The 144,179-nt window shown below is 42.7% G+C and overlaps 2 protein-coding genes across 8 annotated transcripts; one reads left to right on the top strand and one right to left on the bottom strand.

Moving 5' to 3' along the window:
* Positions 1 to 34,539: 34,539 nt before the first annotated feature.
* On the bottom strand, positions 34,540 to 67,951 carry TRMT44 (tRNA methyltransferase 44 homolog). Of its 2 annotated transcripts, XR_012158737.2 has the most exons (12): positions 67,691 to 67,951; positions 62,642 to 62,759; positions 60,686 to 60,905; positions 57,572 to 57,640; positions 52,069 to 52,176; positions 50,271 to 50,342; positions 46,514 to 46,620; positions 45,678 to 45,861; positions 44,765 to 45,170; positions 43,615 to 43,731; positions 38,314 to 38,694; positions 35,776 to 36,761 (listed from the first exon to the last, which is right to left on the bottom strand). XR_012158737.2 is itself a non-coding variant. In XM_073342629.1 (11 exons), the coding sequence occupies exons 1-11, from the start codon at positions 67,890 to 67,892 to the stop codon at positions 34,592 to 34,594; spliced, it is 1,836 nt and encodes a 611-aa protein (XP_073198730.1). In that variant the 5' UTR covers positions 67,893 to 67,951; the 3' UTR covers positions 34,540 to 34,591. The 2 variants fall into 2 exon arrangements, 1 of the variants encoding a protein (XP_073198730.1); XM_073342629.1 differs by lacking the exons at positions 35,776 to 36,761; positions 38,314 to 38,694 and adding an exon at positions 34,540 to 34,824.
* A 1,198-nt stretch (positions 67,952 to 69,149) lies between these two features.
* Positions 69,150 to 134,228, top strand: ACOX3 (acyl-CoA oxidase 3, pristanoyl). 6 transcript variants are annotated; one of them, XM_073342626.2, is made up of 19 exons: positions 69,151 to 69,491; positions 74,827 to 74,988; positions 76,536 to 76,720; positions 81,654 to 81,887; positions 83,103 to 83,177; positions 85,534 to 85,623; positions 87,861 to 88,004; positions 90,181 to 90,269; positions 105,994 to 106,090; positions 106,379 to 106,561; positions 108,787 to 108,909; positions 110,069 to 110,189; positions 112,105 to 112,227; positions 113,073 to 113,186; positions 118,944 to 119,059; positions 122,204 to 122,378; positions 123,176 to 123,243; positions 124,009 to 124,095; positions 129,228 to 134,228. In XM_073342626.2, the coding sequence occupies exons 3-19, from the start codon at positions 76,553 to 76,555 to the stop codon at positions 129,345 to 129,347; spliced, it is 2,127 nt and encodes a 708-aa protein (XP_073198727.1). In that variant the 5' UTR covers positions 69,151 to 69,491; positions 74,827 to 74,988; positions 76,536 to 76,552; the 3' UTR covers positions 129,348 to 134,228. The 6 variants fall into 6 exon arrangements, 5 of the variants coding, with proteins under 5 accessions (XP_073198727.1, XP_073198726.1, XP_073198728.1 ...); XM_073342627.2 differs by lacking the exon at positions 69,151 to 69,491 and adding an exon at positions 71,671 to 71,692; XM_073342625.2 differs by lacking the exon at positions 74,827 to 74,988.
* Positions 134,229 to 144,179: the final 9,951 nt, after the last annotated feature.

Here is a 144,179-nt window from a genome sequence, read left to right as displayed (position 1 = left end):
GACATATGCTGTATCTACACTAGGTGGCTCTGCCAGCAGAGCTATACCAGCAAAGCATTTGTAGTGTAGACAAGGCCTAGTAAAAGCATGAGGTAGGTAACATGTTTTTCTTTATTTGCGAAAACCAATGCAACAAAAGAACCCATTCTTTATTTGGATAGCTAATTATTTTGGGAGAGCCAAAGACTAGTGTCCTGAGTTCATGTCAGAACAGCAAGGCCTCTGTGAATCAGACCTTCCTCACAGGCTAACTTGCTGATCTTATGACAAGGCCCAGAAGCCTTGGCAAAGTCACCATCTCGCTACAGGCTACCCTCCTATGCTGACACCAAGGTTTTGAGTAGAATCATGGCTTCACCACTCACTCATTTGTTTGTTGGATGGGTGGGTCTCTGTGCCGAACTTTGCTCAGCACAGGCTAGTTGACAAGATTGAATTCAAGCCTCTGAAGTCATGTACTCATCACATCCCAGCTTGCAGGACAGACATCAAGGCACACACGCCCATGTGCCTTCATTGCCTCGTCACAGGTCTGTTTGTTGGGCTGTTGTCATGCACACAGGCCTCTGTAGAGCAGATGGGAGTTTTAGAAGTACCTAAATTGGATTTGCACTCCTACATCACCTATGAAAATCCCACCTGCCATCAACACAGACTTGTTTCCTTCATTCCAGAATGTGTGAAGACATCAATACAGATTAGCTCCATGTGCTGGAGTCAAGTTGCAAAAGGTTTGGTGGAATCATGGCTTCACTACAGGGTGGCTTGCTTGGCTAATGCCAAAGCACATATGGCTCTGTGAAACCAGCTGTTCATCACAAGATTGCTTGTTGTGTCATGGCACACCAGACCTCTGAAGTCAATGATTCACCACTGACGGTTTACTGAGTAAATGCCCCAGCGCACACACCTCTCTGAAGCCATTGCTTCACATCAGACTTTAGTTTTTACTTCAGCGGTCACTAATTATGTAAGACAGACATATGAGTTTATTTTTTAATATCCTTTAATCCATTCAGTGCGTCCAACAATATTTTAATCTCACCTTCCCATCCCTGCCCCCAAACCCTTGTTCAACAAAGCTACATCTATAAAAGCCTCTCAGTTCTTTTCTGTAGCAGGCAAATCCCTCCAAAGGCTTATTTGGGGTGTTTTTGTTTTCATTTGACACTAACACATTAGGCTAGCCTGTGTCTCAGAGAACTCTTTGTATTGTTCTGTCAGCTTGAATTTCTCAGTGTTGTGGGATTGCAGAGATGAAAATTAAAAGACATGTCAAGACTCACTTGATCACAGCAGCGGCAGCATCACACCACCAGACAGCTTTTTTGTTTAAATGCTGCTGAATGGAGTTCTCTTCATATATTTGCAAACCTTCATTTTCTCTACAGCTGTGATAGAACCCACTCTAGGGGCCCACAGGCCTGGTATGTGACTGGAATGAATACCCAAGGCTTGCGAATACAGAGGGTAGCTACCCACTTACACCAACAGGAGTTACTTTCTACCCATACTTGTGGGGACCAGAGCAACTCCCAGAGCTTCCAACTGTCAGCTCCTTGACGAGACAAGGCTGCCAGTCACGGCTGCTGCTGTTTCAGTCCCCAAAATCTGCCTAAAGCTGATAAAAGATTATATTTTCCAGCAGAGGAGCTGGAACAATTTATATAGTGGGGGTGCTGCGAGCCATTGAACTAAACTATAAACCCTGTATATAATGGAGACCACTTCAAGCCGGGGGGTGCAGCAGCACCCCTAGTTCCAACACCTATGTTTTCCAGGTTTTCTTCAGAGTCAAAACCACTTTGACAAAATGTATGTTACGTTCTCCATTTCTGTCCATGCCTATAGGAGGGATGGTAACTTTCTGCAGCATGAGGCAGTTGCAGTGGCTCATGCAACCTGAGGTTACCTTTCAGAGACGGAGTGTTTCCTCCCATGCACAACGTGTCATTTACACCAGTGCAAAATACTTCCAGATCAGAATGGTAGCATTTTCCAGCTACTTTGCACAGATGTAAGTGCAGGGCATAGGGCAATCAGTTCCTCTGTCTGTTTTATGTTTTCTTCCAACTTGGAGGGTTTTGTGACCCCTCTCCCCAGTACACGTCAACACGCACACTTTTCAGTTGAAGCAACTGCATTCACTGTTCTGTCCAGGGGTGGCAGGTTTGTAGAAATTTTGGTGGTGTCCAGAACCTGACCCCACCCAAACTCTGCCCCCAAACTCCGCCCCCCACCTGCCCAAGGCTCTGGGAGGGAGTTTGGATGGGGGAGGAGGTCTGGGGTGCAGGTCCTAGGCTGGGGCAGGGGATTGGGGTGCAGGCTCTGGGAGGAAGTATGGGTATGGGAGGGGCTCAGGGCAAGAGTAGGGGTGTAGGGGTGAGGGCTCTGTCTGGGGCTGGGAATGAGGGGTTTGGGGTGTGGGAGGGGCTCAGGGTGAGAGTAGGAGTGGGGGGGGTGAGGGCTCTGTCTCGGGCTGAGGGGTCTGGGGGTTAGAGAGGCTCAGGGCTGGGGCAGAGAGTTGGAGTGTGGGGGGATGAGGGCTCTGGCTGGGACTGGAGATAAGGTGTTTGGGGTGTTGGAGGGGCTCAGGGCTGGGGTAGGGAGTTGAGGGTGTGGGGGGGTGAAAGCTCTGGCTGGGGGTGTGGGCTCTGGGGTGGGGCAGGGCTGGGGATGAGTTTGGGGTGCAGACAGGCTGCTCCGGGACAGGGGCCAGAGAGGAGGACTCCCCCCAGCCCTTTCCCTGCCAGCAGCAGCGAGCTCTGGGGGAGGAGCCCCCCTTTCCGGCCCCACCAGCAGCACACTCACCCCCATCACTGTCACTGCATGTGCTCCTAGGGCCCCTCAGGCCCAGGAATCTCCCTCGCTTCCCCTGTGGTGGGTGCCGGGGCGGGCCACATGCACCTCCTCCCCTGCTGTTGCCCTGACTGTAGCCTCACTGGGGGTGAGGGATGGGGCTGCCCCTTGCCCAGCATGGGGCAGGAGTGGTGACTGCAGGTGGAGGGGCCCCCTGTGCTGGTGGAGGGTCCTGCTGGAAAAGGGAAGGGTCTGAGGGGGAAGGGCAGGCTCAGAGTCAGTCTGCTCTGGCAGTGGAGTTGGAGGACCCTGCGGCAGCAGTTGCTGCAGGGAGGCAGCGTGGAGCTGCTCGGAAGAGGCAGAGGCAGGGGCGTTCTGCTCCGGGGGCCCAGGGAGGTGCAAGGGGAGCCGGGGGCAGCAAGAGGGGGCCGGGGGACACTCGGGGGAGATGCAGTGGGGTGGCAGGTGGGACCAGGAGGGACACCCAGCCCCAAATATTGCTGGAGCTGGGCCCCTGGGCTCTGAATATTACTGGTGCCAAGGCACCACATGGAGATATAACTCACCACCCCTGGTTCTGTCTGTACCTTACCAGAAAACTCTCTGATGGACTCCCTGTAGTATAGGGATAAATGGATAAATACGTGGATTTTAAGCATACTCTCAACTTAAAATCACTATCATCTGCAGTAAAAAATCCACTGTTCTGGAGTGGTAGCTGAGGGAAACTTTTAAGTCTCAGGTTAGTTCCACTTCTGATGCAACAGTTTCCGTCCTTTCTAGGGCAACTTGAAAAGCAGCATTAAAGGTTGACATCTAAGTTTGCATTCCACGCTATGGCTTCTGGAGACAGAGAATGAATCAAGGTTATCCCTCTGGTGAAGGACCTTAGAGGGCAGTGGCTCACTAGATGTTCCATGGTTTAGATGTTTCTCCCATATTCACCTATCTAATGTGTGAATGTGAATGAGTGAAGCAGTGAAACTGATGAGTCTGAGGCCTGGTCTACACTAAAAAGTTAGGTTTCAGAGTAACAGCCGTGTTAGTCTGTATTCGCAAAAAGAAAAGGAGGACTTGTGGCACCATAGAGACTAACCAATTTATTTGAGCATAAGCTTTCGTGAGCTACAGCTCACTTCTTCGGATGCATTCAGTGGAAAATACTGTATTTATTTGAGCATAAAAAAGGAGAAAAAAGAATGTAGATAATGGATACTCTTCATAGAATCATAGAATATCAGGGCTGGAAGGGACCTCTTATGACACTCATGTATGTGAAGAATCCATACCCCTGAGCAATGCAGACAGGGCCAGCTCCAGGCACCAGCTTTCCAAGCAGGTGCTTGGGGCGGCCGTCAGAATGGGGCGGCAGTCCGTGTCCCGTGGTGGCAATTCAGCAGCGACTGCTTGGGGGCGGCAAAATTGGTAGAGCCGCCCCTGAATGCAGATAAACCAATCTAATCCCTGGTGTGGACAGTGCTAGGTCAACACTGGATGAATTTTTCCATCAACCTGGCATCCACCTTTCGGGGAGGTGGATTTCTCCTGCTGGTGTAGTGTCTACACTGAAGTGCTACAGGGGCATAGCTGTGCTGCTGTAGTGTTTCAAATGCAGACAAGCCTTCAGTTAATAAACTGCTGCTGCATATGAAAACCCATTTATGAGCAAACGGGTGGAGGGATAGCTCAGTGGTTTGAGCATTGGCCTGCTAAACCCAGGCTTGTGAGTTCAGTCCTTGAGGGGGCCATTTAGGGGATCTGGGGCAAAAATTGGGGATTGGTCCTGCTTTGAGCAGGGGGTTGGACTAGATGACCTCCAGAGGTCCCTTCCAGCCCTGATATTCTATGAAGAGTATCCATTATCTACATTCTTTTTTCTCCTTTTTTAAAAAGATCCAATCGGGGAGCAGAAACAGGGCCATGTGTCTTAGGTAACCATTTGCAGAGCATGAATAACAAGCAGTGAATAACAAATAGGGTCAAGTGGCTTGTATATATGTTCTAGGATGAAAAATAGTTGTCCAAACTTTGGAAGTCACAAACAGAAAATCAGGTAAATTTGTCTAATCTTTTATTCACAGGGCCAAAAAACCTAATTCAACTATTTCTCCTATGTATTATCCTGTGATTGCTTGCAAATAGCCCAGGCAGCTAATAGGGTAAAGTGGCCTCCTGTGAGGCTAAAGCAGAAGTCTGAGCAGCAAGAAATCTGGGTCTTTTTGCTGCCTTTGACACTAATTTACTGTGTAATCTTAACCAAATCAGTTTATCTCTCTACACCTCACTTTCTCCATCTGTAAAATAGGGTTAATAACACTCATCATTTTGTGGGGTGCTGAAGATTAATTCCAGAACTTTGTAAAAACAAACACACAAAAGCTTGGCTTGTTGATGCTATACAAATATTTACACAGTTAAAAGGAAAATATGCATAAGTTTAGTCCAAGTGTTTGGTTTGTCACAAATTAAGTGTTACCAGTGTTCAGATTGGGTTAGAAAAATATTGTGTAGGAGATAGTTATTGTAAAATATATACTGTTTGTATTGCATTTCCTAAAGATTTTTCTCTGTGAGATGAGATTTCCATTATTGTATAGCTAATGTTTGTTGATAGATATTGGTTTACAATAAGCAGTGCAGTAAATGCCACAGAAATATTTGTGCAACTCAGAAGAAAACTGAAAAAAAGTTTTCAAAGCTGGATATTTGCTTAATATGCTCTGTGTTTGATAAGGGTAGGTGGAAATCCATCAGGTTTTGTTTGGCATTGTGTAGAAAAAAATAAAAATATAGTTGTTACTAATGATCCCATCAAGATGGAAAATATTTATTTGAAGAAGCCTGAACACACAATATGATTTCCTAACCATATATATTCTGAGTTCAGAATGCGCACCAGTTTATTCATAGCTTATTTTACAGTGGATATGGATGATTACTTGTCGGAGAAACTCACAGGTCCTTATCCTATAATAACCTGAGATATAATGTTTACCACATGTAGAGCTAAATTATACGCCAGTAGATTTAAAATCATATTTAAATAAAAACAGAACTTTGGGATTAATGTTCATACCAGGAAACAAAACATGCAGTCAATTTACACATGACTTACTTGAATAGATGCAAATGTAGATAAAACTAAACATCTTAATCAGTTACCTAGATTTCACTTAACCTCTATTATATATTCTACACCAGTGACACCCTGACTGTGGCTCCTGAGCCACAAGTGGCTCTTTAATTAGTAACCATCTAATTTATTAACCAATCAGGATGCTTCTACTATGTTATTAACCAATTGTAGCTGGTAAAATAATAATATTTGGTCAGTCATTTTGCTGTGAGAATAGGATTATATATATCACACACATTAAATTATTTCCCCTGACATACTGGTTAAACATGAATAGATAGTACTATAGTAAATGAAACAATGAATTCACACTACTGTGGCTCTTTTGGGTAATGTTGATCGCTACTTTGGCTCCTGAACTACTGAGGTCTGAGTATCACTGCTCTATACCAAGGTTTATGAAAACCTAACTCAACATAATATATAGTCTTTGGACCCACCTCCCTACCCCTTCCCAGTCATGCAGACAGCTTCCCCTCCCACCCATGGTCAGATAGCATCTCTGTACCAAAAGCTGCTAAAGAGAAAGAATGGTCCTGTGGTTGCGGTGCTCCGCTGGGACTTGGGAGAGCTGGAATTGATTCCCTACTTTGCTATGGCATTCCTCTGTGCCACTGGGCAAATCAATCAGACGTAGTCCATGACTACACTAGCGAACTTACAGTGGCACAGCTGTATCAATGCAGCTGTGCTGCTTTAAGATCGTTCATGTAGCCACTCTATGCCAACAGGAGAAAGCTCTCCCATCAACATAATAAAACCACCTAAACGAGAGGCAGTAGCTAAGTCAGCAGGAGAGCGTCTCACGCTGACATAATGCTGTGCACACAAGCGCTTATGCTGGAAAAGTGTATGTCACTCAGGGTTTTTTTTTACCCCTGAACAACATAAGTGGTAGTATAGACATGGCCTTAGTTTCTTTGTGCCTCAGTTCCTCATCTGTAAAATGGGAATAGCTATACTTCTCTAACTCAGGCCTGGTCTACACTGGGGGGAGGGGGGGAAATCAATCTAAGTTATGCAACTTCAGCTATGTGAATAGCATAGCTGAAGTCGATGTACTTAGATCTACTTACCATGGTGTCTTCACTGTGGTAAGTTGACGGCTGATGCTCTCCCGTCGACTCCACCTGTGCCTCTCACCCTGGTGGAGTACTGGAGTCGACGGGAGAGCGCTTGGTGGTCGATTTTATTGCTAGACTAGATGCAATTGCTAGACTAGATGCAATACTAGACTAGATGCAATAATCGACTTCTGCTGGATCAATCACTGCCCGTCGATCCAGCAGGTAATGTAGACAAGCCCTCACAGATGTCTATAAAACTCAGAGATCTATAAAATCATGACTGGTGTGGAGAAACTAAATAAGAAAGTGTTATTTACTCCTTTTCGTAACACAAGAACTAGGGGTCACCAAATGAAATTAATAGGCAGCAGGTTTAAAACAAACAAAAGGAAGTATTTTTTCACACAATGCACAGCCAACCTGTGGAACCCCTTGCCAGAAGATGTTGTAGAGGCCAACACTATAACAAGATTCAAAAAAGAACTAGATACGTTCATGGAGGATAGGTCTATCAATGGCTATTAGCCAGGATGGACAGGGGTGGTGTCCCTGGCCTCTGTTTGCCAGAAGCTGGGGATGGGTGACAAGGGATGAATCACTTGATGATTGCCTGTTCTGTTCATGGATGGACCTTTGGTCTGACCTAGTATGGCCATTCTTATGTTCTTATGTATTCTGAGGGTAAATACATCAAAGAGCATGAGGCACTCAGATATCACAGTGATGGAAGCATTATAAAAGCCTTACAAAATAGCTGTTATTTTCAAAGGAGACTAAGGGAGTTGGGCACACAAATGTCATTTAATTCAATAGGAATTGAACACCTATCTCTGTTAGCTTCCTTTGAAAACCACAGCCTGCAGTGACTGCTAATGTTAAATTAATATTAGCAAAGCACTTTGTATACATTTAGCTGCCTTTCAATGCTATTTAGCAGCTGGAAAGAAGGAGAAGGAGCCGGTGCCATATGACCCATTTGCTCTGCATTGACCACCAGTAAGTGCTTCACAGACCATATTTTGAGGACTACTGTTATATCCTGATGACTACATAACATTAGTGATATTTTTATTGCTTTAGCCCCTAAGGATGAATCCAACAGAAATAGGACACATGAGGCTTTTCACAAGCATACACACAGGTGGGCCACTCCTAGCTGTTCAGCAGAAAGCTGGCCATCCTCTGCAATTGTTGTTTAGCTAGTTTGGATTAACATTAGTGTTGAACACTGAATGTACCCCAAATCCGTCCCAATTCAAGCATGACCTGTAAACTAGAGAGACTATATGTGCATTTCATTCAGCTACTAGATGTCTCTGGTTGTTGTGATGAGTTTCAGACAGGATGTGGTCCCTGGTAAATAAGGAGGATAACAACTGAACTCAGATTGTGTGAAAGCCTCTTTGTTTGTGTGTATAGTTTTCTTTAATAAATGCCTCCTGCTGACGGTCTGTGATATTATGACAGCTATTTACAATTTTGAGGCTGATGTCGATGGGTCTATTTCAAATCTGAATCGGGTTTGCTGGAAAAGATCACGGTTACTGGGTCACCTCTTCTAACCAACCCAGTGTGAGTCCATGCAAGGTGCACAAACCTTGATATTGGGTTTGAAACAAGTTTTGAAAATGAGGCTTGTCCTAACTTGAACCCTTTCAAACGTCTAGGCGTGTGAACTGGCTCTGATGCGCTACAAAATTTGTAAGGGTTTGGCAGCTGTAGTAGACAAGTTACAACATTTTTCTCTACACTCACCATCCTTATTCATGCATTCTAAAATGTCATTCAATTGGGCTATGAAGCTATTTTTTACTTTACTGAAGTCCCTCAAGCAAAGAACTAGAACAGCAATAGCATATTCCCTCAACTTCAGATGGGTGGTTTCCTCACAGACTGCAATTTTGCCTTTCATAGGAGAGATTTATTGCTTTCATGAAGCAGTTCTGATGCTCATGCATTATTTTATGGCTGCATGTATTCAAGCCCATCTGTCTGGCTGGCACAATAGGGTGCATGCCAGATTCAACGGTAGTCAGGTGCCGGTCTGTTTGATGTTCCAAGTCCTCCATCACCTTAGGTAAGTCCCTCTGGGACAGCAACATTGCATCAGTGATGCTTACGGCATAAGACCATCTCAGATCTAAGGTGAGGATTTCCTCTTGTGTTATCTACTCTCTACACCACTGCTTGGCACTTGGACATGGAGGTGAAAAGAGACATATTTTACACTGGCTCAGAAGAAAGCATTAATCTACGGGACACCCTTGTCACCATTTGAGAAGAGTGCTGCACCATGACAATGTTTCATCCATGTTTATGGTTACTGGATCTCTACCACCTTGAGAGTTCATTATTGGCCACATTATGAGGTGACCTTGCTCAGGGAGTGATTGTAAGAGGAAAAGCAACTAATGAAGGAGAAACAATAAATAAACTAAACCTACTCTCTTTGTGCCTTTCTTCACCCGAGTGCCTGATGAGGAAACCTGTAGTGTCCTGGGAGGGTGAGGGAATGAGAAGGAAATGCTATGTCTTCCCTTTGGATGGAGACAGATGGCAGCTGAGGAAAGGACAGCAAAGGAAGCTACAGTGTATTAGGAGAGGAGGTATACCTCAGTGAATGTGGGATAGGCTGCAAGAAAAGTATTTCAGAGTTGTGGGGTAGGGAAGTTGCACTGTGCTCCACACACTAGTCAAACCTGCTATTCCAAGGCTTCCATATGCCCAGCATTGAGATCTGCCCCATGTAGGTGATCAACCAGATCTTTTCTGAGCTTTTCTCAGTGAGAAAGTGAAACCCATTTGGTGTTGAACTGTGGGTGGATCCCTAATGAGATTTTAACTGCCTAAGGACTTACAGATCTGTGGCCTAACATTGCTGTGGCCTAATTTCCATGTATATGCATATGGGAGAAGCATATTTTCAGCTACCCTGTTAGTCTGAATGAATATGATTAATGACAAGAGCCCAAGTACTTTAGGCAGAGAGAAGAAATCATAATGGTTACTCAGACAGGAAGCTCCTACTGAAATCAATAGATCTTCTGTGGCCTCCTGGATCCTTAGAAACCAAGCAGCAGAGTTTCCAATAGCCAGCCGTCTTGCTGCCTGCAGCTGTAAGAGATGTCCTATTTCTTTTATTGATTTATTTTGTGCTCTAAATAAAATAAATTCAAGTTCCTGGTCTCTCTAGTTTCAAGTGTGGTCTGGCCAGAATGTCAGGATAGCAGTTAAATACATAGCCAATAAATTTTCACTGCTGTATGCTTGCTTCACGTTTAAGACCCTTTATATAAAAATCACATTATCCTATAATTTTTTTTTTGGTAGCACTGGTATAAGTGTAGAAAGTACTTTACCCAAGCAAAGCACAGTTTGGTGTTCTTTATTTTTCCTCTTCAAACTAGGGTTACCAGATAGCAACTGTGAAAAAATGGGACACAGAGTGGGGGGTAATAGGCGCCTGTATAAGAAAAAGTCCCAAGAAAAGGGGCTGTCCCTTTAAAAACAAGACATCTGGTCATCCTACTTCAAACAACAAGAGCCACTGTCAGCCCTGGTGGAAGAGGGCGCAGCTCAGTTGCAGTCAATGGAGCTGCACTAGTCCTGAATTTGGTCCTTGATGTTGAAAGCTAGAGAGATGAAACTGGTTAGATGAAAGAGACTGTAACTGTTTAATATATAACCTTCACCCTCAGTCCCTCACCATAAAATTCATATCCTGAGAAAATCTGAACAATTTCCAGTACTACTATTGAGTATTGTATTCCTAGGCCTTCCTATGCATCTAACCTACCCAAGAGACTACAATATTAATTTACTTTTACTATAAATGAATACAGTAATTAGAATATCTCCTCATGTTAAGTAGAATCCCTAGTAGAAGGGGGAAGTACCGAAAGCATCGTTCAAATGACATCAAAGATAGACTCTTTGAAAAACTATTTTTCTTATTCCTTAATGTGTAAAGACCTGAAAATGGAACCAGCAATCCATTGCATGTTGGTTTGAGCTGCGCCAGGATTTAGACAGATTCTGTGTGGTGACACTGTGTTCTCCAACCCATAAGCTAGAGAGAGCTGATGTCTGTGTGAGTCCAGCAGCCTCATTAAAAAAAATCACCAGAGTCTGGTCTCTTTTTACTCATGGGGAACATCACAAGGTCAAATGCTCCCCACCATTCCACAATATAGATGGAAGAACACACACAAATAATGTGAAATAAGGAAGGATCATCTTGTGGTTAAGATACTGGGCAGGGCTTTGGGAGACCTAGGGTCATTTGGGAGGTCTACCACAGATGTCCTCAGTGACCTAGAATCAGCTGGTTACGCCCAGATCCTGAAAGGTATTTAGGCACATAAAAGAGTTAGGTGCCTAAATACCTCTGAGGATTTGAGCCTTTAGTTTTCTTAGTTCACGATCAGTAAAATGGGGAAGACAATCCTTCCATTCTCCCTTGTCTTGTCTATTTAGACCATAGTCTTGCAGGATGGGACTGTCTCTTACTATGTGTTTATACAGCACTTAGCAGAAAGGGGCCCTGATCTCAGTTGGAGCCCAACAGTTTAAGAGGAAGATACACAGTCACATTAACATGTGAAATCCCAGCAGCCTGCATTTTGGAAAGGGACCACTCAGTGCAATAAAACTATGTCTACTCACAGGTGTGCAGGGTAGGAACTTGCTGTTTTATTTAACTGCATCGCAATAGAGTGAGGGTAAATTCCCACTGACTGAATGGTAAGTAAGAGAGGGATGGAACATGGCTGCAACCTATAATACTCCGAGTAACCCAGCCAACCCTATCGTGCCCACTTTACTACACTGCACTTTACAGGTCCCCTTCAGAATCGTTATGTGCAATGTTTATGGGTCTTCCTTAATGCCCCATACTAGCTTAGTAAACTCTTCCTTCCATGTCTCCTTCTCTGTCAAGTCATCTATTGGAGTTGCAGTTACAAGTTCCAATCCCATAAGCGCCTAGGTCTGGATTCACATAGGGACTTAGGTATTGAGATACTGAGTGTCACAACACACAACTTTTAGGCACCTAGAATATCACAATCCACAAGGCCTGAGTTAGGTGCCTAGGCTCAGGGCTGGCCTTACCATGAGGTGAACTGAGGCAGCCGCCTCAGGTGCCAGACTGTGGGGGGTCGGGGTGGGGGCGCCACTAGGACCCAGAGTGTAAAAAATTGTGTCTGCTGCTGGTGCATATGTATTCTCTCTGCTCTAGATGCACAGAGATGGTGGAGTGCTGTGCTGGAGGAAGGAGGGCAGAAGAGACATATCAGGCAGGCAGGAGAAAAGGTGAGAGGGAATAACAGAAAGCAGCAGGAGCTGCAGAGAGAAGAAGAGGAGGAGCCTCTTATGTACCTCTTTAGCACCCCCAGGAGCCTGGACTGATTAACACCAGCTTCCCAAGGAGCTTCCTGTTTCCTGCTGCTTCCCTGAACCCACTTGAGGAGAACAGGCAGTCAACTGAAGTGGTAGGAGCCAGTTAGGCCCTTAAGACACTGATATCTTCCCTCACTCAGGCCCTGCTACCACCCTGCTTATTTGTCCCCTTCAATTAAGTGTTGAGAGCCAGTATGGCTGGCACAGAACAGCAGTCTTTAGTGAAAGAAGAAAACATCCCCCGGGGGAAGCATTCAGAAGAAAGAAAGAAAGCAAAGGAAGCTTTTCTATCTAAGCAGGAATACGCTCTCCTAAGATACATAGACACAAATGTTCATGGTGAGCCTTCCAGGGCCCCAGTGAGGATGTGAGTGGTGAGGAGATGCCTGGTCTTCCAGTTAGTCAGAGTGCAGGTGACCTGGCGGCTACTGCAGAATCCATATCTCCATCTCAAATGGATGTAACCATGCACATTCTTGAAGAAAAGTGTAGATCAGAGAAGAGTGTGGTGGAGGTGCAAGAGACAGCTGCTGCTGAGTTTAGTTCCTTAAGTCTAGATGATCCAGGACTGTGGACCCACTTGAGCAGTAGCCTGAGGGACTTCCTTGTACTGCATGATGGGCCACAGCAAGTGAAAAACTTCATGTTCCCCAAAGACAATGAAAATAGAAGTTTCCATCCAACACATTACTGGCGTGAAATCCCCAATGGTGACAAAGTGGAGAGGCCATGGCTTATGTACTCAAAACCCCAGAATGCTGCATACTGTTTTTGTTGCAAACTCTTCCAGGCTAAAGTTCCAGCCACATTGGGTTCTACAGGAACAAAGGACTGGAAAAATCTGGCTAGAAATCTGGCATGCCATGGGAAGGCAGCAAATCACCAGAGACCATTCCTTAGGTGGAAAGAGCTTGAGATGAGACTAAGGTGAAAGGCCACCATAGATGATCAGCATCAAGAGAAGATTGCATCAGAGTCTCTTTACTGGCAAAATGTTCTGAAAAGGCTCATTGCCATTGTGAGAATGCTTGCTACCCAAAATCTAGCACTGCATGGCACTTCAGATCAGCTGTATGTGCCAAACAATGGAAACTTCCTTAAAATTGTGGAGATGGTGGCTGAGTTTGATGCTGTACTCCAGGAGCATCTAAGAAGAGTCGCCACCCAAGAAATGTACACCGCTACCTTAGAAAAACAATTCAAAATGAGATCATACAGTTACTGGCAACAAAAGTCAAATAGAAGATTATGGCAGATCTGAAGTCAGCAAGACATTACTCTGTAATTCTGGACTGTACACCTGGCATCAGCCATACGGAACAAATGACTTTAATGGTGCATTTTGTAACAACAACAGAACCTAGTGAAAATGTCCCTGCAGTGGTGACGGTGAGAGAGCATTTTCAAGAATTTATTGACATTGATGGTACTACAGGAGCTGGTATGACAAATGTGCTTCTTAAAAAGCTGGAAGATACGGGAATTGCTGACATGAGAGGTCAGGGCTACGATAATGGTGTCAACATGAGAGGAAAGAACAGAGGAATGCAGACACAGATCCAAGAGTTAAACCCTCGAGCTTTTTTTGTCCCATGCAGTTCTCATTCATTGAACTTGGTGATCAGTGACGCAGCATCAGCTTAGTGAGGCTGCTGAATTTTTTAATGTAATTCAAAGCATCTATGTATTTTTCTCTGCATCAACTTGTTGCCGGCACCCAGTGCCGAGAGGCTGAACAACAGCTTGAGTTGGTTCGTTACCCGGTGTGCTACACCCAATAATCACAACGGGGTGGAGAAGCAGAAAAGTTTATTTGCAGCTGCAAAAAGGTACAGGGAGAATAAAATCTCAAATCCTGCACACAGAGCAGGAAGTTACACAGGCTTTTATACATCCTTTTTCCCAGCATACTTATCCAATAGCAAGCTGCCCCAAGTATCCATATAGCCAGCCAATCCAGTTCCCAGCTAGTTCCCTGATTCTCTGTATCATTTGTTAAACTATACATAAAGCTGCTTTATTCAGCATTGTTCTTCCATATCTCCCCTGTTTGGCCTTGCTTAGTTTCAGGCAGTCTGACTCTGCAACATACTGTTGCAGATTCTCAGCATAACTGCTGTGTGTGCCTCCAGGCGGGGGGGCCAAGGACACTTGGGCCTAGTATGCAGAGCTGCTGCGAGTGCCTCCAGGCAGGAGGGGGGGCCAAGGACACCTGGGCCTAGTGCGAGGGGGCTTTATCGACACTCGTGGTCTACCATCCCCTCGAGTTACCTAGTGGCCATGCCCCAGTGTCCCCAACAAACTCATCAATGGCAAATTTTGAAGCAACGTCTGGGAACATCCTCTCTGACACTGAAACCACTGAGTGCCACACAATGGGAAAGTCAAGTGGAGGCGATAAAGCCTATCAAACACGAAATTGGGAAGACAGACAATGCCATAGTTGCCGTTATGGAGGATAATGCTATGATAGGAACTGTTCAGGGGGGAACAGTGGCAGAGGGAAATGGAATTACCAGAAACATATATAACTTCAAATTTTTACTGATACAGACTAACATGGCTACCACTCTGAAACCTGTTCAAATTTCTGTGTGGCTTAGTATTGTGGCATGACATATTGTTTGAAATAAATGTTGTAAGCAAGAGACTCCAAGGTGTTGACCTTGATATATCTGGAGCAATGGAACAACTGGACAAAGCAAAGTCAGATGAGGAATTTCAAAACGTTCTAAAGAGTGCACAGAAGTTGGCAGAGGAACTTCACACTGAAGCTATTTTCCCACCCATTCAAGAATACAAGAGTCACCAAAGAAGAAGACATTTTGATTATGAGGCATGGGATAATCCCATAAGAGACCCCAAACAGCAATTCAAAGTTGAATTCTTTAACCACGTGCTAGATTGTGCAATACAGTCAGTTGAAGAACGTTTCATCCAGCTCAAGGAACATAGCAGTATATTTGGGATGTTGTATGATATTCCAAAACTCCGCACTATACCTGAAGAAGACCTACACTAGCAATGTGGGGCACTAGAGACAGTGTTGACACATGATGGCATGCGCGATATTGATGCAAATGATTTAGGTGAAGAACGGAAAGCCCTTTCAAGATACATTTCAGCAGGATCAACTCCAAAGGCTGTTCTGGAATATATGTGCACAAATAAGATGACCACCCTCTTTCCAAATGCTTTTGTTGTTCTGCGCATACTTCTAACACTTCCTGTAACAGTTGCCAGTGGAGAACGCAGCGTCTCCAAGCTGAAGTTAATAAAAACACATCTACGCTCCACAATGACACAGGAGAGACTGATGGCCTTGCAACCATGTCAATAGATCATGAGCTGGCCCAGACTGTGGACCTTCAGCAGGAAGCAGTTCAAATCTTTGCAACCAAGAAGGCATGGAAAGCACCACTTTGATTATTCAAACAGATAAAAATGCCAGTGTTTACTATGCAGACAAGAAAAAGTTACATTTGCTGTTCAGGCGTTTGAAAGTTAAGTGTTACTTCACATTTTTGAACAAGGCATTTTAAGTTGTTAGTTCTCCTTTATTGGGGTAGGTAGCAGAGCAGTACCATGAGAGGAGTAGAACAGGGAGAAGGCAGAATTGAGACCTTTCAAAGTTTTGGCCTAAGCAAGGGGGCGTGGGGGAGTCATTTGAGCTCCGCACCTCAGGTGCCAAAATGTTGTGGGCCGGCCCTGCCTAGGCTCACATTACAATGAATGGTGAGAGGCAGGCACCTCAGAATACCATTCACATAGCCAGCATGGTAGGCAGGCTAGCCAATGGGAGATGCTGAAAAGAGGGAGGTATGTTAACCCTCACCCCTTTGTTGGAGATAGGTGCCTCCCTGCAGTCTGGACTTAGGTGTCTATCTCTGCTAACAATTTATGAACCAGGGGACAAGAGGCACTCTTCTGTGTAACTTACATGTGGGGCCTGATCCAATGCTCAGAGGTAACCTAATTCCTTGCTGCTACGCTGACCTTGATAACCTTTAGCCCAGTGACTAGGGTACCCACTGAAGATGTGGAAGAGCCCCAGTTCAAGTCCCATCCCTGCTCGATTAAAAGAAGAGAGTTGAACTGGGATGTGCCACCTCTAAGCAGAGTGCCCTAACCACTGGGCTGTAGAGTCATTCTCACTGTTTCTGGCCCAATTATTATTTCAATTGCAGAGACTGAGGAAACTCCCTCCCCCAATCAGACTATCCCCTACCTGCTCAGCAGTTAATGCAGTCTCCCAATCCCTGTTTAAAGTCTCTCTTCTCATGAGGTGGGAGGAGGACTTGAACCAAGGGTCTCCCACATCCCAGCTGAGAGTCTTTAGCCCAGTGCAGTGCCAGGGCTAGCCCATTGGGGGCCCTAAACAAGACTATTTTGCCCCACCCCCATACACACACCCTAATAATTAATAGGGGCTCCCTTGAGCTGCTTGAGGCCCTAAGCAATTGTTTTGTCTGCTTATGCCTAGTGCCAGCTCTGGCCCAGTGGTTAGGGTAGTCGGGGAACCCTTCTTCTGCCTGGATCAGGCCCCACACACAAAAGTTAGGTAAAAAAACCACCTGTCTTCACCTGGCTTGTGAATTGCTCTGGTGCTTAGGCAGGATATAGGCATCTGGGTACCTAGAGCGGGGCAGCAGCGCGCATGCTCAGAGGCAGAAACACAGGCACCTAGGGAACTTTTACTGCAAAACTTAGGTGCCAAGAGAATGTAGGCATTGGCAGGATTAGGTGGCAGCCCCTTAAGGGTTTTGCGAATCACAGCAGTGCCTAAAAATATGAGATTTAGGCACCTGCCCCCTAGGCTTAGATGCCTATGTCTATTTGTGATGCTAGCCGCTAGCCCTTTGGACTGATTCTCAGTAAAGGGATTTTATGCTGTTTTATTTGGAGTTTTTACTAGTGATTTTGGTAGTGCATATTTTATGACTTGATTTAGTGTTTATTATTGGGATTAGGTATTCATGGTCTCTGGAATGATCCAAGCCCCTCATCCACATTTGTGCACAAAATCTGGTGACATTTGTGTCTCAGGAACTTGAGAACAAACTGGTTCTCCTGGTTCTGGCTTTGATGGACAACAGTATGAACAGAATAAAAATTCTGTAGGAGGTGAGCTAGAGGCACTGTGTGTTCTGGATGCCAGGAAGAGATCCTGGATCGGTGACGCACCATCACTTAATTATAATGAAAAGGAGTGGAACCAGTGTGATGGCCTTATGCTAGTTTAGGACCCTCCTGAGGAATTCCACATAGGAGCATGCCTAATAAAGCCAGCGTTACTGATCACAACTGAAAATAAATAATCAAAACCAAAGCCCTTTCCCTCTGAGTACATGGGGAACGATGTTTTGTTTCCTGAAGGTGTTATCATGGTCTAGAAAAAGATTATTCACATATGGGGGAACCAGGCTCATCAGGAAATGCCAATGAGATGAAGCTGAAGCAGCAGATGAGTAGGAAGCTTTTAACAGAACTGAGTGTAAGATGATGCAGCATCTTCTCATCTGTGAAGTTCCCATCTGGGCAGAATTTTTATCCCGTCAATTTGCTTTTCTTTAAGCAACAAAAGATACAGAAATCCAGAGTCAAAAGGCAAACATGCATGAATTGGCCACTTTGCGCTGCTCAGATAGTACATATGGAGGGGCTATTGTCCCTAACTACTCTTCTGGGGATACTACCTGGGTAGAGGATGCCCCACCAGGAACAGAACCAGTGGAGCTTCTGGGATAGGGAGGGACCTGTTGGGCACAGGGAATCATAGAAACATAGGGCAGGAAGGTACTTGGAGAGTTCAAGTCCGGGCCCCTACCCTGAGGCAGGACCAACAAAACCTAGAAGGCAAGGCAAGGCACTGGGTGGGGCTGGTCCACTCTGGCAATCCCCAGCTAGTAAATGGTCTCCAGAGAAAGGGAAGGAGGGGGAAAAAAGCAGTGTGTAGACTAGCCTCTCCTTTTTGGAGGGCTTCCATGTAAATAGCTCTGAAGTAGAGCAAATCAGTGTTAGGGCACGTTGAAAAGAACAGGAGAAGTTGCCTTTCATTGTTAGTTGCTCATCATCCCCTCTTATGCCTGAAGAATTAACAGCCATCTGATTTCCTCCATTATTGTGGCCCCTAACCTTCTGGCAGGGGAAGGGTTTCATCCTTCATGGCTGCTTTGTAACTTACCAGAAGGATTAGCGTAGGGTGATGCAATGTGCTGCCTTCTCAGGGCTTACCACCCTGGGTGAAATCATGGCTGCATTGCCGTCAAGGGTGTTGCCGGCACCCAGTGCCGAGAGGCTGAACAACAGCTTGAGTGGTTTGTTACCCGGTGTGCTACACCCAATAATCACAACGGGGTGGAGAAGCAGAAAAGTTTATTTGCAGCTGCAAAAAGGTACAGGGAGAATAAAATCTCAAATCCTGCACAACAGAGCAGGAAGTTACACAGGCTTTTATACATCCTTTTTTCCCAGCATACTTATCCAATAGCAAGCTGCTTCAAGTATCCATATAGCCAGCCAATCCAGTTCCCAGCTAGTTCCCTGATTCTCTGTATCATTTGTTAAACTATACATAAAGCTGCTTTATTCAGCATTGTTCTTCCATATCTCCCCTGTTTGGCCTTGCTTAGTTTCAGGCAGTCTGACTCTGCAACATACTGTTGCAGATTCTCAGCATAACTGCTGTGTGTGCCTCCAGGCGGGGGGGCCAAGGACACTTGGGCCTAGCACACAGAGCTGCTGCGAGTGCCTCCAGGCAGGAGGGGGGGGGGGGCCCAAGGACACAGGGGCCTAGTGCGAGGGGGCTTCATCGACACTTGTGGTCTTCCATCCCCTCGAGTTACCTAGTGGCCATGCCCCAGTGTTCCCAACAAGGGCACAACTCTGCTACTCAACTCGAGTCCCAAGTGTGGCAATGGTGAGCACTATTACTAATAGTCCCTAGAGAGACATGAATAGGGCAACGCGCTCCCTCAATACTATAACATCAGCGGGAGCTGCTGGGTGCTCAGCGCCTTTGAAAAAAAATCAGGTAATTTCCTGAGGTGCCTAACTACTGATTTAAGAGCCTGAGTTTAGGCACCTTTATTTGGGAATCTTGGCCATATAGTTCATCTCTCCTGACTAGCCCCCTCAGCATTGTTACTTTTCTTGGATTACAGTAAAGTTATCTACCTTTCTGTGATATTAAGGCACCCAGAAATGATTGCAGCATCCTTGCCATAATGAAAGGAATATCTCCATGATCTGTGTCTTAATGGCCTGTATAATCAGCCCCAAACCGTACGTTAGCCTTTATGCTGCCTTACTGCTCTGCACATAGAGTCCAATCCTGCAACCCTCATTCACATAAGTGATTCTTGCGCCTGAGAATCAACCCATTGAAGAGACTTGAAGGGTTAAAGAATAGGGATCATAATTTGCTATCTACTCTTTCCTAGAAGAGAAGGATGGTTTTATGGTTAAAGCCCTAGACTAAGAGGCAGACAATCTGGGTTCTTTTCCTGGCTCTTCCCTCCAGTGTCTTTATATCCTTGTTCCTGTTCTGAGGAGAACCTTCAGCACCTGGCAGGAATGCGCCAAATTGTAAGATGCCACATCCCTCAGGAATGCTCAGGAGGTTAAGACCAGCAAATTACTCCTCTTGAGAATGTTCAGCTCTTTGCAAGATTGAAGATTTAAAAAAAAAAAAAAGAAGTGCCTCAGTTTTCCCCCGTCTGTAAAATGGGTATTATAATGCCATTATCCTGCTTTTGCAGCATGTGTTACAAGGATAAATTCACTAACGCCTCTGAGGTGCACATATACTAATGCAAAAGGCACTGTAGAAAAGTCTAGGAATAAAATAACTAAATCTTGTTTTGCACTATTCCTTAAGTTTCTCCCTTCCACTGAATTATCTATACTTTGGATTATTTACATTTCCACAACTGTATCTATTGTCCACATCAAATCTTCTCTTATTTTCTGTACATATTTTGAACCTCTCTAGGTTCCTATTGAATTATTTCTCTCTTATGTTATGTTCTCCTTACTTGCTTCCCTAATACTATGGTTTTTGTATTTGTTACAAATATATGCAGGGAGCATCTTTCATTTCAAAGTGTATAGAATATATTTGCAGTGAATGTCAGATTACTTTTTTAGAGTATTGTATAGAAAAACTAAGTGCACATAAGTTGTAGACATGAACAGAAGAACAATACAATGACAGAGCTTGTATAGGCCACAGTCTTCCCTGGTAAAATTCCACGAAAGCCAAAATGACACCAAGGATCCGTTTAGCCTAGTACAGCAAAGCTTTGGTTGACACTCTGAGGTTTTGGGGTCATATTAACCATCTGTTCAAATTATTTCACAAAATAAGGATATTCAAAGCGTTTAAACAGCAGCATATTAATTTATCAGCACATATGTTGAAAGAGTTTGGGGCCAACATTTTGTAATTATTGAAAGCATATTTACTTAGTGGATCCAGTCTCATTTCTTGCAGTTATGTTCTCTTTCAAAGTTTATAATTTTCCACACACCAACATATGCTGCAAAGGTCACATTTGTTTTGAGACACGCTTTAGAAGCCTTTTGGTTTGCATTGCATAACCTGAAACTGAGAACAAAACACAACCATTGCCTTTAGGAAACCTAAAACAGCTGAGACCAAATTAGTAGATGCATTTTAGTTTGCTGATTATCAGACTTTGCTGTTCTTTGAGCTTGTCCTCACCTAAAATGTGACAGCTGCAGAACTGTAGCACTTCAGTGTAAACACTACCTACACCAACAGGAGGAGTTCTCCCATCAGCATAGGTAATCCACCTCTGAAAGGTGGTAGCTAGGTCAACAGAAGACTTCTTCCATCAGCCTAGTGCTGTCTACATCAGCAGTTCGGTCAGCTTAACTATAGTGCTCATAGGTATGGATTTTTCCCACCCCTGAGCAGTGTAGCTGGCTCAACCTAACTGTTTGGTGTAGACCAGGCCTCATCTATTCTGCTTCACAGTTTGGTTTAATGAGTGCAGCCTGAAGAGACAGGAAGTGGGAGGGGAAAAAAAGAAAAGAAAAGAAAAGAAAAAGAAAAACCTCATTTCTCCCAGCCATTCAGAGATGGTTTATTATACTTTACTCTCAACAGAATGTAACTGAGGACTATTCCTCAGTTATGGTGTTTCCACGCAGTCAGTCCAGTGACTGGGAATGCATAATGCAATTTAAATTGAATTCTTGTAAGATTTAGGATCAAACCACTCATTATAGTAGAACTTGTGCACATGAATACCATGATAATGGGATATCTGGGAAGTTCTCTGGTATGAAATGGATAGGACTAGATTAGGATATAGTATTTATTAGAAGATACCCATCTTCTCCCAGACTTTGTTGCCCCTCCCCTTTCCTGGATGGCTTTGCCGGTTGAGGGGTACATGATCTGAAGCTGAGAGAGATCAGCAATTTCACTTAAAGTTACTTTTACAGTTGTTCCTATTACAGGCTACCAAATCGGACTGAACTCAGTTTCATTGAACGGATGGCTTAAATTCATAAATATCCCTGGAAGTATTTAGCCGTGATTTGCTGTACCGCTTGCAAATGAAGGGCTAACTTGCACCCCTTGGCATAGCCCTGAGCACATAAGCTACACCAGTAGCCTTGGGAGGCACTGAGCTTCGGAGATACCATCTGTGGCACAATGCCCTTGCCGCTTCTCCCAGCTCCCAGGGAAGAGTAGTCTTGTGCTAGCTCAAAACAGAAGTAAATTAAGGTACCCCACTCAACCGCTCAGCTTTGCTGGCCAGTGAATTGCTCCCTCCCTAGATGCTCTGATTACATACACTCAGCAGTGGGTTATTACAAGTCCCTCTCTGTGCCCGATCTGCAGAGGATGCAAGTCTGCTTATGCTTTTTACCTACGGAGATCCCTGATTCAACCTCTGTGTCAGCTGGAGAAGGGTCATAGTTTAATGGTCACTTTTCTCTCTACCTGTGATAAATATAGAGCAAGATAAATTAATGCAACACCACAAGAGACACTCTTTCTTGGGAAGAAGAACTCATAAGTTTCCTGATGTTGTCCTAGCAACTCAGTAGAGTTGCTAGAGATGCCTTACTTTGAAGGAGTTTGTACGTATCAGTGCTGAAACAGGAGGGCTGTATGCCGTCAGGTTATGTAGAGTAATGAATAGGATACAATACTGTTTGTGTAGCTTGAGGGGAACTCAGGCCTACCCACTAAACCACATTCCAATCCAGGAACCCTCAAACCAACAGTTCAAGTTCCTCCCTTTCAGACTTTACCACACCTTCCCTTTCCTGTATCTTATACTCTTGTATCAAGGACTGTAGGCTTCCTCACCACAGCACCCTTCAGCCTCAACTCCTAGGCTTTACAGAAACCTTGCCTGTTTCTGCCCCAGCTGGACTTCATTAGAAATTAGGCCTTAGCAGGCTCTGGTTTTCCTCCAGGTGCAGCCTATATGTTACCTAATATATAGCCTAATTTACCCCTTCAGGCCTCATGTGGGGTGGACACCCAATCACACTGACCTCTAACCCACTAACAATCCCCTACAGCTGCTCTCCCATTGTTTTAATACCTCCTGCCTTCATAAGAGGCGGTAGCTATGGAGGCGGGAGAAGCTCTCTGCGCCGACATAGTGCTGCCCACCCAGGCATTTAGTTCAGTATAAGGGCTTGTCTACACTACCCACCAGATTGGCGGGTAGCAATCGATCCAGTGGGGGTCGATTTATTGCATCTAGTATAGACACGATAAATCAACCACTGAGTGCTCTCCCATCGACTCCAGTACTCCGCCAGAATGAGAAGCACAAGCGGAGTCAACGGGAGAGCATCAGCTGTCAACTTATCGCAGTGAAGACACCGCGGTAAGTAGATCTAAGTACGTCGACTTCAGCTACGCTATTCACGTAGCTGAAGTTGCGTATCTTAGATCGACACTCTGCGCAATAGAGTAGACAAGCCCTAACTTATGTCACTCAGGGATATGGATTATTTGCACCCATGAGTGATGTAAATTATACCAAATTTGTAGTATAGACATAACCAAAATGTCCCAGACCTGAAGAGCTCTGTGTAACCTTGACAGCTTCTCTCTCTCACCAATGGAAGTTGGTCCTATAAAAAATATTATCACCCACCTTGTCTCTAATGTCCTAGGATCAACATGGCTACAACAATAGTGCATAGAGGAATAATAACCAGTTCAGTGCCTACTTGTATGTAAACATGGATTTGTGTGTGAAATGGGAAAGCCTGTATTGCAACACTATTTATTTATTTAAATAAAATAACCTCAGCTTTATATCTCCAGTCAATATTTGCTTCAGGCATTTCAATGAATAGAAAGGAATTGTCCAAGACAGATGCTGACCTTATGCTCAAAAAAAATCTTGCAAAGAAGCATGCAAGCACACAGGGCATTCATGTGTGCCAGCACACCTTACCTCTGTCACCGAAAAAATGGAGCTGTAGTTGATATATTCAGTGATGAAGAGTACAGCATTTCATTTTTCTATGTTCTGCCTGCAATCAGGATTATTCCTATGGATACACTGTACTACCTAATTTGCACAATTACTGGTGAATGGTTCTAAAAATGCAACTTTTAACCTTCATTACAGATATTAACGACAGTTAGCATTTTATAGGTCAGGACCATTTTTGAAAATGGGAGGTTATGACTCATAAAACTAAATTTATACCCTTAGGAAAAAATCAAAATCAAAATCAATTGTAATTTTCCCTTCTTTTCTGTATATTTTTCCCCCAAGGACAGTTTAAAGGAACATTATTCTATTTTTCACCTCACTGCTAGACTTTAGTAGGGAAAGATTTCCATATTGCCAGCTGCAGGAAGTAACTCCCCTAAGCCGAGGTGTAAAACCCTTTGCAAGTGGGTGTAGGTACAGTAATCCCACACCGTAGATGTCTGTGCTGTCCATAAACACAAAGAAGTCTGCAATCACTCCAGGTTTTTATCTATACAAACTTTTATTTGCACAAAGATGTTTTTTAGCATGACAGACTTTCAACTTCATTGTCTTTATGAAGTGCTGAGTTTTAGGCAGAATTTTCAATGGAGGAGAAAAAGTGGGTTTTCTAACCATCCCTAGCCAGAGCGAAAGCTGGAATAGGATTGTTAGTGCTACTTTTTGGGGGGGAGGGGCCTCCAGTAATTTTCTTCCAATAAGACCCAGGCAGTGTTAAGGGATAACCACTTCCCTTATCCCTAAAAGCTCTCATTACAGCTCTCTGACTCAGATCCTTCTGATCTCCCTTCCTCTTCAACATCTACATGAGATCATTTGGAGAGGTAGTGATATCCCATAGACTCTGTTGTCAACAATATGCCAACGTCTCCTGACTAGATATCTCATTCTCCACAGATGCAACCATTGCCATCACAAACATGTCACAACATCTATAAGAAATCAGCTCCTGGATGAAGAGTGGCTAGGTAAGACCTCAGTCGTGCTGGTCAACAGGGGAAAGTGCTTCAAAGAACTAGTTCTGACACAGGATTCCCCTTCCATAAAAGGCATCCATCCCCCCTTCATACAAATGGTGTATAGTCTCAAGTCCAATTGAACTTATTAAATGTAGACAATCAGTATTAGTGTGGTGGGGATGGGACACTGGCAAACCAGGTGCCAGGTCGTGCCAAGGCTTTAGGCCTCAGCTGAGCACTGACAAATTCATTACTGGAAACCAGTCTGTTTTCCCTGTGTGTTAGTATAGTTAAGGTTGGTATTGGAGGTATAACAATGTCTTTAGACTGTATGCAATACTTATAAATTGCTGTATACATTAATCTCACTTATAACATCTTTATCCCTTGCTGTAAGGTAATAGTTAAGTTTTGCTTTGTAATTGTAAAAAAAAATGTTTGCTCTGAAACTGTGAGGTGAGAGGGATCATCTCCTGCCCATCAAGAAGGTCTATCAAAACTAAATGGGCCACTGTGGGGCATCACTTTGTTATTGCCCCCTTATGCTCATGAGGAGGCTAAGTGCAAAATGGCACTGTTACACTACAACCCATATTCATCCTAGTAATGTTATTATGATATGATTATGGCATAACTGTGATGCTTTTTGTACAAGATGGGTCATGTGAGGTGTCAGTGGAAAAGTTATGATTTGCTGATATCATTATCCTATTTGTATACATGTATCATTTTTGTATCTAAGTTATGAATATTGACTATGTATCTGTGTTTCAAATGTGGTTATACCTGGGTGACACCCAGTAGGCAAAATGCTTCCAGCCTAGACAGCTGGTTGTGAAGGGTCTATTCAGGGTAACTGGCCATTAGGAAAACAACAGGCCTTAGGAGAAGCTTATCCCCCACCTGGTGAGCCTTCCTGAGAATGCTCCAGACAGCCTATAAGGACATGTGACCAGACCACATGACTCTGGATTCCATTTTGGGTACCTGTATTTTTCCACAAACTGGGCTGGGAACTGTTTTTGGAACAAAGGGTTCCTGCCATATGCTAAAGCTATATAACGTGGGGAGTGACATCATCTGTTGTTCTTCACTCCCCCAGAACTCAACACCTGAGAAAAGCTCCGAAAGAAAAGGACTTGGAACGGGGGTGGAGATCCCAAGCTGCAAAGCAAGTGCAGCTTTTGCCTTGACAATCTACAAACCTGCTTGTATCATCAGTCAGGGTGAGAAATTGCTAATTCACATCCAATTTTTCTAGTATTTTAGGCTTAGTTTGTGATTTTGTTTATTTACTAGATAATCTGCTTTGATCTGTTTACTATCACTTAAAATTTATCTTTTTGTAGTTAAGAAACTTGTTTTATGTTTTAATCTAAAGCAGTGTCCCTTTGACTGAAGTGTCTGGGGAAAATAGCTTGGTTTAACACAAGCATATTGTAAATATTCCTTGAGAATTACTACCTTGTTAGCCTCTCTGACTGTAGCCAGTTTGAAGTCCACCTTTTTCATTTCCATAGCCAGTTTTCTCTCTCTCTCTCTCTCAGCATAACGATGATTTCCAATTTATCATCTTTGATAGGGCAATGTAACATAGATCAGCCTGCACTCATCAATCTTTAGATCCAGAAACAGAGTAAGCATTTTTAATATAAATCCAAAGAATAAATATTTACTGTAAAAAAAGCTTTGCAGTGTTTAAACAGAGCGAGATGTTTCAACGACTGAGTCACCATGCAAAACAGCTTTGCAAGGGTATCAGTGCAGAACACTGTTAAATATCCTTTGGGAAAGTGCAAGAAAGATGACAAACTCTCCTATCCCTTATGTTTAGAAATTGGTAATTTCATGACTGGGTCACACCTAATCAGGGTGACCGTGGTTGCACAGTAGCCAAACATCTGTGTCCCATCCTTAATGAAATTTGCAGGTCCACTGTCCCTTTTGGTGTTTTTACTGAAAGAGAAGAAGCTGAACATGGGACTGACTAGTGCCATGCTCCTGCGCCATACTTGCTCTCAAATATTCTAGATGAAACTGCAGTCTTATCCAGTCCTCTTCTTCTGGCTGTCTTCAGTGTGGGGGAAAGACAGGGGTGGGGCCCATTCCAACTCCCACCTCAATCAGTGGAAAGATTCCCATTGACTCAGACTCTAGAGTGCCTTAGAATGGCCTTGGTCAATTTTTCTTCTCCACTGACAGAAGGCAAAAGAGGAAAGACTAGAGTGTGAAATGATGAGAGTAGAAAGAAAACAAAGGAGAAGACATGGGGAGAGATGTACAGAGGAAGAAGAAGAAGGTGGGAAGAGAGAGTTGGAGATAGAAAGGAGAACAGTTCCTTTCTATAGAAATATAAAAATTTAACTTGTTTTCATCATCGAATAGTATGCTGTTCAAATGAAGTTGCTCACTGGAATATTTTGTTTTCCACCAGCAGCATCCCTTTAGTTTGTTTTGCAGTTATTGTCTAGTTACCCCTGAGGCCTTGGAGGTTCTCAGCCCTGTAAGTGGTCCCTCCAGGTCAGGGATGCGGCATATTGGCAGGGCAGCATAGGGAAGCTACCCAAACTATTCCTGTTCAGTGGTAAATAAAGGATTTCAGGTGCCAGGGCTTTCAGTTCATCACTGTCCAAGAACACTAACATCATACAAAAAATTAAAAAGAAAAACAATTGTCAAAAATCGCCATTAAAGTTTTGCTGTGGTTTAAGTTGGGTTTTACTTTATCTGAACCAGTCTTCCTCAATCCCACCCAAATGACCATTTTACCCTCGGATGTTGCATAGAAGGAATAAGAGATGGAGTAGTAAGGAGTAGGTGAGGAAGCTTCTATAATTCCACTAAGCAGTGGCAGATTATCCAATGGCCCCATGGAGCCTGTGCCCAGGGCCCCCCAGAAAAATGGGTCCCGCAGCAGACATCCACTGCAGGGCAGCAGAAGCCCAGAGACCTGATCCGAGTCCCCGACAGAAGTGCGGGGCTGGCGTCATGGGCGAAGCCCCAAAGCCCCGGTCCCCCGCAGAAGCGCTGGGAGGGCAGGGGAAGCCCCAGCACCTGGACTCCGGCTGTGGCCCCAGAACTGGAGGAGCTCTCACTCCCCGCTGTGGCCCCAGAACTGGAGGAGCTCTCACTCCCCGCTGTGGTCCAGGGATGTGGTCCATGACGGCGGGGGGATAAGAGCTTCTCCGGTCTCGGGGCTGCCATAAGGAGCAAATGGGGTCGCAGTCAGGGTGTGTGTGTGCAGAATGGGGTGGGACCATGGGAGGAACAGGGGCAGGACTGTGGGGGAAGGGGCAGAACTGGGTGGGCCTATAGGCAGGGCTGCAGGCAGAAGGGACAGGGCCACAGTTCCAGCACTCCTCCCCAAGACTTGCTCAGGCCCCAGGAGACCTTAATCCACCTCTGCCACTGAGACATGCTCTCCATTTCACATAAAGACACTAGACTCACAGGAGACACTAATCTAAGTCAATGTGATGTTCACCGTGGGCTGTATTGGCCGTTAGAGTGTGTCCCATTATGAGTCTGCAGAACATTTCAGAGAAAAAAGTGACATCTTGGGGGAAATGGTTTGTGTATCATTCTTTCAGATGTCAAGCTCTACGCTGCCAGTTTACATTTCCCCCAGATCTGATCACCAGTGCACAGAAAACACTGAAAGCAGCTAATTATACCAGTTACCAGAAATTCTACTTAGCAGCAACACCTTGAAGATTTTTTTTAAAAAGGGAGTGGTTTAGGAAGGGAGGGGTGTGGGTAAGAAAACAAAAAGTGCTATAGCAGATTTTCTAGGTACCTTTGATGCTACAAAAAGAATGAAGAGAGACCACATTGCCTAAAAATGCCACAAACTGTAACATAACCAGAACTATCATATCTGTTCCTGCCTCCCCAAAAGTCCCTGCAACTGCCTGCTCCCTCCCCCGCTCAAATGATATCCACCTACAGCCCAGCTAATGAGGGAGGGGAAGCCCATTACAGCATCATCTTAGCTTGCACCACCTGCTGGTCATACTGGAGCACAGCACAGCATCAACGTGAAAATACCTCTTTGGAGAAAGGGATGTTTCTTCTCTCACACCACTGTAATTTTATTGATTTTAGTGGAATTACTCCAGCTTTACACCAGGGTGAATAAGGTCAGGATCGGTCCCAAAAGATCTAGACAAAAGGCTGTTGAGAGCAAGGTTGCACATATTTGATGCATAAAGTATTTCAGAAATAGAAAAGCAATCTTGCTGAAAATAATCTGTTACTTTTTAAAATGTGAATACAACATGTGGGAATTTTGGGATGGAGAGTGGGAAACTGTCTAATAAAATTATGCTAAAAATTGTATGTTCATTTTAACATTTAGGATGTTCAAAACAAGGTATTTATTTAACCATCTGAGGTCCTGGCAAGAGCCAAAATGCTAAATTATACTTAAAAATTAAAGCTCAGGACCAAAATGTTCATGCCCAGGGTATTCCATAAGCATTTCAATCACAGTGTTAGAAATAAGGGGATTTTTCAGACTGCTGTTGTTGATGTCAGTCTGTCTCTCCTGGTTTTAGTGAGGAAAAACACACTGTGATAGGAAGGGTCACAAATTCAAATGAATAGACAACTTTAAAACCTTGTGAATTGTTGATGTTTGGCCCCTGGAAAAAGAGCAAGCAAATGTCACCCAGATCCGTGTTTGCTCATTGAATAACAAAATTTTGACACGTACAGTGTGGGTGCAGTCAGGCTGTCACCTCACAGCGGTTCTTGGGGTTAGAGTGGTGTCTTTCTGCACATGCTTCAGGAGATACAAGTTCGCAATTAGAAAGATTTCCCATTTAAACAGAAACGCACCCCTCAGAGTCCTCAAAATTCTGGTTATCTGCCTTTTGTTTGTTCAATAGCAAGTATCTAGCTAGTTGTTAGGCAGCGATATTCAACAGGAGCTGGATGAGGGTTTGCTTAAAAAGGGTGCCAGGCTGCAGCCAGATACAGCAGACCACAACTCAGCCCTACAGCACGCATTGAGATGACTGGTGCTTGGAGCCATTATACTGTTCTGTCCCAATCCATAGTATGAAACATTAAGTAACGACATTGTAGCTAACCTGGATCCATTAATTCCTGAACAATTGGCACCATGCATCATGTCCATCCATTCAAGAAATTTTTAGAATATTGCTACACACCTTAAAGAACCCTGAAACTGGGCCTCATCTATTTAAAGTTGTTGAAACCAGTTACAATAAAGCTCAGGGGATTGGGGGAGTGGATCTAGGCTGCCGTTATCTACCATGTTTCATCCTGAAGCGTATTTATACAAGTCAGTTAGACATTTCTCAAAGTGATATAGTGATGGGAAGATGGTAACTGAACGCTATAGCCATGGTATATTTTGCTCTTAATACAATAAGCATAATATAAAGCAACCACACACACATAACACTGTTCACTAAAATTGTTCACAGTATACAAGGTCTAGTTACATATGCGCACACTGCTGCTCTGGCTGGTTTCTAAAACAGACGACAGTGAGCACCACTAGAGGGTTAACAAATTATTTAAAGAGCACTACCCAGTTTATGTACACTAGAATAGCATATGTAGATGACCATGAAATGTGCCGCTTTTAATGACCTGACAGAATTGCTTTTGAGGCATTCACAAACAACTGCAATTTTTGTACGAAAGTACCTCTTAAATCACGCATACAGTAAATTACTAACAACCACCTATCAGGAACCATTGCCTGCTACAGGAGGCAGACATCCATCTTTAGATAGACCAGGATCATATGTGCGGATAACATTTTACTTAGCTGTAGGGGTGGGACACAAATGCCTGATACATATACACCACTTTGACATTGATTTCTTCTTATCCTGAATTTCTGTTGATTGTGAAACACTTCCTTTTATAATGTCCTTGTTGAAATTGTTAATCATCCACCATGTAGCATTTTAATGATATTCAGCCCACAAAATCATGGTTCAAAGTTCATTAATGATCAGACTTAAACCGAGTTACGGTTTTTGGCTGGGGGAGAAAGGCGGTGAGAATTTGATGCAAAACACAGTCTGATATCACAGTGGCATTTTTTCATTATTCAACCTACCTTGAAGCCAGTCTAGCTGCCAAATTGGCTGTAATCATTCCTGGAAGCACAGCCTCTAAATCTGGTGTACCTAATAATGTGTCACATCATTCAGTAGACGATTGGCTGATAGTGATACCATAAACATAGGTCTTCAAAATGACACAGCTTTCATTGATTTGGAACATGTTTCATTAAGTAGGCTACTCACAGGATACCTATAAACAGCCATTTATTGCTCTCGTCTGGTTTATGGGCCTGATCCAAAGCTGGGATCAACCCCAGTGAAGTCAGGATTGAGTCCTAAAATAGAGAAATCACTGGCACCCATTTTAACACACTATTTATACCTAGAATACCAACTTTACATGCATATTTGTAAAACTGGTCAAAATGGAAACTATTTAGCAGGCATCTTCAACCCAGAGCATGCCTGGGAATAGGAGCAATCACCTAGCACTTTTCTGTCAAAACATCCATCATCATGCGCTGTCTGGGAGAGGGGTGTGTGCAACTCTATTTTTAAATGTTCTTTCATCCTAATGATAAAAGTCAAATAAGGTCATGTTATCAAAGCAAGTGGTGATGCTCAAAAACCAGGAAGTACAATGGAAAAAATACCCCATCAGTTTACGGGGCTCTGTATCGCTTCATTTTTTTCAGTTGCCTTTAATTTTTAGAAGTGGGATTACTTTTCCCTGAGCACCCTCTGCACTTGTTAAAGTTGTGTTGTATAAATGCCATTCTGAGGTAGTAGACCATAGACAAAGTGACAGGCTAGATACAGTAACCCTCCTCCACATCTAACCCTGCATCTACATCTAGAAATTATTTATGAGGCTAACATTTTGATGAAAGAGCATGAAAAGGGAGGATATTTCTTCCAATCTTTTAAAGTCAACAGGGAAGTTTCTTTAATTGGATGCAAGTTGTTGACCGGTTTGTTGCCCGCAGTGATGGCAGGTGGGAAGGAGGGAAAGCAATCATGCATTCTTGATGACAGGTTGCTGGAATGGTATGTGGGGGAATGCAGAAAATAGAGTTATATAGAGGAAGTCATTCTGTGTGGCACACCAATTATAAGAAAACTCCACAATAGATGGAGAAAAGGCTATGTGTAAAAATAGCTGAGACTGGTCGAGGATATAAATATATACATGACTAGACCAGCCGATGGGGCCTCAGCATGCCCTATCTATTTTGCTAGAGAGGAAATAAAAGAGTGGAAAATTGGCATTCTAACCCTCCCCTCTGACCCTACACAAGCCCCTTATGCATGAATACCACATTTTGGGGCTCTGTGCATAGGGGCTTAAGCACATGCTTCAAGTTAAGCACAAAATTAATTCCTTTCCTGAAGTGGTGCCTTTGAGGGGCATGGTTGAGTGGCTTTGCCCCACCATATCCATGCAAACCCCTGTGGATTTTCTTGCAATGAAAGCATTCTTTTAGAGCAGTGGTTGAAGACAGAGAGGGAAGAGCCAAGCTGCCACAGGCGTGCCGCCAAAGAATCAAAAGGTGCAGGAGCGACTCTCCTGCCACTCTGGTGGCACTCCTCCTGCTGCGCACCCCCAGGGATGGTCTTGCGCACCCCACTTTGGAGACCACTGTTTTAGAGGATTCCCCTCTCCATCAAACCCTACCCCCATGGTGTGGCAGAAGTGCAGGTTGGGGAGCCCAAGCACAGGACTTTATATTTCCTTTTTGCTCTGCACGTATGTAGCCAAGGCTAAACCTGGTTATAAAAAGGCCAAGGTGCACAATCTAGCGTGTGTGTCAGAGGGGGATGGCTAGTGATACAGAAGTTAGCAAGGGAAAAGTGACTTGAGGCCAGCTTGTCTCTGCCATGGAGGCGGAGGAATCAATCCTTGCTGCCTTGCTTCTTTTTTCTGCCTACAATGGACCGTGACTATTAAAGCAAAGCTGGGAGTGGTTTCAGAGCAGTTTTGCAAAAAATTGTCACCACTTACATTCCTCCTCCATTCTCTCTTCCATCTTCACCATGCTTCATTCCTTCTCAAACTCTCACTTCCTTTGCACTGCTGCCAGCATTCAGTTTTGCTGTACCTTCCACTCCCCTTTCTACCAGCCACACTTGCCCACTCTCACTCCTGGATCCTGCCTCCATTCCTGCAACCAAGCTTTACCTCATTGCTTTCACCACCTGCTTAGCTCACCTGGCCACACATTTCTTCTCTTCATTCTCCAGCCTTGCTTCATGCTGCTGCTCCAACTAGCAGTGGAGTTACATACAAAATCCTGTCTCAGTGAGTTTCCTCCCACATGGTTTCACAATGTAAGGGTCTGTGCCTCAACACATCCTGGATGGAACAATGCTGTCAGGCCAGGACTGAAATGACTCGTTGTACTGGAGACTGGATAGTGAACCTTCAACTCTAAGATCACTTAACTGAAGATTACACCAATTATTACAGAGACTTTTGTCCTTTAAAGAAAATGACATGTTCCAGCAGGGAGGAGCTTAACCAACTGGAAGATGCAAGACATGCCATTGTTGTATGACGACTGTAAGTCTTATCAATCTAAGAAAGGTTATCATTAAACACAGTTTGTGCTGACTCGATCAATTTTAATGAACCTTTAATGAAGAGTGAAGGCCGGTCATGACTTAGAAGGTCCCAGAACAAATGCTTTGGAGTCTTCCATATTGGTTCCCCCACAGGGCCCAAGGAGCTCTCCTTTTCCTCACTCCCCGATACCCCTTAGAATAACAGAATATTATGGTTGGAAGAGACCTCAGGAGGTCATCTAGTCCAATCCCCTGCGCAAAGCAGGACTAACACCAACTAAATTATCCCAGCCAAGGCTTTGTCAAGCCGGGCCTTAAAAACCTCTAAGGCTGGAGATTCCACTACCTCCCCAGGTAACCCATTCCAGTGCTTCACCACCCTCCTAGTGAAATACTGTTTCCTAATATCCAACCTACACCTCCCCCTCTGCAACTTGAGACCATTGCTTCTTGTTCTGTCATCTGCCACCACTGAGAACAGTCTAGATCCATCCTCTTTGGAACCCCCTTTCAGGTAGTTGAAAGCAGCTATCAAATCCCCCCATTCTTCTCTTCTGCAGACTAAACAATCCCAGTTCCCTCAGCCTCTCCTCATAAGTCATGTGTTCCAGTCCCCTAATCATTTTTGCTGCCCTCCGCGGGACGTTTTCCAATTTTTTCACATCCTTCTTGTAGTGTGGGGCCCAAAACTGGACACAGTACTCCAGATGAGGCCTCACCAATCAGCCAAAGAGCTTGAAGACTGTGCTGAGATTTTAAAAGCTGGTTTTACTTTTCTGTTTGAACAAAACATAATAAAAAACAGTGAGCAGCCAGACCACAACTGTTTTCAAAATGTAAAACCCTATACTTTAAGGATGTTACCAAAAATAAAATAAAAAAATAAATCATGGACATTTTCATCTGGATTTCAACATTTTCATGTCCATAAAAATCCCTAAAAAAGAAAAAAAATCAGTTAAAATTAGAAAAGGACTTATAAGAAACTGGATAAATACAATGAACACATAAATAAAGAGACTTAATCTTATACATTCTTCATGCATTCAGAAGTCCATTCAATTAATCAGAAATCCATTTATTTGTGCTGTTAAGAGTAACCAACAGTACTTCATTACTGTGGGTGCTTTTTCTTTTTCATAATCTGAGACTGCCTCAGCTCTTCAGTCCCATGAGCATATGGACAAGATTCAGAAGTCAGAGAACAGCCATCAGGATGGTGGATGAAAAACCAACAGAGACGTGTTTTAAAAGCTTCAGCAGAAAATCTTCGTTTTACTTCTGACTTGGTTCGCTTTGTGGGTTTCTCTTCTCTCCAGTCACGAATATGAACTCTTCCATTTAGAACTGAGGGTTTAAAAAAAAAAAAGCAAGCACACAAACCATTACTAGAGGTCAGTGGGAATTACACTGATCATCTGCGCATACATATATGGACTATAAATGGGCTATTCATGCCCGGGAAGCAAGCACAGATTGGTGGGACCGCATAATGTTGCGGGTCTGGGATGATACCCAGTGGCTGCAAAACTTTTGCATGCGTAAGGGCACTTTCATGGAACTTTGTGACTTGCTTTCCCCTGCCCTGAAGCATATGAATACCAAGATGAGAGCAGCCCTCACAGTTGAGAAGCGAGTGGCGATAGCCCTGTGGAAGCTTGCAACGCCAGACAGCTACCCGTCAGTCGGGAATCAATTTGGAGTGGGCAAACCTACTGTGGGGGCTGCTGTGATGCAAGTAGCCAACACAATCAAAGATCTGCTGATATTAAGGGTAGTGACCCTGTGAAATGTGCAGGTCAGAGTGGATGGCTTTGCTGCAATGGGATTCCCTAACTGTGGCTGGGCCATAGACGGAACCCATATCCCTATCTTGGCACCGGAGCACCAAGCCGGTGAGTACATAAACCGCAAGGGGTACTTTTCAATAGTGCTGCAAGCTCTGGTGGATCACAAGGGACGTTTCACCAACATCAACGTTGGATGGCCGGGAAAGGTACATGACGCTCGCATCTTAAGGAACTCTGATCTGTTTCAAAAGCTGCAGGAAGGGACTTTATTCCCAGACCAGAAAATAACCGTTGGGGATGTTGAAATGCTTATAGTTATCTTTGGGGACCCAGCCTATCCCTTAATGCCATGGCTCCTGAAGCCGTACACAGGCAGTCTGGACAGTAGTCAGGAGCTGTTCAACTACAGGCTGAGCAAGTGCAGAATGGTGGTAGAATGTGCATTTGGACGTTTAAAGGCGCGCTGGCGCAGTTTACTGACTCGCTTAGACCTCAGCGAAACCAATATTCCCATTGTTATTACTGCTTGCTGTGCGCTCCACAATATCTGTGAGAGTAAGGGGGTGGGGTGGGAGGTTGAGGCAAATCACTTGGCCGCTGGTTACACATAGCAGACACCAGGGCAGTTAGAAGAGCACAGGAGGGCGCGGTACGCATCAGAGAAGTTTTGAAAACCAGTTTCATGACTGGCCGGGCTACAGTGTGAAAGTTCTCTTTGTTTCTCCTTGATGAAATCCCCTGCCCCTTGGTTCACTCTACTTCCCTGTAAGCTAACCACCCTTCCCTCCTCCCTTCGATCACCGCTTGCAGAGGCAATAAAGTCATTGTTGCTTCACATTCATGCGTTCTTTATTAATTCATCACACAAATGGGGGATAACAGCCAAGGTAGCCCCGGAGGGGTGGTGGAGGAGAGAAGCACCGGGAGGGGTGGTGGAGGAGGAAAGGACAAGGCCACACAGCACTTTAAAAGTTTAAAACTTATTGAATGCCAGCCTTCTGTTGCTTGGGCAAACCTCTGGGGTGGAGTGGCTGGGTGGCCGGAGGCCCCCCCACTGCGTTCTTGGGTGTCTGGGTGAGGAGGCGATGGAACTTGGGGAGGAGGGCAGTTGGTTACAGAGGGACTGTAGTGTGGTCTGTGCTCCAGCTGCCTTTCCTGCAGCTCAACCATATGCTGGAGCATATTAGTTTGATCCTCCAGCAGCCTCAGCACTGAATTCTGCCTCCTCTCATCATGCTGCCGCCACCTTTCAGCTTCAGCCCTCTCTTCAGGCCACCACTTACTCTCTTCAGCCCGCCAACTCTCCTCCCGGTCATTTTGTGCTTTCCTGCACTCTGACATTGTCTGCCTCCACGCATTCATCTGTGCTCTGTCAGTGTGGGAGGACAGCATGAGCTCAGAGAACATTTCATCACGAGGGCGTTTTTTTTCGCCTTCTAATCTTCACTAGCCTCTGGGAAGGAGAAGATCCTGTGATCCTTGAAACACATGCAACTGGTGGAGGAAAAAAAAAGAGATTGTGGTATTTAAAAAAAAACACATTTTATAGAACAATGTGTACACTCTTTCACGGTAAATCTTGCTGTTAACATTACGTACATAGCACATGTGCTTTCGTTACAACGCCACATTTTCCCTCCCCCCACCGTGTGGCTAGCCCCTCACCCCTTCCTCCTCCCCGTGGCTAACAGCGGGGAACATTTCTGTTCAGCCACAGGCAAACAGCCCAGCAGGAATGGGTACCTCTGAATGTCCCCTTAAGAAAAGCACCCTATTTCAACCAGGTGACCATGAATGATATCACTCTCCTGAGGATAACACAGAGAGATAAAGAATGGATGTTGTTTGAATGCCAGCAAACATACACTGCAATGCTTTGTTCTACAATGATTCCTGAGTACGTGCTACTGGCCTGGAGTGGTAAAGTGACCTATGGAATGGAATAAGGCTGCCCTCCCCAGAAATCAAAGTGTCCTATGGATGGAATAAGGCTGCCCTCCCCAGAAATCTTTTGCAAAGGCTTTGGGAGTACATCCAGGAGAGCAGCGAATGGCAGGGTAAATTAATCATTAAATTAATGATTTAATTAATCAGCAAGTTTGCAGATAACACTAAACTGGAAGGAGTGGTAGAAACGCTGGAGGGTAGGGATAGGATACAGTGGGACCTAGACAAATTGGAGGATTGGGCCAAAAGAAATCTGATGAGGTTCAACAAGGACAAGTGCAGAGTCCTGCACTTAGGACAGAAGAATCCAATGCACCGCTACAGACTAGGGACCGAATGGCTAGGCAGCAGTTCTGCAGAGAAGGACCTAGGGGTGACAGTGGATGAGAAGCTGGATATGAGTCAACAGTGTGCCCTTGTTGCCAAGAAGGCCAATGGCATTTTGGGGTGTATAAGTAGGGGCATTGCCAGCAGATCGAGGGACATGATCGTTCCCCTCTATTCGACATTGGTGAGGACTCATCTGGAGTACTGTGTCCAGTTTTGGGTCCCACACTATAAGAAGGATGTGGAAAAATTGGAGAGAGTCCAGCAAAGAGCAACAAAAATGATTAGGGGACTGAACACATGACTTATGAGGAGAGGCTGAGGGAACTGGGATTGCTTAGTCTACGGAAGAGAAGAAGAGAAGAATGAGGGGGGATTTGATAGCTGCTTTTAACTACCTGAAAGGTGGATCCAAAGAGGATGGATCTAGACTATGCTCAGTGATAGCAGATGACAGGACAAGGAGTAATGGTCTCAAGTTGCAGTGGGGGAGGTTTAGGTTGGATATTAGGAAAAACTTTTTCACTAGGAGGGTGGTGAAACACTGGAATGTGTTACCTAGGAAGGTGGTGGAATCCCCTTCCTTAGAAGTTTTTAAGGTCAGGCTTGACAAAGCCCTGGCTGGGATGATTTAGTTGGGATTGGTCCTGCTCTGGACAGGGGGTTGGACTAGATGGCCTCCAGAGGTACCTTCCAACTCTGTTATTCTATGATTTTATGATAAACATGCTTGCTTTTAAACCATGTATAGTATTTTAAAAGGTACACTCACCAGTGGTTCCTTCTCCGCCTGGCGGGTCCGGGAGGCAGCCTTGGGTGGGTTCGGGGGGTACTGTCTCCAGGTCCAAGGTGAGCAACAGTTCCTGGCTGTCGGAAAAACTGGTTTCTCCGCTTGCTTGCTGTGAACTTTCTCGTCCCCAAAACCTGCTTCTGTGTTGCCTCCATCTCCATTGAAGGAGTCAAACAACACGGCTGGGGTAGTGGTGGCTGAACCCCCTAAAATGGCATGCAGCTCATCATAGAAGCGGCATGTTTGGGGCTCTGACCTGGAGCGGCTGTTTGCCTCTCTGGTTTTCTGGTAGGCTTGCATCAGCTCCTTAAATTTCATGCGGCACTGCTTCGGGTCCCTGTTATGGTCTCTGTCCTTCATGCCCTGGGAGATTTTGACAAATGTTTTGGCATTTCAAAAACTGGAACTGAGTTCTGATAGCACAGATTCCTCTCCCCATACAGCGATCAGATCCCGTACCTCCCATTCGGTCCATGCTGGTCACCTCTGCTGATGAGCTCTGCACTCACTTGCAGCTTGCCACGCTGGCCAAACAGGAAATTGAAATTCAAAAGTTCGCGGGCCTTTTCCTGTCTACCTGGCCACTGCATCTGAGTTGAGAGTGCTGTCCAGAGCGGTCACAATGGAGCACTCTGTGATAGCTCCCGGAGGCCAATACCGTCTAATTGCGTCCACAGTACCCCAAATTCGATCCGGCAAGGCTGATTTCAGCGCTAATCCCCTTGTCGGGGGTGGAGTAAGGAAATCGATTTTAAGAGCCCTTTAAGTTGAAAAAAAGGCTTCGTCGTGTGGACGGGTGCAGGGTTAAATCAATTTAACGCTGCTAAATTCGACCTCAACTCCTAGTGTAGACCAGGACTTATAGGGGATGTCATTGTTATATTGGACAGTTTTAGGGCACCTTATGTAGTCTGTGCTGAGCTGACTCATTTGTAGATAGCGGTCAGGATTAGGATCTAAACTATCCTACAGGGGATAGCAAATAAATAACTATATAATAAATAAAACCCTGTGTGTAGAAATAGAGGTACCCCTCAAAGAGATGCAGATACTGGAAAGTAACATCCCTCTCTTTAAATGGCATAAATAATACATAAATTTTGGGAAAGCCCAACCCAAACAAGAGGTGGAGTTAGCCCTGGAATGAAAACTCTTGGCTTCAAACACTGGACACCTATTTATAAAAGGAAAACAACTTTGTTTATTTGTAGGGAAAGGGAAATTTTCAAACAAATAAGTTAACCTTTTGGAGCCTGATTCAAAGTCCACTATCATCAGTGGAAAGACTCCAATTGACTTACCTGGGTTTTGGATCAGGGCCGCTATAAAGAAGGAAGTGTCCATCAAATAAAGGAGAAAACTAGAAATGAGGAGTTAATTCTTCCACCGCGTTCCCTTAATACCATGTGATTTCAGGGAAGTCATTTAACATCTTTTTAAAATTAATTTTGATTTTTTTGTAAATAAATCATATAAAAGCATATGGAGGAGTGCGTGTGCGCGTGTACACACACGGAGTGAGACATTTAAATAAATACAATACTATCAACATCAGAATAAAGGAATGCAAATATACAGAGCCCTGCACAGATACAAAATTTGTATCTGCATCTGATCCGCGATCCACAAACATTGTCTGCAGATATCTGCGGATATCTGCAGATTTGCAGGGCTCTACAAATATACTAATTTATTCTTTTATGGGCAAAGCATCATTTAAATTTCTGTGCCCCAGTTCAACCATCTACCTGCAAAGTATATGTCACGTATCCCCCTCACTCGGGTATCACAAGGTCTAATTAAGGGTTTGTACAGTGTTTTGAGATCCCCAAGTAAAAAGGTGCGATAGTACATATAATGAGTATTAGTAATATAGAGAAACCTGGTATTTGCAAGTAATCCTCTTTACTAATGCTTTACCCTAAACATTTTTCTGCAGGTTAAACCTTCTTTTTGCTAGGAGCTAAACACTATATATTGTAATCCTGCACATGTTCTCTCTTTCTTTTGATATTGCATTACTCCACATTTTAAAAATTAATTGGCAATAAAAAGCAGGGTGTTCTTTCTGAGATCTGTAAATGAGAATCTTCAGCAATGAGAATGGTGCACCAAAGTATGCCACAGAGAAGAGATTTAGAGCCTCCAATTGGATCATGTGAATGTATCTTTGTGCCTGCATGGAGCGCCACTGAAATTAAAGGAGTTTTGCATCAGGCACAAAAGGCCTTGGCCATATTCACTAGCACAGGGGTTCTCAAACTTCATTGCATCGCGACCCCCTTCTGACAACAAAAATTGGGGTGGGGGGGACCAAAGCCTGAGCCCCACTGCCCTTGGGAGGGAAGGGAGGGCAAAGCCAAAGCCCAGGGCTTCAGCCCAAGGCAGGGGGCCTGTAACCTGAGCCCCGACACCCACAGCTGAAGCCCTTGGGCATCAGCTTTGGCCCCGGGTGGTGGGACTCGGGCTTCAGCTTCACAACCCACAGTTTGAGAATTGCTGCACTAGCAGGATCAGGGCCAGAAACTGTACATACACATCTGTGACTGTATACTGAATTTTATATGTATAAGAATAAAGAAACAATATAGAAAGCAAGTTAATACACAAGAGAGGAAGAAGAAAAGAGGATGGAAGGAAGGGGAGATAAACAATTACTGGCAAGTTTCCGGGAGCAATTGTCTTTATGCCATTTAGCCCATGTAATTATGGACTGCTCCTGTATCTTTAAAAATTTATCCACATTATTCTGTATTCTGAAAATCACTTTTAAAACCTATGGAGTGCAATATAATCTTAATACCACTGATTTTTCAGCTCACTTGCAATTTAAAAAAAAAAAAAATTCATTTTCGGTTTACCCAGAACCAGAATTTTTGGTGAAAAAAGTTGAAAAAAAAAATTGTTTTGGACTAAACAAACTAAACTGCTTTGTTTGATCCAAAATGAAACAATTTCATTTTGACTGAGCTTTTCTTTCCTTTTTTCGAATTAAAAGAAAATATTAAAAGGTAATTTTAAAATGAAAAGTCACTTCAAATAGAAAACTCAAAATGTTTAGAAAATGTGAAAATTAAATGTTTCAGCTTTTCTGGAATTTTTTTAAAAGCTGTTCCCTGCCCCTTCCCTCCCCCCAATCAAAACAATTTGTCACAAATTCACAACATGCTTTGGTTAACCCAAATCTGCATTTTTTGCCCATCTCTGTATCATTCCTTTAGGCCCGAGAGAAAGTGCTCCTACCAATGATAGAGGATTATTTTGCCTTGTGATAGGCTAATATATATAAATGCATTTTATCCCAGTTCTTAAAAGCGAAATCAGTTTAGTGTTACCATCTCTCTCAAAACTCAAAGAGAATCGAACAGAGGGATGTTAGCATGTAAGATCAGGTTCAATCATTCCAGGATATTAGTCCCAAACTGGACCAAATATGTGACTATAAAATGCCAGCACAGATTTGTAATTTTAAGCTCCTGGCTAATTATTCTTTTTGCACTCCCGCCTTTTTGGATCTTCTTTGTCAGAAAAAGAAATCGAGCCACCAGATGTCCCAAACTATCACTCAGTCTCGCGTCACAAACTCTGTGAATGCTGTTTCAAGCAATGTTGCTAATGGCCTTGATTGTGCACTGGTGTTGGGAGTGGCTTGAAGGACACTTCATTCCAGAACACGCTGGTATAAAAGGAGAGAGCACCCACATCCCCTTCCCACAGAAAGGTGCAGCATGCTCCGAGTTCTGCTGGCATGGAGAAGGCAGAGGAGCTATGACCCCATTTTCTCTTTGCCCTCTTTGGCGTGGCCAGTTTTAAGCTTGCTCCAAGGGTGGCTGGTGGTAAGAATCCCCTCTCCCCCTAGCCCTGTCACAATAGCAGAGTGACGTCTCTACTGAAGCCTCACAGGTGCAGTAACTTCAGTGCCACTTATTCAATTAGCCCCATATCCAAATCTCCTCTACTCAGGTAGCATGCAGACAGCCCCCAAGGAGCTTGGCATAAGGAAAACAGGAGAACTCGCCTTCTGCTGGGGGTCCCAAATCCTGCCCCGCCTTGCTTTGTAGTGGAACTTCACTAGTTCCACCACAAGATGATCATCCATGGAAGGGGCAGCATGAACCTGAAGGACAAGTGTGAACTGACTCTTCTCAGTGGGTGTTAACTCTGACCCATATCCGACCGTGTCAAAACCAGCACTTTTCCTAATGATGGTCACACAGTTCCATGGTTGGTAGCAACAGAGGGCACACATGTTTATAACCTCCGTGGCATCTAACACTTCCCAGGGATAGGACTAATACCATAGAAAGTCCTCGTGTAGATGTAACATTGTCTGGGCTTTTATATTATTCCTCAGGACTACTACAGTCTGGAACTACCACGAAGCTTCTACCTACTTCCTCTCAATAAAACAAGAAGAATATACGTTTTCTGGTAACCTACCAGTTCATCCACTGGTACCTGGTGACACTCTGGACAATTGTCATGGGTCAGTTGCCTCCCATATTTCTGCTAACATGGGACCATTGGATCCAAGAACTGAAAACTCTTTATAAAACACACTCACATTATACAAACCTATGCACCAACGTTTGAAAGTGCTGGTTTTGAGATTATTCAGCAGCTAGGCATCAATGCCACAAAAATCCTACAATGACAGCAGCAAAAAGAAAACCCGAAGAAAATCAACAGAACATTAAAAAAAAAATTATTTTGTTGTTAGCTTCCTGTTCTGCCAGGCTACTGCAGCCTGTATAAATCTGTCAAGCCTCGCATGATTAGAGGCTCCACTCTAGACCAGTTGTCTTTTGTGTGAGCATTTTTCTCTGGAGTGCTTGTTAAGTCCAGACTAAGTCTTAATGAGAGGCTCCAGAAGACTTTCTTAATCTGCACTTGACTTCCTTCAACACTGTCACCACTGTAGGAGGGGGGAAAGTTTTCTCCAATCTAGTCCAAGTGTAGCATCCTGCTGAGAATTCCTGCTACAGTAACAGGTAAATAAGGGGGAAATGGTTTGTATAGGGAAGCATGCCAGATTCACAGCTCATCCCTACCAGCTGACTAATTAGCAAGGCATCAATCTCATTCTGCCCTACCCTTCAAAGGAAAGATCTACAAATGACATTTTAGGAAATACAATAGGAGTAAATATAAGGAAAATTCTGCTCATCAAGAAAGTGTACTCAGTATTTTGAAGATCTAATCCAGTGATCTTTCAATTATATATAAATCAACTCATAAAAATATAAATGAGAGATTATCAATGAAAATCTCTCTATTCTTTACCTTCAAACACTTGATGATTGTTCCTGAGCAATGTCTGCAGGCCTCCATATTCATTCTTTAATCTCTTTAAAGTCTCTTTGTCTAAATGTTCTGCTACTTCCCTCAAGGAAAGACTTTCTGCAGCAAACAATAAAATAGCCATTAAAAAAGGAATGTCAGTTCACCAGACCAGCATAATTACAAGCAAAATCTATACACTGGAGCATGGTATCCCAGCATTGCAGTTACAGGAAGCTACAGGATATTTTTGAAGTTATTTTGTATGGTTTCTCTCCAGAGTGGCAGAAATATTTTGCTGGTTGATCCATTATAACCACCAGGACCTGTTCAGCAGTATATCACCTAGCTAGCCAGTTAGTCCCCATTTTGTAATTGTGCGTTTGATTTTTCCTTCTTAAGGGTAGTACTGTATTAAATTGCATCTTGTTGATTTCAGACCAATTCTCCAATGTGTCAAGGTGGTTTTGAATTCTAATCCTGTCATCCCAAGTGCTAACCCCTTCCACCTTGGTTTCATCCACAAATTTTATAAGCATACTCTCCACTCCACTATCCAAGTCCCCCAGTTTGACAGTGAACCATTGATAATTACTCTTTGAGTAGAGTCTTTCAACCAGTTTTGCACCCACTGTATAGTAATTTATTCTCAGCCACATTTCCCCAGTTTGTGTATGAGAATATCATGCAGGACTGTGTCAAAAAAAACTTACTAAATTAAGAAATAGATATAAGCATTTGCAGACAGGCTTTCAAAAAGTAGCCTTAAAATTGTCAACAATGAAATGTAAATTGAGTTAATTTTTTAAAAGTAAAAATACAGACTATCACCCAGTATTTAAACGTGAAAAAAAGAATCTAGCAAATGATAAAAAGACAGAGTGTGAATAGATGATATAAAAATCTAAATGGTATGGCATCTAAGGAGGTTAGCAGAGAAATTTTCACAAATGACTTTGCAACTAATTAACATTAGTGTACCAATTACAGGGATGACAGCAGTAAAGAGACTCCTAAGAATATTCTGTATATTTGCCATAGGAAATAGCATTACAGTACTTTTCATGGTATGTACTGACAGCAGGAAAACTGTAAGTTTTAATAGCAAGCACTGTTGTATGCAATGTACATTGCATGTAAAGAACAATCTTACCTCCTTTATTCCAGGTGTTCAAACGTACGTCAAGTGTATGATCCCATGGTTTCTCTTGGGTTGCATTTAACAGTAAGCTTGCCACGGTCAAAACCACAACATCTACAAAATCCCGAGGGAGAGCAGCACAGTTCCTGACTTGTTCTACTTTTTCTCTGGGTTGAAATCCAGATAACCAGACTCTGCCACCATCTGTCTTTGTCTCATTTGCAGCACGCTCCAACACTGCTGCTTGGTCAATGACACAGTTTACAACATGGTGGTTGTTACACTGATTAGATCTAACTGTTTTGTCTGATGTGACCTCAGTGCAGGACTGACGGTTGTTAATATACTGTGTTCTCTGTTTATTGATTCGATCCTCTTGCATAGGTGGATATGTTCTGGACTTCCCAATGAGGCATACCTATATTAGCAAAAATAAATAAAATTACTATTTATATTGCACCAAAGGTGTTCATGATGCTTTACAGCATCTTTACAATCCCTACCCAAAAGGCAGGATCAGGACCAAAAATGGGTCCCTACTTTAAGGATCTTACAGTGTGAATTTTATGAGATACAGCAAGGGACAAACAACCTAAATGCTATGGGACAAACAAAGGCAGTAGGAGACTATATGGGAAAAGCAGATATACCATAAGATTTTCATTCCACTAACATGCATGTGATTATGTAGCACTATAAAATGATAGAGCCCCTTTTGCTTCCTTTAGACCCCTTTTCGTGACACTAAGTGGGCAGTGACAGACTATGCAGGAGACAGATGAATGGTTTTAGCCTTTGTATGGAAAATATTGTCTGCAATTATGTACTAATCTGTTGTGGCCTGCTTCTCCAATACAGGCATAATGAACAAACATATATGTGTTATAAAGAGCTAGCAGCATTTTAAAATGTCGTCAGAAATTACCCTTTTTGTTGAGGGAATTCTAAGGCAATCTTCTTCCACAGTGAAGCCACATTCCAATCCGACTTGTGTAACAAAATCAAGATATTCTCTGTACTGTGTCTTCTGGCTTTGCCTTCGGTTATATTTTCCATGGAAATCAAAGAAGCAACAAGGCAGTACAAAGTAGCAACAAGAATAGGAAGACCTGCAAGAAGGATTATTGGCTACTGAATAATAGTTATAGAAGGCTAATTTTATTAAGTGGCTCTATGAAACAGTCAATACCACTTCAGATACAAGCAATAAACAATCATTTTAATGGCACGACAGAGCTTCTAGGTCAAGCAATATAAATATGTTCCTCCTTTCGTGCTCCTCTGAGTGAAACAGCCACTGGTTGTTTTGAGGGTTTGCTCTAGAGATTTATCATCCCAGTTTAATTTAATACCAAAGGACCAAGTCCTGCCAACTCTTGCTGCTGGATGTAGTGAGTGGGACAGTCTAAGGCAGTAAGCACTAGACCGGATAGTAAGTGCTTGCAGGATTAGGACTTAAATCTAAGAATAAAATCTAGTTCGATTTCTTGTGCCAAAAAAACTGGAGAGCTGCTATGCTACTGCAGCTTTCTGTGATGGAGAAATGCCTCTACACAGGAACCCTATTCTCGTGCTTCCTAATGGGATACCTACAGAGATAAATGTTTTGTGAGTAGCCATCGCTCTGCTAAACACCAACCCCACCAAGTCCTGCAATGAGATCACAGACTACCACATTGTTTCATGAACACTGGAGGCAAAAGTATACAGTTATCCCAGGGCATGCATATAATAGAGCTTAGCAAAAACTTTTTTCCATACCTAGCTGCAATTACAGGTATCCATGGTGTTAGCTCATCTGAATGGTTTCCTATTAGCCAGTCAACATTTGAAAAGAGATAACTGTCGTCTGGTCTGATTGCACATTCCTTAAAAAATAAAATACATTTCATTCCCACATTTTTTAGAATTATTGCATTTGACATAGTGAGCGCAGCAGTATAAACCCTAAAATAGATTTGAGGGGAACAGCAACAGCGAATGTGAACTACCAATATTTTTCTGATCTGAACCAAAAGCAAATCCTTTTGCCATGCAACAATGTCTTATTGGTGCAAAGCGTAAATAAGATAATAGAAACACATAAAACAAGTCAGATGTAAAGCTAGACAGAGAGACTATAACAACAACAAAAACATGAATATAAAATTATATACATTTGATTGTATCCCTCCCCCACTACTCTTCTTGTGCCACTTGTCCTCTTAGACCACAATCTTGCAATCTGTATCTGCCTGGGCAGACTCCTGTGTCCCCAGAGAGCCCGAGTGACTTCAATTTGCAGGATCCGGGTCTTAGATCATAAAACCCTTTGGGACAGGGACTGTGTCTCCATATGTTTGCACAGCATCTATTGCAGGTGATTCATCAGAATTCAGCTTCTCTGGTCTGCTTCCCATCCCCTGGTCCACCTCAGATTAAATCCCACTTTTTCCCCTCTCCACTCCTTCTGCTCCTCTCTTCCCCCACGGCCACTCACCCTGATATCATCTGTGTACACCCTCTCACACCTCGACACAGCCACCATTCTTTGCCCCTTCAACTTATCACGGAGCTGCCGCCTGACACACACCAAGTCAGGGAGTTGCTAGGATGGGCGTGGGAACTGGGGAAAAGGATTTTGATGGGGGGGGGGCTTTAATTAGAGAGGGTTGGGCTGTGTGGGCACTCAGCATGTCCGCACTGAGGCATTAGCACCTGACACCTTCCCTCCACGCTACTGCCATTGAGACTGTGCAATAACTACGGTTGGGGACATTCCATAAGGTATCCTGAACAGCAGGAACTGTTATTGGTTTAATTTAAAAATTCAAGAGTGGCCAATGCCCAAGATGCTATCAGCACATGTGAGAGAGAGAAAATTGGAGTTTGTGGCTATTTTTGCGAGAGGAACCCAAAGAACAGTGAGGAAGAGCGCTAAATTTTAAAAAGGAGGCATTTTAAAATGTTTCCTCATAAAAGCTAGTATATTTTTTCTCAGAATTTCCATGGAAAAATTAATAGTCCCCTGAAGTTACTGGGCCAGAGATGGAAACTGAACACAGAAAGATTTTAATCCTTCTTTAAATGAAAATCGCTATACAGCCTCAACTCTGGAGTCACTATCAATGCCTCCATTTTATATACAGTGTGCATGCATGTACGTACACACACGTTCCTCAAAATGCTCCATGTAAGTTCATCCAAATATACTAAACCAAAATGTTTGGTAAATGCCTTTATGTTCTGATAAACAAATTACCACCGACACTATATTTTAATTTTGATTGTTCATTTTTGAAACCGTGTGGATTAGCAATGCCGTATTCTGCATTTAAATAATCATCCATAAGCAGATTTGTATTCATCGCGTCTGACAGCAGATTGGCGCTGCAATACTCCACATTTAATGAATAATTTTAGTATTGGCACTGCATGCCACAGATTGCAATACTCATACTACAGGTGTCAGAGCAGCAGCCGTGTTAGTCTGTATCCGCAAAAAGAAGAGGAGGACTTGGGGCACCTTAGAGACTAACCCATTTATTTGAGCCTGAGCTTTCGTGAGCTACAGCTCACGGCATGCATCCGATGAAGTGAGCTGTAGCTCACGAAAGCTCATGCTCAAATAAATGGGTTAGTCGCTAAGGTGCCACAAATACTACAAGTTGTGCTTTAAAAAAAAAAATCAAGCTAAAAAACCTCTCAGGGTAACACGAAGATGCTATGAACAGGTGGTTTCTTCTTTTACAAACCCTGTAATTTAAAATTCCCTTAGCCACAAATGCATGTGATGAAATAAGGTTTCGAAATCTGCTCCTCCACCAAACAGCTTTTATAAGGCATTTATTTCAAACGTTTATGTATAATTCCCATAGCTTATGTTCATATTTGTAACCGTTCTATGTTCATTTAACCACGACTGTAACCTAATTACTTGCACTTGCAAATTTAAAAAAAAACACACAAGACTAATAAAAATTAAAGGGCAAAAGGAAGATACTTTTCCTTCTTGTCACCTTGTTATACAATTAAGGGTCCAATGATGCAAAGCACTGTGTTGAGTGCTCTCAGCTCCTAAAAAAGCTCATGAGAGTTGAGGGTGCTCAGCACCTCACCAGATGGTGCATTATGGCCTGATCCTGAGCCCAAAAAAGTGAATGGGAAAAACGCCCAATGACTTTCATGGGGCAGGGCCTAAATGAATTAATATATAACAGGAGAGAACAGAACATGACTGATTAGTTCAGAAGTGACTAGATATATATAGCATATGGGAGTTGAAATAGTACATTGTCTTGCCACTCTAGACTTTTACTTCCCAAACCCTTGGCTTAAATTCTGGCTCTGGACTGCATGGGAAAACAACTGTGATAGTCACATTCAGTCTCTATTTGTCCACACTTGAGAGCCACTAAACAGTTTGATGCAATTGGCGGTCTCTGTACTTGAGGATGGGGACTAGAAAAGCAGGGATGATGCATGCCAGCACTGAAGTGAATTAGTTGCAGAGTTGCATGTAATAAATTAGTACCTTAAACTTCAATGACTTGTACAAACTCTGCTGGCCTGACTGAAGCTAATATCAACCCTTCAACTCTATGACTTTGAAATTCCTGTTTTTTTAAGCAGTGTGGGGAAAAGTCATACTGAACTCTGACATATGTTAATCAACAGCCTCAACTAGAACACAACTATATAGGGAATTTGTTTTTTTTTAAAGCAGCTGAATCTGGGGAAACCTTAGAGTACTTTTGAGAGAGTGGAAATAGGAAAAGTCAATTTCAGGAGTTTAGTGAAAAAAAAACGAGGAAACTAAGGAACAAGGCAACTATCAATCAACATGAGGATTTGATACACAGAAGACTATGCACAGCTGGATTGAAAGTGAATGTTCCTGTGTTCTAGTTGTTTCTGTTCTCATAAAAATGCTAATGTGGAATTTGAAAGATAATCCCTCTTTCAGACCCATTTTCCTGTCCAGTTTGCTGCAGGCTATTATTGTGATGGCTTATTACAAAATAAGCATAGCAGGTGATTGTTCCTTTTAGGACCGAACAATAATGCTGCTCCAAAATGGCATACAGCACTGTAGGAGGATTGTGGCTGGAATCATTTCCAGAGTGATTCTATTATGAACTTCTCAAGAATAAGCCAAACGCTTTTGAACTTCTATTTTCTTAAGGATAGCACTATGTGGTGTTGCTGCACCACTACTATATAAGCTCTGATCTTTCAAGATCAAAGATTGTATTTATTTTGTGTGCGTGGCGGGGAAGGGTGATGGCAGGGAGGTTACCCATGCTGGTTCTTGTAACTGAGAACTGGGGGGAAATTGAGCATATGCATGCATACAATAAGAAACAGACATCCTAACCCCAACCTTCCTTGTCAACAACCTACAAACATGACTATGCTGAACCATCACCCTGCAGCTGACAGAACAGTACTCATATATTCAAGTTAAATTAAATAATTTGAAGCAATGACTGATGAATAAATAAAAATAAAGATACTGTAGGTCTGATTTTTACAATACCTCTAAATGTGTTTGTGGTCCATACATGTCCCATATTTTTCTTCTTCTGACATCAATTCCCCTACCTGGGTACTGAAATATTTGGATTAATAATTGATTAAAAAATAAAACATAATATCTTATATTTATAAGCACGTATTTCATTCAAAAACTTCATACACACTTGCCAAATCAAGACACAAACCAAATACAGGGATAACTTGATCCACACTGACATGCAGCCACCTCTGTGAAACACAGCAGCACTGCGCGACAGGTGGAGTTAGATCCGGAATATCGTGTCAAATGGAAAGAGCAGGGGAAATGTAGGTAGTCAGAATATAATTACCCAGTTTGGACCTGGACCTGGACATAATGATTTAATTGGGGATTGGTCCTGCTTTGAGCAGGGGGTTGGGCTAGATGACCTCCTGAGGTCCCTTCCAACCCTGATATTCTATGATTCTATGATGGTTGATGCCTGTTTGGGAAATGCCCTGGTTCTCTGTCTGAGCATAAACAAGTCAGAATCTTGGTTAGCTATCTCATCTCTCACTCATCCACTGAATCATTCCCAAACACCACTACCTACAGCACAAATCTGTTCCTTTGCCATCCAAGTACTGACTCTGCCCAAGCTTGTTTATCATGTATCTGACAGGATCTCACCATAAGGTGCTATGCCTGCACACTAAGCTAAGAAAAAAGGAATAAATTACCAACTTGACTTTCAGATTGAGTCTGTTACACTGGATGGATGAAATAAACATTTCCATGAAATTTAAAAACGTTTTTCATTAAATGCCTAAAGTCCTATAAAAATTTTTTATAACTATTAAGTTCCTTTTCAAAAAGTTCTTAAAAACGATGAAGAAAATGTTCTGAGATTAAACAGACAGACTCTGAAAGTCACGGGATTTTGTTGTATCACATAGAACTCTTCTTTAACATTTTCATTTCCATCAAACATTTCTGATAAAAATCAGACTCGAGGACCTACATTTTGTTATGCTCCATGCACACAAGCACCACGTACTGGTAGTCTTTTTCACAATTACATGACCATTTGTCATGGTAAGGAAAAATATCTTGTGCTTTAATGTCAGTAAATGTCAGCTGTTATGCTTCTTCCTGCTGGGTTAAATGGCAGGGTAACAAGGCCAGCTTCCAAGGAAATCAGCTTAATCACTACTGTTAAGGGATAAATCCTGCAGTGAACCAGAGCTAGTTAGTTTTCTTTCCAAGGATCAAGTTGGTGTGGAGTGCTGTCAGTCCAGAAGTGTTCCCCCAGAATCCAAAAAGGCAGTACAGGCAACAACTAAACCCATAGGCTGTGCCATAAAGTACAGTCTACGATACATTTAGTACACATTATATTACCTAGTTACCTTTTTTGATGCAGTCAAACAAACTCCATTTTAAAGCCCTGGCCCACTGTGTCTTTGATGATTAGCAGATAACAGATTACAAAAAAGATTTCATTTCAGGACCCTGAAGATTTTGTTGATTTTAAGTTATTTCCCATCTTTCTATACCCATAGCATGATTAGGCTGCATAATTACATTTTGTTTCTTTTCCTCTACATTAGCCTTGAGCAGGAAACAAGTTCATTTCACAGAGAACCACTTATACTAACAAAAAGCTTGTAATCAGTTCTTTTTTTTTTTTCCTGACAATTGCAGAGATTCAAACCCTTGCTTTAATGATATTAATGAAGCGCATTCCAGCTATCAAACATGCCAGATAAAGGAAAGGAGAACCAGAATACTGAACACCTCCACTTTTGTTAAAAAAAAAAAAAAAAAAAATTGTATTTACCCCTTCATTGCTCAGAATATGAACCAGCAGACCATTTCCGCATCCTAGGTCTACAAAAGACTGTTTCTTAGACAACCCTTTTTCTGCTCTCTCTTCTTCCCAAAGGATCTAAGTAAAGACAAAAATTAAAACAAGTTTTAATCTCTCAGAGCATTTTCTCAATGACTAAAATATTTGTGGCCCATTCCTGCAACTCTTATTCACATGAGTCGAGATATGGACTTCAGTGGATCTTCTCCTGTGAGTAAAGACTACTCAACATGAATAAGGGTTTGCAAGTGGAAGCACATACTACATTTTCAAGCAAAAAGTTTAAATGAGAGGTTGCATAAGCTAACAATAAAAGTTCATGCCCAAGTGCACTGATGGAGAGGAAGAATAGTTTTAAGTGATTAAGCTGCTAGCCTGGGACTCAGGAGATCTAGGTTTAATAGAATCATAGAATCACAGAATCATAGAATATCAGGGTTGGAAGGGACCTCAGGAGGTCATCTAGTCCAACCCCCTGCTCAAAAGCAGGACCCATCCCCAATTAAATCATCCCAGCCAGGGCTTTGTCAAGCCTGACCTTAAAAACTTCTAAGGAAGGAGATTTCACCACCTCCCTAGGCAATGCATTCCAGTGTTTCACCACCCTCCTAGTGAAAAAGTTTTTCCTAATATCCAACCTAAACCTCCCCCACTGCAACTTGAGACCATTACTCCTTGTCCTGTCCTCTTCCACCACTGAGAATAGTCTAGAACCATCCTCTCTGGAACTACCTCTCAGGTAGTTGAAAGCAGCTATCAAATCCCCCCTCATTCTTCTCTTCTGCAGACTAAACAATCCCAATTCCCTCAGCCTCTCCTCATAACTCATGCGTTCCAGACCCCTAATCATTTTTGTTGCCCTCCGCTGGACTCTCTCCAATTTATCCACATCCTTCTTGTAGTGTGGGGCCCAAAACTGGACACAGTACTCCAGATGAGGCCTCACCAATGTCGAATAGAGGGGGACGATCACGTCCCTCGATCTGCTCGCTATGCCTCTACTTATACATCCCAAAATGCCATTGGCCTTCTTGGAAACAAGGGCACACTGCTGGCTCATATCCAGCTTCTCGTCCACTGTCACCCCTAGGTCCTTTTCCGCAGAACTGCTGCCTAGCCATTCGGTCCCTAGTCTGTAGCTGTGCATTGGGTTCTTCCGTCCTAAGTGCAGGACCCTGCACTTATCCTTATTGAACCTCATCAGATTCTTTTGGCCCCATCCTCCAATTTGTCTAGGTCCCTCTGTATCCTATCCCTGCCCTCCAGCGTATCTACCACTCCTCCCAGTTTAGTATCATCCTCAAATTTGCCGAGAGTGCAATCCACACCATCCTCCAGATCATTTATGAAGATATTGAACAAAACCGGCCCCAGGACCGACCCCTGGGGCACTCCACTTGACACCGGCTGCCAACGAGACATGGAGCCATTGATCACTACCCGTTGAGCCCGACAATCTAGCCAACTTTCTACCCACCTTATAGTGCATTCATCCAGCCCATACTTCTTTAACTTGCTGACAAGAATACTGTGGGAGACCGTGTCAAAAGCTTTGCTAAAGTCAAGATACAATACATCCACTGCTTTCCCTTCATCCACAGAACCAGTAATCTCATCATAGAAGGCGATTAGATTAGTCAGGCATGACCTTCCCTTGGTGAATCCATGCTGACTGTTCCTGATCACTTTCCTCTCATGTAAGTGCTTCAGAATTGATTCTTTGAGGACCTGCTCCATGATTTTTCCGGGGACTGAAGTGAGGCTGACTGGCCTGTAGTTCCCAGGATCCTCCTTCTTCCCTTTTTTAAAGATTGGCACTACATTAGCCTTTTTCCAGTCATCCAGGACTTCCCCCGTTCGCCACGAGTTTTCAAAGATAATGGCCAATGGCTCTGCAATCACAGCCGCCAGTTCCTTTAGCACTCTCGGATGCAACTCATCCGGCCCCATGGACTTGTGCACGTCCAGTTTTTCTAAATAGTGCCCTGCTCTTCCACTGACTTCCTGTGTACCACTGGACAAGTCACTTAGTGCCTCAGTTTCCCATCTCTAAAATGCGGATCACAGCACTTGCCTACCTCACAGGGCTGTTGCAAGCATAAATACATTAAAGAGCGTGAGGGGCTGAGATACTATGGCAAGGGGGCCCATGTAAATACGTTAGACAGAAATAACACAATTGTGGGATCACACGACAGGTGATAAAAAATCTTGGTTTGTGCCACATAAATCAACAAAAATGGCCGTCTTCCAACCCCTCAGCTAGTGCATATACCATTTTGCCTCCCTTTTCCACAGGGGTATTTTGTTTGTGTCTTTCCTGATGCCCTTTAAGGCACACAATGGGAAGTAGTGAAAGTAGATTATTTGTGATTCAGAAGCAATCTGCCCTACTGATCCATTTTCCCCATAGGTGGTGGGCAGAAAAGTCTGAATGATAGTATTACTACTTAGACCTTAATTTATTGCTTTTACCTATAGATTTCTAAGATGCTACCTTTCATGAGTGTGGAGACTGGGGTACAATCAGGCAAAATAACCAGGTCACAGTCACATATCAGTCCAGTGGCAGTGCTGGGGGTAGAATCCAGTGATACCCAAATGGTGCCTAATCCACTGCTGCCTTCAATGGAGCACTGTCTTGACAGGTTTCAGAGTAACAGCCGTGTTAGTCAGTATTCGCAAAAAGAAAAGGAGTACTTGTGGCACCTTAGAGACTAACCAATTTATTTGAGCATAGGCTTTCGTGAGCTACAGCTAGAATTCTGTGCATCTTGGAAGTTGTGTAGTTGAGGAGAGTGGCTACCATGAGGCACTCACAAGCCCTACGCAAATGGAGTAAAACTCCCGCACAACTTAGGAGAGAGAATGGGAAACCTCTACCTACTTCCCTTAACACAAACCACACTTTGACTTCTTCTGTCCCTCATGCAACCGCACACCTCTGCCAACCATGCACTCTGCTGGGCAGCTCCTAAGCCTCATAGAAGTGGAATCCTTCTGCCACAGTGCAAATAAATCATATGCACTGCTTGTATATTATTTTCATACAGTGGGGGCATTGCTAGCATTATTTAATAATACTAAATGAAATATGTCGAACAATTCCTAGTCTCCTAGCGTTGCTGCAGGATGCTGAGTTTGCTGCAGCACAGTGCAGCTCAGTCGCGTATGTCAGAGCTGGCCTTGTCACATAACATAGGTCTTTATTCGCCATATTGCACACGGGACCTTACTTAGAAAGCACTTTTCATTGGATGATCTCAGAGCAATTAATTTATAAACATAAATTACTTATTATTTGCCTAATGCCATAAGGATAAATGTTTCTTTCTGGGCCAATGTAGTAGGGACACGTCCTGCCCCGATCAGCTTAACTACCTAAATGAGATATAACAGGACTAGGGATAATAAAAGTGGCTCAAGGAGGACAAGGGTTACAAGATTGACAGATCAGGAGAGTGAAACAAGTGCTGAAGGAGGAGAGCAAGGTCATGTGGCAAACAAGGTTAGGGAGGCCCTTCCAGTCACAGGGGGTGTCATAAATATAAAGGGAAGGGTAATCACCTTTAAAATCCCTCCTGGCCAGAGGAAAAATCCCTTCACCTGTAAAGGGTTAAGAAGCTAAAGGTAACCTCGCTGGCACCTGACCAAAATGGCCAATGAGGAGACAAGATACTTTCAAAAGCTGGGAGGAGGGAGAAAAACAAAGGGTCTGTGTCTGTCTGTGTGATGCTTTTGCCGGGGACAGAACAGGAATGGAGTCTTAGAATTTAGTAAGTAATCTAGCTAGATATGCGTTAGATTATGATTTATTTAAATGGCTGAGAAAATAGCTGTGCTGAATAGAATGAATATTCCTGTCTGTGTGTCTTTTTTGTAACTTAAGGTTTTGCCTAGAGGGATTCTCTATGTTTTGAATCTAATTACCCTGTAAGGTATTTACCATCCTGATTTTACAGAGGTGATTCTTTTTACTTTTTCTTCTATTAAAAGTCTTCTTGTAAGAAAACTGAATGCTTTTTCATTGTTCTAAGATCCAAGGGTTTGGGTCTGTGGTCACCTATGCAAATTGGTGAGGATTTTTACCAAACCTTCCCCAGGAAGTGGGGTGCAAGGGTTGGGAGGATTTTGGGGGGGAAAGACGTTTCCGAACAACGTTTTCTCAGGAACCCAGATAAAGTTTGGTGGTGGCAGTGGAAGTCCAAGGGCAAAGGGTAAAATAGTTTGTACCTTGGGGAAGTTTTAACCTAAGCTGGTAAAAGTAAGCTTAGGAGGTTTTCATGCAGGTCCCCACATCTGTACCCTAGAGTTCAGAGTGGGGAAGGAACCTTGACATGAAAACCTCCTAAGCTTACTTTCTATGAGACTATGGACTTTCTATGAGCTTATATTGTCCAGAAGGAAAGAGCAGTCTGGGCAGTATAACATTCACATTTCTGGGGACAAGTTTGGGACGAGGAATTTTCTAGTGTTACGCTGCAGTATAATTCAGGCGTGGCTGGCTATGGCCACTATAGAGCTGGGAATAATTTACATGCTGGAAGCTGTCTGTGAGCAAACCAGGAGTGGTGGCTCTCACAGCAAATCAGTGTAAAAGGCACACAGCAAATCAGTGTAAAAGGCACCCCAGGTTGGAGAATTGAGAGGACACAGCTGTTCGACAGTCCAGATTGTACCCTGGGTAATGTCAGAGTAGCTTTTGTAACCAATAACAATCATTTTAACAACTGTTACTAAAAGAATTACTGTCACTTCATAGGACATACATTATCTCAAGGAACACAACAGGTTAAACTTACAGCCATTGTCACAAAGTACATTTAAAAACAAAAACAAAAAACTGTTAAGAATATTCCACAAGATGTGATCATCTTACCCCTAAAGAATGTGACTGTATTATCCTAATATTGGTATCCATCTACAAATGTTACCTTTGAAAATAAAATTGTAAGCAATCATATTGCATTATAAAGCACGGTCCATGCGGGAGTATCTTCACTAATATTTTATTTTACAGATGAAGAAGCTGAATCACAGAGGTTATGACTGAAATTTTCAGAGCAATCTAAGGCATTTAGACTTCCTCTGAAAACGTAAATGCCTCAGTGACTAAGGAGCCTAAAAGGCCAGATTTTCAAAGGTATTTAAGATCCAGATAAATCCAAGTAGACACCAATTTGCATTTTTAGATGCCTAAATACTTTTGAAAATCTGGCCCTGAGTTTCTTTTGAAAATGGGACTTAAGGGTGAATTTTTCAAAAGCACCTACATCTTCTCCTAGACTGCTTTGAAAATCTCATCTGAAGTAATTCATATCAGATTAGATAGGAAGTCAGTGTTAGAACCAGAAATACAATACAGATTTCTACTCTCAAGTCTATTGCTCTAACCACTATTCCATTTTTGCTACCCCAGATATCGTAATCTAGTCTTTTTTAAAATTCTGCTAGTCTATTACCAGACACTTACCAGCAGATAAGTAGCAATGGCAACATCTTCATATACAAATTTTTCGGGATCTGTTACTTCAGGCCACACCTTCAGATAAACAGAGGTAAAATTACCAATTGCGTTATCATTTTAACCACACCTCTTTAAAGAACATGCTCAACTAGACTGGCCTTGGGGAGAGATAGCTCAGTGGTTTGAGCATTGCCCTTCTAAACGCAGGGTTGTGAGTTCAATCCTTGAGGGGGCCATTTAGGGATCTGGGGCAAAAAAAAATTGGGGATTGTGCCTGCTTTGAGCAGGGGGTTGGACTAGATGATCTTCTGAGGTCCCTTCCAACTCTGATAGTCTATGATAGTCACCCCATCTTTAACCTATCACTGAACATTATGGAATTCTAACCTTCCAATTAATTAAAAAAAAATCTTGCCCCATGATAAGGAATATGAAAGACTGCGTAAATTTTTGTGAGTCACACAATAAACTAACTTGTGTACACACACTAGGATAGAGAACATCTGCAGTCATTCAGTCAAGCTAAGTTTCAGGACCAGTTATGGTTCCAGATGTGCAAATCACATGGAACAAAGCCCACCACATGTTCTCTAGTACATTGCAGGTGCTTATTATGTGACTCAGGAAAATTCACCTCCATTGGTATGGTTACGTCTGCCACTGGAAAGATTATTATTTGTATTACAGCAGTGCCTATCAATGTTCCCTCTAATTTTTTACATCCATGTGCGGAATTAATGTTGTTACGTGCACCAATATGGAAGTGATGTGTGGCGGGGGTGGGGCCGAGGGGTTCGGAATGTGGGAGGGAGCTCAGGGCTAGGGTAGAGGGTTGGGGTGCAGGGGAATGTGGGCTCTGGCTGTGGGGCTGGAGATGAAGGGTCTGGGGTGCAGGAGGGGGGCTCAGGGCTAGGGAAGAGGGTTGGGGTGTGGTGGGATGAGAGTTCTGGCTGGGGGCACAGGCTCTGGAGTGGGGCTGGGGATGAGGGGTTCAGGATGCAGGAGGGGGCTTAGGGCTGGGCCACAGCATTGGGGTACGGGAGGGTGAGAGCTCTGGCTGGAGGTGTGGGCTCTGGGGTGGGGCCAGGATGAGGAGTTTGGGTGCAGGCTGCCGGCGCTGTGGTGGGGAGAGAAAGGACTCCCCCAGCCCTGTCTCACCACAGCAGCCAGGGGCCAGGGGAGAGGTGCCTCTCCCTACCTGCATGGCCCTTGATAGCCTGCTGCACGGCCACGCACCTTAGAGGGAATTTAGGTGCCTATAGGTCACAGCAGGAAATGAACTTAGTATAATGGAATCTTGAGCTTACAATCTAAATAAAAAAGACAGACAAAGGGGAGGAGAAAATAAGCATTATACCCTCTTTACTGATGGGGAACTGAGGCACAGAAAGACTAAGTGATTTGCTTATTGCAAAGCCGTGAACTAAAGCCAGATCTCATGAGTCAGAGGTCTTGGCCACAAGACCAGCCCCCTCTTATTTATACTGATATTTCTCCCATGGGGAAGATAATATCCCTGTAACATTTTTACACCACTTGTTCATAAAAGGATTTGTTGAATCTTTGGCAGCGTAGTGACCAATCCTGGCCACAGTTCATGGAGCTGACACGGCCCAGAAGACCGCATCCACTGGTTGTGTACTGGGCTGACTGATCCTTGGGATGACTGACTCATAGCTTAATCTTTCAAAGTTCTGGGTGAAGTCATTTAACTTCAGTGGGAATAGAGGGCACTCTGCACCTCACAGAATCAGACTCCGGTGCCTAAAGCCTGATTAAAAGTCTACTGAAGTCAATGGAAAGACTCCCATTGACTTCAATAGGCTTTGGATCAGGCCCTAAGTGAGTGAGAAGAGGGAACTAGGTCTGCCCTGTCACTCATCAAAGGAGAGCTACTTGGGGAGCCAGGAAGTAAGGTGAATCACAGCCCTACTGTACCTGTATCCTGTTTTCTAGAGCTGGACTAACACCTGTGCAGAACCAGGGAAGGAAGAGAAAAGCACTGGAAGCAAAGGATTTGGGATAGAACAAAACATATCATTCGAGGGAACTGGATGGGAAATGGGGTGCTAAAGCTCTCCTCTCGTACACAAATGCCATAGGAGAATCTCTCTGACCCAACTGGTCCCAATCAGAGGTCCATTTCAGAGCTGTCGGCCAGGGACAGTGTGTTTCAAGCCCCTGTTAATTCTCACCACACTGACTTCAAGGGAACCAGCGAGGAACTGGTGGTCTAGGATATTGAGATGGCAGTACACAATGTCAAGCCTACCTAGCATTGTTGGGCCGGCTGAAGGCAGTGACTCCCTTGAAAGGAGCATGAAGTGGGCAGCTACATATATACTATGCACCAACCACAACAATAGGCTGACACAGAAAGGAAAGTCTTGTTAAAATGCCACCCCCAGATTGAAGGGACAGTTGAGATGGTTTCCCTGGCTTGGGGGGAATTCACCCTCAATAGAGATGAAGGATCCCTGGAGCTCAAAAAATAATTCTTGAAGAGCAAATGCTTGGCAAGCAAACATTCCCACACATGTGAATGCACACAGGATTTATCAAAGCCTAGGGTGGAAATTTTTAGGAAACCTGATGGTAAAATATTGGCAGCAGAGGCCTAAAGCAAGCCACTGAGGGTAAAATTTTTAAAAGTGCCAAAGTCACTTAAGATCTTAAGTCCCATTTTCCCAAGTCACTTAGAGCCAGGCTGTTAGAGGTATTTAAACACCTAAAGCAACAATGGCTTTCAGTGAGATTTAGGCTCCTAAGTGCATAAGTCACTTTTGAAAAATGGGACGTAGGCTCCTAAGTCACTCAGATGCTTTTGAAAATATTATCGGCAGCACACCAAGGCTCTGCACCTCAGATGCGATCTTGCTCTTCATTTTCTCCCAGTTACGAATTAATAATGCAGATTTCAATTTGACTCATAACTACCACCAACACTATGTAATAACACTGAACTCTCTTCACATACACAGGGAACTTTAAAATCAAGAACAAATTTTAATTTAATGATTTTCAAATAGATTTCTTCTTTTTTAACTAAGACCCCAGTCTCACTAGGAAGCAGAAAACACTATGAGAGAATGGGACTCTAGATTTTATTGCCACACTTACCTTTACCATTTCTTTGTATTTTTCTTTTAGCTCTTGATAAACCCTGCTGTATTTAGCCACAGAAATGAGCGAGAGTGTACTTTTAAACTCACTCTGCTTTTTCTCTGTGGACCATTTGGCCAGTTTGGACAACAGTTCACTTCCAAGCCACGTTGTTTTGGGGTATACAATTCCATCTGCGACCCAGTTTTCTGGAGATGAAGTTAAAACAGATACAGACCTTTAAAAATATAAGAAATCTGAATAAATACAGTGTATGTCAATGATTGAACGAAAGGCTCGGTCAAGAGAAAAAAACAGCAGAAGCCACTAAACACAAGCTTTATTACTTTTATCTTTTGCATACATCATAAGGCCGGATTTTCAAAAGCACTCAGCATTGGCCTAACTGCTCCCATTGTAGTTAGTGGCTCCCAATGATGAGTGCTTTTGAAAATCCCACTCTGTGCATTGAAGAAAGGAACTGACATACTAGGAAAGATCAGAAGAATTGATATTTATAGCTTGGCTATCTGGAGACTAGGACGCCAATCCTGCAAACACTTAAGTACACACATAACTTTGCTCACTTCAGTTGCCCCATTGTCTTCAACAGGAGTATTCATGTGCATCATGTTAATCACATAACTGTTAACCGGGTTGGGGCCTATGCAGGAGATTTGATAACATTACACAACTATGTGAAGGGTATAAAGATCCAAGAGGAAAATGAGATATTCAGGGAGGTGCAAGGGACAGAATAAGAAACAACTAGGTAATACATGAAAATAACAGAAAACAGAGTGAGTAAAAGAAAAAACATCTCAGCAATGAATTCTGTCAGGCAGTAGAAGAGTCTCCCAGAATATGTGATAGAATTCCCATTGTTTAAGGCATTTAAAGCTAAACCAGACATTACACATGGGTATACACTGCAGCACTGGCCGAGGTGTAGACTAGGAACTTGACACTGCACGATGACTCAGCTCTCTGGCCCTGATCCAGCAAAGCACTTAAACATGTGAGTAGTCAACGGGACTACTCACACACTTAAATGCTAAGTGTGTGTTTAAGTGCTTTGTGGGATCAGAACTAGAGTGCTCAGTACCTTGCAGGACTGTGCTTTGGGTGATCAGTCAGGCATTCCCCAAGTCTAATTTTCATGATTTTAAAGTACCATGTCCCAACTTGGAGAAATCTCCAACTTTGACCCTGATACTGCAAACACACAAGTGCTTAACTTTACTCTGAGTAGACTTCAGAAGTGACTGTGACCAAATTATAAACATTTTTAAGGAAGTCAGATGGAACAATTCATAATCCTATCCATGCAAAACTGGAACAGGCTTAGTTGTACAGATACAAATTTGGGATTTTTCAATTAACCAAGAAACATTTAATATCTAGCTAATTCCACTTCAGTACTGTCATCTAGCAATTATAAAAAGAAAGCAGAATTGATTAAATGAAAAGGTTACTTTTCTATTACGGCAAGATGAGACTGTGATCCACAGAATGATTCATTCAATAAGGATCTGAGGGGTCGATCTTTCCCCCATTAAAGTCAGTGTGAAATTCCCATTGCCTTCAAAGGAGCAGGATCAAGCCCTAACTAAGGCCTGGTCTAAACTGGGGGTGGGTGGAAATCGATCTAAGTTATCTAACTTCAGCTACGTGAATAACGTGATCGATCGCTGCCTTCCGATCCAGCGGGTAGTATAGGCATACCCTAAGATGATGCACTCAGTTCAGGTCTCTGAGAACAGTGAGCTAACAATTTTAGATCAAGTGAATGGATGCAGGTGTGCACATACTACCATAGGACGATCATAGCTTAAATAAGGAGCAGGGGACCCTATCACATGAATCAGGCCTTATATAACACAAATCAAGCCATCCAGACACATTATAGAAGAGGAGGGTGTCATCTTACGCCAATGCAGAGGTTTGCTTACCCTTTCTCTCCCCAGCACTCACCATTCATCATCTTTAGCGTGTGTAAGTCGAATTTGATAAATGTTGCACTTCTTAACCTGATATTTTCCTTCATCATTTTCCTCCAATGGTAGAAAGGTCACAGTCCCATTAAAGGTATCTGAAAAGTTTTGTAAACTGTGGAATATTACTGGCTCAAACTATTATGTTGTGTAGAAACGTGGGTAATTCTAAGCCACGCAAAATAAGAAGCTAATATTTTGCTGCTTATACCAGAGCACAACTTAGTGAAGCAAGCTGTATTTAGATGCAGAGAAAGGAACCTAATGCTCAGGAGAGGTGTAGTATAAGAAACAGCTCTGCCATCTAAAACTGTTGATTCTTTATACAGTTTGCAGTTTTGCAGCATTTCTAAGGCCCTGACCCTGCAGAGACTTGCATGTGTGCTTAACTCAAAAACATGTTAGTTGACTTCTAAGGGACCATGTGGTATAATCAATATGTGGCCAGATATCTATTACTGAAAGTCATTTACCACTATAACATTGCAATTCACTGTCTCTTTAAAATTGGAAGCCTGGAAAGTAAATTCCAAATTAAGGGAGATACAACTACCAAGGGTGGTACATAGCTGTTGTAATGCAAAAGAGCAGGAAGATACCTATCAACCACTTTGTGAACTAACCTGTTCAAAACTGGAAAAAATACTACTATTATATTTCAACTGTAGTAATATCCAGATCCCCCACATAAAGACAAGGCCCTGCCCCAAAGGGAACCCGTTGGATCTCTGAGCTGGCCTAGTGCAGGGTTTCAGCTGAAGTTGTGTTTTCAGGACTGTGGAGCAAGGCAAGGGTTAAAGTAAGAGCGAGGGACCAAAAATCAGAGAAGAGCACTCTCTCTTCTCCACAACTTCAGCAAGCAATGCTCCCCTACACGACCACTCCCTCTCGGCTAGTGGAGTGAGAGCTCTCTCCTCTCATTTCCATCTACTTTTTAGCCTCTGACCTAATGCCCTGATCTTACAAATACTGACACATCTGACCAGTCCTATTAGCTCCAATACTCTTACTGAGAACATGAGCAAACTTATGCATGTGCCAAGTGTCTGAAGGATATGGGTCTAAGAAGACAAGTGGCATATAAATGGAGGGGGAAGGATAGATATCACATACAATTTTATATATAACTGGTTTGTTGTTTGTGATGATAAAACATTAATGTAAAAGCCAGATATTCCCATCTGCCCCTCGAATACCAACCCCAACAGCATCTGTCATACATTTCAGGTACAGGAGCCTTGTTTGGTTTTTGCATTAAGTTAGCATTTCTTCTTTCTCTCAGAAGATAACTTCCTTCTGACGAAGTGCAGTATAATGGGCTGCTGTATTCTGCATCTGTAGCAATCACAACTGCCTCCTTGTGTTTAATTGCAAACAACGATCTTTGAGATTCTTTGCAAGGTAGGCAGTCAAAAACCTCACCAGTAAAATGAATCAGCAGCAGCAGATGTACTTAGGATAGATAAATACTCAGCTCAGTGTCCAAAAAAAAAAAGGTTTGAAAGGCACAATGCAGCACTTGGGCACTTAATTACACACATAGCACTGAGGAAGCATAACCACACAGCTCCCAAACTGTACTTTTTGTGGGCGAGGGTGGACAAAACTTTCACACACCATTTTTCCTTGTTAATGCAAGGATGGGAGATGTCAAATAATCTGGCTGTTGATTGAAATCTTGTTAACATATACTGTACAAGGCTAGCTTTAATTAACTTCCCTTTTTTGTCATCAAATGGTATGTCCTAGTGTTCTTAAACCTCACTCCTTGCTCTTAACACAACCTTCTAGGTACAAGCAGACAGCACACAAATAGCCAGATGATACTTCTGGATGACTTCGCATAGCAGAAAGCAAGTTCCTTAGTGTTATTTTCTAAAACAAAAGGAAACTGAGTAAAACCCAACCACCATCTTAGTGGTCCAATGACATTTATAATCTTCAAATGATGTCAGGTAGAACACGGTCCCAAAACAGAGTCAATGGAGCTATGTTAGAATCATAGAATATCAGGGTTGGAAGGGACCTCAGGAGGTCATCTAGTCCAACCCCCTGCTCCAAGCAGGACCAATCCCCAATTTCTGCCCCAGATCTGTAAATGGCCCCCTCAAGGATTGAACTCACAACCCTGGGTTTAGCAGGCCAATGCTCAAACCACTGAGCCTTGCCTCCCCCGCAGCCAATGCTCAAACCACTGAGCTGTCCCTCCTCCCTATGTTGACTTACACCAGCTAAGGATCAGGCCCTGAAATGCCTGCACCATCTAGCTATCAAGTCTCATTTTCTAACATGAATTGTGTGCATACCAAGGTTAACTCCTACATAACTTTAAACAGTATTTCATTTAAACTTCCTATCAAGGAAAAACAAAGAGGAGGGCCACAAACCATAAATAGCATGACATAAACTAGTCCTCACATGCTATTGATTTTACCTCCCACATCTTCAATATATCCATATAGCCTCCTATAAAATAACCCTAAATTGCTTAATATGTTCCATATGGCATTGCTATAAAAGAATTATCACTGCTGTTATTGGTCTACATTGGCATTATTAATTTATAAAGGTAACCACAAAAGTATCCTCTAGCAAATATTTTGCTGTTGAATTTCTCCAACACCCTTCAGTTGGCAGCAATACAAAATAAGTCAGTATGTGTTTGTCCTTTTCTATTTATTTTCATCAAAACATACATTCCAACACAACAACATAGTCACAGGGCACCAGGAATGGAGGATCAGGAAAAGGATGTGACTAGTATGAACACATTTAGATAGCACTGCACTTTTGTACAGCACTGGATTTGGTAAGCATGACCTTAATAAACAAAATCCATCTTTACCCAGTCCCCTATCTGATGTGAGACTATATAAACCCATTCTAAACTGAATGTTCCGAAATCATTTTCTTTTCTTTTTTTGTAACATGTCTACCAAGCTATTCCGTATGGATGGAATCCCCTGGGAAAGTTTTAAAACAACCAGACACAGGGCTGTTGACTAATAAAAACATGAGATAAGTGATTTTTCTTTCCATCCTCAAAAAATTATTCAGAAGTACAATACACACGGTAAATGGTTTCAGAAAAGGTACTGAGTAAGAATTCCAAGACATTTGAGTATTTCAAGGCAGCTATCAGTGTTGGTGTCTTAGATCAGTTACTTTACTCGCTTTTGGATTGAGGTTCCTTTCCAAGGACCAGTATCAGAATTCAATCCACACCCTGCGTATTTCTTCAATGGGATTACACACAGGTGTAAAGATCCACTCTGAATGGATACACTGCAGGATCAGGGTCATAAAAAGTAAGATGGTCTGTACATAGAACACATTACTATATGTGTCTGTTCAGGAAAGCTTAAAATTCCATGCCAGGCAGGATTGCCAATTTTGGTTGGACGTATTTCTGGAGATTTCATCATATGACATCCTTTAAAGATTCATCTTTAATTCCTGGAGACTCCTGGCCAATCCTGGTGGATTGGCAACCCTAAATACCAGGATTATTAAGCAAAAGATAGTTTGAAAGAGACAGAGAGACCCCAGTTGCTTTGAAAAATCTTACAAGCCACGTCAGGTTCTACAGCTGCAGATGTCCTTTTTTAGTTCTATACTTTCAAAGGCTATTGTCAAGCTTTGTAAATCTACCATTACACCTACACTGCCAGCTGTGTTTTTGTTTGGCCTATTTCTGTAGGAGCTCCAACCAGTCCCCCCACCATACTTCTACTTTCTTCTTAAAATAGACAAGCATTCTTTCAATATCCTCCTTGTTCACAAGAATGGAACAGACAGGCTAAATTTAGCAATAGTGTAAAGCATGAGGCTGTGAAGAAATCTAGTAGAAGCTGGAATTTTCTCAGTGCTTCATTTTGGGTGGTAATAGGTTTTTCAAGATTAGAAGAGGAGCTGAAAAAATATGGTATTTTAAAGGCTGGATTCTAGTTTGAGGCTGTCAGTGTCCTTTAAAAGTGCACTTGGATCCAATATCAGGGTAACAGACATACCAAATTCAATAATAAATATTTAGGGTGGAATTTTCAAAATCTCCTGTTGACTTTCCATGTGAATTGGGTGCCTGCCTCTGTTAAGTGTTTTTGAAAATCCCATCTTTAGCATTTACATAGTGCTTTACTATATTTCTGTAGGTTGAAGGATGTGTTCGTTTGATTCACAGAGGCCTATTGATGGTCAGTATTTTGAAAATAGTATTTCAATGGAAGATATCGGAGGTATTCTTATTGTAGGTACTACTTTATCCACTCCCATAAGAAATGTGAGATTATGAGGAAAGATAATTAAGATTGGGAAGGTGCATTGGAGAGGAAAAACAGTGTCATTGCAATGAAACTAGACAACCCCTCAGCCCATTTATCTAAAAGGTTGATGTTCACATTTCAAATTCTCCTACTGCCCTCCCCGCAAAAAAGTAGTGTCTGAAGTATTTTACTAATATGTTTAAAGACAAAACAGTCAGACACACTCTGCTAGCACCTGTGGGAAATACCTTTCACTACCTTTCACCTGACACTGTTGACCTTGATACCATCACAGGAATTTCCAGGGTGACTTAATTCCTTTGCTATCATCCTTTGCTTTGGGGTTCCAAAGAGGATGGAGCTAGGCTGTTCTCAGTGGTGGCAGATGACAGCACAAGAAGCAATGGTCTCAAGTTGCAGTGGGGGAGGTCTAGGTTGGATAGTATTGTTGGATAGTTGGATATTTCACTAGGAGGGTGGTGAAGCACTAGAATGGGTTACCTAGGGAGGTGGTGGAATCTCCTTCCTTAGAGGTTTTTGAGGCCCAGCTTCAAAGCCCTGGCTGGGATGATTTAGTTGGTGTTGGTCCTGCTTTGAGCAAGGGACTGGATGACCTCCTGAGGTCTCTTCCAACCCAGTCTTCTATGATTCTATGATCCCCTCTTGCTATGGGTCCAGGAGGCAGCTGAAATTTGCACATATGAAAGCCCCAGCTAGTTTCCACAACTCTGGCTCTGTGTTGTCATTCATCCCCTTTGTTAAATTACCTTTTATGACCATTTCTTTTCTTGGTGCAGTGGAACAATGGTGAAGGTGACTTTTAGGGAACAGAGTTCTGAGGACCACATCGAGGCTGAGAGCATCTGTCTCAGGCTGATTCTCTTTCCCAAGTTCTTTAATGAAGGCTGGCATTTCCCAATCCTCCTGAGCAATCATGCTAGAGAAATCACTCCAGAGAGCTTCCAGCATTGTGTGAGGAGGGACAGCCCCATCCCCAGCAGTCACTTGCCTCTCCTCTTCCCTCCCTTGCCCCCAGTCCCCAGTTATTCCCCTCCCATCCTCTGCCTTTGTCCCCTTCCCAGCATCCCCATTCATCCCCCTCCCCCCATTCCTGTCCCCTGTCCCCTTCCCCCAATCCCTAGTCACCCCCCTCCCCTCCTCTGCCCCGGTCCCCTTTCCCCCATCCCCAGTCATCCCCCTCCCCCCATCCCCATCCCCTGTCCCCTTCCTCCCATCCCCAGTCACCCCTCTCCCCTCATCTGCCCCGGTCCCCTTCCCCCCATCCCCAGTCATCCCTCTCCCCCCACTCCCATCCCCTGTCCCCTTCCCCCCATCCCCATCCCCTCTCCCCTCCCTCCCATCCCCAGTCACCCCTCTCCCCTCCTCTGCCCCAGTCCCCTTCCCCCCATCCCTAGTCATCCCCCTCCCCCCACTCCCATCCCCTGTCCCCTTCCCCCCATCCCTAGTCATCCCCCTCCCCTCCTGTACCCCGGGCCCCTTCCCCCCATCCCCAGTCACCCCCCTCCCCTCCTCTGCCCTGGGCCCCTTCCCCCCATCCCCAGTCACCCCCCTCCCCCCACTCCCATCCCCTGTCCACTTCCCCCCATCCCCAGTCACCCCCCTCCCCTCCTCTGCCCTGGGCCCCTTCCCCCCATCCCCAGTCACCCCCCTCCCCCCACTCCCATCCCCTGTCCACTTCCCCCCATCCCCAGTCACCCCCCTCCCCTCCTCTGCCCTGGGCCCCTTCCCCCCATCCCCAGTCACCCCCCTCCCCTCCTCTGCCCTGGGCCCCTTCCCCCCATCCCCAGTCACCCCCCTCCCCCCACTCCCATCCCCTGTCCACTTCCCCCCATCCCCAGTCACCCCCCTCCCCTCCTCTGCCCTGGGCCCCTTCCCCCCATCCCCAGTCACCCCCCTCCCCCCACTCCCATCCCCTGTCCACTTCCCCCCATCCCCAGTCACCCCCCTCCCCTCCTCTGCCCTGGGCCCCTTCCCCCCATCCCCAGTCACCCCCCTCCCCCCACTCCCATCCCCGGGCCCCTTCCCCCCACCCCCAGTCACCCCCCTCCCCCCACTCCCATCCCCGGGCCCCTTCCCCCCACCCCCAGTCACCCCCCTCCCCCCACTCCCATCCCCGGGCCCCTTCCCCCCACCCCCAGTCACCCCCCTCCCCCCACTCCCATCCCCGGGCCCCTTCCCCCCACCCCCAGTCACCCCCCTCCCCTCCGCTGCCCCCGTCCCCCGGCCCGGCCCGGCCCTGCGCCCAGCCACCGCCGGGGCGGGGACTCTCCTCTCCGCCTCGATGCGGGAGCCGCTCAGTCTCTTGTTCACCACCTGGGGTTTCTCCAGCCAGACGCTGACGGCGGCCCAGAAGCCCCGGGGCAGCAGCGCGGCGCTGTCCCGCAGCGCGATCGCCCCCGCCAGCAGCCCCATGTGCCCGGCCCCGGCCCCGGCCCCGGCCCGGCCGGCGTCGCGGAGCGAGCGTGTCACGGGCGGCGGGGCGGAGGCGGGCGAGGCGGAGGCTTGTTCCGTCAGTTCCTGCGGCGAGGCAGGCTGGGGCGGCGGCCGGTAAGTGAAGGAGTGACGGACGCTCCGCCCCGGTGGGGGTCCCGGTGGCTGCCCCCTTCCCGGTGGCTGCGTCCTGGGGGGGTTCACCCCAGAGCCAGCCTGGCAGCGAAGGGGAGAAGCCAAAGGCAACAGCAGAAGCAGCTGATCCGCGCATAGGGCCATGGCGAGCTCTCCTCTGTGCCAGTGTCTGATTCCCTCGCTTCCCAGGGTCCCATTCACGGGCCCCTTCTCCTCACCCACAGCCGGGGAGGGAGACAGGCCAGGTGGTGGCCCTGGGGCGGTGAAGTGTGATAGTCATTCCCCGCTGAAAGGGTCCCTCGTGGGTCGTAATCCATATATATAAAGGGTTCTCTAATAAAACCTTGACAGGTTGTTCAGTGTGTAGTTTACTCTTCCCTCTTTGTTGTTGCGTTTCTGGCTGGCTGGACAGCAGAGGGTCATTTCTGTACCGCGTTTTTAATTATTTCACGCTGATGGTTGTGCATTATATTGCAGGGGCCTTTCCCAAGGAGCATGTCGGGCTGCTGTGGTGGTATTGATAAGTGACCGTTCTTTCACTTTATGCCATTCCCTGAACGCCGATCGCTCACGCGTGTCTGGGCTGCATTATTTGTGCCTTGTTATTTCTCAGCAGTTTATTGCAAATGGTTCTGTACTGATTTATCGGCAGCTATTATTACACAATTATGAATTTTCACTACTAAAGAGAGTTCCCCCATGTGCCCCATTTTTAACTTGGCAGCTTTCCGTGAAACAGGTCCAGTTGTTTACAGTCACATCCACACACAAATCCCAAGATGTAAAGAAAGTCATGGAATTTTTAAAAAACACAAAAGGCCCGAGTTCTCCAAATGCTTACATATGAGCATTAATTTACTCAAATGCATCATCTCATTGAGCTCCATGGAGCTACCATGTCATGAAGTTACACACTTGCATCATTCATTGCAGGATTCTGATCTTGTTTTCCTCCTTGCTTCAGATCAGTCTAACCTGTATCCTTTGGTTTGAGGCTCTGACTTTCTGCCCAGTTCACCACCCCATGGACTTGCCCTTTTTTTTATTGCCTGAGTGTCAGAAAAATAGTTTGTTTATTTTTCTGCTTCAGCTCAAGCTCTTTTCCATTGCCTGTTACTTTCTGTTTCTCTTCTAAAGCCAGCTCCTCAGCATCTTCACTGCACCAATGCCAGGCTGCTAACTCTCCTGTGTGTCTGAAGGATGGCACCCAGAAATTCTACCGCCCACTCCTCTTCCAAAACATTATCACCCACAACTGCAAAGCTGTGCTGTGGCATCATTCTAAGAGGATCAGGTTGTGGGGAAAGAGATGCTAAGGGGTTAAAAATAGAGAAGAGAGAGAAGTGGGAAAAGAGAAGAGTGAAACCATTATTGGTAAACTAAAGGGTCACTTGCTCATTCGTCGTTTACGTAGGCCAGGGTATACACTCAGCCAGCCCCCTTGCCTCCTTCCCTCCCAGCTGGGTCCCACGCTCCACTCCAACCAGTCCCCCACCTCCAGCCGCATGATAACACAGGATGTCAGCCCACATGAACAAGTATGCAACCTTCTGGTAAGCTGTGAGTAGGTTGCAGTAGGAGGTAGCAGAGAACTTCCTCTGTCTACACCACCAAGTGGGCACTCCATGGGCCTGATTTTAGTGGAACTCAGGCTTTTCAGATTTTCACCCAGTAGGTTCTGCCCATTTTTGCATGCAGATTAATTTCTGGCATTTTTATGGCTCACTGCAAGCTGATTTTTATGCCTTTCCCATCTATCTCTTCCCCTCAATCATCATGGCTTGAATTCCCCCCTCCTTCTACTCATATCTGGGATTACATTGGGAGGGTCCTCCCTCACTGTTCAGGTTTGAAACACAATATAAAAGAGCTGATTGCAAGAACAAGATCCTCAGCAGCCTGTAGGCTGGTGGATGAGGAGAGAAGGTGAGATCATAAGATGGGGAACAAAGACCAAAATTGATGTGTGTTTGAGGGGGGTGGGCCCCGGCGGTAACTTTTGTTTTTAAACAGTTTACCTAACAGCAGTTTGATTAACTCAAACTTTCATTGTAACAGGTTTCAGAGTAGTAGCTGTGTTAGTCTGTATCTGCAAAAAGAAAAGGAGGACTTGTGGCACCTTAGAGACTAACAAATTTATTTGAGCATAAGCTTTCGTGAGCTACAGGAATGCATCCGATGAGGTGAGTTGTAGCTTATGCTCAAATAAATTTGTTAGTCTCTAAGGTGCCACAAGTCCTCCTTTTCTTTTCATTGTAACAGTAATTCAAGATTGCTTTCTGTTAACTCAAAAGGAGTTAATCCAAGATCAAGTTAATAAACGAGTTGGCCATGGGTCTCTGAGTAGAGATCAGGGTAGCGTTATCTCACAAACCAAAAGGATTCAAATTCATATAAATCTGATTATGTCGAGTCCCTGAAGCAGATCCTCAGCTGGTGATTATTAGCTCTGTTCCCTTCAATGGAGCTATGATAGTCTACACCAGCTGAGGATCTGCCCCCTCTCTGTGTGGGTGTACAATGGGATGAAAGAGCACTTGGGCCTAAATCAGCAGAGACATAGGTATTGCATCACCAGGCAATGGATCAGACCCTGCAGGGGCTCTTATCTGAGAGCAGGGGAACCCCGTTCAAATCCCTTCTCATTAGGGAGAGGAGGAACTGAACTGGGATCTCCCGCATCCTAGGGGACTACCCGAATAACTGGACTAAAGATAGTAAGGAAGGTGACCTCCTTCCCTCCCCCCAACCATTGTGTGTGCAGTTAGGCATGCTCAAAGGATGCCTATTGGATAAGGCCCCGCAGGCAAGGTAGGCCAGGCAACACCTATTTTCACTTGGTTTGAGAATCATGCTGGGGCTTAGGCATGAGACACGTCCAGCTGCCTCTCTGGGGCAGAAACTTAGGGCCTCCATTTTTGCTGTATAAGGCTTTGTCTACACTATAGGTCCCTTAGGCACTTGTTTAGGCACTTACAGTTTAGGTGGAAGATAAGCAGGATTAATTTTGTGGATCGCAGTGGTACCTAAATATTTGAGTGAATCTGGACCATGACACTTCCTTCCTTTGCTCCCATGTTCCCCCTACTGAGTACAATTGCAGCAGCAGGACTGTGTAGGTCTAGTGGCACAAGCTATTTCAAAAGGGGTGGAGAATAAGATGCAGCTGGCGGGTTGCAGGGAGAGAGTGTCCTGCACCCTGTGGAATGGTGTAACAGCGGAGGCACTCTGTGCATGCTTCCAGAGATTCTCCAGTGCACCCCATGGTATCTCTGTAGGGCATAATTGAGCTATATGGCCCTGATCCTGCAACTAAATCTTCACACCCCCATGGAGTCCTGTTAAATTCAGTGGTACTCCGCACAGGCACAGATTTCTGCCTGTACAGATCCAGCTGCAGGATGGAGACCTCTATCAGCAGGATTCTGCAATATTTGGGAGGGGTTCCAAATGCCGCAGTATAAATGTTATTCCTTTTAAAACAAACTCTCATTGACTAGACAGTGCACTTTTAAACAAAAGCTGAGTTTGAATTCTAGACCCTGTATTTTGTCATTAAGTGTCTCCGATGAGTAATTTATATGTGGACTATGAGCATAGCGTAAGGTCAGAGGGAGGGTGAATTCCATGTTTGCTTACAAAATGATAATAATATGAACACCTTTGGAGTGATTTATTTGTGAAATTCCTAGCTGGGGAGCAGAAGTCAGTAAAGACCTGAAAACCATGGAGAGAGCTATTTGTTTATTTAAGGATTTACAACGCCACCTGTTGCCTCCACATCTAGGTGCATCAATTAAAGTAACATGAATGCATATATTAGTCTATCAAATGAAAGACATGGTAACAAAACCTCTGTGCTCAGCCAAAGGTTACACTGCCAGTCTGAACACATTAGTACATTGTAATCTACCTAGAAAATGGTAATATAAACAACAACAAAAGAAGCGTGCAGGGGAAGAGGTACATTCTTTGTCTAGGAAGTTTTTCAGTGTGTAACAAGAACCAGGAACTAGATAATTTAGAGAGGAGAATAGGGGAGCTTTCCTGGCTTCCCCCCTTCCAAGTCACTTGTTTAATGCATGTGATGTCGGGAGGAAGGGATAGCTCAGTGGTTTGAGCATTGGCCTGCTAAATCCAGGGTTCTGAGTTCAATCCTTGAGGGGGCCATTTAGGGATCTGGGGCAAAAATTGGTCCTGCTTTGAGCAGGGGGTTGGACTAGATGAACCTCCTAAGGTCCCTCCCAACCCTAATAATCTATGATTCTGTATTTCAGCCTAAAGGAAAATATTTGAGAAAAATTACAAGCAGGTAGAAAAGAAGGGTTTTTCATGGAAATAGTGAAAGCAATGATTTAGATGAGAAGGTAACATTTTAACATAGCTGTCTGGATCCTGTGAGATGAACAATTTGTATTTGTAGGTATTTATTGAGACTTCTACCCACAGTTTGCTGGATCCAGGGCAATGTTAGAACACATCAATTTTAGTCCTTGGGTGGGGAGAGGTCTTCAGAAATTACAAAAAGGAGTTAGGCTTCTAAGTCATTGCAGCCTAAAAAGTCAGTATTTTGGGGAAGTTTTAAGTGGCTGAAAATACAAGTTTAGAATGCAGTGGCCGTCCCTGCTGTCACGAGGGTATCCCTTTCACGGGGGGCTTAATCTAGTCTATTCTCAATGCAACTGTGTCTTGATACAATGGTTGCAGATGGTTTGGTTTTTTTTTGTTTTGTTTTTTGTTTTTTTTTTGTTTGTTTGTTTCTGAAGATATGTCTTCACTGCAGAGTTAGCTTGGGTGATCAGCACCCAGGTTAGCCTGTCTTCAATGTGAACATCCACACTGCAAAGCCCTATCCAAGTTACTGTGTCCTCACTGGTACTGTGCCCCCCCCAGCATGTGTTGGTAGGATATCTAGGGGCATCTCCCATGGTTCTTTGTGATGCAGTAAGAGGAGACGCTCTATGACTTTCCCATTGCATTGTGGGGGGAAGGCATTGGAGGACTATCAGCACTCAAGTGGTTTAGCTTGAGGTCTCACTGCAAAGTGGGTGGGTTACTACCCGGAGTGAAAGTTTTACTCAGCTAGTCTGGATTGCATGAGGGCTTATGTGTGTGGATGGGAAGGGCCATAGAAGCAACACCCAAGTAAGAGCATGAGTTAACTCTGCAGTGAAGACATACCCTAAATAGCCTGTGGATGCAAAGGGCCGGGTAGTGATTCTGCCCTTCTCATTTATACCTGTGTACTGCAGGTACAGAGTGATACCATGCTGATTTGGTAGTATTTTACAGTCATTTTTACATGCATTTTGCATAGGTGTACGGGATAACACAAGGGCAGATGACCTCAATGGAAGAGGAGGTCAGAGCTCCTGCCAGTTCCCCAAAGTTCTGTCTCCCTGCCAACATCACTTCTGTCTAGTTTGGCTTCAGTGTGATCCTTGGCTTCCTGGCACTCATTGGTCACTTTGGTGATACGGTGAGAATAAAATGTTTGGTTATAAAGTGCTGACTGACAAATGCCCTTTGGAATAGTTCGTTTGAACATTAACTGGCAAGTCAGGGAAGAAAAGAAATGCTTTCATCTCCTGCATTTTACGCTTTGTTGGGTTTTTTTTGCATGTGTGGAGATGCTTTGATATTTTATTACAGTGTTTCATTTGGGAGCGAGCTAATCTTTTTACTGATGTTTAAATCACAGCACTTTCTTCTGCTGCTCCTTTTATCTAAATCTTCCTTTTATCTAGTTTTATTAATATGCATAAATTATATTTTTTCACATTGCTCAGTTCACATTTTAATGAGTGTATAAGCCATTTGTATCTGATCAAAAACAGTTATTTAACTTGTACTAAATCAGTTAAGTTAGAAAAAGAGAAGGCCAGTCTTAACAGTTGAGTGTGTAGTCCCTGTCCCTTCTGAATGATTATGTATGGATTTAATGAAGAATTTTGTGATGGGATGCACTCACCTCTCAGAAGTTACTTCTGTGAGCTGGGTGTGGGGCCGCCATCTTCTTTTTCTCCAGGCACCCCTGTGGGCAGCCAACCTCACTAGGTAGATCTTCAGTGGCTCAACCCTCCAGTCAAGTCAAACACAGTCAGTAGGCATGAATGAACCCCTTCTGGGGTAACAAAGGCCCAACAAGAACTATTGCTGAACCCTTGTTGTGTCTTCAGCTCCCTTTCTGGGCTCCGTTCTCAGATCCTTCTGGGCTAACTGTAAGTCCTTCCCTGCCCTGTTAGAGAGCACCGCCCCCAGGGTTGTCTCCCTGGAGCCTCTTTGTCTTCACCAGTTATCTCTGCATCAACTCTCCAGACAGGTCATCTCAAGGTTTGGGGTTTCTGTTTTTGGGGGATTTTGAGGGGGGGGGAAGAGGGGTGCAGTAACCAAGAGTCCACCAAACAGAGTCTTTCAGCCCTGTCCCTGAGCCCTTAACTTCCAGCCCTTTGTTTGGGCTTCTAAATAAGCCTTATCCCCTTCTCAGGGCTTGGGCCATTTCCCCTTTAGCTGATGGGGGTACTTGGGCCCACCCACTATGCCAGGCCCCAACCCAGAGACCCTATAAATAGAAGCAATGTGCTGCTTCCTTTACTTGGTTGCTCCTGAACCAAGCCTTTTTACCTCTGCCTATTACTTCAGGGCTACAGCTCTCAGCTCCTCTTGCTCACAGATTTAGCTAATGCAGCCTGTCCAGCTCCCTTTGGCTAGAGCAGAGTACCCTTCCATGTCCCTCTGGCCCTAGCCAGGAATTGAGCTGCTAAGCCCCTGCAGCTCCTTTTAACAGAGCCTACTGGGGTCTGATTGGCTGCTTCGAATGAGGCCTCTCTAAGAAGACCTGAGACCCACCTTTGCTGCTCTTCTTTTGTGGCAGGGTGTAGTAGGGCCCTAGGGCCTCAAAGGATGAGGTACATACTGACACACTCTTTAATTCCCTTTTTTATCCACTGATAAAAGTACTTGTGGGGAAAAAATAGACATTTTCAGTGTTTTAGTTCATTGGAGATATGTTCTTGTTGGATGCAGAAGTGTTTAAATTCAAGATGGCATCGACTAGTGATCTGAAAGAAGCCACTTGCCACCAAAGTTCTTGGGACATGTTGCTACCAGATTTCCCTGAGGGGCCACTTTGTGAGTACCGTAAGAGGGCTTCCTTCAGCTGGAAGGAGATGGCAGTGTTTATAGATGAAGAAGATCTCATCCAATTCAAGGTAAGTTTTGTTCATGTTTTTTTTCCAAGGATTGCTATGTTGTCTGGGGAAAGTGAGGGTATTTTTTGAAGGGGAGGGCATAAGTTGAAGTAATAAATGAGGGGTCAGTGTTGAGGAGAGAGGCATTGGAGGACTATCAGCACTCAAGTGGTTTACCATTTTTATGTAGTCACTTTTTAGAGTAGAACTGACTTCTAAATAATACTTCTTTCAATGCACTGATCAGATATCACTTTTTGTTATTTAACTACTAATGATGAATATAGGGAAGCAATACTAAATTACAGCAGACACCAAATTAAAGTCTCCATTTCCAATTAACAAAGCAGTGGCCTACTATATTTGCGTAAGAGCCTATCCAGTTGTAGTGCTGCCTGTGCTGACTCAAGAGCAGGAGTACCAGCCGCAGGGCAGGCTGTTAGGAGACCGGGCACAAATCCCAAATGGTGAGTTCTATACTTTGGCCAGGTCTACCCTATATACACCCCTGACTGACATAGTTATCCTGACCTGACCTGCCGTGTAGACAGCACTACATCGACGGAAGAGCTTCTTCTATCCACATGGCTACCGTGTCTCGGGGAGGTGGATTAACTGCGCCAACAGGAGACGTTTTCCCGTCGGCATAGGAGCATCTTTACTTTAGCGCGACAGCAGCACAGGTGCAGCTGTCCTGATGCAGCATTTTAAGTGTAGACCTGCCCTTAGATTGCACCACCTGTTATCATGTGGACACTCTTCAGGCACTATAAAAAGCATTAACATAGAGTCGGTCCCTTTGGGTACTCTGAGCGATCGCAGCCCCCAGGTGATCATATTTTTGAGATAGATTATCCCTTCACCAAGAATCACAGCAATATTAAGGTTACCCCCATGTCACTTACCCCAAGTCAGTTGCGCTTTAGATCTCACACCAAAGACCGTGCTTGTAGCCAATTCTCTAGTAAACGCTAATAAATATTTATTAAATAGGAAAAGGAAACAAGAGAGTTATTTATAAGGTTAAAACAGGTAAACATATATACACAAATGAGTTACAATTTTAAGTTTCAAAAGATAATAGAGCTGCTATAATAAAAAAGTTGTATATGTCCTTTAGGGCTAACCCAGACTAAACATCTGGGGGTTTCTTGCTTATGTTAGAAAACCCTTTCCTCCTCCCAACCCCCAGAATCCAAGCAGGGATAGTTAGGAGTTTTTATCCCCTCTTGCTGTATGTCCTGAGCTGCAAGCTGCCCTGATGGGAGGAATCCACTTGCATGACTCATCTTCACATGGAGGAGGGCAGAACAAATGTCTTTTGTCCTCTTTAATGTCCCACAATAGTGCTTCTGGTGCTGATAGACCTTTCCTGTTGGACAGGACTTAACGTCTTCTATTGAAGATCAGCACTTCACCCTAGTTAATGTCTCTCTCCTGTTTGGTGAGTCACAAAGGCTCACAATACAACCACTCAAATATTACCATACAATATGGGAACAGATGTTATAAGTGAGATTAATACATGCAACAAATCAAGTCACAAGCATTCAATGAAGTCTAAACACTTTCTTAGAACCAATTTTAACAATACTTACAAACAGGCAAGCCAGACTGATACCAGCTATATATTTGCCAGTATTCACTTGAGATGTGGGGACTTTGGCTTGAGCTGGCACCTGGTCTGCTAGCATCACAAAAATATCTCTGGGCTTTAGATACACAAACCTTAAAAGATCAGAGGGATCGTAAATACCTTGCTCTGCGTCTGGCTGACCTACTAAAAAGCTAAAGGACAAAAATACTCTTTTGTACCAGGGAGTTGCAGAGCTGCACAGGCAGATAACACTGTTGTAATAACTGGGACTACAAATTGACCCTAATTGTAAGCTCAACTAATAAAAACTAATTAAAAGTTTATCAAATGTTCCAATAAATGAGAGAAACTGCAAAGGGGAAACAAAAACAAAACAAAATTAGTCTAAACAAAAAGCCTATGACCATAATTAAAGAACTGTATTAAGATCATGCCTGGTAAACCAAAAAATAAAACAAGAAATCGATGGACCAAAATCAGGGTGGACTGATTTTAAATCAGTGACTTAAATGACTGCTTTTAATCATGATTTTAAATCAGCATGCAGAAAATCTTGATTTAAATCATCGATTTTAGTCATGTTTTGCATTTGTACTTTAGTTATTTTCCTAAAGAGAGGTTTATTCTCATTGGCTGGTAACCATTAAAACATGCTGATTTGCAACTAAATATAGTCTTTACACTAAATTTGGTGCTTCTTTTCACTAATCAGGAGGATACACAATATCTATGTACATTTAAGCGATTATGAAGCTTAAGTTAACCTTTATTCAGATTGTTAGTGTTTACGTATTTTATTAGAAAAAGGTGAATGATGCATTTCTTATTTACTAGAAGATTTTTTTTTTAACCTGTGATTTGAGAAACTATTTGGATGGAATATTTAATTAAAAATGCACAACTGTACTTTAACTTTTTTTTATGTATTCAGCATATTAAAACTAATTTTATTTAATAAAAAAATAATCAAAACATGGTTTGTATTTAAAACTAGCTGATTTATGAAACAGAGGAAGCATTATCTGTAGTTAGTAAATTGAACTGATTGTTTCCGGTCACCATGTCTTTCGATATTTTAGAACTAGTAGATTTCATCCTCTCACACCTAGTTTTTATTCATAGATTGGAAGAGGAAAACAAGTGTTTTCTGCTTTTTCAACTTCCATTTGGTTTCTTAAATTTGAATGATCTAGTAATTGAACTGAACACGTTGAATAAACTGTAATGAAGAAAATATTCTCTCTGCACCGGCAGAAAAGACTACTGTTGTCAAAAGCTGGTTTAGCACTTCAACAAAATCTAGTTCCAGGTGCTTAGTAAGTCACTTCTACCAGTTCAGTGGTTTGACCTTCATTAAAACTAGGCAAAAATATGTAGTAATTTATATTATTTTTTGTATTTAATTTAAATTATTTTAATAGATATTAAGTTTAGGCCTTAACATAGATTGTCAGTTTCAAATCTAATTTTAACTAGGTTTACTTTTTTTAAAATAACCTGTATTTAATTTAAATGAAAAAAAATGAGTTTTTTTTATTTTATTTTAAAGTATTGATTTTTATCTACCTTGACCAAAACTGGGGTGTCAAAAATTTGGCCTAATTAGTAAACAAAATATTGAGGGGATGGGCTATTCAGCCCATCACTCCCTTTTGGGGTCTTAAAAGAAAAAAAAAACCACTAGGGGTGGGAAAATTAAGGAGAAGAAGCAGCTGTCTGCCAGCAGCTGCTGCAACAAGCTTTACCATCATGGCTGCCACCCCCACCATCTCCTTGGATGTCCCGTAATACCATTGGGTCTTTGTCATTTACTGAGAGAAGTCCTGACCAGGCCAAGAAAGGGACTGGCATGACATCATCACCTCCACTAGCTCTGGCTGAATTCCAAACACCCATGGGGGATGAGACACTTTGACAGACAGACTCACCCACTGTCTCTGTCTCTTGCTCAGTCCTTTTCCTTCCCTACTTCATTTCTTCTCTTTCCTATTCCTCTCCTTTCTCCTTCTGTCTAATAAGAGTCTGACTTAGCCAGCCAAGACCGCATATTGTTATGAGCTGGGTTATGATAAAAGGCGACAAACATGGTGTGTTTGTCATGGGACTAAGCAGGTTGAGATCTCTGTATCATCATCATCATCATCATCATCATCACTCCCATAAGTGCATTGGTCACTGGGGCACCATCATTGATGAGCAATCAACCAATTGTCTCCTGACGATTGTGTGTCAGTGTTTGAGTCTCCACGAAGTCCATTCCAGTCCACTCTTTTATGTTGTTTAAACAAGGTTTGGGGTGTGGTATACAGAGATCTTTGACAACATAAAAGATCTCTGTATACCGAACCCCAAACCTTGTTTAAACAGTTCAATGTTCGACAGTTTCAGGGTCATGTTAACACCTTTCACTCTTTGGGCCCATTTATTTCATCAAAATTAATACAATAGTCTTCATGGGAGGAGAGAGAGTTCCCTCTTTTTCCTCCCAGTCACCGTCTCTCTGAAGAGCAGGGAAAGGCACATCTTCTGCCAAAAGCACTGTGTGTTTCTCCTTAGATTATATGAATGAAGCTGTTTGCCTAAGAAGACACAGACATCTTCACAGATACAAGCTCCCTTTAAAAATTGTCCTGGGCAGATTATCAGTCAGTCAGTCAGCCAGGGAAGGAACTGCTCCAAGTTAGCCCATTAGAAGGTGCGCAGTCTCTTCCTAGAACTCAGCCCTGGAGGCAATAGTTGGCAGTTGGACTAGATGGACTGTGCAACTGCTCCCTTCTGGGAAGAGAGCAGTCGTAGGTGGCCACATAATGGCTGAAATAGCATTATACAGCCACTGCTAGTTGGCGAAGAGCCTGAATATGATCCTCAGTGCTCTACACTGATGCTCAAAGGAGGACTAGCACTAAAACAATATTAGACTCCTGCCAATAATCAAATAATAATGCAGCTAAAATGCAACCATGTGAGGCAACTATGGCCTAACACTGTTCCTGGGATATGTTGACTCATCCAGTACTGTGGAGATTTAATTTTAATAAATGGCAATTTACAGGAATTTCTGACTCATGCAGTGCTAAGTGTGTGGCTGCCTCACTTTGAAAGATGCATCTGGCACTCACGTTATCTGTAAAACCACATTTTAATATATTTTTCTCTTGCATATATCAGTTGTTTTAATTCAGCCTTTTGTGTTTTTAAATTTTATTTAGATATTTATTTCTTTATTTTGGCTGAACAAACAGCTGCTGTGCTAGAAAGCCTAATTCAGCCAGGGAGGAAAATTAACTTGATTCTTTAATACTGAACTTCGTCCAACTTTCTGGTATTAAATATCTATTGCCAACTTCTCCCCTCAAGAATAGAATCTTCTCTGCTTTTGAAAATGATCCTGTCTTTGCTCGCTACCCCGGAGAAGATGTGACCCTTGAGAATTATCGTGAGCTGACATTCCTACGCTGTAAAAGGCTCTTTGAATATGAGTTTCTTAAACTGGAAGATATCATGGAGAAGCCATTGAAAATTATGGTTCTTATAAACTGCCTAGGGATGTATGATTGGTCTCTAGGTACCAAATATTTGTTAAATGCTCAGGTAAGTTCAGTTCAGAGAAAAGTCTTGTTACTGTGTTGCACTGCATTTTCATAGATTTTTTTTTCCCCCCTCTTTGAGGAACATTTTCTAAAAACAATATCACGATACAACTATTTATCTCTTTTTAAATAAGAAAAGTGAGTTAAACTGTTTAAAAGTGAGGAATTGGACAGGCTTGGTGCAAAATTCTGATTCCACTGAAATCGATGGGACGCACCTTTGCATTGAGTTTAGTAATGCCAGGACTTCACTCTTGGATAATAGAACAGGTGCATCAGAGGTGTTGATACTGAAAACTTCCCCACATGAGCCTCACCTCCATCGTGGAGGGGCCAGCCCTTTTTTGTGTCAGAGGGGAAATTGGCTTTGTTCATTCAGGGCATGCTCCCAAAATCACTGCAGCTAGTGGAAAGATTCCCATTGATTTCAATGGGCCTTGGATCTGTCCCTCAATCCTTTGTCCTTCAGTTGAATCTTCCAGTAAGGATAGTCAATAGAGATGTTTGAATCACATTGGCTGAATGTATTATTTAGTGACTATTTCTATGTCCATTAAATGATCTATTTGACTGATGATTTCTTCGGCTATATGGCCAGCTCTGCTACTTAGTACCAGCTGTGGTTGTGATTTTGTGACGTAGATAGCTGTCCAGCAGGAACTGAATTACGACCACCAACTGTTTTGTAATTAGAACAGCATGAGATTGTAAAAGCTTTCAATTACTGCTGATCTGGGATAGATTTGCTGGCCAACTTCAGAGTCAGACCCCAAGTCATTTAAAACCAAACTACGTGCAGTGAGCTAGTATGTTTTCAAAGGTTTTGCATCCCTAAACTGGGCTTTTGCACCTGTAACTACAGACGCCAGTGGACAGTGAACCCACTGAGTGTTGCGTTACAGCTGCCTAAAGCTGGGCTTGTCATGAGGAGCAACGTCTCCATGACCCATTCCATCCTTGGCCTCTCTTCTGTATAATGCAAAGTGTGTTCTGACTTCGTATGACATTCAGTCCAGTGCAGAGGAGCTAGCACAAAGCCAGATCACCACTTTAAGCCCCGAAAATAGCGTTTAAGTGAGACGTAAGTGTTGGATGCGTCTGTTGGCCCCCTACTAAGGGTGAATGTCATGCTTAGTGATTGTTGTGTTTATTCAAGCACTCTTTCCAGCATTTTGACAGAGATTTCACAGTCATCTCTCTCATTTTCTGTTTTCAGGTGTTTGGTGGTGCAATTGCGAATACTGGCTCTGAAAGGCATCAGGAATTCATGAAACAAACCAGCAACATGGAGGTAATTTTGGGGTAACTCTTCAGGGTTGGGTATTGTCATGGTTAAGGGGCTAGCAGCACCTCTTGGCCCTTTTTGATCTCTGAATGCAGGTGTTCAGCCCTTCACCATTACCTGACTCGGGGTGGAATTTTGCAGTTCTTCCACTCTTAGGGTCTGTCCAGTCTGCAATAACAGGGTGTGACTGCAGCTCGAGTAGACCTAGCTTGAGTGCCAGAGCAGTGAAACCACGGTAGTGTGACACAAGCCTGCCCAGAACTCTAGGTAATTTACTCATGGTGCTAGCCTTGAGCTAGTGATGTTAAAAGTAGGTCAGAAATATTTGCTTGAGCTGCAGTCATACCCTGTGATTGGAGTCTAGACATATCATTAAACTGGGGCCCGGATACAAACCACTTATTACCCTGCAGGTCTGACTGGATCTCAGGCACCTGCATTTCCACCCTGCCAGAACCTGTGACTCGTGATATTGACCAACAGACTTCTTAAAGCAAAGTATTTTTATTTAGCCATTAGAACAAAGCATTAGAGAAAAAGGTTATTTTAAGACAGCCAACATGTATATTTACTCTCATCTATTCTTCACTTCACTACAAGTTAAGCTTTCTCTTAAGTTTCAGGAACAGAAGTGAACCAACTCACATTCTGAGTCCTAGCCAGCCCAGATCCACCTTAGTGTCTGGCTCTGTTAATCTGCCTGACCCATCCTGTTTATGCTGTGTCGTACTGGCTTGGGTGCTCCTCAAGGAGGGGCTGGAGCCATTAACGCTACTTGCTCTGGCATTGTCCTTAAGGAGATTTAAGATTACACTGTTAGAGAGAGGAGGCCTTCTATTCTATTCACCTTTCTCTACATTGGCAGGCTCTGCCACCCAGTCAGAGCCCTAGGTTGAATTATCCATTCCATTCCATAGTCCAGAAACATCACACTAGTGACAGATCTAGATACAGTATTAATTATTGTGAAAGAGCACTCCCTGTTTATCAGAGGCATTTTATTTTATTTCATTTTTTTCCCTTAGGATGACTAGCATAATGAAATCGATACTGGCAAAATTTTACTGCCACTAACTTGAAATACTATGTGATCTTTTTCTTTCATTCCTTTTTTTTAAAAAAATGCTTATTTATTGATCAGCTCATGTTATGTAGCAAGTAGTTGATTATGTAGATGGGCTCACTGTTAAACCAATATGAATCCAATTAGTGACACAATTAAAGACCCTTAGCATCAAATAGAGCTTAGCGCTTTGTATCTGTTGCAGTAGTTTTGCCTTAGGTTTCAGTTTAATCTTTCCACCTTTTCGAAAGGGCTCTCAAACTGAGTGGTGTTGTGACCTGGCACACAGGGTTGCAGTGAAATTTGGCCCAGGGACCCCTCCATCATGCTGGAGGGGCAGCTGGGTCAAACCTGAGTGGTTCTTTGACTCCACACACCAGGTCCCAATGCTTGGAGCAGGAAGCTGGGCCCAGCTTCATGGGACAGTAGCCAAGCCGCTGCTGTGGACTGAGTGCGGTGCGGGCTTGCTTTCCAATCACACCCCAATCCAATTGTACTACCCTGCCTTTTTAGGATGCGCAAGAATAAAGATAACAGGCCAAATATAGCCCTAGTGTAAGGGAATGCAATTCATTGAATGCAGTAGAATTGCGAGCCGGTGGACTTCGCACCTTGCTAAGAAAAGAATTTACCCACTCTGGATTTAGTCTGAGTTTACCCCTTCCAAGTGTTTGCATTATTGACAATTTTTCAATAAAACATAGACAGCCTAATCTTTTTCCAAACTAGCTGTCCCCAGTGCTTAATTTGTAATGAAAGAGATACCAGGGCTCAATCAATAAGGTGCTGAGGGTCAAGCAATTTTTCATATTCATAACTGACGCAGGAAGCTCAGAAGTGCCAGGGCTATGAACTGCCAAGCCTAAAGATGCCGACGCTCAGCCCTGGCATAAATTAAGCACTGGCTGTTCCTATGACTTCCCTACAGAGAGACTGACCCACCATTCCTGTCTTGTAGGCAACAGTTCCTTCTACTCAAAGAGGCAGTCCCACTTTTATTATATGATGGGTGTAATTAATAATCTACACCTGCCAGTATGAGTTAGCAGCTCCCTGCAGGATTACAACACCTGCCAGAAAGATGGCTCAGTGGAAAAGCACTGCCACCCTATTGCAGGAATTGTGCTGGCTTACAAAAGGGATGAATTTGGCCCAATGCAACCTCCTACTAAGCAGCTGGATTTTTATTAACTCTCATTTTTACAGCAATACCATATTGAGTAACACTCTTGACTTTTAAAATGTTTGAGTTACCGTGTTAACATTGAGTTGATTTGCACCTCCTGATTCACGGTTTAGATTTTTGGATGTTTTGCTCTGACTGAAGTCAGCCATGGCAGCAATACCAAGGGCATACGGACAACTGCCAGATACGACCCCAGCACACAGGTCAGTCTGTAACCTACAGAAGTGACATTTGGTACTTTATTGTTTACATTCTGTTGTGACGTTCCTCTGGCATTATCTGAACCAGTGATCTGCTAGGTCACTCCAATCCTCGACTCTGGGAGCCAGCCTTATCCTGCTCCACTGTGAGAACCCCCACTCCTGGGCTGTTCACGCACAGCCTCTAGCATGTAAGCTGCTCCCAGCATATGAGTGAGCACTTTTGACCAGCCACTGCTTGGATTGTGCAACCGAATGGCAATATCTCCAGTCCCAGACACAACACTAGGAACCTCTGTCTTGCAATGTCCAGTTATGCCCACTGGACGCTGCAAGCTTGTATGAAAAGAAATTGATATGTACCAGGCTTGTTATCCCAAGGGGAGTCTCTGACACATTTCAAACCAAATGCACTGCTTAAGGTAGAATAAACAAATTTATTAACTGCAAAAGATAGATTTTAAGTGATTATAAGTCAAAGCACAACAAGTCTGATTTGGTCAAATGAAATAAAAGCAAAACGCATTCTAAGCTGGTCTTAACACTTTCAGTGCCCTTACAAACCTAGATGCTTCTCACCACAGGCTGGCTGGTTGCCCTTCAGCCAGGCTCTCCCCTTTGATCAGCACTTCAGTCACTTGGTGGTGGTGTCTGTAGATGTAGGTGGCAAACGTCTCTTCCTTTTATCATGTTCTTTCTTTCCTCTTGACTTTGCCCCCCCACCCACTTCAGGGTCAGGTGAGCATTACCTCATCGTAGTCCCAAACTTACCAAGGGAAGAGGGGTGACTCAGTCAAGAGCCCAACCAATCCTTTGTTGCTGCATGGGCCAGTGTCCTTTGTTCCTGTGAGGCTGGGCTGAGTTTGTCCCATACGTGCCCTGATGAGGTGTGAACTGCCCCTCTGTTCCTGGAGAGTTTTGCCTGGCCTTATTTTAAGCCATGAGGACACATTTTCAGCCTCATAACTATATACATGAAATTATAACCTAGAACATTACTATAATAACAATGCTCAGTGCATCATGAGCCTTCCGAAAAGACCCGACATGACAAACTTTGCATTGGATACCACACAATCATGTTATAAGGATGAACATGGGGGTCCGGGAGTTCCCCCAAGATACAGAGTATCACATCTGTTATAAAGATATCAGGCCAAAATGATTCTATGATTAACAATAATTAATACTTTGCTCATATCTAGCACTTTTTAGTAGTAATAAAGATGCGTGGAAACTGGAATTTCCATCCCACAAAAAAATTTTGCTTTTAAAAAAGATTAATTCTGAATTGGAACAAAATGTCAGATACGTGAAATTTTCCCTGGGAGGGACATTTTCAGAAAAATTCTGTGTTGGAAGAACCAAAACTTTTTTTTTTTTTTTTTAATTTCTGCTTCCAGCTCCCGAAGCAGCTGGCTCCGTGGCAGCCCTCCAGGGAGGCTGCTCAGAAGCTGTCCAGCAAGTTGTACAGTCTCAGATAAAATCCATCTTATTTCTGTGCATATGTCTATACAAGCTGCAATCACACTCAGTGATTTCACTGTAGACATATCTTGTATGTCATAAAGTGGCTCTAAAATATTAAGCAATGGGAATTAGGGATTGAAAACATAAGCACAGTATATGCCATTAACTAGGCAAAAATTCCAGCTTGCCCTTCACTGGGCCTCCATATTGGTGAAAGCAAATGATTGCAGATATATTTTTCTCTGTTTAAGTCAGTTAGGCAATATAACACCTCATGTCCCTCTCCTGCAATCAGCTCAGTGACGGAAGACTTGTCCTCACATATAAAGTCCCATTGAAGCAAATGAGGTCTATGGGGTGAGGAGCACATTGCAGAATAGGGCCTGATATCAAGATGCCTGATTATGCCCAAATGTCAGGAGCGTTTTGCATTCACAAAAAAAAAAAAACCCAGAGACCATTGTGTGTCTCCATGGCACTCCCTCCCCTCCTCATGTTATAAGAAAGTTGAGAGGCTGAATTTTAGGCCTCAGGTTGACAGTCGCGCTCTTGTTCTGCCCTGACTTTTCCCTAGACACATGTTCTAGAATAAAGCTCAGCCCAATAGATTCCTGTCAAATTCACTTTCATTGTTGTGAGCATGTTGGATCGAAGTACAGTATGAAATGCTGGCAATTTTCAAAATGTTACAGTGGCAGCAAACAAAAAGAAGTGATGGATGTACATTGATTTGTATGATTTAAGACTTCCCCCTTTTTGACTGTTTGTAGAAATTTATCATCAACACTCCTGATTTTGAAGCTGCCAAGTTTTGGGTTGGCAACATGGGGAAAAATGCCACTCATGCTGTCGTCTACGCCCAGCTGTACACTCCTGATGGGCAGTGCCACGGATTACATTCCTTTGTTGTGCAGGTGAGAAAAGAGTACTACTTTATGTTTTTTTCATGTCACTGTATTATGTCCATTAAGCAATTTCTGTAAAAATGTCTTTAACATTTTCTACCAAACTTCAGTATTTATTTGATCACTGTGCTTTTGAGGCAAGAATACAGTCGAATTAATAGTAGCAAATTGCTATAACTAGAAAGTAGAAATGAATCTCCATATTATTGCATCACACATGCAGTTTGAAAGAGCCTACAAAGTGTGAAATACTTTAGATCAGGAGCTCTTCAGAGCAAAAAATGTCCCTAAGTGTTTGGAAAGCGCCTAACACAAACTGGACAGATATATAATAATAAATACAATGAGAATAAGTGAGGGTATATGTTGGATGTCATGCATGTCCAAAGCCAAACAGTAGAAACACTTCCATTGTTTTCAGTGACCATTAGATCAGGTCCTGTTTTCTAATGAGGATCCTCATCACTTGCACACTGCACCTGCATTGACTTCTGTGGATCTCCCAAAGGGGCCAAAAACATGGTAATTAATTCTAGCATCATTTTTTTTGAAATATCAGATTTCTGGGATGAATGAAGTGGGGATAGATTTTTTTTCAATTGTTTTTTGAACATTACATGTATGAAGCAAAAAATGGAATTTATGGAGTGAGTTGTGACGTTTCAAGTGGCAGCATGTATTGCAAGTGAAATGAAAGACAAACACTGGCTTTCCAACTGTGACATACTACTAGACTGTGCCAGGCCACTGCTAGTTTATGGCAAGGTAGAACCTGAGCATATAATGTCAACTGAAATGTGTATGCAGGATGCTACAAACTGCTGAAATTCCAGCTGCTTATGTCATCTTGGACGACAGTGGGATTGAACCAGGGACCTAAAAGCTCAGAGAGCGAGTTTTCTATAACTCGCGCTAAAGAATCAGGGGCTGTAACAGACTCACGTTGTCTGTGATTTGGGCACAGAAAGGGTTGCCTAGCACACACTGATCAGTGGGTTACCCTTGCATTTGGAATGTAAGCACTGATTGAAAACAGTTCTTTGACATATTTGTGAAACATGATATTTTTAGAAAACATTGTCTTGCAACATCCACTGTGGGATGACCTTCCCTACTGGCTGGTCATGGATGTCATCTTGTAGCGCAAGCCTGCTGTAGTTAGTAGTGCCCTTTGGTCCTTGTGTGACCACAACAGAGGGAAGAGAGAAGGGCAAGCCTAAACCAGGAAGAGATGATACTTGTAGCAGGGAGAGGGAGACCTCCTGGGGCTTAGTCATAGAAAAGTCAATGTAAAGGAACTTCTGGGCATTAAACATGAAGAAATTTTTTTTAAAAATCAGTAAACATAAAAACCCTAATGTGTAAAGAAGGTTGTTTGCAAAAACAAACTAAATACAAATGAATGGTCTAATCCTATGGGCTCTGCATTAGTTCACATGCTGGGCACATTTGGAGAGTTATCTATGTAATCTTAAGGGCTACCAAATTTTATTTTTAAATGAAAGCATGGACTTTGCAGAAATTGATCACGTTCTCATGGGAAAGTTTCCTCCTTGAAATGGGTGAGCCAATTTTTCAAGCCCTCTCTTTCGGGTATCAGTATTTGTTCTGATCCTACAAGCCAATCTGCATGGAAGCAGGGTTCCAGCCCCAGAGATCAGCTTGCAGGATTGGAGCCATTTTCAGTAGAAAACTTGCAGAAGCAGTGGCAAAGCTACACGTATTTAAACGAACTGGGTTGCTGACCAGATGAAACACGTCATATATCTCTGGGAAAGGCAGGACACAATTAGTACATAAAGTTAGTCAGTTTTGTTGATTCCTGTTCCTGTCCACATAGACCAAAAGAAGGTTTTCATGCTAATTGTGATTAGAAGATTCTTCTATATAGATGCACATTTGGAGCATGATAGTGTAATTAGTGGCATGTTATCAAAGAAAGTGAAAGATTTCCAAGTCACTTTCATTATTGAATTTATAGTATCCTGGACGAAAGAGTGTGTTAAGCAGAAACTATATCCAAGACTGGATTCTATTTATCTGTATTTGGAAAAATAGTGAGGGGTTTTTTTTAAAATGCTAATAACAAAATAGATTGGGAGTACTTTTCACTGTTTGAAAGGATTCCATCAAGAGCTTTAGTTTTCTCAGGACTAAAATAATGTTTCATTTAATTTGCACATAGATTCGAGATACAAAAACGCTGCTTCCTATGCCAGGGGTGATGGTGGGTGACATAGGAAAGAAACTTGGGCAGAATGGTTTGGATAATGGGTAAGTCAATAACATTTGAATGAAGAAAATCACTATACTTATATTGCTACTTATAAATAAATGGTGCAAAAGTGCTAAATCTGTTCCATGTTTCTGTTGAGGCACGTACTTACTGTAAAGATATTTTGTTATTTACAAAATATAAACTGAAGATCCTTCAGTATTCTCTATTTTAATACCCACCATTGCTTTTCCATTCTCTAGCTTCTACAGAAGTAGATTTGTTTTGTACATAGCACCATTCATACTCTGTGAACATCCAAGTGTTCTAATAATAATATTAATATACACTGTACTTACCCAGCAACAATTACAATGAATGAAACAAATAGTCACATGTAATCGCAAATTATGTTCCCCAGCTCTCTGGGCAAGAATCCTTACTTAACTGTCTTTCTGGTTTCTGAGCCCCCAGGGCACACCTAAGGAAGGTGAGCAAGTCTATAGTTAGCCAATATATAGGGTTAACCAAGCCTCCCAGTCAAATTCACCATCTTGTTTAGCCTCTCTGATTCCTAGATAAACTCCCCTATATTAGAGGGTAAGGTGGTAAAATTTTCTTCCAAACATCAGCTTGATGCAGGGGACTGTTGGCCAAATAGATTTCTTTCCATATAGTCCAAAGAGTCAATACTCCCTATCACACAAAAAGAACATATTGTAGAAACTGAGCCAAGGCTGATGTAATCCGAGTTAAGTGCGGATGACAACCAGAAAAATTGTGGGCTCCTTGTATTTCCTTACCATCTTAATCATTATTTACAACAGCTAGAAAGAGACTTGCAGTAATGAAAGACCATCTTGGCCCATATATCAAAAAACTTATTCTTAGGGATGGCAAATCTGAAGGGATGAACATTTCTGGATTGTTAGGGACAGAAGATGAGAAAAATCAGATCTACATGCTGAAGCTTCCATTGAGCAGATGGATGGATGCCAGATTCACCAGGCTACAGCAAAACACCATTCACATTGTTTTCATGCTTTTCCTTCCCTTAGTGGCCTAGTGATTAAAGAAAACAGTTGGCCCATTATGGCAATCTGCTGTGTCACTTTACACAGGTATTGAATTAATAGGGAAAGGCGTGATTAACCCCTAAAGTTACAATTAAATACCAAAAAATCCACAACTAGTGTTGCACGTACAATTTAACACACCCTTTAGCCACCAGCTCACCTACTTTTTTGGATACCTTCCTTTGCTCTTCTGATATTTTTCTCATTATCCGCTTGCTCTACAGAAGTAGAATGTGGATTTTCCACAGCAAACTTAATCAAAACAAGCCCAAGCATGTATATTCAGCAAAGCACACTCCTGGGCTTGAAGTAGATATGAGTTAATGGCTCAGCGGTAGACACTGTTGAGGGGGGAGAACTAGGAACACACACATTGGTGGGCAGAGTCACACTGAGCACTCAGAAACAACAGCATGCACCTTTGGTGGAGGAGGACTAGAGTAATGCTGAAATCTAGGTTTCAGACCTTAGAGAGACTATCCATAATAACATTTAGATATGAAAATGTTTATTTCAGTGTGAAATAAGTGACTACGTAGTCTCAGACCACTGGTGGCAGTGGCATTTTAACTCCGACCAAAGCAAGGCAGAGCAGGATTAATGCAGGGACTTTAGGGGCTGTAGCCCAGGGCCTCGGGCTAAGGGGGCCACGCAAAAATAAATTCATAATTATATACAATTCAGTGGTCTCCAACCCACCAATTGCAATTCACTGGTCAATCCTGGAGCCTTTGCCAGTCGATCGTGCTCTCCGGGCCGCTAAAAGTCCAGCGGAACAGCAGGGCTCAGGCAGGCTGCCTGCATGCCATGGCCACACGCAGCTCCTGAAAGCAGCCGGCTGCTGGCACATCTCTGCAGCCCTAAGGGGAGGGGGAGTTCCATGCGCTGCCCCCGCCCCCAGCACCATCCCTGCAGCTCCCATTGGCCAGGAACCGGCCAATGGAAGCTGTGGAGACAGTGCTTGCAGGCGTGGGCAGCTCACAGAAACACCCTGTCCCCCTACCCCCAGGGGCACACAGAGACATGCCAGCAGCCAGCTGCTTCCAGGGGCAGTGTGGGGCTATGGCAAGCAGGCAGCCTGCCTGAGTCCTGCTGCACTGCCAGCCTGGAGCCACCTGTGGTAAGTGCCTCCCAGCCAGAGCCTACACCTCAGAATCTCCTCCTGCACCCAAACTCCCGCACCCCTCACCTTCTCCTGCACCCCAATACTGTGCCCCAGCCTGGAGCCCACTCCTGCATGCAAACTCCCTCCCAGAAAGAAACTAATATAACAACTCTTCTAAGGTAAGAAGTAGGCTATTTTGAATTCTCCATGTTTTAAGATGCAAATGTAACCACAGAATGGGTTTATGTTAATTAAAAGGCAAGCTTAGTATAGCGTTAATAGCCTCGATGCCATAATTGTGATCATCTTGTTTTAAATTAGGAAAAAGACTTGTATACAGGGGCCTCACAAAATCTAATAGCCCTGGGTCTATAGGAGAGTTAATCTGGTCCTGAAGCAAGGACAAAACTAACCATATAAAATGAAGTGAGAGTCAGATGCATTAAAAACAAGAGAATAAAGATGAGAAACATCAGCACATCAGTCCAAAACAAAGCAGGCAAATATCCCACCACCAATAATATTTCATTTTAAGTTACTTGAGAGAATGAGGCCACAGCCCCAAAATTGGGACAACCAAGCTAACTTTTCAGAGAAAAATATCTGAAATTTTAAGCAGCTATGGATGAATGATTCCATTTTCTCCGAGCCTGTTTTCCAGTACTCACAGCTTCATTAATAGACTCTCTCCAGGCATCATTGCCCTCCAGGAAAGTCCCATAAGGCAGACCATTTGAAGAAATACAGGGTGCAGGGAGAAGAAATACAATAGGAAATTCAGGTAGATTTCCCTCTAATAACAACATGAAGTCAGTTATTTTGAGCTCTTTCTTGTTTTCCTTCTTTCTTTCCACAATACTTTTTTCTAATGATTCCACTTGTTTTTTGAAATGTAATGCATAGTTGCGTATGTACCACAAGCTGCCGTCCAGCAGGTGGCATTGTTGTATGTGTCTAAATAAACTGAATGGAGTAATTCAGCTTCGCATTTATGCAATGACACTGAAATTTATATTTGAACTGCAGAATAGTTTTTAAGTACAGATCCACAAACACAGAAAGCATTTAATCTGGCGTGTGTGTGTCCATAATGTGTGTGCATCACTGCTGAAACAGTAGATTATTTTATAGATATTTGTATTCTAAAATCCTGTGGCCCTGTAGACATTTTTTCATTACGCAGTTTATTTTCAAGTGTATGGGCAGTAATCAGTACTTTGAGATAAAATGCATACAGTACATTTAGATTGGAAGCCCATGCAGTACATTAGAAGAAAGAAATAGCACACACCATGCTTTGTAAATGTCATGAGACAGTCCCCTACCTTGGTTAGGACATCTGCTAATTTAAAATAATTGTGGATATTCTAACCACTCTTTCAATTTGCTTTCCCTAACCCCCCTCTCTCAGGCTAATGGGTATAAGTTATTTTTTATTAGTTATTTATATTATGGCAGTTTCTAGGAGCCAGACTGATGGACTAGAACTCCATTGTGCTAGGTGCTGTACAAACACAGAACAAAGAGACAGTCCCTGCCCCGAAAAGCTTAAATATAAAACGAGACAACAGGTGGATATAGACAGACAAATGGGAGAGTGTAATGGGGTTGGCTGCCTCCCGAGTGTCTCCTTGGGGCTCTGAGGCACCCTGCCTCGATTTCTCGTTCTTTCAGGGCTCCTCCAAAAAAAACCCACAGTCCAGAGGTATAAAATACAATTCCCCTCCCGGAGCGTCTGATTTATGAAGTTTTTATACCATTTCTGTTGGCCCTTCAGGCCCAAACCCTTTCCCCTGGTGAGGTGATCCCACAGCCCTCTCCCCAGGGTCTCTGATTAGATTCAGGCTGGCTTCTTCCAGCTGGTTGCTTTATATTCCCCTAATTCAGTTCGTCCTGGATAGGCAGCACATCCTTCAAACACAAAATAACTGAAAATTCATTTCATTTCATTCATTTTCTGACAGCATAACCCACAGTGGCAGAAAAGCTGCTGGGATGGAGGTCATAGTAGAGTAAGGCACCAGCACATCAAAGTCTGCTAGAGTCCTGGAAGCCGCTGGTTCTACACAGAATCCAGCTGAGGGAATAGGTATGGCCAGGGTAGCAGATTCACTACATCTGCTGAGCAGCCTCTGGAATATGGGTTTCTTTGGTGCTTCAACCAAAAATTAAAATTGCTTTCCAGTTGTGGAAACCACAAAGGAAGGCGAATGCTGACCGTCCCCAGGAGATTAAGCTGCCCCTCTGCTGCCGGGGGTTGTAGTGTGCATCCCAGGTAGCAACAAGGGTAAATTTATTCCTAACCCTCCCAAATGTTGTAAATTGAATAAATCATGTCACATCAGTAATGGCTGTCTGTATTTGGATGTGTGGGGATCGGAGATGAGGGTTCACAAGAACCGATCCTTCCCACTGCCTGCCCACACACATCTTGCAGAGCTAGCACAAAGGTCTGTTACAAATGCAGCCTGGGTAGTCAGGGGACTGGATGAACTGCTTCCCAGAAGCACATGAAGCCCCAAAGGGAGTGGGGAGGATGTGACCTGGCCTTCCTATACCAGCTTGCAGAGCAGGCAGGCTATAGTATTCTCAGTGATGCGGGTACATATGGTGCAGTCCCCGTATACCAGGCTTCATAAGGAGAGAGTCCTCCCTGAGGCATACACCCTCCCTGACTCCCCTTAGGGTGGTACATCACCTCCTACTCAGGACAATAGTTATATTCCACAATATGCTTCTTAGAAGGCAAAAGACTACTTAAGGGAAGTTCTTGTATGCTGTAGTTTCCAGTGTGTGTGGAGATGAGAATGGGGCAAGTTTCACCCCTAATATGCAGTTACTTAAAACTTTACTATGTTTAATAGATGTTGCCAGCTATAAGAATGCACACACAAGGCCTGATTCTGATCCCATTTCTGTAAATCCTCCATGGAATTCAGTGGAGTTACACTGATGTAAGACTGTCGGAAGCAAGACCAGAAGCAGGCCCATAAGGAAAGTGATGAAGCAATTTTACATTCTGTTCTTGAGTTTTGCTACTGGAATAGAAGGGGCTAATGCCAAGATTTTTAAAAACAAGTGCCTAAATTTAGGCTCCTAAATACTCATTCATATTTAGTTACCTATTAAGGACTGGTGTGCGGGGAGAAATTGCAGAAATTACAGGGTGAAATTTTATGGCCTGTGTTAAGGAGGTCAGACTAGGTACATAATGGTCCCTTCTGGTTTTGAAAACTATGAATCGATTGGGTTGCTTGGCCGAGGTTTGGTTTCCTGGTAATGTAGACCTTGATGTTTTTATTAGGGGTTGGGTTTTCAAAAACACCCAAGGGCTTTTGGAGCAGAAGTCCCATTGAAAGTCATTGAATGGACTACTCTGTCTGTCTGTCTAACAAACTCTTATAGACCCCCCCCCCATCCCTGTAGTACATGAACACCTCACGATCTAAGGGCACATGGTTTTTGAAAACCTCTCCCTAGAAGCCTAACTTTAGGCACCCATTTAAAAAAAAAAATAAAAATCAGGACCTATTTTTTTAATCTCTTTTCTTGTCTACCATTTACACAACATTTAGTGCATACAAATTACTGTGCAGTATTTAAAAAAAACACATTCTGCACATTGCAGGCTTTACATTCTTTCCTCCCAAGTTATTCATCTTTCTCATTCAGTAACATAATGTAGCCACCAGAGGGTGTAATTGCTTCAGAGCCTCAGTCATGCCTTAATGTTTGGAGTAGCATAAAAGTATCCGCCTGTTACTAGCACTGAGTGTGTGTTGCTTTGCTGCATTCTGTAAATGGAGATCGTTCAAAAAATAATAACTGGGCTTGTGATATAGATCTAGTCAGGTGCCTCCTTTCTGGTCACCCACCAGACTGCTATGGGGAGAATCCAAACTTCTGGGTCCCTGAATGCTTTAAGCTGCCAGGGTCTGAACAGAGTTCAGAAACTGCCACCATCCTGGGGGCCCTAGGTACACTGTTGGGCTGCAGACTTTCTGTCTGGCATTCCCTTCTGAGAACTGCTCCAGCGGCCTAACCTGTGGGCACAATGGTGGCCCTTCATACTCTCCCATACTTGCACACACCTCTCTCAGAACTCCACCCCAAAGGTGTTCAGCTCCTGGGTTACAGTTTAACTCTGTGTTGATTGTGAAGCATTTAACACAGAGACACGTTTCACAAGTGTGACACATTATTTCTTGTTTACTTACTGTATAAATCACAGGAGAGCTCAGAGCATATAGAATGTAACATCCTAAACCCCTCGCTAACTCACCCTGTGCTTGGGGGTCTCTTGCCTCATGCAACCCCTACATGCTGGGTTGTTTCTCTCTCCTCCACAACCAGAGACAAAATGGCCAAACACCTCAGATAGGTCAACTCCTGTCTATAATTCTTAACCCTCTTTGTCAGGAGATGTTCTTGCCAACTTTCCCATCTGAGCAAAAACCTCTGCCAAGTGACTTTGTGGCCAAGGCAACCTCTCCCCTGCTAGACTAATTCTGCAGTTGGGAGCCAGTCTGTTGTCTATTCTGCAGTTGGGAGCCTGTCAGAGCTATTACATTTCAGTGGGCAAACATTTTAAGTCCGTTACCTTTTGTTGTTCTTTTGTCACCAGCCTTTAGAATTTCAACCCAACAGGGAGGCTAACAGACCATAGAGAAGGCAAAAGGCTGCAGCTTCAAAATGGAGTTTGCAGCTAGGTCAAGATAAACAGAATTCATAAATTGTACAGACAGATTCCCCAATTGTCATAGCTTGTGACCTCTTTTTGCTTCTCTGTAATATATAAGAAAGGTGTAAAAGGAGGAGTTTGGGAGGAGAGAATTTGGGGGTGGGGGTAGTAGGACAGCATGTATTTCTTTTTTTTTCTGCTGGTTTTTCACCTTAGAAATTGAGATTTTGTCTGCTTGGAAGGCTCTATGGCTTTTTCTACAGTAGCAAAATTGCCGATTCCTGAAAATGTATGTCAGCAAATGATTGTGACTGAACCCAGTGCAGGTTCAGCTATAACCAAGGGCAAACTATGTTTAGTACCCTTTCCGAAACATATGGGTTTGGTTGGGTTTTTTTGGGAGGAGGGTTTTATTAACACCTATTTCATTTCAATGACAGACTAAAACTTTGGAAAAATACAGTGTGTTAATGAGTCAACATCCACTTCACTGAGGTGTGAGCTCTCACCATATACGACATGCTCCGAGATATTCTGGAGGTTCTCTAGAAAAATTGTGGCAGGGCAGACACAATGTTCCTGATACTCCCCAATATATAAAAAAAAAAAAAAAAAACCTATCAAAGGAGGTTTCAGAGTAGCAGCCGTGTTAGTCTGTATTCGCAAAAAGAAAAGGAGGACTTGTGGCACCTTAGAGACTAACCAATTTATTTGAGCATAAGCTTTCGTGGGCTACAGCTCACTTGACAGCATCCGATGAAGTGAGCTGTAGCTCATGAAAGCTTATGCTCAAATAAATGTGTTAGTCTCTAAGGTGCCACAAGTACTCCTTTTCTTTTATCAAAGGAGGGTAGGTCACCATTTCTTGCTTTTTGCCCGTTCTGTATATATTACAGCTCCCCTCTGTGAATCTGTTATACCCCCAGCTAGGAAGACTTTGCTCTTCCATTTAAGTTGTAGTAGCTGATGCTTTTAGTTTTGGAAGTCGCCCATTCAACCCCCAGTGTGTCGGCCAAGATGGCAGCTGTCACGCAAGCTCACATCCTTCGTAGGCCCCTTTTAAATCCATTATTATTTATTTATTAGTTGTATTGCAGTAGCACCTGGGAGCCCCAGTCACGAACTAAGACCCTACTGTGCGAGGCACTGCACAAACACAGACCAAAAAGCTCAAAATCTAAATCTCTGATGTCTTGTGAAACAACGTGAGTTTGCACTGACTCTGACTGGCTGCTCACAGTAATAACAGTAGTAAAGCAAACAGATTGAAATATCTTAACGTGTTAAACAACTTAAAAACAGTCTACATGAAGTTTTACAAATTTGAACACACCCAAGTCGGGCAGTGCCAAAGCTGCCGTTCTCCTAATAACCCTGAATCACACACAGCGTGTGCCCTGTATATTTTAAAGTCTCCGTTTAAGTCGAACTAGTTGCTGTGCAATGTGAATTATTAATGTTCTCCATCTTCTCTCTCAATTCTTATTTTATACTTAAAAAATAACAAAAATCTTAAACAGAACCTTCCTGGAGTGCACAGCCTAAGCTGTGATCGTAGCCCTTGTCCAGATTGTCTCTGCAATTTGTCGCTCCCGCTCATTTTGGAACATCTAAAATTAAGCCCCCTGCCCTGCAGTAAGCTTCCCACAGCCTCTTTCCGCACAGAGTCTCACCAGAACCAGTGTGGCTCTCTGCATACGCAAGGGTCCACCCACACAGAGCTCATTGCAGGATTGGGCCTTAATGTAAGCACAGTGAGGTGGGGGTCTGTGTCTTTTTGTCTCTTCCATGAAATGCCTGGCACAGTTATAGCTACTATAAAATGAGGTGGGTGTATTAACATAGCTACTGTGTGTTACTGTTAGAGATGCAAGCTTCTACTTTTGACTGTGGCAATATGGCCTAAAATGCTTCTTTAAAAACTTTTCCCCAGCTTCCCGGCACCCTTCCCGGCACCCTCTTCAACCTCATCCCTTTGTGAGCTTCCAGATTCCAAAAATGTGTGACTGGTCTTTCTGTCTTCTGCAGGCTTTCATCATCCCTCTATGCCCCCTGTTCTGCCCTTGGTCTACTCTGCCTCTAACGTTACTTGATCATTGTGCCCTGTAACCATCACTGATCCCCAATCTTCCAATCCCATCCCCATGCCGGCTACATCTGGCTAGGAGGATTAAAGGAATTGCCACTTCAAAATTCTCAAGATAGTCAAAAACAGAAGCTGGCCATCAAAAGAGATCTGAGTGGGTTTGAAATTCCCTAAAAGCACAGTCTTGCCATCTGCACTGCAGGTAACAGTTTATTACTTTAGTACTGGCAAAGGGAGTGTGCTGCTTTTCCAGCTGCTCACTTTTATCCATGTTACTGAGCTCCAGATTAATGATTGTAGCATGATTTAAGGGAAGAGAGATTAATTTTGCTTGAAATATTCTCCGCACCACTGGCCACAGACCTGACAGAGAGGCTGCTGTGGGATTGTGACTTCACCCTGCCTAACTGATCCAGGCAGGAATACGTGTAGCCCAGTTATGCATCAGTGATGAATGCAGGTGAATGGTGGAAAACCTCAGAGTACTAGATTTATAACATTTCCTGTGTATATTATTTGTAAAATATTGTATGTGGGACACTGATTAGCAATGCAGCAGCACTGGGACACTGTCAACCCTAGATCCCTGACATAGAGGCTATTGTGGGGATGAGACTGCCCTTCTCAAGTGGGAATGCAATGCAATGATAATGGCTGCTGAATGGTGATGGGTGAAATAAGTTTGGAGAGCAGTATATTCATTATTTTGTTGGGATGCAGTCCAATGTTTAACACAAGAAGTAAGGCACAATTTTTTAATAGTGCGGGTGGAAGTCTAAATCAAGATGGGATGCCTTTATGGAAGATTTGCATTAGCCAAACACAAGTTGGGCTCACTACGGCAGTTAATGGGGTAAAATTTGATGGCCTGTTGTGTTATACAGGAGGTCAGACTCGATCTAGTGGTCCCTTCTGGTCTTAAAATCTGTGAACTTGTCAACTTATCCATGACGAAGAACACATAACCAGAGGCAGACCCCGATGGAATTATCCCAATAATGTATATTTACAGATAAGAGCCATCTGTCAGAACACAAAATGAGTCGAGCCCTGATCACACTAACTGCTCTGGAGGCCACAGGAAAGGTGGATTCCAATGTCACCACTACATGTACCTTGCCCATTGCGTAGGTTCTTGTGTGCTCTTCCATTCATTTAAATGGATTTTCCCCTAAACTTGTTGACAGATATGATCTGTGTCTGTTTATTATGTTTTCTGAGAGAATAGCCATTCAAAATGTGATCTATAACTTTATGAAATCTTATTTATTTTTAATATGTTCCAACATCACCTTCCAATTGGTTTGTATGGTTAACTATAAAAAAAATAAGATTTTAAAAGCATAACAGTTCTTGGAGAACTGGCTGTAGTTTCATAAGCCCATCCAAATCCAGAGTCCTAGATGTGTCTGCTTTTATTTTCATCATTAGTCTTCATAAACAATAAATCTCACTTCTTCAGTCACGGTAGTTGTCAGTGGATTTGTAAATTATCTTTCTGCTCACTTATTCAAGCTTTTTAATGGTTTTACCATTTGCTATATGTATTTATTTAGATATTAGCTGAGGAAAAAGCAGTAAATATGTAACCCATAAAGTATAATACCGAGAAGATCAGTTACTGTTAAGCGAATGTAATTTAATTTTCTGGTTCACTAGTTATAAGAAATGTGCTGGTATGGATTTTTTTTCCATCAAGGTCATTCTGGATAATCTTTTATGCAGTATAGAAACAATGAAACAATACTCTGTATGTCTGGCGTTTTGCTTTTGTAGCTGGTCCGTTAAGAGCACTCACTACAGCAACACGCAACTTATTTTGTTATTTCTTTTTTTGCTTCTTAGAATTAGTAGGTGAGAATATTTGGGTAATTTATATTCTCATATAAATAGCTATACATCTTCAGTATGGTGTTATAAAAGAGACTCGCTGGACTTGAAATTGAGTATTAAAGGCTCAGAATGTTTAAATGAGTAGCTTTACACAAGTGTATAGTCATACTGAAATAAACAGAGCTACTCACATAAGTAAAGTTATTAGCATGCATAGGTATTTGCAGAATTGTACCCATATGCTAATTTTACACAAATCAGATTGGTTCTGTTTACTAAACTTTTAATATTGAGGCTGGATTTTAAAAGGGTCATGTGACTGAATGCATATCAGGCTTCCAATTAAGATTGAACTAATAGAAAGTTCCCTAGTAGTGAAATTTAGCAGAGTATATCAGATTTATGAATGGAGAAGTGATGCAAGCAATGGAATTGTCCTTGGCTTCAAAGCATGGTTTGAGATACTAGTTTATTGACCATCACTTTTTAAATCACTTGCTGCCTGAGGCATCTTTCTCCAGGTAGCAACTGCTGCCTCTAGGCCTGCTCCTACCTCTCCACAGGTAATGATGTCAGAAGCAACTCTTAAGCAGGGGTGGAGCTTCCTTCTAGAATCAACAGCCATGACTGTGATAGGTCTTTTGCTCACCCTGTCCCCCATTTTTTTTTTTAGAGAGAAAGAAGCTGGACTGGATGAGTCCATCCCTGAGATTGGCTCAGCTATCTCAGATGGTTTCACTTATGTTTTGCCAAGTCCCTGCTCACCTCTGTGGGTGGAAACTAGCTGTTAGCCTCTAGGACTTGCCCTCCTTCTTGTGCTCGCACAAGGAATGCAGGTAGCTCATATAGGGACGTAAGGGGTATTAAGAACCTGTGTGGGTCCATGAGGTAGGTTACAGTCTTCTCCACCAAAATTACTACTGGGGGTATTGTCATTCACTTCAGTAGGACAGCTCGCAGTAGTAATAAGCATTACATCCCCCCAGTAAGTATTTACAAGAGGAGATCCTAGTATCACAGGCATGCTGTGGTTGTACCTAGCCTGTACATTTTGTCACTATCAAATATTAGGCGGGGACAGGCTGTTGGGGATTTATTTTAGCTTTGATGGGTTTATTTCGGGGTGGGGAAAGCAGAGGGTTGCATATAAACCAAAAGATCTTTTATCTTTAAAAAAACCCACATTTTTTGTAGAGGATCCAAAACCATTGTCCAAGATGGATTTCTGTAAATATTGTACTTGACTCCACCACCCTCACTCTCACCGTGTAGTACCTTACTTCTTAAGTAGTCCCACCAAAATCAGTGAGTCTATATGCAGAGTAAGGATTCAAGAATCTGATGCTCAGTTAGTCTGCACATTTCAACCATTTGTATGAGTATATATTGCTCAGTCAAGAAATGCCCTGTATCTCTGAGGCAGAATAAATACAGTATGCAGATATGTTTCCTTGGAAATTACTCATATTTTTAAAGTACATGTAGCATTGTAAAGCTTGTATAATTTATTGATGTAAAAGACCTGGCTCTCTCGCGTGCTATTAAATATATTTGCCTGTATTGGCAAGTATGAGGAATTTGCTTTGATTATTAATACAGATTTTCAAGCAATATTAGATGCTGAGATATTCAGAAATGGAGCTGCTGTTATGATACTATGCCAGCCCTTATTGTCTAATTGACTGAAAATGACTAGTACATGATTTTCTGAAAAAGATGTGTCCTGTTTATGTAGCTTCTATCAATATTAATTTCTTTTTAAGATGCTACATCGTATCAGCGAGCAAAAATCATAGCTGGAGCTCCTGTACAATAATGCCTTTTTCCAGTTCCCTTTCACTGTGTTGATTCTATATTGTCATAGAATCATAGAATATCAGGGTTGGAAGGGACCCCAGAAGGTCATCTAGTCCAACCCCCTGCTCAAAGCAGGACCAATTCCCAGTTAAATCATCCCAGCCAGGGCTTTGTCAAGCCTGACCTTAAAAACCTCTAAGGAAGGAGATTCTACCACCTCCCTAGGGAACGCATTCCAGTGTTTCACCACCCTCTTAGTGAAAAAGTTTTTCCTAATATCCAATCTAAACCTCCCCCACTGCAACTTGAGACCATTACTCCTCGTTCTGTCATCTGCTACCATTGAGAACAGTCTAGAGCCATCCTCTTTGGAACCCCCTTTCAGGTAGTTGAAAGCAGCTATCAAATCCCCCCTCATTCTTCTCTTCTGCAGGCTAAACAATCCCAGCTCCCTCAGCCTCTCCTCATAACTCATGTGTTCCAGTCCCCTAATCATTTTTGTTGCCCTTCGCTGGACTCTCTCCAATTTATCCACATCCTTCTTGAAGTGTGGGGCCCAAAACTGGACACAGTACTCCAGATGAGGCCTCACCAATGTCGAATAGAGGGGAACGATCACGTCCCTCGATCTGCTCGCTATGCCCCTACTTATACATCCCAAAATGCCATTGGCCTTCTTGGCAACAAGGGCACACTGCTGACTCATATCCAGCTTCTCGTCCACTATCACCCCTAGGTCCTTTTCCGCAGAACTGCTGCCTAGCCATTCGGTCCCTAGTCTGTAGCTGTGCATTGGGTTCTTCCGTCCTAAGTGTAGGACCCTGCACTTATCCTTATTGAACCTCATCAGATTCCTTTTGGCCCAATCTTCCAATTGGTCTAGGTCCTTCTGTATCCTATCCCTCCCCTCCAGCGTATCTACCACTCCTCCCAGTTTAGTATCATCCGCAAATTTGCTGAGAGTGCAATCCACACCATCCTCCAGATCATTTATGAAGATATTGAATAAAACCGGCCCCAGGACCGACCCTTGGGGCACTCCACTTGATACCGGCTGCCAACTAGACATGGAGCCATTGATCACTACCCGTTGAGCCCGACAATCTAGCCAGCTTTCTACCCACCTTATAGTGCATTCATCCAGCCCATACTTCCTTAACTTGCTGACAAGAATACTGTGGGAGACCGTGTCAAAAGCTTTGCTAAAGTCAAGAAACAATACATCCACTGCTTTCCCTTCATCCACAGAACCAGTAATCTCATCATAAAAGGCGATTAGATTAGTCAGGCATGACCTTCCCTTGGTGAATCCATGCTGGCTGTTCCTGATCACTTTCCTCTCATGCAAGTGCTTCAGGATTGATTCTTTGAGGACCTGCTCCATGATTTTTCCAGGGACTGAGGTGAGGCTGACTGGCCTGTAGTTCCCAGGATCTTCCTTCTTCCCTTTTTTAAAGATTGGCACTACATTAGCCTTTTTCCAGTCATCCGGGACTTCCCCGGTTCGCCACGAGTTTTCAAAGATAATGGCCAGTGGCTCTGCAATCACAGCCGCCAATTCCTTCAGCACTCTCGGATGCAACTCGTCCGGCCCCATGGACTTGTGCACGTCCAGCTTTTCTAAATAGTCCCTAACTGCCTCTATCTCCACAGAGGGCTGGCCATCTCTTCCGCATTTTGTGATGCCCAGCGCAGCAGTCTGGGAGCTGACCTTGTTAGTGAAAACAGAGGCAAAAAAAGCATTGAGTGCATTAGCTTTTTCCACATCCTCTGTCACTAGGTTGCCTCCCTCATTCAGTAAGGGGCCCACACATTCCTTGGCTTTCTTCTTGTTGCCAACATACCTGAAGAAACCCTTCTTGTTACTCTTGACATCTCTGGCTAGCTGCAGCTCCAGGTGCGATTTGGCCCTCCTGATAACATTCCTACATGCCCGAGCAATATTTTTATACTCTTCCCTGGTCATATGTCCAACCTTCCACTTCTTGTAAGCTTCTTTTTTATGTTTAAGATCCGCTAGGATTTCACCATTAAGCCAAGCTGGTCGCCTGCCATATTTACTATTCTTTCGACTCATCGGGATGGTTTGTCCCTGTAACCTCAACAGGGATTCCTTGAAATACAGCCAGCTCTCCTGGACTCCTTTCCCCTTCAAGTTAGTCCCCCAGGGGATCCTGGCCATCCGTTCCCTGAGGGAGTCGAAGTCTGCTTTCCTGAAGTCCAGGGTCCGTATCCTGCTGCTTACCTTTCTTCCCTGCGTCAGGATCCTGAACTCAACCAACTCATGGTCACTGCCTCCCAGATTCCCATCCACTTTTGCTTCCCCCACTAATTCTACCCGGTTTGTGAGCAGCAGGTCAAGAAAAGCGCCCCCCCTAGTTGGCTCCTCTAGCACTTCCTAGAGTTGTTCTTGTTGATGTTGATGTTGGATATTTGATCAAATTCAGGGCCCTGTTGTGCTAGGGATTGTACAAACACATAGTAATAGACAGTCCCTGCCCCAAAGAATTTACAAACTCAGAACCAGATTCTGATTTCCTTATTTATATTAAGCAGTATTTTACATCACGAATGAGGCATTCAGTTCAATGGTATTATTTGTGGAGTAACACATGATTTGACCTGAATATGAGTGTAAGAATCTGACTCAAAATAGACAAGATAGACAAAGGTTTCATTGTCCCCATTTGTATATAGAGACACAGAGTGAAATAGCTTGCATAAGTCCATGTCTAGTGTCTTAACCAGAAGACAGTCCTTCCTCTCATTGCTCTTCTTTCTGCAAAATCTCTTTCTTTTAAAGATAATCACAGGACATGATATTTTAAATGTTGGCTGGTCAAATAACTCAGCAGAAAAAAAATACAGGTGCAGTCAGTGAGGGTCTTTCCTGGAGGCGTCATACTTATTTCGAAAAACCAAAACAAATTTAACATAAGAAATAAAAAGAGTAACAGAAAACGTACCCAGCTTGCGTTTCATAGAACTTTTTTATGTGGAGACCTGTATTCTCGCAGGCATCCTCCTCTCTGTGGCTGAATCTGACTCTAAAGTGGTGTGATATTGTTTTCAGTTCACTGTTGTGCATGAAATCTTCATGCAGCCAGCCGTTAATGCATCATGGCCATCTGTTGGGGCATATACCCAAGCTATGTCGTGAAGCATCTTCCTATTTTATTATTAATATAGTTATTTACTTGAACAGGTTTGCTATGTTTCACAATGTCAAGATACCTAAAGAAAACGTTTTGAACAGGACTGGAGATGTCACAGCTGAGGGGGTATACATCAGCTCATTTAAGGTATGCGATGAACTGTATGTGCAATGAATCCAGTCTATCAAATATGCTATGAAGGAATTGTTTGTATTTTTTTTTCAAACCTATTAACTGCTCCCTTCTATTTTCAGATCTGAATGGGGTTTTAGTAATGCATTGGCCATTAAAGTCAATGGGTGCTAACTCCTTGAGTGAGCCTTTGAAAGTATAGCATTTGGCATAACTACCACGATTCTGATGTTGCAGGCAGTGCAATTATGAAGCTATGGAATGGCTGAACCTGCCCATTTAGTGTGTCTTTTATTCCCTCAGGATCTCAAGCAGCGTTTTGGCGCATCTCTTGGGGCTTTGTCCAGTGGTAGAGTTATGATCATAGGCATGTCTGTGGTTAATTTAAAGCTTGCCTTATCAATAGCCATTCGCTTCTCAGCCACACGCCGTCAGTTTGGACCAACAGATGAAGAAGAAATACCAGTCCTGGAATACCAAATGCAGGTACTAACTAAATCTACAATATGGCATTTCATTCAAATCTAGGCAATGTATTAAAATATAAAGCCAGATCCTCAGCTTAAGTAAATCAGCATAGCTGCATTGAAAGCAATGAAGTTACACTAGCTGAATGTCTGGCCCTATAGAGTTCTGAAGGCTTGATTCTCAGTAAGACTTGGTTTATACTACCAACTTCTCTAGCCACACCCCTGACCACATAGTTATACTGACGTAACCCCCACTGTAGACAGCACTATGTCATTGGGAGGGCTTCTCCCACAAAGATAGCTACTGCCGCTCGGGGAGATGGAGTACCTAGGCCAACTGGAGAATCTCTCCCGTCAGCACAGGTTGAATCTTCACTAAGCACTAGCTGTTGCAGCACTGTAAGTGTAGACAAGCCCTTAGGCCCCTTTACATCAATCTGGCAATGTAAAGAGGCCTTAAAGCACCCACCTCTCACTGCCAGAGAGGTGTAAATCGGCTTTGTGTAAATAAGAATCAGACCCTGGAATACTGAAACCCAAATATATTATTGAGCTCTTAGAAGCACTTTTCTGACATTGGTGGGAGGGAACTTGTTACTTTTCAGAAACTCTGGTTTCATATCAACTTTCATCATGCTTTCTTTTGGGTTGGTCTGCCCTACATCGACATCATCTTCCAGTCTATTCCAAATGTAGCTGCTAAGATCATCTTCCTCATCTATTGTTCTGAACATGTAACCCCATCTGCTGAATCCTTCTCCTGACTTCTACTTCTCCACTGCATCAAATTCAAGATTTCTTATCCTGACCTTCAAGGTCCTCACAGCTCTGCCCCTCTCTGTTTATTTGCTTTTGTCTCACATTTTGTTTCTTCCATAGTCCCTTGGTGATGCTCGCCCTGACTACCCTCTTTTCCACATCTCCCACAACCCGTGTTGCACCTACTTCCATGCTGTTCCCTATCCATGGAGCACCTTCCTTCAACTGACCCATAAGGGCTGTACTCTATATTATCCTCAAGACCCACTTCTTCCTTGCGGCCGTCAAGAAACAGGCAAACTAATCATAGATAAATTAGGGGCAGTCAGATACCATTGAAGTGTAAATTATTTAACAAACCAAGAAGTGCATAACTTATATAACAACTGTACCTCTTTTGATTATATTTCTCTTTCTCATCTTTTGATTTGGCTTGTCATCATCAATTGAAAGCTCTTAGGGGTAGGGTGTTTGTGTGTAAACATTGCCTACAACATTGTGGGTATTAAAGAAAACAATAAGAAGAATACCCTCCACCTTACCATTGGTTTTGTCAATGCACAGTTCGTTATCATGTTTGTGTGCATTACTTTAGCCTTTTCTCTTTATTAACCTTTGAAAATATAGAAATAATTATTTGTATTGCTGTAGCCCAAGTCAGAAACTGTACAAACACAGGATAAAAAGATGATCTCTGCCCCCAAAGAATTTCATTGAACCAGTGTGCTGGTTTAATCTGATGTTTATCAAAAATTAATAGGAACCACGAACTTGGATGGTTTCACCATGAGCATTCCTGTGAAGAAGGTTTATTTACTTTACTGATTTAAAGGGCCATTACAAAAATAGCTGGTTGGGAATTTTTCAATGAAACATTTTTCATTGAAAAATGCCAATTTGTCAAAACCATAACTGTTCACTGGAGAGGGTTGATTTCAACAAATTTCTCAATCCAAAGAAGTTTTTAAATTGTCAGAATTATTTTTGAAATGAAAAACTCCACCTTCTGGTACAAAATGACTTTTCATTTTGAAATTTAAACTACTTGTGGTAGGAAAAAAACAAAAACAGAATCAAAACATTTCAAAATTATTTAAATGTTTCAGTTGACCCAAATTCTTCTTTTTGGGGGGTGGGGATTTTTGGTTTATGAAAAGTTGATTTGTCCTCACTTGGGATGGGAATTTTTTTTTTGAAGTCTCAGATTTTTGTGGGACCGGAAAATTGTTTCCCATCCACCTCTAATTACTAATTGAACATAAACGCAAACAATATAGTCTATATTTGGATAATATAGAATTGTATTAATATTAATGTATTATAACTATATTAATTCTTAATAATTAGAAGATTGAAGTTGAAATATGGTAGTTTTCTAGAAACTGAAAAAATATACCACAGGGGTTCTGAGTATTCTTGGAAAAGCCCCTAATAATCTGTATATATCCACCTTCCCTCACACAGATTTAATTTTCATTCCAGCAATGGCGCCTGCTTCCCTATCTGGCAGCTACATATGCCTTAGACCATTTCTCCAAGTCTTTGTTCATGAACTTCATAGAATTTCACATAGGTCTTCTGATGAAGGATAAGAGTCCAAGACAGGTGAAATGTTTATACATATCCTTTTAATTGCAACTCGGGTTTTCAATGCAGTAAACTTCCAATTGTTAAACCAAGGACCTGTATACACAAGTGGCTCAGAAATGAGGGGACGAGTGGTGAGAAACATTAGTGTTAAAGGCCAGGAAAGCAGGTAACTTTGATCATGGGTTTATGTTCTGATGACTTCAATGGGATTTAAGCATACGTTCGAGTTCTTTCCTAAACAGAGATGTTTCTTCTTGAATAGAGGCCTAAGTAATTACTGGTCACTGCACCTTCAATGGGCTTTTGCAATATGCACTACTTATACTAAATAATCTATTCCACCTGGTATTTAGTTGTGATACATAGAATACCTTCCCCAGACCTGAAGAAGAGCTCTGTGTAAGATTAAAAGCTTGTCTCTTTCACCAACAGAAGTTGGTCCAATAAAAGATATTACCTCATCCCCCTTGCCTCTCTGCATTGCCTTAATGAAGATTCAGTTTTGGTCAACTGAAGTTGACACTGCATGAGATACATGTCAGAGAGTTTCTGTAATAAGCCAGAACAATATATTTTCAGAGTCAGGCTCAAGTTTGCAGTTCAAGTTAATACATTTGAAAATAACGTAAAATATTAACATTTATGAAATGTGGGTTAAATGAGCAGTACAATGAATTTCTTGGCAGTCTCTGTCAAGGAAATATTTTGATCTCTCTGCACTTTACAGAGCCTGACTCTGACCAGCATAAGTGCACTATATAGTTTTTTATAGTCTTTTTGTAAGTAGAATTATTTTTGTAATAACTTAAGGTGGAATTCACCCCTGTGTCAAGGTCTGCACAGTGACTGTTTATCACTTCATTCTCACTTAAACCCTCAGGCTTTGTGCAAGCCAAGTTAAATGGTGTAGGCCTTGCACCCCGGTTAGTGTGTCTCCTTTTGTGACCAGTCCATAGAGGATGTGGGTCTGTATACAGCTCACAGCTAGAGAGCCTGGCTCTTTTTTGTTCAAGAGGTATTCATGTTTTTAGTATTTGGTTCAATCCCTGGTCTTGGTCAAGACTTTGGCAGTCGCATGGATGAATTTCACCCTTAGCTTTTTGTGTGTATTCTTGTACTTGTTTTGTTTAAAAAACATTATTTACCATGAGCTTTTTTTTTTTTTTTTACAAAGGCTGAAATTGGACGTGAGATTCATGCCTTGTCTACTGGTGGTAAACCACTGGCCTCCTGGACTGCCCAGCAAGCGGCACAGGAATGTCGAGAAGCTTGTGGAGGACATGGTTACCTGGCCAGTAAGTTACAAATTCCTGAATAGATAAAGTCAAAAATTGTTTGCACACATTTCTGTCACAGTTTTTGTTGGGTACAGGTGTATGTATCAGTGGCAGTAAGTTTTCAAAAGAGCTTTGGCCCCATCTTCCTTTTTACATATTGTGATGGTGTCCCCAGGGTACAACCTGGAGCGGTCGGACCGCTATGCCCCCTTAACCCTCCAGCCTGGGCGGTCTCTCACAATGCTATGCCAGTGACAAACCGCCAACCCCTCCAGGTGCTATTATCACTCAGCCATCAGCATGTGGAGACTCACACCCAGCAATCACCCCAGCCTTGCACCCCAGCAATATACCATCTTTCACTGCTCAAGACTCCATTGGATAGTGCAAGCTCATTAATTAGTTTGTCAGGCCAACAAAGGGACGTGCAACAGTCCTTTCAAACCGTTGCTGAGATTTCCCAGGCACTTTAATCAAAACCACACAGTTTTAAATAAAATATAAAACAGTTTTATTAACTACAGAATGATAAATATTAAACGATTATAAGTAGCAGACAGAGATCAAAGTTGGTTACATAGGAAATAAAAATAGAAACGCAGTCTAAATTCTAACTTTAACAGACTATGGCCATGTCTACGCTAGCACTTATGTTGGCAAAACTTTTGTCGCTCAGAGGTGTGAAAAAAATATCCCCTTGAGCGACATATGTGTTGCTGGCATAAGTGCTCATGTGCACAGCACTGTGTCAGCAGGAGACCCTCTCCTGCCAACGTAGCTGCCGCCGCTCATTGAGCTGGCTTTATTATGTCGACGGGAGAGCTCTCTCCTGTCAGCATAACGCAGCTACACAAGTGCTCTTTCAGCCACACAGCTATACCAGTACCGCTGTGCCACTGTAAGTTTGTAAGTGTAGACATGGCCAAAGCAAGATCTGAATCAAATAGCTCTTCTCACCCTAATAGGTGTTACAGGCAGCTCACAGTCCTTAATACACAGGCTAGATTCCCTTCCCAGCCTGGGACCAATCTCCCTGGTTCAAACTCTTTGTCTTCCAGATGCTCTCCCAGGTGTTGAGATGCGGGAGGAGAGAGGCCAAGTGATGATGTCACTGTTCCTCTTTTATACTTTCTTCCAGCTGCTAGAAAGATACTTGCTGTGAGGTGGGGGTTAGGTAGCCCTCATTGCATACGTGCCCTCTCCGAGAAGCCTCTGGAAGAGTGGATTCTTCTTGATGGGCCATCAACGCCTATCTGGCCAGTGATAGTTGCTCCTTTGTTGCTACTGAAAGGCTAGCTGTGCAATCCACTTCACAACATATTTCAGTAACACATACAGAGCAGTACTTCGTAACGTCACATATAATGATAGCACATACAATTCAACAGGATGTTAATGTTCAACAGATCAAAACTTCTTAAATGATAGCTCACAAGGCATTCTTTGTACAAAACATATCATAATCATATCACAGTGGTGAAGATGGGGGTTCCAGGGTGCTACTTTGAGGTACAGTGTCACACAGATCCAATTTGCAGATGCAAAATCTGCACCCACAAAATGAATTTCAGGTGCGAAGTGGAATATTTGCACTGGCCATCAGGCAGTTACAACTATCCAGACTGCCCTTGCAATTCCTATGAAGGAGGAGAAATACAGATGCAGATTTTGCACATGCAGATTGCCCTCATAAAATGGATGTCATGCTTCTGAAAATTTGCTCCCATGTATTTAGTTTTGTAAACAAAGGGTAACTTTTCAGCGTCATCTGTTGATAAGAATAATTATATTGTATTGGAAACTGATTCCAATTTCTTATTTTTTTTAATCACAGATTTTTTTAATCATAATTGTTTCCAAGTTCTTTTGACCCATGTTTCTATAATGATTGAGTTACATTATGAATTAAAATTTGTGACTTTTCTTTTAAAAGTGAATCGTCTAGGTGATATTCGAAATGACAATGACCCAAACTGCACATATGAAGGAGACAATAACGTTCTGCTTCAGCAAACCAGCAACTACTTACTGAGCTGGGTGAATGCTAAACACCAAGGTTAGCATGTCATACTATATCTTGTTTTAGATTTAGTGGTGATTTGGTAACAAGATTAGGAGATCATTTCATACTGACAGAATTTATTTAATCATTATTTGTAGATCATAAATAACATGCTAGGTACCTTCATAAACAAGTGTCTTGATCTCTCTCTATATATTTCTATTGCATCAATCTCCACAGTATCTGGACCTCGTTGTAACTAGTTGTATTCCATGTTGTAAGTAGGTTTTGAAAAATTAACATGATAAAAAGTAATGTAGGGCTTGGTGCTGTATCTGCTAGGGATTCAAACTCCCAAGTCCACTGGAAGTCATTGGAAGCTTTCTGCACAGAGAGGGGGGCTCTGTGGTCCTTGAAAAATAATATAAAGGCTATCTATCTCCGACCACCCTTATACGCATTAAATAGCATCTGAATCCGTGTCATTCATTCCAAATGAACTCTGGTGCTAGGCACTGAGAGTACAAGTTGCAGAATGTTGAGCCGAACTGAATAATTATTATTATAGCCTTTTGTTGTTTTCTGGATAAAAGATCACGGGACAAATTGCTGGCAAAGATTCTGGCCAAGATCTTCCAGGTGTGGAAAACCCATTCATGGGTATTGAATCTACAATCTCCACTCCACTGGGAGCTTGCAACCAGCCAGGTCAGCTCCTCAGCACTTATTCACCTCTCCTTATTCGGCTGAATCCCCACTAGGCAGTAATAAGCTAAATATTTTGGCATTTCTGCACCTGGCCTATCAAGAAAGAGTAAACCTAACCCTAGGATAGTGTTTTACCTCAAAATAGTCTGACACCGACTTTGTAACTAATCAATTCATCATTGGTATTCCAGATAAAGCTCCTATTGCATCCCCTCTTGGAACAGTAAATTTTTTGGAAGACTACAGTCTTATTCTTGGCCAGAAATTCACAGCCTCTAGTGTTGAAGACTGCATGGACTCCTCAGGTAGCCATTTTCTATTTTCTCGATACAAATAGTTATTTTCAGTCTGTCCCTTCCACCCAGCCAGCTGATTTTTCTTCTCTCTCTTTGTCCGCTCTGTATTTTTCCACCATCTTTTGTAAGCAGACAGCTTACCTATAAGCATTAGAGACTGAGTGATGCTTCCAAACTCACAGTATTCAAGGGAGCTCAAATTACGGCACATCCTTTTAGACACAACATCCTGCATCGTGGTAGGGGGTTAGACTAGATGGCCCTTGTGGTCCCTTCTAATCCTATGATTCTATGATCCCTAATAAGCAATGTTTTTCCTCTGGTATTTATTATGATATGTGTAGAGCCTTGACTGCAAGAGAACTAGAATGGGTAAACTAATTCAGATTAAAATGTGAATTAACTTGATCTGTTGGGTGTTTTTATTCCTACTTTTGCACAGCTCTTCATCTTTTGGTTTCATTCCAAAACAGACACACTAAAAACAGGTGCTATTCTTGAGCTACTTGTAACCTGGGTCGCCGTGAGAAGTGCTATGTCGTTTCAGCCTGCTTTCTAGACAGCAAAAGGAATCAGTCAGAGCTGGTTTAAAATTTTCAAATTTTTGATGATTTTTTTTTGGCAAAAATATTTGCTATTTTTCAGCCAACTTATAGAGTTGGTATTTTTCAAAAATGTAAAGATCCTATAAAAATGTACAAAGTTTTCTGTATTATTCGTCCAACTCTAGATCTGAAAAGCTGACAGCTGAACATTTGAATTCTCACCTGATCCAGTGCTTTTTTCAGGTCAACTATCACTTCTTATAATATATTCTCCATCAAATTGCATTTTACTATTTATTTATGTTGTGTGATGCACACTGCAATTTACTAGGGACCAAATTTTCATTTCTTAATATGTCTCATTGGCACAAAATGTGCAAATTGAATTCTAGCATGAAATTGCTAGACAGAATGGTTTCATGCAATATTGGCTTGCATGTATTCTTCAAGTAAAATGTTGTTATTGTTCCTCTAAAGTTGTATTTGTTGGTAGTTGTCCTCCACTATTGTATTGTTTTTAGGAGAGGCCATGTCTACACCACAGAGTTAAGTCGACTTAAGTTACATCGATTATCATAAACTGTTATAATTACATCGCCTGTGCATGTTCATACAATGCTCCTTGTGTCAGCAGAGTGCGTCCACAGTTGGTGTTCTAGCACTGACAGAGAGAGCAGTGCACTGTGGGTAGCTATCCCACTATGCAAGTCATCACCTTCTCCTGCTAAGAGTTCTGGGAGTTTTCTCCATCCCAAAATTCCAAGGTCTTCCAGCTGCATTTCAGGACATTTTTCAACTGCCCCTGTAAACTTTGCACCTGCCATCTCTGCCTGAAAGCATGGATCCTGCACTGCTCACCAGTCTAGTGATAAGTGTTATGAACTGCTGATCCTGCAGTATTTCATGAGCTGTTGTGTGCCATGGAAAGAAACAATTCAAGATTGATGTTGGTATTCACGGAACAGCTGCACACGGTGGACTGTTGCTACGGGAAACAAACACTGAGTGGTGGGATCAGATTGTGATGCAGATATGGGATGAGGAGCAGTGGCTGCAGAACTTTCATGTGCATAAAGCCACCTTCCTTCAACTCTGTGCAGAGCTCAATCCCGCCCTACAGCACAAGGACTACAAAATGAGAGCTGCCCTTACTTTTCCTCATTCACCTCCTTATCTGACAGTGTGTAGGAGCTGGCCCTCAAGAGCACATCTGCAGAAACAAAAGAAACAGTACACAGAGTCAGTATTGTGATTTGACTCATAGTCTTGAATCATAAACGCATAAAAGTTACATACCTCTTTCTCACTTTTCCTTGGCAAGCATGGCCAGAGCGCTAATCATGGTGAGCTTGACCCGAGGGTTTGACCCAAGGGATCACTGCAAGCACCTAGTAACAGTATTCTGAAAAAAAGAGAACTAGATAACTAAGCTAAGGGAGTACTTGCAAGGCAAGTGAGACAATTCCAACGGCCGCCACATATGGTAAGAAAGAACTGAAGGAGGGGTTGGGTCGGCAGGGTCATATATTGAGCACCATGAAGGCGCCACCCCAGGGGCCTCCCCAGCCAACCTGATGGGAGCTGCTAAGGGAAAAAGTTTCCAACGACTGTGCACACGGCACGCGCACACACCTGATTGGAATGGATGTGAACAACACATCTTGAAGAACGACAGTTACAAGAAGGTGGGTAACCGTTTTATCTCTATGGAGGATTCCCAGGAGATCCCCGTGTGCATTAACAAACTGTTTTGCAAGACCTCCACTGCGTGGCTGCACAGGAAAATGTGAAGCAGACGCAAACAGTACCTAGTGTTGTTAATTTCAATCCCTTCTCCCACATGCACCATGTAGCAAATTAAAAGACACCTCTACCTTATGCAACCATGCACTATCAAAGTAAAATGAGTACTCACCAGAGCTCCCATCTCCTGCTTCAGGCATACCAGAGCCAGACTGCTGGAACAGGCTAGACCACTCCGGAGTCAGAGATCCTGGCTCGCCACGCCACCAGACGAGCCTGTCGCCTGCCCCACATTCTCCTTCAACTCAACCTCCTCAGGGCTGACCCACTGGCTGCTGCCTCCAGTGCCCCCGAAGTATCCATGGGGCTCTTGGCAGGGAAGGTGGGGTCACTGCTGAGGATGGTGTGCAGCTCCTTGTAGAAGCAGCGTGTTTTTGGTGCCACACCAGAGCAACGGTTGGCCTCCTGTGCCTTCTGGTACGCCTGCCTTATCTCCGCACGGCTCTGCTACATGTCCCTTTTTTGCCCCTTTTCATCCATGCCACAAGCAGTCTGCTCATAGGTGTCAACATTCCTATGGCTGGATTGGTGCTACAACTGCACATCCTCCTCTCCCCACAGACCCAACAGATCCAGCAACTTCCATTGTACTCCACACGGGAGCCTGTTTGCTGTGGAAAGCCGGCATGGGAAGATGCGATGTGGGCTGTCCACTCCGAGCAAACAAGAAGTGGAATTTCAAACATACTCAGGGCTTTAAAGTGGGAGGAGTGCATGCCTGAGTACCTTTGCAGAGTAGAAACTGCTCACCAGAGTGGTCATGATGGGCATTGTGGGACACCTCCCAGAGCCCACTGAGGGTAACATAAACAAGTGCAGTGTCTACACTGACACCGTGTCACTGTAACTTTGTCGCAAAAAGCTCTGTCTCTCGTCGAGGTGGTTTTATTCTGTTGGCGTAGCAGGAGAGTTAAATCGGTTGGAGGAACATTGTTGTGTGTACACCTCCGCTGTTTTGTCTATGAAACCTGACTTTTGTTGACAAAACTGTGTAGCGTAGACATGGCCAGAGACTCTTATGTGGGCCAGATCTCCATTTGATGTAATTAGGTTGGGGCCTTGAAATAGCTTTATAAGGAAAATGCGTGTGAGTTAGAACAGTGTAGAGCAGGGCAACATTTTGAATAGTACAATAGGCTCAGACAAAGTATGTCACGATGTAGTAATCGTCTTTAGTTTGGTTGGAAAAAATGGAGAAACAGTGAGAAAAAAACTTCAGCAGTTGTCTTAGTTTTCTCTGCTATAATCAAATTAAGAAAGACAGTACATGCCATTCCCACGATTTTATTGCTGCTATTTACCCAGAGTGGCTCCTAGGGGGAAATTAGAGGGAATTAGATCTATATGAGGATTTAAGACAAAAGTCAGTCTATGAAACTCAGAACTTATTGTGGGTAGAAATTTAACCTTAATTTATAGATGTCATTAACAGGCAATCTGGTTATTTCCTGGAATCCAAATAACTGCTTCAGGGCTCAGCTAATTGAATGAACAAATCCTGGGATTACTGAAGTCTCGGTAATGATGCAGAGCTCCAAGTGAGATAATGCCTCAATAGTTATGACAAAAACTTAACATCTGATTAGCTTCAAAATGCAAAGGCTTAGAAGAAAGACTTGCTGAAATAAATGTTTGCTTTGTCTTTGTGGTAAATCTCAAGCTTGTGACATGCTGGACAGCACAAACTAATAACTAAGCACATTTTTGTCTCCTCAGTTAATACCTACTGAAGCAGCCAAATCACAGTTGAAAAAAAACCCACTAAATCTGTTCATCTGTATTAATTTTCTATTAGAAGTAATTTAATAGCACTGGACTAAGTCTCTGACTAGGATTTAGGCCACCAGGATTTAGCCAAGAATCATAGAGATGTGAAGCTGGAAGGGACCTTGAGAGGTTATCTAGTCAGCCCCCCACCATACTGAGGTGGTGTACCTACACCAAGTAGTACCAAGTGTACATACTGAGGACCAAGTGTACCTACACCATTCCTAACAGGTGTATTTCTAACCTGTTCTTAAAAGCCTCCAATGACAGGGATTCCACTATGTCCCTTGGTAATTTATTCCAGTACTTAACTATCCTTATAGTTAGAAAGTGTTTCCTGATATCTAACCTAAATCTCCCTTGCTACAGATTAAGCCAATTACTACTTGTCCTACCTTCCTTCACTGGACATGGAGAACAATTGATCACCATCCTCTTAATAATAGTCCTTAATATATTTGAAGACGGTTATAAAGTGCCCCCTTGGCCTTCTTTTTCTCAACACTAAACATGCCCATATGTACTCTGTAATACCTGCTTCCCTAATAATCCCAGAGTGCTTAAAAAATTTAACAATCTGATATGCAGTGGTTACTTCACTTGTCACTTAAATGCAGCCACATCTGGGTGGAACATGGCAACAGTTTAATGGCATGTACCATCACTCCACAACGTTTGAGGGCTCAACCCACAAGTTGTTGGCTATCCTCAATGCAAGGAGATACACAGTACCTTTCAGGATTGATCTTTAGAAGAGGAAGAGAAAATACCTTACGTGATTGAACCTGTAGGGAGGCAGAATATAAATAATAAACTGAGAATTTGACTCTGTTACAGGAAACAACCCATTCTTGTGAAAAGTGTCATGGGACATTTAATGAATGCATGTGGCCAAGACCTTGTTTATTCTTATTTCAAAGAAAATGGTCAGGATTCTTTTTGCCCCAGTCAGGCACTTCAAAGTTGCAGTTTTGTGGCAGTGGGTTACCAGCAGAGCATTCCCCTAGCAAAGGGAAACTCTCCAGTGGTCACAAGCTGGTGGAGGTGGCATAGCTCCTCCTGTGAAAGCTGCCCACACCCATCTCCAGGATGCTGGAGGGGAAGGGTCATGGCAGAGTGGAGCTTTGCTATGCCTGCCCTCCACTCTCATAAGTCATTCAGGGACCTTACCTCAGAGGGATAAGTTAGAGCAGCTCCTTATGCTAGGGTCAGGTTGCAGAGGAATGGGGGTCACAGCTGACTCCCTGAAACCTTCCCTGTGCTCTGCAATTAGCAGAACTTGTCCACAAGGGAGAATCTACCCCAGCATCTCCAGCAACACAGTGTCCCCTAAGACCATGCTGGTGCCTTGGTTAAGTGTCAGCTCAGAGAAAGGAGAATCATTTGCTGCAGTGCTTAGGTGGCCCTCAGAGGTTCTTGTCCAGGGAATAACACTGCCCAACACTGTTTGGTTGAATATTTGTGATGTGATGGCTGCAGGAGATTTTTATTGATTTATGTAAGCCTCCTATAGGAATCCAGTGTCCATCCCACATAACGTGAGTTTAGAATAAAGTTGATTCTGTTTGTGATTACTAGCAATGGGAGCATCAACATGCAATATTTCAGTTTTCCTCTCTTTCCCACATGGAAAATTTCTTCTGTCTTGCAGTTCCGTTAGCTGCATATAAATGGCTGGTTTGTTACTTGCTCCAAGAAAGTGTCCTTAAATTGAGCCATGAGAAACGGTCTGGGAGTAGTGATTTTGAAGCAAGAAACAACAGCCAGGTAACACTTTATTCAGAGTCCTACCTTATTTACTGTCTATTTTCCTCCAGGTTTGCCAGATCTTGTTTGCTGTATCCTTCTGTCATTCATAAAGCAGCAAATCATAGTAACTAATAAAAATGCATTCCCATTCATGTGCGTTGTATTAAACAGTATTAAAGGAGGACAATTATGATCAGTAAAATATTTCAGAAAATAGTTTCCTTCAGAACCGTGCAGACATAGTTGTGTAATAAATTCAAATTAATCTTAATTTTAAACTCCTCTTTTGAACATTATATCTACTACTGTTAAATCCACTACCATTCCTAATTAGTACATCTACATCTGCTTATCATGCTGCACTTGTGGCCAAATACATACTGTAGGAAAGAATCCTGCTCTGGCAGGTAGATAGACTAGATGACCTAATAGGTCTTTTCCGTCTCTAACGTCTATAATTCAAATGCAGGGCCCTCATGAAAGATACCAGATTGACAGTACTGGAAACTGAAAAGGAAACATTGACAGTCATACTACGAGTGGATCCACTGTCCCCTAACAAGATTTTAACAGCCAAGGAGGGCATGGCTCCAAATCACAGCTTGCAGCACTTCCCCATCCATCTCTATCCTCAGTGAGCAAAACTGGCTGGAACCCAAAGCACAGAATTCTTGGCATTTGTCACTCCTGAGGGGGATCTGCTGCTCTGAAGGTGGCCAATCTTACCAACCTTACCTGCAAAGTACATTGAAAACTTGCAACAAGAAACACTCAACTCTGTATCCAAGTAGAGAAGACCTGGCTTCACCCAGGCATCCACCACCCAGGATAGCTCTGCTGGTTTGGACTTTGCAAAAGCTATGGTAAAAGTAACCACCATCAGAGCCTTCATCAGAGCAATAGCTTAGAATAAGAGAGAAATGTCTACTTTGCTGGGTCAGTATCAGAGCAACAACATGTCCCCTGGCTGGCACTTACTACTGACAGCAGCATAAATACAACTACAATTGCATCTGGTACGGCCCATTACCCAATGACTACGCCCCTTTGGGAATGTTGTGCATAGCCAAGTGTGTTAAGAAGCTGAGCAATATAGAGGTGCCCTGCCCTACTTCTTCCTTATATTCATTAGGCCCTCTTCCCTTCCTACAATGCTTGTGCAGCACAGGGGAGGATTTTTCTCATAAATAATGACAGGTTTCAGAGTAACAGCCGTGTTAGTCTGTATTTGCAAAAAGAAAAGGAGTACTTGTGGCATCTTAGAGACTAACCAATTTATTTGAGCATAAGCTTTCGTGAGCTACAGTATGCATCCGATGAAGTGAGCTGTAGCTCACGAAAGCTTATGCTCAAATAAATTGGTTAGTCTCTAAGGTGCCACAAGTACTCCTTTTCTTCTTGTAAATAATGTGCATTAAATACGTCTGAAAATTATTAGCATGCTGGAGCTTTGGAGACCTTTGCAGAATTGATTTTAAAACATCAGGCATGAAGAAGCACTTTTCTGTCAACCCCTTGGCAGAGAAATGATGTAGTGTTCAGTCATGCTGCAGGAGATCTGGGACAGATTCCTGGCCTATACCTGGGCTGTTATGAGTTGAGAGTTCACTGAAGACATCCCAGGGTAGCAGGGGAGGGAATGCTTTGTATCACTCATCTGTGATGTCTCATTCTGGTTGAACAGGATTAACAGGCTCAGAAGGGAGTCCTGTTCATTTGTTCTCAGCCACAAGGTTAATGGGGAAAATGCAGGACTACAAGACTGGGTTTATAAAATAGGAAGAAGTGGGGGGAGGAGGGAACTCATTCTCAGGGCTCCAACAGGGATACTGTGAGAGACATTTGATTGCGACTAGAGAATTGGTCTAATCATGAAATTCTGATCTAAATTCAGGTCCAGCCATTGAGGGTGAAAAAAATCTCTCTGCCCTCCCAAAGTTTATGGGTGTTCAGATGTGGTTTTTGTGGTTCAAGCTTATCTCTGGTTGTGACACTGATCAAGGGTGCCATCAAAGAACTATACAAAGAAAGTGGAATTATTTGGAAGAGGTCTTTGGTTTATTAAATATCCCGTCTTTTGCAGTGATTTAAAAGAAACCCAACCAACTGTGATTTACTGAACATAGAACAAACCCAACAAGTTGATTAATACAAAATTAATGCCTATATGAAACAATTGAGAGCAGTGTAACAAACTGTTATAACACAAACAGCTTCCTATTCAGCTCTGGATTCACTCTCATATACATATTCATTCATATAACATCCTCTTTTAAATTTAAATGGTATTCCAGTTCAAGTGGATATGTAAAGACTACCAAATCTTCCTATGCAAATACTCAGACCCTATATTTTTATCCTGTGTATTAAAAATATTGTAAGAGGTAGTGATTTTTTTTTTTACCTTGCTAATAAGGTAAGAGCAAAGGGTTAGTTGTGTCATTCTTTCAAACAACATTAGAGTCAATGGGGTCTAGTAAGCATTATGTCCAATAGTGTTTATAGGATCAGACCCTTCCTTTTCCTCTAATTTAGTAGAAAATTCTATCCCTGCTACAGAATCCCATAAGATTGTTTAAAAACATTTATTGAAAGGAGAGCAGTCTCTATTCAGTACTATAGATTTTATAATCATTTCCATAGAACCCTACTGGTATCATTCATATTAATTTCTATAGCATTTTCTGTTCGGGCTCAATGGGCATTAACAAGATCTTGGACCTGATTCTCAACTGTGTTCCACCTTAGTCATTTACACCTGTACAAAGTGGGTATGAAATGCTTCCAGATCAGAACGGTAGCATATTATACATCAGTTTTGCCCTGCCATTTGACAGGGGTACAAGTGACTGTACGAGTTGGGAGGTGGTGGAGAATTAGGAACCTTATTTCCAGTTGCAGTAGATATGTCCACTGCGTTTCTGAAAAACCTAATTGTCCCTAGCCAAACAGACATTTGAAATGCACATTTTGAAAGCACTTCCTTAGGCACACACTTCCCAGAGAGTCTTGTTTATTTGTTAAAACTTGAGCTGGATTGTCAACTGGTGTAAATAACTCCATTAACTTCAATGTTGCTATGCCATTTTATAGCAGCTGAGGATCTGGCCCTTGTGTGTTTTGTTTGTCAACATGTTATTTAATCCTTTTCTATTTCTTAAGGTATACTACTGTCGTTCATTAGCCATCGCTTTTATCGAGCAAACAGTCTTACAAAGGTATCACGAATACACTCATGATCCCGACACACCATCTACACTCCAGCCTGTCCTAAAGCATCTTAGTGCTCTGTATGGACTGTGGTCTTTAAGTAAACACATGGCCGTGCTCTACCAAGGTGAGATCATATCTATCTTCAGTGTGGATCACTTTTTAAACAGCCCTAATTGTAACCTTCATTTTGTCTATATAGTACATTGCACTTTGGCAGGGAGAAAGTGAATCTTGACTGGAGTATATGATAGAACATTTAGTTATTGCCTGTGTAATGCAGCATTACTGGGTAGGCTGTCAGAAGCAGGGATTCAGCTCTGGATCTAAGAGAGTCAGACTCTATTAGCTAAGCTAAAAGCCTCAGCTCTGTTAGCACAAGGGCTGTAGGGAACTTATACACCTCTGTGAGATCCAGCCCCGGGGGTAGGGATGATATATAGCCATACTTTGTCTACCCGGCCCTGCAGTTCAGACTCTGGGGGAGTGAACTGTAGTGCACACTAGCATGCTGTGCTGTAACTGTCCCATGTGGACATTTGCTGGTGCAAACTAAAAGGAACTTAGTTCGCCTTAACATAGTTCTCTTTCAAACAGGACTATGTTACTGTGAACTAGGTACCTTTTAGTTCATGCCCACAGCATCCACATGGGGCAGTTACAGTGCAGCACGCTAGTGCATGCTCTAATTCACACACCCTGGGGCCGTAGAAAAGCCTTGTGATTTACACATGTAAAAGGCTCCAGGTGCCTGAGGAAGCGAATTTTTAAAGTCTACCTCTTGAGTGAGAGAGTCATCACAACTCTCACAAGTTTCATCTTCATAAATACCAAACAGATTTATAAAACCATGCCATTGGTAAAAGGAATATAGCAACATAATCTTAGCTTCACCATTTAATTTCATTGTAAATATATTTGCAGGTGGATATGCTTCAGGTGAACAGCCTGGTCAATTCATACAGCATGCTATTCTGGAGCTTTGTTCCAAGGTAAGTCTCTAATATCATTTTGGTGTGGATGGACAGCAACACAACATGCTAGTAACAGAAGAAAGACATACCACTTACTCTGCACTTCAAGAGATTACCAGGATGCTATCCTATTTGCAGTTGAATACCCTGTTTAAAAAGGGGAAGGTTAGTAGCATTGGGTCAAAGCCTGAGTATTCTACAAGGGCTCAGAGAAAGTAATATTTCATATTTTGAGGGGAAATTTTTGGAAGATGATGCTCTGGATTTCATTTGTCATTTGAAGTACTGTGATTATTGGATGAAATGGGAGGCCAATAAAACACTTGAGAGCAGCAGTGCCGTTCTATTTATTTCATTATCATCTCAGCTCATAAATATTGTCTGTGTTATTTTTTTCTCAACACATAGCTTTTCAAGTAGCACACATTTTGACCAGGCAAGATATGAATTGTAAAGAAGAATCTGGAAATTGTATGTTAATGAATGAGTTGTGTGTTGATCAGTTTGTATGAACATACACAGTACTGCCTAGGTGAAAATAAAACTTAATGCTTTTAAGGAAAGCATGGAAAACTTCTAAAATAGAGTTGGGTCTTTTTTTTCTTATTGCTCTGGAAGAGAGACAAAAATAGTGTGAATAGACAGTGTGTTGATAGTGGATCTTTAAAAGTGTAACAACTTAAGTTACCATTGGCTGGTTTCTTGAAGCACTGCTTTGTTGTCCGTAGGTAACCACAGAAATCTAGAAGAGCTGCCAAATTTATGCTCTTTGTTTTTAAACAGTTGAAAGATGATGCAGTTGCCTTGGTGGATGTCATTGCACCTCCTGACTTCATTCTGAACTCACCTATTGGCAGAGCTGATGGAGAGGTAAAGAGAAACCTTCCTGTGTTTGTAAAGCTAATAATTAAAAAGGCATTTATGTAACCGGACTAATATTTTAAATTAAGAAGCTTTACAGCTAGAAGAAAAGGGCAGACCCTCAGCTGGTGCATTGACTTCAATGGAGCTATGACAATTTGCACTAGCTGAGGATATGCTCCAGTATATGGGGAAGTCACATGCTACTGTTCAGAATGTATTGCTTTGGTAGAAATCTGTACCCTGGATTGAAGAAGCTACTGTACATCCCATAATTCCACAGTGAAAGATCTCTTTTCTAGATATTTAAATATTTGGAGGGCCTCCAACATCCTTCTAACTTTGCCAGCCCTTCTGATTCCCAAACTCATTGAGTCGGGTTCTCTGTTACTATCTTCTTGTTCCGTGATGCTCTGCCTATGCACATAGACCCCAAAGGTGGTCTGGTCTTTTTTACTTCTTTATCACTTTGCCCAGCATAGTCTAATTTGCCATCCAGTATCACCCTAAAGGTGAAATTCTGGCCCCTTTGAAGTCAATAGCAAAACTCCCATTGATTGTAATTGGGCTAGGTTTTCATCCTAGGTCGTTGTTTTTGTTTAGTTCTGTTGCTGTTTCAAATTATTGTCTCATCAGATGTAATGGCTTTCATTTTACCAGTTGGAATCTTGTGTTTTTATTCCTTGCCTATATTTCTAACTTTTCTAGGAATGATTCCTCTGATCTTATTGGTGCTCACAACACCCTCATTTTAGTGTCATCTGTTAATGTAATTTACCCTCTTTTCCTGATTTTTAATGAAAATGTCTAATATGAGAGCAAAGTGGAATTAAAACTTGTTCCAATTAAGAAGTGTTATGGTCATGGCCTACAAACAGAGAAATTACATTGCAACCTTCCAAAAAGATTTACCACTACTTTATTTCTTAAAATCCAGAACCTTAACACACAAGAATCAAAAAACAGAGACACAATGCAGGCTGCTCCCTAAGGGTGTGTCTACACTGCAGGATTCTTTCAGCAGTGTGTAGTGTATGTACATGCAGAGCCCTCCTAGCACAGAGATTAATAGTAGTGTAGACCGTGAGACATGGAGTAAGCAAGTAAAAGTATGCCGGAAGGGTGTAGGAATGTACCCGGAGTACATAGACTACATGCTGTCTGCTCACTCATGCCATGACTCTCAGCGTGGAGTCTTGCTGCATCCCAGTGCCAGAGCCTTTTCCCTCTGCAGGAAAAGGCCCCAGCAACTCCCTGACACTGGAGCCCTTCCCTGCCAGAGGGAAAGACTCCAGCAGGGAAAGTCTCTGGCAGCGGGGGAGGCAGCAGAGAAAACGCTGATCCTTTCCCTGCCGCCTCCTCCCTGCCAGAGCCTTTCACTGACACATGTAGCTACCCACCGCAGTGTGGCTGCAGCCGTTTAAACTGCAGCGTGTAGCTACACATACACGACATGCTGCCGAAATTGGTGTGTTGTATAAATGGCAGAGATGCACAACTCACCCCACCTTTCTCTAGGCTGGATTGAGACAGCCCTTAGCTTGAAAAGTAACAGGGTACACTTATAGACCAGAAATAATAACACCACCACCACTGTGCTTTACACCATTAATGGGAGGATCTCAAAGTATTTTACAAACATTAACTAACGGAGCCTCAAACCAATTCGGTTTAAAAAAATAGGTCAAGATTTTCAAAAGTGACTGGGGGGTTTGGGTACCCAACTTGGGGCACCTTTCAGAGGCCCTGATTTTGAAGGGGATAGATTCTCATCACTTTCTGAAAATCAGGCCTCTTCAACGTGTCTCAGGTTGGGCACCCAAAATCACATTTGAAAATCTTGGCCAGAGCATTTCAGTGTCTGCCTTCATCGTAGTGCCATTCAGTCAGTTCTAGCACCACCTAAGCAATACCATTGTGCCGTGGGTCCTGGAAGTGCTGCTCATTTGCAGGTATCCCTAGAGGCAGTCTGTTCTTCTCTTTATGCATGTCAGTTTCTTCCTCAGTCTAGTTAAGAGCGAAGGGCTTTGGAAAGTGTCTTTCTGTACAGCTGGATGATTCTTGTACGATTTCTGTTCTAAAAATTCCTCTTAGTGGATCTTACTAGCCTCTTACATCTGAGGCTGAACAAAACAATATGTACTGTTTTCAGAGAGCTACAGTGAATACACTTGATAGGCACAGCTCACAGAACAGGGTCGTGCAGAGCTGCACTTTCCCTGAAGGAACAGTGAAAAGTATTCAGAATGCCCCCCTTAGTTCTCTAGTATGCAGCAGAGAGCACCTACTACAATACCCACCCCTTCATGAGGTGCTGCTTGCCCCAGTGTTCCCCTTCCTGGGAGCACGAATGGAACAATCTCTGCGCTCATAAGCAGACACATGGCAATTCTGCCTGGCCTGTATGCAGGCCATGCTAGGGTATAAGAATGTTCTTTGAATATTGGGTCTGATCCATGCTGTACTATATTGACATCGTTCCCTTTATCACCCATATTGTGTACTTGGGTAAGGGCCGGGCAAAATCTAGCCCTGTATCATGTGGTAGCAAAGCTCCTTTAAAAAGTATTTCATTCCTTCTACAAAAGAGACTAAAGATCACTCATCTGCCCTGTTATTCCAATAGATGTCTCCATTCCAGGAACCCTAAGTTGCATTTTCAGCTTTATCTTGTGCAGACACCAATTAAAATGTGATTTTAGACACATCATCAAAATGCTGAACACAGTTTTTGTTCCACTTCCTTGTTTACTGTTTGAACTATCAAGAACATAAAAATTAATTATCTAAATGAAAGAGCCACCTTCTTCCTAATCAAGCTGTTGCAGCTACCCAAAATGAAAGCAGCAGCTTCTAATTCACTTATTCAATTGCAGGGGAGTCATTACCAAAGAGGGTCAGACACATGAGAATTAGGAGAAAGAAGGAGGAGGTGGTCATTTTCATGGCACTGAACACAGTCTACCTGTGACTTTGTTAGACTCTTCTAGATGTGGTGGTTTTGGGGTGTGGCCTCCGAAGAATGGGACTCCCCATCAATGGGAGGGTTATTCATGGGGGGAAAGGGCTAAACTCACCCTGTGGCTAAGTGTCAGCAATTGCATGGTCAGAATTTCACACTTGCATGTCTGCTTTTAGGTACTTAAATTCCTATTTGGGCATATAAATCAGTGGTCTCATTTTCATACAGGTCCTTAAAGTAAAGCCACTTGTCTGGGTGGCTCATAAGTTTAGGGTACTTGGTGGAGTTATACAGATTCTTGCCTTTATTAAAGTTTAGGGGTAAAATTTTCAAAAGTGTCTCTGTGACTTAGGAGCCTAAGTCCCACATTCAAAATGGAATTTTCAAAAGTACCTCAGTGCCTAACTCCTATAGGAGTGAAATCCCTTTGTGAAAATCCCACTAAGTGCCTACCTGCATCTCTAGGCACCTAAATACCTTTAAAAATCTGGCCCTTATGCAGTTAGAAGCCTAAATCCCATGGACAGTCACAGTCCTAGGCTCCCAATTGCCTGCTAAGTTTCGTACAGAATCTGAACATCCAATTAATGTTTCTGAGGAAGTGGTTTAGAGGGAATAATTTTAAAAAATGACTAAAACATGAACCACCTACAGAGCGGGAAAGGGAAATTATGGTTCTTAAAATAAGATTAGGGCCACAGCTATGAGTCAGAGAATCCAAAGACAAAATAACTGAAAGCAGAAAATTAGAAAGAAAGGTATCCAAATGACTGTAAATGTGAATGTTAAAATATCCAATAAGAAGCAGAAGAAATTGATGACAGTAAGAATGTGTATTCTGAACAGAGAGTGGATTTAACTGGTTAATAAATTACAGACAGCTTGTATTTCAGAGGTAAAAATAAAGAGAATGAAGAGTAGAAAGGCAATGGAAAAAATACAGTACAAATTGCAGGACTGTACAGGCCAGATCATCTGAGTGTAACAGGGAAATGAATTTCATTTGGATAATCAAGGTTCTGTTAAGGTGGGGTTGGTGGGGTCAGGAATCTGCAGTTCTTAAACTATGCAGGAAAGAGGCTTTAGAACTTACTGTGCAGCTTTAGGACTGAATGATTCAAGAGTAAAGTTGGAAGACTTGGATGCCCAGTTCCCATCCAAGGCAGTTTTGAAAATCTCAGCCTAAGTGTATAAAGTTTTTGTTAGCTTTTCAGTACTAAATCGAACATTTTGTATGCTGGAAGTCAAACCAACTTTTTTATGGACCCAAGTGTCTCAGCTAACCATAGTCCAGAAAAATCAAAGTTCAAATGTATTAAATTATTTTGGAGATTCTTTGAAATTTTTATTTAAAACATGTAGGGCCAAAGCCTCAGCTGGTGTAAATCGGTGTCGCACCATGGAAGTCATTGCAGCTATGGTGATTGACACCAGGTGAGGATCTGGTCTCCCTCACCTCCTCCCATTTTTTTAGGATGGTATTAAAAAGTTTAAATTAATTGTGAAACTGTCAAATATTTCCAAATAGCCAAAAATATAACCTGACCAGCGCTCAACAGATCTACACTATTAAAGTGGCCTTTTGCAGAATTTACTTCCCATTTAATGCTTTTAACTGGGCTGTATAAAATAACAAGTTGGGAAAGACTGATGAATTAACAATGTGCTGATGGGAGAGGAATTTCTGATGCTCAAACAGAAGTGTTCACATCTGGGAGAAAAATTCTGTAACTTGCCAAAAACATATAGAAAGAAGGGTAAAAACAGAGTATTTTCAGCTATAACTTTCAGAGGCATGAACAGAATGAAACGGCTTCATTTAATCTTTCCTCTATGAGCTGTGTTTTCACTGTTTTTCTTTTGCTTTGTGATTGTTTCATAGCAGTTAGAACGTTAAAAGGCCAGATCCTTAGGTGGCACAAATCAGCCTCACTCAGCTAAGTCAAACTGTTAGTCCAGTTTACCCCAGCTGAAGATCTGATCTCAGATTTGTTTTGTTCTTGCTTTCACATAATTATGCACTTTATTTTGTGCTTATTCCTTGTGCTTGTTCTGTATTCCTAGAAATACAGTTGCAATTGCAATTCCATTTCAGTTGGTTTTATTTAAATTGTTTAAACTTTTGTGAAATTTAAATGATTTTCTGCTTATGTTAATCTACATTCTTCTTCTTTTGCAGCTATATAAAAATCTGTGGACAATAGTCCTTCAAGGCAGCAAGGTGCTGGAGAGACCATCATGGTGGGCAGAATTTTGTGTTAATAAACCCGTTGTCGGCAAGCTGAGGTCGAGGATGTAAATCAAACATTTAAGAGTGGTGGCCCAGATAGAGCAACGATTGAGAACATATTTCAGACACTGAGCGGGAAGGAGCACATATTTCAAATGTTGCAAATGAAGGAGATTTCATACAGAATATGCCAAGAGATAGAATGAGTTTGAAATCCGATATGACCAATCTTAAGGACTGTTGACATAATGGCAAGAACAGTGCAACACATCTGCATGCAGTTCATAGTAATCATGCTAATGTTAATCAGTCTCAGATTAAAAGAAAAAGAAGTCTCATTAAAGTTAATTGTTTCTCACAGCTTCAGTACATATAAAACTAAATATTACTTTCATCAGTGTCCTGAGAGCAAATAGGGTCTAAAAGTCTTGTAATTGCTGGCATGCTACAAAAGTTAAACATGCAAAAAAGTCTACCTTGAACTATGAACAGACAAGCCAGTTTACTTTTTCAAGTTTCTGGAGGAGTATTAGCAAAGCAAAGGTGTATTTAGAACCCGGCAGGATTTTCAGTGGAGATAAACTAGGATAGCATCACTGGAATTGAGTAAAAAGAAAAGGAGTACTAGTGGCACCTTAGAGACTAACCAATTTATTTATTTATGCTACAGCTCACTTCATCTTATGCTCAAATAAATGTGTTAGTCTCTAAGGTGCCACTAGTCCTCCTTTTCTTTTTGCGAATACAGACTAACACGGCTGCTACTCTGAAACCTGGAATTGAGTAAGAGAGTCTCTTTGAAGTCCATGAAGCTACTCTACTTTACACTATCTGTTCCACAACGTTTAAAATAGTTGATTGTTCTCTCAGTGCAAGAGATGTGATAAATTGACTTCCAGTTTGAGGTTTTGATTAATCCCCTCAAGTTTTGTATCACTGTAGATATCACTAATTCAAAGTTTCTCATTCACTTGTCATTGTTATATTAAATTTATGGCAATGCAAATGTAAAATGATTGTATAACCTCACCAGTAGTTAGTGTTTTATTGTTTTCCCTTCTATACAGTGTTAGCTTTTAAGCTCAACAGATCAATCGGTGCAAGTTAACACATGTTGGAGCTGCACCTGCTTTCTTCAGGTCCAAATTTAGTCCAATAATCTGGAAGTGGGTTGTTAAAAATAAACAAAATGATGTCTGTTGCCAGATGTTGTAGACATTTAGTCAGGGACAAGAAAGTAGAATGATAATTACTGCAGCTGAGGGAGAACCATTGTTTGTATATGTTTAGTAAATATTCCCCAAGTAATGAGTAGTTTCCTTTGCAAATGAAGAGGCACTATTAAGTTTTTGAAGTGCTGAATATTTTATATTTTTAAAATAAAATCTGGAAAGATCCTGCCTGCTTTTCTATACTGTATGATTTCCCTGTTACTCTGAACTGATCAAGGACCAAATCCTGCTCACTGTACTCACATGAGCTGTCCTGTTCAGGCCAGGGGGACTATTTGTTAGGAAGGTGTCTAGGATTCAGGGCTTGATCCGGTGCCATTAAAGTCAATGGGAGTTTTGCTATTGACTCTCAATGGGAGCAGGATCAAACCCCTGGCCCTTAGTGGATTTTTTTTTTAATTGTCACCATTCTGTTCCAGCTCTACACTTATGATTCTGATGAAGTGTTTCTATGCCAGAATTCCAAAGTTTGTAAGTCTTCATAGTGTTATGACACAAATATTACATAACTGTTATTGTGCTGGTTTTTTGTGTGTAAATATTACTAGAATACATTTAATCAAAGTAAAAAATAAAGTGGTATTTTCAGTTTTTGCCATATGATCAAGTAGTTATATTGCTCCTTCTAAAGTTTCACCAAAATCAAATCGAACATAGAAGGTGTTTCACTGCTGGAAAAGCCATTGAAAGGGCATTTCATTTTTAACAGTGTGCTCTTGGAGAATCTCAAGGTACATTTTCCAAAGCAGAAACCTTTTAACATTTCAGTTTAGGTTGCTAAGGGCAATTCAAGAGATTAGTTTAAAGTGCCTCGAAGTGAAAACTTCTTATTTTAAGCCCTGCCTGTAGTTCTCATTTTCTTTTTTTCTGTTCTTCATTTTCTCTTTCCAGTTGTATGGCAAAGGATCCAAGGGATCTCTTTTTCCAACTGCTTTTTCTAGCAATATCCTTTCATTTTGGTAGCCGAAATTCAGAGTGTCCCAACAGACACTTTCTTCTAGCAACTGGTTTATATTAAATAGAGGTAAACATGGCCAGATTTATTAGAACTCCTCATGCATATCAGAATTATTTTTCTTTGAATTGCTTCAGCTTATTAATTCTAAGAATATCCAATAGGTGGCATCATCCCATAGACAAAATTTTAACACAGTTCCACTGAAGCAGACGCAGCACTACCATGCTTAGATCCATACACGTGGAAGGCAGGGACTCTTGCAACTGGACTATTTTTGTTTGTATAAATGTTACATTAACTTTAAATATACAGCAGAGGCCCAGTCATGATTAGAGTCAAAAGCCTACATTAATGCTGTGTGTTCCTGCTACATTGATGATCAAATATTTGAGTGACCACCAAGGGAATTGTGCATCTCAGTTCTCCCCATTATTGTGACCTGTGTGATTGATCTCTACAAGAGAAGAGAGGGAGATAATGGGCATGTCAAAGGTATGGCCAGTTAGCACACAGCACAAATACCCCAACACATGGTCCTATTAATATATTTATTAGTATTGTGGTAGCACCCCAATCAGAACTGAGACCCTATCATGCTAAGTTCTGGACAAAGTCACAGGAAGACATAGTCCTTGCTCTGAAGATTTTTTAATTAAATGTGAAACCACAACTAACAGGAGGGAAGAAGTGGGGGAAAATACGGTAACTCGTGTAACCACAGAAATTAACTACAGTATGTACATAACTTGATAACTGTGGGTCATTTGAGAGATCTGATTTTTCTTTTAAATATCAGCTCTCCCCAAATGAAATATACTGAAATTCAGACTTCTTAACATGAAATACTTTTTTTTAAAAAACACTAAAGATGGGCACCACTGAAGTACACCCTGTAAACACTTATACAGGGAACTTGATATTTGCTATATCACATCAGTGCACATATGACTTAGGGGAAATTTTCCATTAGCCATATTACAGTTAGTCTTTTAAAATTCACCACTCTGGCCAAAAGAATTAAAAAAGACAAACTAAATAATAGTTCTGTCTTTGTAAGAGACAGACAGTAATTTTGGCCACCACCACCTGGCTCTGCTGCAACAGTCAACTAGCAAACCCTCTTCGCAAAACCATGTTGGTAAGACCAAAATAATAATAAATTTCAAACATGGGTGGAAGGATTATGTGCAAACTGAAAGAATAATGTGCATGGGAAGAAAAAGGTATAGCATACAAAGAGCCGGAGAAATGAATCTCATTTGGAGATTTCATGAGAAGGGGATAAGGATGGGTAAAAAGCTTTAAAAACCCACCTAATCACTGTTCGGAGTATATACAGCATGTACTGGAACCTTGGTTTGTTCAAATATTCATGCAGAGCAGGTTTAGACGACCGGTGCTTGGGGATAGGTGATCAGAGAGGTACACATGCATAGGCTGTGGGAATAATCAACACCTTCATAAGGGCATGTGACCTATGAAGTTTGGAATCTACCTATTTGAGTGATCACCTTCCCGCCCCCATGATATACTGCCACAGCAGGGGTAATTAGAGCATTTGAGCTGAAACCTCCTTAAGAGGAGGCTCTCTGTAAGGGCCCTGGGATTATGGAACATGCACTGAAATAGCCCAGATTTGATGACTTTCAGTATGTTGCAAAAGCCATTAATTTGATAGGGATTTTTGGAGACCGTTGAAGGTAGTAAGTTCCTGGATACAGTAAGGGATGGAAAGGATCTGCTTTCTCGCTGTGGTTTGCTGAGTTTGGTATATAAGATTTTGTTAAAAAGGCTGGTGGGTACTTGTAAGACTAAGACCCAGATCCTCAATGGTATTTAGGAACCTAACTCCCATTAATTTCAGTGCAAATTAGGTGCTTCAATACCATTAAGGGCGTGTCCTCACTACTAGGGTAAGTCGACCTAAGTTACACTACTCCAGCTATGTGAATAACATAGCTGGAGTCAACATAGCTTAGGTCTACTTACCCGGGTGTCTTCACTGCGCTGCGTCAAGAGGAGATGCTCTCCGGTCGACTTCCCTTACTCTTCTCGGAGAGGTGGACTACTCAGGTCGACTGGAGAGCGCTCTGCCATCAATTTAGCAAGTCTTCACTAGACCTGCTAAATCGACACCCACTGCATGACAAGAGATACTAAGGTGCCTAAACCCTATATTTAGGTGCTACTGCAATCCACAAACCCCCACTCAGCTGCTGCCTAACCCTGTACACGGGGGCAATGGAAGGACTCCAAAAGGGAGGGAGCCCAAGCACCAGGTTGCAACACCACTCACTCAAATTTGGCCCCACCAACCCTCCATCATGCCAGCAGGGAAGGTTAAAGATTCCAGTGATTGTCAAGGTGGCTAAGTACCTTTGTGGATCTGGGTCCTAGTGTTTCTGTGTAGGTGTTTTAATAACTATTAACTTAGGAGTACGTGGAGCAGTGACTGATATCTCTTTAGATGTAATATTGCTGTATGTTCATATTAATGTAATGTCCTTATAGATTCAATGGTTCTGGAGATCTTTTGGAGGGAGCATTTGGGAGTAGCTGGAATTAACTGTCAAGTGAGAGATTAATTTACAGAGTTTAATGGCAGCAAGGAGAGATGTAATGAAATTTGGCATCCTGTACTAAATCACATGGCAGAGACTCAATTACTACTGCAGCATTTAATGTTGCTAAAAGCATTCTGCTTCTTTTACAAGGCATTAAATAATACATAAAAAGAAAAGGAGTACTTGTGGCACCTTAGAGACTAACCAATTTATTTAAGCATGAGCTTTCGTGAGTTACAGCTCACTTCATCGGATGCATGCCGTGGTGTCCATTAAGGGCATGTCCTCACTACTAGGGTAAGTCGACCTAAGTTACACTACTCCAGCTATGTGAATACACTACTCCAGCTATGTGTGTCCACGGCATGCATCCGATGAAGTGAGCTGTAACTCATGAAAGCTCATGCTCAAATAAATTGGTTAGTCTCTAAGGTGCCACAAGTATTCCTTTTCTTTTTGCGAATACAGACTAACATGGCTGTTACTCTGAAACCTGTCATTAAATAATACATGTTTGCCTTGGTTTGGTACCTGTGGATAAGTCTGCAAAAATCTATTGTGTCTGTTATGTTCTCAGGCTACATGTCTCATTGTAAGACCGTCTTTGTCTGCATGTTTTATTTTATGAAAAGAAAGTCCACCCCCAAGTCTCAGTAGAAGTGGAGTCTATCTGTCCACTTTCACTCTGAACACATCTAACAAAGCAATTTTAAGTGGAGAACAAGAAAAATATCTGTAGTACTTTTTATAGATATCAGCCAAGTTAACTGAGGGCTAGTCTACACGGGCAACGTGGCTTGTGTAGTCATGGCAGAGCGCTGGGGGAGAACTCTCCCAGTGCTCTAAAAAAAAAAAAAAATCCCACCTCCACGAGGGGCGCAGCTCCCAGCGCTGGTGCACTGTCTACACTGACACTTTACGGCGCTGAAACTTCCTGCGCTCAGGGGGATGTTTTTTCACACCCCTGAGCAGTTGCAGCGCTGTAAAGTGTCAGTGTAGACAAGCCCTGAGGCACTCATGATATTATTCTGCCTGACTGCATAGAGTTAACTCAAAGGAGGCTGTTGGCAGAGGGAAGCCAAAAGCAAATGGAACAATGGCAAAGATAAGAATATCACAGAGAATACTAAGCAGGAATGGCAGAAACTCCCTAAAAGTGGGGGGGCCACCAGCGCCCCCTGTGGCTCCGCCCCCCATGCCACCCCCTCATGCTGCCACTTCCCCCTGAGGCCCCACCCATGCACCACCTCTTCCCCTCCACTTGCTCCTCTCTGCCCTCTCCCCCCACATCATTTTCCTTTATGGCCAGTAAAAAGCAAAGGGGCCATGGCCCTCTGACACTCCCTATTCCGGTACCCCTGATACTAATAGTCTTTGAGGAAACAGTTGGGAAGCTATTAACTGAGGGACTATGCACCCGCCTGACTATGCAGCTAAGCTAGCAAGGTTTATCCTTCCCAGGCTTGAACTTAGGATCAAAGGTGATATTAAAACCTTAAAGATCCCTGCCTAGGGGGAAGGGTGCAAAGTGGGCAGCAGCAGCTGGAGAGGAGCCTGGCATAGAGGATGCTGTAGAGCAGTGGCTTTCAACCTTTCCACACTACTGTACCCCTTTCAGGAGTCTGATTTGTTTTACGTATCCCAAGTTTCACCTCACTTAAAAACTACTTGCTTACAAAATCAGACATAAAAATACAGAAGTGTCACAGCACACTATAACTGAAACATTGCTTCCTTTCTCATTTTACCATATAATTATAAAATAAATCAATTGGAATATAAATATTGTACTTACATTTCAGTGTACAGTTTATAAAGCAATATAAACAAGTCACTGTCTATGAAATTTTAGTTTGTACTGACTTCGCTAGTGCTTTTTAATGTAGCCTGTTGTAAAACTAGGCAAATATCGAGATGAGTTGAGGTATCCCCTGCAAGACCTCTGTGTACCCCCAGGAGTATGCATACCGCTGGCTGAGAACCAGCAGCATGGCGGGACTGGAGGGAAGCCCTGGCTTAGTGGAACTTATCCAACGCTAACAAGGCAAGAATAAAGTGTCAGTAAGGCTATGTCTACACTACACAGCTTTTACTGGCACGGCTGAAGCAACACAGCCATGTTGCTAAAAGTCACACCATGTAGCCGCTGTTTGTTGGCTCTCCTGCAGACAAAAAACTTCCACCACCACCCCCATGATCAGCGCTCTCCTGCCAACAACATGCTGTTCACACTGGTGCTTGTCATGGCAAAACTTTTGTCTTTTGGTTGGGGGGAAGGGCAGGTTAAACACCTCTGAAAGACAAAAGTTTTGTTGTTCAATTGCCAGTGTAAACATAGCCTAAGAGTGGGTAAGAACCAGGCCTTTTCTCATCGTCTCCTTTCTTAGTGTTTGCTGTGTACCTTTGATGAATAAAGCATGCTTTGTTTTGGAGAAGCTGCTTGAGTCACTTAATTAGCAGCTGTCACAAGCCTATGGGGAAAGAGGGTTTACAAGTACTAAATGGGCCAGTTATGTTACAACGATAGAGAAATATTTGGGCTAGGTTCACTCAAGAGGGAATAAAGGGGTCTAAAGCACAACCTACCCCATAACCATGACATCTCCAAGCTATTCCTATTTTCCTGGTTTGTGTTTGTCTGTAAAACTATCTAATAATAATTAATACCAAATGCACTTTAAAACTATTCCCTTTGTGACAAGCTTTTTCTGCAGGTCTGACTGCACAATCCATTAAAGCATTGAAGCCCTTTTATATCCCTTTCCCAGCACTGAAAAATTCCATTTGCCCAAGGAGCGGGTGCATCTCCTTCACTAGTTTGCCTACTATGCACACAATACCTTTGCCCAAGTGGAGGGGTGAGACACTATTGCGTAGAACACAAATATACCTGTCCCTACCCCACCTTTGCTCCATGCAGAAGCTTCTCTGGTGATGCCCTCTCACAGAAGGAAGCATGTTTGAGAATATGGGAACTTCTGGGGTCTAAGACACTAGTGTCCATTCAACACTTGGTTCTCCTAGCAGGAGTTAGTGCTGTTTGAAGCAGGTTAATAGCCTTGCTGCAAGAGAGTGGAAACTTGGCAACAACAGCTGTACTGCCATTTGCCAGGGGAAAGGATGAGCGAGCCAATGGAAATTCAACCATCCCTACAGAATGGGCTACAATCTCTGTGGATTCTGGGTGGGTTCCATCCCCAAGGATAAATGGAATGATTCGCCTGATGTCACCTCTACTCCTCCCTCTTGAGGTATGCTCATAATAAATTCTGCCAAGTGACACTCGCAAAGTTTGCTGTTCTTTTGCCCCATCCATGGGGTTTTCTGCAGGAGGATGCAGTCTGGGTCAGGGTGCTTTCAGGCCTTGGGGGTGATTTAATATTTAAATTTAAAACACTTATTGTACATTTATCAAGATGAGCATCCTTTTTGATACAACAAAATATAAACCCAGCAGCCTGTCATGGACTCCACTGAAATTTCAGTTGTCCTTATTCTCATTAGTAGGAGATCAGAGTGAGGCCCCAAATCTGTTTGGTTTGGTTCACTGGCTAAAGGAGCCTATTTAGCTCGAGAGGGAGTTCAGCATCAGAGCATGAGATGTGTGTGTGACTGAGCATAATCTGAGATAGAGTGAGTGAGGTCAGCTGTGATCACAGCAGGCTGCTTAGAACTAGTTCAGTGTGAAAAGAAGCAGACAGAGTCTCTTTTCCTCAAGCTATACAGACACAGATTTGTAATATGCAATAGGAGTTTTCCTTTCATAGTACGAAGAGGGGGTGAAATTTTCTCTGTGAACAAGATTTCTGTTGGCTATTGTGACTTTTTCCTGTTAGATTTGCAGCCTGGTTGTGTTTTTTCAGCCTTCACACAGCATGAGTCTGTCTACTGAAGTATGGCACAAGCAAACTGCTTCCATTTGGATTTTATTTGCTGCATTTGTCAGTGTTTGGCTAGACCAGCTTCCAGTGAAGGTGCACATTGTTACATTCCTTCAAAAATTATGGCCATAAAAATTCTCATAGTACTAAGGATATGTCTGTCCCCAAAGTATCTGAATCTTTGCTATTTCCTGTATCTTCACATTTGTTAAATAATCACAGTGCTTACTGGCAATAGAGGATCATCTCCTTCACCCACTCATCTTCATGCATTGCTCCTTGCTCCCCCTATGCACCGAAAGTCCTCATCCTGCTTCACCAACCTCTCCTCCACATCTCTTGTAAAGACTCGCTTTTGCTGCATTACTGCCAAGTCAACGGTTAACAATCAAATCCTCCAAGTTACTCCTTTCTTTTCTCTGTGTAGATCTTTTAGATAAGTGCCTTAGTACAGGGAATGGCTTATTTTAGGTCTTGTACAGCACTGAATATGCTGGTGGTATTTAAAAATGTCTTTTTGCTTCGAGAAGACGCTGACTCTTAATCTCAGTGTGCTCCCTGACTTAATAGTATCAATTTGTATTAATAAAGCACTACTTAACAAATCCATCAACACAAAATTCAGGATTAAGGTTCTCTCTGTATCCATAATTCTAATCCTATTCCAGCCAAAAGACTGTAGCCTTCTTACATTTAATATTGGGTTTGGGACACATGGAAACTATCAGCAGTTATGGCCCAAAACAAGCAAGAGACCAACTGTCCTGCCGGATAGATCCCTTAACACACATACTTCTGGTAAAATAATTTATGCAGAGATACAAATCATGACCAACATCTCGCATATTTCAAGACATCTGCAATGGCATCAAGAATTACCTCTCCCAGGAAAACACTATACACAAGCAAAGGCAGTTTTCTTAGTAACTATTATGAAGCTATAAACCAGTGTTACACAACCTATGTCACATTCAGCTTTTTAGGTGCCCTGCATATAACTTCCATGGAGTTTTCTTGTTTGATCAGCCCTCGTTCCCTGCCAGGTCTCAGGTACAACAAAAATGAGTGGAGAACCCATGAGAAGACCATTCCCCATGCTGCCTGCTGCTAAGATGAAGAAATGGACAAAAGCCTCCAGAATATTTCCCCTTCTTTCTAAGTGGGCAGGAAGTAAAGAAAAGAAAAACCTGCTCCTACCCACACTCCCCGCTCAACAGCAGGGAGAAAAAAAATGCATAAAATTGAAGATACACAATAATTGGGATGTGATTCCCTAACATTTTGTTCCATGGTGCGTTAGATCATGTCAATTACAACTGAGTCATGACAACCATAGCACCAGAATGCAAACCATTAAATTGCAATGTCAGGCTGTCACTGCACAAATATTTTGCGACTGTCTACTTTACTCTTTTGAGGAATTGGTTGTCCAGCCATTCCTGGATTAGTCCCACATAAAAGCTCTTCTTTAATCTGTTGCTCCAAAAATGGAAAATTGTCTGTCAAAACAAAACCATTCTGTTGTCAATCATTTAGGAGTAATTTAAGCAAAGGACTTGCTTTGAGAAGATGGGTGTGCAATGCCTGTGTGATTCCGACTCCTCCAAAGGAAAGACTAAAAACAACCTATGGTTTTGTTCAATCCTGGTTCAAGATTTCTGAAGTCTTCTTTTCAGAACAGCTGGTGCCATTTAAAATTGTTCTCCCTGAAATATACTTCACTGAGTATTTTTAATCAGATGAAGTTTTAAAAAAAAATCCCACACAAACACTTGGCTTTTTCATTGTCTTATCAACTGTAAATGTTCAAACATTTAGAAGTTAAGAACAGAGCATTGGCTGGATTTCACTAGTGTGACTCCAAGGCAGCAGCCAGGAAAAACATATCAGTGTGCTGGAGAATATTCCCACTTACAAACTTCTTTTTGACCCACAAAGGGGGAGAACTCAAAATTTGTTTGTTTTGACCTTTCAAAAACCCTCAGAAAGAGAACATCCTCCAGGTTACACAGAAGTTGCTCTGTTCCAACACAGAGTTAGGGAACAAATCTCACTTTGATATTCCATTAATTTGAGAGAACCTGGATTTGTGCAGGAAATGGCCCAACTTTATTATCATGCACATTGTGTAAAGAGTTGTCATTGTCACTTTGGATGGGCTATCACCAGCAGGAGAGTGAATTTGTGTGGGGAGGTGGAGGGTGAGAAAACCTGGATTTGTGCTGGAAATGGCCCACCTGATGATCACTTTAGATAAGCTATTACCAGCTGGACAATGGGGTGGGAGGAGGTATTTTTTCATATTCTCTGTGTATATATAAAGTCTGCTGCAGTTTCCACGGCATGCATCTGATGAAGTGAGCTGTAGCTCACGAAAGCTCATGCTCAAATAAATTGGTTAGTCTCTAAGGTGCCACAAGTACTCCTTTTCTTTTTGCGAATACAGACTAACACGGCTGTTACTCTGAAACCTGTCATTAATTTGAATGCTGCTCAGGTTTACATGCAAACAAGAACAAACTTTTATTCCAAGCGTCTGACCGTCTCTATAGGTTTTTCTCCCTGACCCCCAGGGCTCCTCCCCTTCCCCTTCTGGGCTCTACTCTCTGGTTTCTTAAAGGAGTCATGCCACATAAACAGCTGTTCCTAAATACAACAACTGTAATCGCTGAGCGCCAGATAGTCGGAGTAAGGATTTCACAGAATATGTCTGTTGATGCAGTTCGGAGTAACTTGTTGTTCAACATGAGTGAGGGTATCACAATCTGCACCAGGGAAAGGGAGGATATAGGCAAGAGTTGAGGGTACATGGGTAAGAAAATGGTGGCTCCACTCTGCATGCTAGCCACAGCAAGTGAGCTACTCCTATAAGGTAGGTAGGATACATGTGTTTTGCATAGCACATTGCTGATGAAAGATACATGTCTTTGGCTCCACCTAGAACTCTCTCTATGATGGGTGTCTGCTTCAGTAAATGGGTGTTGCTCCAAGCATGGCCCAAGCAGGATTCTGACTTGCTCTGTGTGTCTCTATGCACCACGGGAGAAGCACAATTTCACTATGTGCAACTTCGCACAGTACATAATCATCTCAGCCAATGGTGGTATCCATGGTGGAGAAGAACAAACCAAAATATATATATAAAAATCCTAGGCTGAACTTTAAGGGAGCATCGCAGGAAGTAGCAGCTCTCCTGCACTGCTTTAGGAAGCTTCATTTACATGGATCACATGGAGTCAAAGGAGATAAAGGAGGGTGAATGCGCTGACGCAGTTCACCCTTTCTCCCACAACTGCTCCAGCAGCCACTGCAGTGGAGAGAACCAACCCCTCCTATCTGGCCTAGTATGATCAGGAGAGTGAGTCTAGCCATGCTTTTTATTTGGAGAGTCACATAAGGAACATACCTGCCTCTCAGCAGCAGGACTGTCCTGTCTGTCTCTCTCCAGGAGGAAAGGGAAAATGCGAGCAGAGAAAGGACAGCATCTGCAGAGCCCTGCAAATCTGCAGGTATCCATTTTATCTGCAGATATCCACAGACCATTTTTGCAGATTGCAGATTGGATGTGGACACAAATTTTGCATCCATGCAGGGCTCAAAGTGTCTACTCCACCAGAATAATTCACGAGAGGGACTCTCCTCTTGCCATGCTCTATACTCCTGTTTTTTAATTGATGTACTGTTTGTGAAATGAACTTGCTCTTTGTTATGGATTCAAACACCTCCTAACATCTAACTGGATCAAGACTATAGGGACCCAGATATATTCCTAGACCAAACAAAAAAAAACAACCCTAGCTTAGATGGAGTTACGGTTGGGAGTGCTTATCACTGATTCAAGAGGAAAAAACATTACAGGAATTATGTAATTATCACCAAAACAAGCATTATCAACCCAGGAAATTCAGCGTGGAAGGTTTCATACATATTTAAGGCCAAACAGGACCATCATCTAGTCTGACCTTCTGCATAACAAAGGCCAGAGCATTTCATCCAGTTGCCCTTATACTGAGGCCAATAACTTGTTTAACTAATGCATATCTTCCAGTCTTGATCGGAAGACATCAAGGGATGGAGACCACCACGCTTGGTGGTCTGCTCCACTGGTTAATCAATCACCCTCACTGTTAAAACATTTACCTTTATTTCTAATTTGAATTCATCTGGCTTTAACGTGTTATGCCCATCTCCACTAGATTAAAAGTTCTTTAGTACCTAGTATTTTCACCCCAGGAAGGTACTTATAACCATTAACATTAAACACAAAAGACAGTAAACATATTAAGGTACCCTCACTGTCCTGTAGCGATATCATGCAACAACGACAATTATATTAATCCATATTAGTGTTTGTAGTCCCAGATTAAACTAATTTATTAAGTCATATTAGGCAGTTTTCACACTTTCCCCTTCATGGTACCACGAATTCACCTGAATTTTCACCTGAACCTGGCCATTATTGCTTGAAACTGCAGACAGAAGGGTTACATTTACAATTCAATACTTTCAAAATTGGTGCAGGTTATTATATAAATATGCATATCTAGAATTTAAAAAAAACATTGAAAGTAAATTGTAATTTGTGTGTCCGTAATGGGATACCTGTAGTGGCTAGAGGTAGGCATAGCATAAAGTGGCCACAGAGCTTTCCCCACATCAGACATGCCCATTTTACTGTGTTTTTCCCTGTATACTTTGGAATCTAGGCCTTTACTATAGCCTTGTCCATCCATGTTTCAGTTCTGTTGCTAGGCTCACTGCTCAATGTGGGAGGATTTCATATGAAATCAGAGAATGATTTGCATATGCATTAAGAAATAGTCCTCAAATTTTTAATTTCATTCTATTCTTTGGGGGCTACCTTGGCATTCTTAGGGTTCTTCCTGAGATTAGGGAGCAGTCACCTTTGCAGGAAAAGAAATGTCGTGCAGATGTCTACTGGGAGCTCCTCCCAAGAATAAGGGCAATGTGAGAGAAAGCAAGAAGATGCTTTTTTGGAAGTTTAAAAAGTGGGCAATGGAAGCTGGCATCATTGGCTGATTGGAGACGGGAGTCAACATTTTAGAGGTGAATGAGAAAATCTACATAGGGTGGGTATAGACCATTAAGGGTCTTGAAAGTGAAGACAAACAACTTATGTTTGTTGGAACAGAGAAGGGGAAGCCAGTAGAGGAATGCAAAGACCTGGTGACCTGGTCCAAGCAACAGGCCAGGAGAATGACCTTTGTAACATCATTCTCAATGGATATGAGCTTAACAGATTTTTAGTGTTGTTAAAATAAAGTCTGCTGTTGGGCTGGGATATTATCTGTCAAGTTGCACATTTTTATACCAAGATGATAACCCCCGAATCAGAGATTTTTTACTGAAAATATTGACAACTCTCCTCTTTACAGCATTATGAACTGCAATGTGATAATGATAAATTACTTACCATATGTTAAGCTAGTTGTAACTTTAATAAAGGATGAGTAGGTCATTATTTGAATACTTGTGAATGTAAAATATTTGATTGGGTTTTGCTAGTAATTTTGTTTACTGAAGAATATTGCTGTCAGAGAAATAATGACAGAATTTTACTTTTTAAATTTATAAGAGAATTTTAGGCAGTCTAATTTATTAAATGAAGTTGCAGCATACATTAGAGCAAGATCACTTATAGCAATTGCTGTCCTGTAGCCTAAGCAAATGTCCTACGTATTGTAATCTATTGTACTTTTAAGGACCTCCAGATGTTTAAATCTCAAAAGCAAGCAATATCACTTTTACTGGAAATCAGAGAACGTAATCAGCAGTATGTCTACATAGCCTGAGAAATCATCTGTCTTGTTGTCCCATCCTCAGCTGCTGAGGGTTCCCTCTTTTCCTGCACTCCACACTATGCATTTCTTTTTCATAAACCACAGTCTACCATATAAATACAACATATGTCAATGAAGTGAAGCTGAATTTGGTGATTAGTTTACTTTACTGGTTTGACAGCATTTACGGAGACCTGGGGAGCAACAGCTCCTGGAAAATCGTCTCTCCTGACAAACAAAGGCAGAATTTCAGGTTCCCTGAAAGATCTAAGAGTCATGACCTCGTAGCCTGAGCAGAGGAATGGGAACAAGTGACTGAGTTCTACTGCTGGGACTGATACGGATACCGTCTGTGACACTGACCAAGTCACTTGACCTTATTGTCCTTTTGTACAAATGGGCATCATAATGCAATGTAAGTGTTCTGAAGTTATAAATAGCACTATATGATCTATTTTGCAAAAA

Source organism: Lepidochelys kempii, chromosome 4 (assembly GCF_965140285.1).
Source record: "Lepidochelys kempii isolate rLepKem1 chromosome 4, rLepKem1.hap1, whole genome shotgun sequence".
NCBI lineage: Eukaryota > Metazoa > Chordata > Testudines > Cheloniidae > Lepidochelys > Lepidochelys kempii.
Note: the sequence above shows the minus strand (reverse complement) of the source record. Positions and strands in the feature narration are given on the sequence as shown.

Excerpts from the sequence above, each read along its gene's own strand:
- TRMT44 (XM_073342629.1), bottom strand. The coding sequence starts at position 67,892 with ATGCTGGAAGCTCTCTGGAGTGATTTCTCTAGCATGATTGCTCAGGAG. Across the intron at positions 57,641-60,685 it reads AATACAAAGAAATGGTAAAG|GTGTGGCCTGAAGTAACAGA; the intron begins GTAAGTGTGGCA and ends GTTTATCTGAAG. Across the intron at positions 45,171-45,677 it reads GAATTCCCTCAACAAAAAGG|GTATGCCTCATTGGGAAGTC; the intron begins GTAATTTCTGAC and ends TTGCTAATATAG.
- ACOX3 (XM_073342623.2), top strand. The coding sequence starts at position 76,517 with ATGTTCTTGTTGGATGCAGAAGTGTTTAAATTCAAGATGGCATCGACT. Across the intron at positions 90,270-105,993 it reads CAGAATGGTTTGGATAATGG|GTTTGCTATGTTTCACAATG; the intron begins GTAAGTCAATAA and ends TTACTTGAACAG. Across the intron at positions 113,187-118,943 it reads AGACTGCATGGACTCCTCAG|TTCCGTTAGCTGCATATAAA; the intron begins GTAGCCATTTTC and ends TCTGTCTTGCAG.